Source organism: Melozone crissalis, unplaced genomic scaffold (assembly GCF_028551555.1).
Source record: "Melozone crissalis strain CALT ecotype California unplaced genomic scaffold, PUWL_Pcris_2 ptg000057l_1, whole genome shotgun sequence".
Classification (NCBI taxonomy): Eukaryota; Metazoa; Chordata; class Aves; order Passeriformes; family Passerellidae; genus Melozone; species Melozone crissalis.
In genome coordinates, this window is record NW_026535835.1 from 4,925,839 (window position 1) to 5,035,277 (window position 109,439).

General features: G+C 50.5%; 2 protein-coding genes across 2 annotated transcripts; both read left to right on the plus strand.

Annotated features, from left to right (window-relative positions):
* The first annotated feature begins 30,451 nt into the window (after window positions 1–30,451).
* Window positions 30,452–90,317, plus strand: ATP2A3 (ATPase sarcoplasmic/endoplasmic reticulum Ca2+ transporting 3). The gene is made up of 21 exons (XM_054287018.1): window positions 30,452–30,658; window positions 52,765–52,782; window positions 53,209–53,291; window positions 54,417–54,521; window positions 55,199–55,337; window positions 58,217–58,297; window positions 59,111–59,196; window positions 59,731–60,195; window positions 67,264–67,352; window positions 70,805–70,907; window positions 71,119–71,250; window positions 72,018–72,143; window positions 74,566–74,784; window positions 75,752–76,087; window positions 76,852–77,072; window positions 77,684–77,886; window positions 78,887–78,972; window positions 79,597–79,730; window positions 80,154–80,271; window positions 80,942–81,059; window positions 87,707–90,317. The coding sequence occupies exons 1-21, from the start codon at window positions 30,541–30,543 to the stop codon at window positions 87,724–87,726; spliced, it is 3,000 nt and encodes a 999-aa protein (XP_054142993.1). The 5' UTR covers window positions 30,452–30,540; the 3' UTR covers window positions 87,727–90,317.
* Window positions 90,318–97,672: 7,355 nt separating this feature from the next.
* P2RX1 (purinergic receptor P2X 1) lies at window positions 97,673–109,040 on the plus strand. The gene is made up of 13 exons (XM_054287357.1): window positions 97,673–97,809; window positions 101,072–101,219; window positions 101,619–101,690; window positions 102,465–102,534; window positions 102,990–103,086; window positions 103,331–103,411; window positions 104,578–104,719; window positions 105,837–105,967; window positions 106,558–106,648; window positions 107,318–107,383; window positions 108,009–108,101; window positions 108,608–108,655; window positions 108,974–109,040. Exons 1-12 carry the CDS (start codon window positions 97,673–97,675, stop codon window positions 108,650–108,652), a joined length of 1,173 nt encoding a protein of 390 aa, XP_054143332.1. The 3' UTR covers window positions 108,653–108,655; window positions 108,974–109,040.
* The last annotated feature ends 399 nt before the right edge of the window (window positions 109,041–109,439 follow it).

A 109,439-nucleotide genomic window follows, 5' to 3' on the forward strand; every position in this document is an offset into this window, starting at 1 on the left:
GGTTTCAGTGCCTGTGCATATTTATTTTGAGACCTGAAACACACGTCTGGAGACCTCAGATGTCTCCTGTAAAGCTGAGATTTGTATTAGTAGGTGTTGATTCTAATTAGTGATGTTTATCAGCAGAGGTGCTTGTGCCTACCTGCTCCAGTGGCTTTAATTGAAAAGCTTGTTTGCCTTGGGTTTGGCTGGAGGAAAGGGCTGTGTCCAGTCAACATCTTCCTGTATTTGCCTAAAGCTGCAAGTTGTTTCCTTGGAGAATGGGCTAATTAGGCAATTTTATTGAACACAAATAAATAATAGGATTGTGAGGGTGTGGGGGAGCGAGGATTGTTCCCTGAGGTTTGAGGTTTCAGCTGATAAATCTGAAAAAACTCGGTGTAATTGCTGTGAGATGTGGTGTGGGGCCAGCATTGGAATGTAACAGAGGGCAGCACCTCCACAGCACCTTGGCTCTGCTGTTCAGGTCAAGTTCTCTGAGATGTTTTTCTTCCAGGAGATCAAAAGCAGGCTGCCAGTTAGCTTAGACGTGGGTGACTTCTAAAAAATCTGCTTTTAGGAGCAGGCTGAGCTGTGTTGAAAACAGACCTGGCCCAATCCCTGTGTTTTCACAGCCCAGCTCAGTTTCCAGTGGGTTTTGTACCTTCACAAACACGAGGGCAGCACCTGCCTGTTGATACCATTTTAAACCTGGAATGCCTGTCTGCAACTCCCTGGAATACCCTGCTATAAAATCTGGGCACACTGGGGCAGAAAAAATCCCAATAATCTGATTTACTCCTTCCCCTTTTCAATGGTGAATCCCCCTGAAGTGAATGTGTTGGGTCTGCTGGGGAGGCACCAGGAGAAGCATCATTCCTGTTTCCAGGGGACAAAACCACAATCCTGGGATCCTTGAAAAACATGACCTGGCCTTTAGGGAAAGCTCCAGAATGTTGGAAAACTCATTAGGATATGTAAAGAGGTTGGTTTTCAGCACTGGACCAGGAGGCCAGGCTGGATAATAACTGGAACAAAATATCTGTTGGTAACATTGCCTGGAAAAACAGGAAAAAACAGGATTTTGTGGAGGGAAGCTGAAGTCTGACCCACCTCAGCTCTGCTTTTAAAGCAAAGCAGTCAGCCCTGATTCAAGTGAATAAGAGAGAAATCCACTGTGAATAAGTAAGAGGTGAAGGAAGTGAGATTAAAGCTCATTCTTTCCATGGCAGTCAGGGCTAATGTAATCAGGTCTATTCTGCAGCAAAATCTTTCCTGATTTTTACCTAAGAAAAAACAAATAATAAAGAGCTGGTACCCAGCTCCAGCCCAGGCTGCAGTGGGCCTCACACATGGGTATGCAGCCATAAACACTTGGGGGAAAAATACCCAAGCTCTTTTTTCCTCCAACTGGAAACATCCACAAGCATTCCTGATAAATAGATGGGAATTTGGGGCAGTGTTGTAGTGGTCCTTAGCATTTAGAAATTCCCATTCTTTGAATGTAAAAAGAGTCAATGTTTGGATTTTGGAGCATGGGAAAGAGAGGGAGAAGGGATAACTGGTCTGTGTCAAAGATGGGGTCTTTCCTCACAAGTTGGCTGGGGAGTTTTTCCTTCTAATCCTTTCCTGACAACAGCAATGAATTTCTTTTTCAGCTGGTTTCTTCTTTCCATTCCCCACTTTACTGTCTGACTTTCCATAATCTTACTGCATAAATCTTATTGCATTTTTGGAGGTTTTTTCTTAACATTTGCAGTGCAAACAACAAATATTTAAACTTGAGTTGCATGGAAAAAGTAAATTTTCTGAAACCTGAGGAAATGTGAATTGAAGTGCCTGCAAATGTTTGTCAGTGGTAGCTTCTCTCACAGGCTCATTTCCAAAACACTTTGTTGGCATCTCCTCACAGCTGGATCATCACATCCAGTAGGTGTTGGTAAGGCCACACTGAATTCTTTTCAGCTCTGTATAATGAGGCATTCCCTTTAAATTGCTCAGGGTGCCCAGAGCAGCTGTGGCTACCCCATCCCTGGAAGTGTTCAAGGCCAGGTTGGACAGGGCTTGGAGCAACCTGGGGCAGTGGAAGGTGTCCCTGTCCATGGCAGAGGATGGGATGGGCTTTAAGGTCCTTTCCAATCCTATTCCATGATTTTCTGATCTTTTACGCATCTTTGTGTTGTGGACTGGATCTCTGACCTTGCTGCCTTTCAGACACTAAAAGTTTTAACTTCCTCAACCACTAAGAACCAACAAAACACCTGAGGAATCACAGGAAATGCTTCCCCCTTAGGATTTTATACTTTCTAATCAGCAAAAGCATCCTGTGCAGATTTTCCTCTCCAATAACTCATCTATGATAACGCTTAGACGTGTGTATGTAGGTAGACATTTACTGGGGCTTCAGTTCATCACTGTGCTTATCTTGGATCAAGTTAAATATGGAATTAAGGTGTAATCTTAAGCACATCTAGTTCAGCTTTTAAAGGTAGGCTTTAAATTGGGTTTGTTGCCTTGGAGCCCAAACAGAGCGTGCTGTTGATGGGAAGTGCGCAAATCGCGTGGCTTTCCCTGGCACCCAGCAGAATCTGCAAAGGCAGGAAACAAAAAGATGAATTCTTGAGTCAGGAGAAGTGTTGAGTCAGGAGACCTTTAGTCTCATCATTCTGCTCGAGAATAAATCATGTCTGTGTTTCTTACCCTTCTCCTCTACATCAACCACCCACAGAAAGCTCATTCATCAAAAACGTCAATGGTTTCCCAGAAATCTCCCCGCTCTCACCTTGGGGTTTTTATTCCCCTGAGCAGCAGGTTGGGCTCTTTTCTCCCCACCAATGTTTTTTTCTTGGGGGGGAGTGAAGGGGGAGGTTGTTTGTTTGCTTGGTTTGGTTTTTGGTTTTGTTCCTTCCTACTGTGACTTAATATTTAAAAGGAAAATTTCATCCTCTGTGGGGTCAGTATTGGACACACTACTGGATTTTAAACAACATCATTTTTTCCCCCCACTCAATTGCCAGTTTCAAAATACACCGTGATGTGTTTGATCTTTTGCCACCTTATTTTTCTGCAGAAGATGGCTCAGCCCCTTCAGAGGTGATGGCATCTGGGAGGGTGTGCTCAGTGCTCCTGCTCTGGCTCCTCAAGTTCCTTAGGCCGAGGAAGGCAATCCTGTGGGGGCAGGACCTGGGGAGATAAAAGTTTCTGGTTTATTTACCAGAGACTCAAAGCCTCACTTTTGCACTGGTAATGCTTAGCACCAGCAGGGTGCTGCTGGGCAGTAATAGCTTGTCTTTAATTAAACCAGCATAGAATTGAGGGGGCATATCCACAGATGAGGTGCAAGGCCTGATGTCCAGTGCCTGTCCCCCGTGCTTGTGCCTTCCCTGCTCTGTAGCAGCTCTTCTGCTCCACGAGGCTTCCTCACAGCCAAAAACAGTGTTAGACAGGAACAAGAAATATCCCTGCAGATCCTTGGGGGTTTTTCCCTGTTTTTTCCAAGGCTCAATGCCCCTTTGTGGGTTCCAGCGAAGGCTCAGTGCAGCCGTGGTGCCAGGGCTCTCCAGGCTGAGTGGCTGCTGCTCTTAGGGACTTTTTCCCGCACTAAAATCGCTTTTCCTCTCCTCTCGTTGCCTCAAGCGCATCCCTGAGCCCTCGCCAGGCAGCCGAGAGCGGAGCTTCGCCAGCGGGGAACGGCGTGAGCCGTGAGGGCCGGGAGGGCCTGATCCGTGCGGGGACACGGACCGGGGCTGCGGGACTGGGGAGAGCCTCTTCCGTACGGGGACAGTCACACACGGAGAGGGGCTGCGGGACTGGGGAGAGCCTGTTCTGTACAGGGACACGGACCGTGGCCCTCCGGTCCCGCATGGGCTGTTCCGTACAGGGAGGGCCACACACAGACCGGGGCTGCCGGGACTGGGAACGCCTCTTCCATACAGAGACAGACACCCACAGCCCGGGGCTGCCCGGCCAGGGAGCGCCTGTTCTGTACGGCCACAGCCACACACGGTCCGGCACTGCCAAGCCCGGCGTCTCCTGTTCCTGACAGGGCCAGCCACACACGGTCCGGGACTGGGGCCCGGCATTGCCTGTCCCACACAGCCACAGCCGCACACGGGCCGGGACTGGGGCCCGGCATTGCCTGTCCCACACAGCCACAGCCGCGCACGGGCCGGGACTGGGGCCCGGCATTGCCTGTCCCACACAGCCACAGCCGCGCACGGGCCGGGACTGGGGCCCGGCATTGCCTGTCCCACACAGCCACAGCCGCGCACGGGCCGGGACTGGGGCCCGGCATTGCCTGTCCCACACAGCCACAGCCACGCACGGGCCGGGGCTGCCCGCGGCTCCTGCCGGGCTCTGCGGGCCGGGCCAGCTGCAGATGCTCCAATTTCCCCGGCTGAAAGCAGCTCTGAGGCTCTGCAAGCCCCGTGTGTGACACTGCGGGGACGGCTTTGCCTTCTGCAACATGTGTTTCATTGCTGGGCTCCTGCGAAAGAGGAGTTTGCACTCCCTGGGGGAATTCTGGATTTCCTACAGAAAGCAGTATCCTATTCCTCACCTCACGCCCGGACCAGCTCTGTGTGGCACTCTGGCCTCCCTGGTTTGTGTCCAGTTTGTTCCCTCCTCAGAATGTGGCTCGTGGGACACAAGTGACCCATCAGCCCTTTATAACCCTGATGGACACAGAAACGATCCCACCATGGGTGGTGCCAGTGGTCCATCATCTGCCCAAGGCAATCTCTGGCTTTTTCCTTTCAAGACTTTTCCTCCTTGCTGTGGAGTGGAGTGGCCTGTACATGAGGTCACACAGTTGTCAGTACCGCTGATCCTTGGCTTTAATTACAAACTAGTCCTTTGGAAAGCCTCAGATAAATTAAACCAGGAAAAATTAAATTGCAGCTCAGCCCCAGCCGGTGAGCAGTTGGTTCACTTGGGCATTCAGGCCCTGTCTGTGGCAGAACTCAATCCAAGTATGAATCTCTCTGGGCAAAGGCTGCTGGTGGTGTCCCCACAGTCATCCCCAACAGCCCCTGGCTCCCAAGCTGGCTCTGCAGTTCCACATCTGAGCTTCTCTTTGGTGGCACAGCCCAACTCTTGCCTCAGATGTGTCTCTTCTGGCTGCTGCATTTCCCAGCAGGTTTGTGCTGTGCCAGAACCTCACTTTCTGCAGGGGCTGCAGAAGAAACAAGGCAAGACAGGAGCCTGGGGCTGTTAATGGTGCTGTATCCCTCGACACCTTGTGATGGGTGCTTGGCCAACCTGCTGTTGTTCATGGTTTTGTTTTAGGTGCTGCCGTCAGGGCTCTGGCAACAGCTGCAGAGCCCAGCAGCAGCATTTCAGCTCTCCCACTGTGGGTGCCTAGGATGGGAGCAAGGGAGGCTTGAGGGAGGTGTCCAGCTAAAGCTCTGGGCAGGGCACCTGCCAAACCCAAACCCAAACCCTGGACACCTCTACAGGCCAGAGCGCAGCCCCAGGCTGTACCTGCAGAGAGTAACAGGAAAAGCAGCATCTGACAGGCAAAGCTGGGTGATGCCCAAAGTAAACCATCACAAACCATCCCTTTGGAGTGCCTGCTGAAGAGCTGGGGCCCTGCAGTGCTGCTGGAGCAATGGAGCAGCCCTGTGAACAGCCATACACTTCTAAGAGCTGCTGAGGAACCCCAGCCTGGCTCTGCCCGGGGGATGCTGCAGATTTGTGGCAGATTTGTGCTCAGTGCTTGTGCTTCTGCTCTGAGTTTTCAACAATTGCCTTCGGCGGTGATCCAGCGCCGGCGCCTTCCCGGGAAAGCCTGCCAGCTCATAAACCCCTTTTAATCTCTCAAGAAGGTCCTTTGTGCGGCCCTTTGTCAACAGGGCCTGTCCCATTGCTATAGCTACGGCCTCTTTGCTGCCGGACACACCTGTTTGTTTTTCCAGCTCCTTTCTGTTGCAGTCAGATTTCTCTGCCACCCAAATAAAAATCCTGAGAAAAGCCCTGCCCTGCTCCTGTGCTGTTCTCACCCTTGCCAGTTAAGGAAACTCCTTGCTCCCCTGGGATCGGTTTTGTGCAGGCACTGGGTTCAAAGCAGTCTGCTCAGCCAGCCCTTGGTATAGATTTGTTTTCTGGTTATTGCCCTTAAAATTACTGCTTGGAGCAGGGCTGGGGGTGGTGCTTGCAGCCAGGTGAAGCAGATTCCTTGGAAGGGATCAGGAATGGTGATGTCCCCATGGCCCCTCAGCAGAGATTTTGCAGATACACCATGGGGGTTTCTCACTGAATGCTTCTCATGCATAAAACTCCCCCAAATCAGTGCTTTTGGGAGATCAACCTCATGTGCCCTCATTGGGCAGCTGAAGTGCCCCAGCCCCTGGGCTCAGCACAGTGTGGAGAAAGGCTTTTCCCCCGAAGGACTCTGCTGTCCCTGGCACCAGGAGCCTTCCCAAGGGTTTGCACTTTCTAGAGACACTTGAAAAAGAAAATATTCCACATTCAGGAGGTGTGGTTGTTGTGCTCCCAGAAAAAACCACCCAGGGATGGAAACCACCCAGGGGAAGTTGCCCTTCATTTGCAAGGTGTTTTTCCTGCACCAGGTTTGAATGGTGATGGCTTTCACGAGCAATTCTGTGAGCAAAGAGGGCTCATTGTGACCTTTACAGGGTGAGTTGATCACAGGAATTCTCCTTTTGTCTCCCCATGTTTCATTTCTCTCCCATCAGATGCAGCTGGGGTTTGATCCCATCTCTAACACAGCAGGATCCTCTCTCTGCCTCCCTCCCTGCTCCTTGGCAAGGCTGAGTCACACTCACTGCAGCTGAGTCACCGGGAACACTGGGATCACTGGGATCCTGGGACACCTCTGGGATCCTGGAACACCTCAGGGATCATCAGGATCACTGGGACACCTCAGGGAGCACCAGGACACCACAGGTGTTGGGGAAGACGAAACAGGAAAGCCTTATAAATATGATTGTCTGGCAAAAGATTTTGAGAATATGGAAACTATAAGCGAGACCGAAATGAAAGCAAGCTTTGAGATACCTCAGTTACTGAACAACTGGAAAACAATGGTGTGGCCAGCTGAAGGTGATCCCCTTTTGATGGAACAACACCCTCTGCTTGCAGACAGGCCCAAGGGTCAGAGCAGACCCTACAGCTTGGCAGAAGGGGCCCAAAGATGAGTTTTTAGGGTTTAAAATGTAGCACAGTATGGTAATGTAATGATTCTTATAGGCTGTATGTAAATGCTGTAGGATTTGTGTCTTGTACTGGATTGGTTAGCGAGAATTAGAATATTCAACACAGAAGAAGATTTATGGTATTGTAATTGGAACCTCGCTCTCTCATCCTCTTTACCACACTCCTGCCTTCTCTGTCTTTACTTCTCTCAGTCCTGCTCTGAGCTGTGTTTGGCAGCTCCCAGCAGGGCCCTGCCCCCAGGCCCTGTGCAATAAACCCCAAGTTCCCAGCCCTGGTTTCAGAGATCTGTGCTCTCCATCCATCCCCACCATCCTGCCCCCAATGCTCCTACACTCTGGGATCCCAGGACACTCCAGAGCCAGGCAGAGCCAGCCTGCAGCCTTAACCTTGGCCCAGAGCCCCAACTCTTCCTCCTGGCACCCCAAGTGCTGCTGACAAGAGCAGGGGGATGCCCAAATCCAGCCAAGCACACACACCTGGTGTTGGTGGGAAGGAGGGGCTGGGGCAAGGGGCAGTTCCAGGATCTGGCCTCACTTTTGTGCAGCAGAATAATTAAATGAGACCTTTGTACTTCACCCAAATGTTATTGCTCTTTATTGTCCCGCTGCTTTGGCACCGCTTCTAAATATTTAATGTGTTGGAAATTGAATTTCTGATTAATGGGAGGTATGTGGTGCGTGGGTTATGGTTTTAAAAGGGAAAAATGGCCTTTAATGCTCTTTAATAAAACAAGACTGGGTTTGGCAACACCATTGAGGCTTTGCACCTCATCTGCCCCTGTGCTGGGCAGTTCCCAAGCAGGCTCTGACCCTGGCACTGTGATCCAGCAGGAATTCAGGATATCCCATGAGTCACATCCCCCATCCCAGCACTGCTGCAGGTTTGCAGTGATGCTGCACATCTGGAGCACAGGCACAGCTGGGCAGCTGCTCCAGGAGGGACAGAGCAGGAAGGGGAACAGCTGGAGGATTTCAGGGATGTCCTGGCTCTCCCCCTGCTCGTTGTCCCACGGGCGGACACAGCCAAGCTGGAGTTGGGTGGAAAATGAGCGTTTTCAGGAGAAATGGGTCACACACAGCTGGATGTTCTGTAACCCCGAGGGCTGCAGGGAGCTGTGTGTGGTGTCAGCTGCCCTGAGCACGCTCCCATTTGTCTTGGAGGAAGGAAAACATCCAGTTTTGATATTTAAGATTTCCAGCAGTGGAAAATTCACAGCGGCCACCGGCTGGGGAGCCAGGCGCTAATTGGCGGAACTTGTAGGAAGAGTGTCCCTCCAGCTCTTTTCCACTGGAAAATCCAAAACCTCTCTCCAACTGTTGATTCCTTGTAAAAACTAAAGCAAAACATGCTGGGTGGGGAAGTAGGGGTTAGGGAAGATGTTGAAAGTGTTGGAGCAGCTCTTTTCACTCCGTCAGTACAAATATTTGCATTTTTTTTATTGTAAAGTTACTCTTGTTTGGAAATAATTTGTTTTATTTTGCACTCTGCTACCAGCTTTGACAAATCACAAAGAAAACAAAGTGACTTTGCAGAAATATGATGTTTTGGCTAAAGAAGAACAACTGGTTTTATTCCCTAATTTTTCCTGGGAACATTGACATTTTGGGGCCTTTTCCAGCTTGGAAATTTCAGAGCAGGCTCTCATCCCTGTTTCTCCAGCTGTATCATGGAATAATAATTCTTGAAGGGTTAATAAATCTTATAATAATTTTTTAATCCATCCTGTACTGCCTGGTTCTGGGGACTGGAGCCATCTGCCACTTCCTATTGCTGTGCTCAAACCCACCCAGAGCATCTGCTGCTCCCACCAGAGGCACTGCTGGGATTGAGTAAATCAATTAGAGATAATTAACACAGAGTGCTGCAGGTCACACCTCCAGATCATGCAAATAGCATTTGAAAATAAAATCTTCTCCCTTTGCAAACCCATCTCTGGCTGGGTGAGCACAGGTGTGTTTTCTCCCTCCAGGTGTGTGAATGGCTTCAGGTGATTTCCATGCCCTGGGGGCATGGATAGATTCAGGTAATTAGTGCTGGGAATAAAACCACAGCTAATTAGGCTGGGGAATTACATCCCTGCCCATGGTGAGAGAAGCAGGTAAGAGGGGAGGGCTGGGAGAGGTCCTGGGAAGGCTCCAGGCTAAGAAGTTTCTCTTCATCGACCATGTGGCATCAGATCACGGCCACATCCAGCCTTGTCTTGGGGTTTTCCTTTGGGATTAAGGACTCTTGGAAGCACTGCTGTCCCCAGAGCTATTCTGTGGGTTGCAGCAAGGTGGGCACAAGCACTTTGCTTCTCACAGTTGGTGCCATCACAGTGTCCCAGGGTGGTGGCTCCAGACTCACAGTGCTTGTCATCCCTTTCCTTCCTAAAATCTTTTTTTAGGACTTCTGCACAGTCAAACCCCTCCAACCCCATCCCCAACCCCAACCTCTCTGCTGCTGCTCTCAGAGCCTCCTGTGATGCTTCCTGACCCCCATGGGTGTGGAGAGGCTCCGTCCCTTCTATCCTGCAGGAGCTCCATCCCATTCCCACCAGGAGCTTTGCTGCAGGGCTCTGGGGGGGTGCCAGCCCCTCCCCAGCAGCAGGAGCCTCCCTGGGGCTGTGCTGGGAGCAGCTGATGTTGAGGTGCTGGGCCATGGCATGGTGAGCAATGAGCACAGCTGGGAGTGCTGGCCAGGGCTGTCCTCTGTCCCAGCCAAGGAGAAGCTGCTCCTGATGGCATCCCTGGCTCCCAGCTCATTACTCACCCAGGGTTGGGGGTGTGCTGGGTTTGGATTTTGGGACAAACACTTCAGTATTTGAGCTTTCTGCTGGAAACTTTCCCTTTCTGTGCCACCATGCCCTGTCCAGCAGTGGGGGGAATCAATCCAGACTTGCAGGTGCAGGGAGCTGGTTCAGGTGTAGCAGCAGGACAGAACCAGGGTGGAAAGGGGCCAGTCCCTCCTCTAAAGCCTTTGCAGGGCACCCTCAGCCCTGGTGCTGTGTGACATCCTGCCCAGGCTGGGTGTGCAGCATTTCCTGTGTGAGATCTTCCTCTGCTCCCAGCAGGGCCAGAATCACCTGCAGCCACCCTGCAGCTCCTGCTCTCAGCTCTCCAGGTGAGCAGCTTTCCCTGCTCCAGCCTCTCTGCTGTGCCCCCTTGTCACTATAGGACATAAAAGAACACAAGCACACACTGCTGTTCTCAAGGTGAAGGAAAAGGGAAGTTTATTTTCTGACTCCAACATTTATAGTGTTCCAAGAGTGACAGTGGATTGGAGGGTGACAGTGACACCTCTCCAATGACACTGGTCAAACCAACAATCCATCAAATTTCTCTTCCTCCATAAAGGAATGCAAAACAATGAGTTATTTACAGAAGGTGTGTGAGAAAGTTCATTACAAGAACGTCAACATCAGAAAATCTTAAAAAACCAGGGTGACACCCCCCTGAGTGCTGTGAGACACCCTGGCATGAGCTGGGTACCAGTGCAGGACAATGGGCCCCCTCTCCAGGCCTGTTTTTTGGGGTGCTCCAGGGATTTGGCTCAGCAAAGCCTGGGGGAGGCTGGTGGGGGTCCCTGCTGAGCCTTGGCAGTGCTGGGGGGTCGTGGCCCCCCCAGAGCCCCGTGGTGCTGCCTGTTCCCTGCTCTCCTCTGGCACATCCTCTCCCTCAGTCGCTTCCTTCCTCCCATCCCCTTTTTCCAGTGCTGCTGCTGCTGTCTCCTGTCCCAGCAGCTGTTTTATAGCACTGGCTATTTTGACTACTCAGTTAACTATTTATCCAGATGAAGCAGCTCTGCTGTCATGGGCCTGGCATGTTTTTTCCATACACAAATTCTGTGTCAGAGCGGAGGCGACAAATCCCAAGGATTCCTGAGAGGTGTCCTGGGTGTTTGCTTTGGCCACCTTCATCACCCCCAGCTCCCAGCCCTTCTCCAGCCCCTCTCACACCAAATTTTGGGGGTTTTGTCCTCTCTATTCCTGCTCTTTCCCTCACACAGGTCCCACCACTGGACCTTGCCCTGGCCCAGCTGCAGTAAGGAACTGGCTGCCTTTATTTTCCTAGCACTTCATTTTAATCAAATGCAAATCCCCAAGGCTTTGCAAAGCTGGTGCCCTGTGCAGATGTCAATTGCTGTGCCTGGGGAAGCTCTTTGCTGCCCTGGAAGGACTCCCTGACCCTGCTGGGAGGGGTGGCCCCATGGCCATTGCTGGATCTGCCCAGCACTGAGGGTCCCCAGCCCCCAGTGAGGGGGGAGCTCAGGGAGGATTTTGTGACCTGTGCATCCCCCCAGGGCCCAAAGGCTTCCCTGGGGTTTGGAGCTGGATCTCTGCAGCCCCAGTTAGGGTGCAAACACTGCAGAGCTCAGCAGATATGCTGCTTTTTCTCCTTTTCCTGTTGTTTTATGGGGACTCCTGGCTTGCAGCTGCCTTTTGTGGTGCTGCGATCCCCTCTGCAGCCCTCCCAGCTCCCAATCTCCACCAGGAATGGGACACAGCTTCATCTGAACACCTCCCTGAGCAAATTCCTCAGAGGATTTTCACCTCCATCCCACCCTCCAGCTGGGCTGAGGATTCCCCAGGAGCCAAACCTGTGGCAGATCCCAGCAGAGCTGAGGGTGCTCTCACCCCTATGATCCCCTGGAACATCCCAGAGGCCCTGCTTGGCTGCTTAGCAGCATTTGCATTGAAAATCCCAACTTCGAAATGCAAAAAGTGATGTGATGGAAGCAATTGCAGCAGGCAGTTTGCAGAAAAGCCTAAATGTTTATTTAGAAACCTTGTGTTTTTCCTCTGCTCTTGAATTTCATATTTATTTCCTTTGCTCCATCCTGGGCTGGGCACGAGCAAAGGCTGTAAGAGCTTAGCCATGCTAGAGGGGACCTTTCTCACCATCTTACAGCAAAACCAGCTGAAAGTCAGAAAACCATTCCAAAACTCTCTCCTGCAACATTTCTTTTTGTCCCAGCCCTTTTCTGAGCAGAGAGGCTGAAGTTTCCAAGCACGGTTGTCACTCGGTGCGTGAAAGGAAAGTTGGCAGCTCCCCAGCCCATTGTCACAGCCCCTTATGAAACTCAAGGATTTCAGCTACATTTCCTCCCTGCTGACCTTATCGAGGTTCTGCATGTTTGTTTCTGGCATTTCTTCATGCACTTGCAGGGTGCAAAACACCCAAGGCACCGGGTACCTCACCCTGAGGTGCCCCCAGCCCCTTGGAGGGAGGCATTGCCTGGGTGAGGGGATTTTAATGAAGATAAATTACTCCCAGCACAGTTTATTTAGTAAATTCCCTGTTGTTCTGTCTGTGGGTTGTCAGCCAAGGTTTGCTGAGGGGCTGGAGCTGATTTGTAGCTGATGGTTGGTGCCTGAAGGCACCTTGGGGTGCATCACAGGGATTTTGAGTATCCCATCCCCTTCACAGGGCTGGGGTTTCTGGCAAGAACGTGTCCATGAGGGGCTGAGTGATGTAAGAGTCAAATCAGGTCAGAAATGTTTATTTTCAGCCTGTGCTGGTGGCAGGACACGCTGCCACCCTCAGCTGCTGCCAGCTGTGCCCAGAGCAGGAGGGAGCAGCCCTGCAGTGTTTGTGTGACACACAAGGGCAGCCCTGGCCTGCAGCCACCCAGCAGCAGCACCAGGGTGTTTGCTGGGCTTCCTCCATCCAGCTGCCTGGCCAGGGAGATAAGAGTGGGGCAGGAAGTGTCTCAGTCCATGCTGGGATGGAGGAGCCTTGGCTGGGGCTGGAGGGCAGCTCCTGAGCCCCTCAGCAGTGTGGGGATAACGCTGGGGTTGGTTTAATGCTTTTTGTGTGAGGTGTCACACTGGGAACAGTCCCAGTGTGGCTATGGGGGGTTGGAGGGTGCAGGAGGTGGGGCAGCACTGCCAACATCTGTGACGGCGTTCAGAGGGCTCTTATGTTGAAGGAAGAGATGAGGATCTGACTCCATGTTTCAGAAGGCTTGATTTATTATTTTATGATATATATTACATTAAAACTATACTAAAAGAATAGAAGAAAAGGTTTCATCTCAGAAGGCTAGCTAAGCTAAGAATAGAAAGAGCAAGAATGATAACAAAGGCAGCTGCCTCAGACTCTCTGTCCAAGCCAGCTGACTGTGATTGGCCATTAATTAAAAACAACCACATGAGACCAATCACAGATGCACCTGTTGCATTCCACAGCAGCAGATAATCATTGTTTACATTTCATTTCTGAGGCCTCTCAGCTTCTCAGGAGGAAACATCCTAAGGAAAGGATTTTCATAAAAAGATGTCTGTGACAAACATCCCCATCCTGCAGCCACTCCTGTAACCATCCTGGCTGGGAGCCTGCAGTGACACAAGGGGTGGGCACAAGCACCCCAGGGTCAGCTCCACACTCACCCCAGAGAGGCAAGCTGGAGAAGGTAAGGGTGAATGAGTTCAAACTGGAAAAGGAGAGATTTAGATTGGGTATTTGGAATAAATTGTTCCCTGTGAGGGTGGTGAGGCCCCAGCACAGGGTGCCCAGGGTGCCCAGAGAAGCTGTGGCTGTCCTGGAAGTGTCCAAGGCCAGGCTGGATGGGACTTGGAGCAGCCTGGGATAGTGGAAGGTGCTCCACACTTGGAAGGGAGAGCTGGAATGAGCTGATATTTAAGGTGCATTCCAACCCAGCTCATTCCAGGACTGAGTGAAGCCTCCCCATGTCCCAGGGCAGCAGGCACAGGAACAGGGACACCTCCATCTGCTCAGCATCCACTCATCACTGTCAGAGCCAATCTGCCTGAGCAAAAGGAGCTCCTTGCATGCTGTGCATGAGTATCCAGAGATCTGCTGGATGTGGGGCACAGAAAACCCCTCTGCCCCAGTGACTGTGCCAGAGCAGGGTCCTGCACCCTCCCCTGAGCTGGGAGCTGCATCCAGCACTGAGGGTTGTGCTGGGCTCTGCTTTGCTGACAGCAAACAGCCCTGCCCAGGGTGCACGAGGAGGGTTCCATCCTGGCTCCAAACAAGCAAATCCACCCAAAGCTATCTTCAGAAACCAAGCCTGAAATGCAGGAAGAATTCCCCTCTGCCATCTGTGCGTGCCCTCCCCCGTGCTGGGGATAATTGCTGCATCCTCCAGCAGGCTGCTCCTGGTAGGACTCGGTATTCAGGGACTGTGAGTGCTGCCACAGCCACCAGGTGCTCCTGCTGCTGCTCCTGGGCTTTGGGAGGGCAGGCAGGGACTGGGATCACTCACTGGGGCTGCAGAACAGCTCTTGCAAAGAGACCCTGGTGTTTTATAGAATCCCAGAATCCCAGGCTGGAAGGAACCTTAGGGATCATCTGGTCCAACCTTTCTTGGCAGAAGCACAGTCTAGACGAGATGGCCCAGCACCACATCCAGCCAATTCTGAAGAGTCCAATGCTGGGGAAACCACCACATCCCTGGGGAAATGATTCCAATGGCTGATTGTTCTCATTGTGAAAAATGTTCCTCTCGTGTCCAACTGGAATCTCCCCAGGAATAACTTGTACCCAGGGCAGGGTGTGATTTTTTCCTAAAGGGTTCTTGCACACAAGCTTTTCCTGGAGGGAGGAAAAAAAAAATAATCACAGTAAAAAGAAAATAATTGGAGTAATAAAATGGGGGTGCACATAGGACTGAGCATCAGCAAACCTAGCAGCAGCTCTGTATCCTCTGCTGTTTTTTAATGCAGTGAGAATGGGAGAGAGCTGAGGTTTGGCTAAGCACAGCCAGAATGATCCCAGCTGTGCCTGGGATTGGGTCTGTGCTGAGCTCCAGGAGAGGGACCTGACTCAACCAGTCCCTAGCAGATCATTTAGGTTTTATTTCTTTATGGGTGATTAATGGCAGTGTTTCATTTCTAATGGAAGGAAATGGGGAGGAAATGGTTTCTTGCCTTCATTTGTCAGGGGTTTGTTTAAAAGGTCGCTCGTGTTCCCTGGAAATAGGTCAGGGTTGTGTATTTCCAGGGATGAGGAGCTGCTCAGGCTGAGGCTGGGTGTCAGATGTGTGCATGATGGAGGACTCAAGGCTTTCCTGTGTGAGGCTGTTCCCTCTCCTTCCTCAGCCCTGTGTCAGGGACACCCTGAGTCCTGCTGGTGGAACCAGAGGGGTGCAGGGTTCCAGCTGGAGCAGCCCCTGGTGCACAGAGGATCAGCAGCTCATGGGGTGGAAGATCAGCAGTTCATGGAATGGGAAATGGATTTTCCTGGGCTCTGCTGCAGGCTGCCTGAGCTGAGTAAGGAGGGTGCCTCAGCCCTGGGAGCTGTGTGCCTTCCTGAGGAGCTCTGGAGCAGGTGGTCATGGAATCATAGATTCCTGGGTTTCTGTAGGCTGTAAAAGCCCTCTGAGATCACAGAGTCCAGCTGTTCCCCCACCACTAACCATTTTTTCAAGTGCCACATCTACAAGGCTTTTAAGCCCCTCCAGGGCTGGTGACTCCACCACTGCCCTGGGCAGCTGTGCCAGGGCTGGACAACCCTTTGGGTGAGGATATTTTCACTAATATCCAACTCAAACCTCCCCAGGCACAAACAGAGGCTGTTTTCTCTTGTCCTGTCCCTGTTCCCTGGGAGCAGAGCCTAAGCCCCCTGTCAGGGAGCTCTGGGCTCCCCCCTGAGCCTCCTTTTCTTCTTCAGCTGCTCCTCATCAAGCCTGTGCTCCAGACTCTTCCCCAGACTCTTCCCCAGCTCCACTGCCCTTCTTGGGCACAGAAATTCATTGGGCACAGGGCTTTCAAAGGAAAAATCTTGGTTTTGAGTGGAGTGGATGTATTGCCCACAACTCCCCATGAAAAACAGGGATGAGGAGGCACCACTGGGCCAGCCCCATGGGCAGAGGATGGCAAAGCCATCCCATGTCCTTGCTGCTGCCAGAAAAGCTGAGATGGAGTCACTGCTCTGGACCCTCTGCCTATGCCATGGCTTGGCCACAGGGTGGGATGCAGTGGGGAGGTGCAGAAGGGTTTAACATCCCTCATTGCTGCCCTGGCACTGTGTGGCACTGGGGAGAGTTTCAGAGGTAAATAAGAATGTCTGGTGTTTTATAAATGCCAGTTTCTGGTCAGTTTGTGCACTGAGGTTGAGATGTTTCCATGGGTTCAGAGCCCAGGGCTGAGCAAACCCAGGGCACTGGGTCACTTGGGGTGACTCTTGCCACCATCCCAAGCCCCTCAGGGGACACACTTCGATGTCCTGGAGACTTACAGGAGCCAAAAGTGTTAATTGTGACAGTGTTCACAGGGGTCTTAGGATGAGGGAAGAGATGAGGATCTGACTCCATGTTTCAGAAGGCTGATTTATTATTTTATGATATATATTACATTAAAACTATACTAAAAGAATAGAAGAAAGGATTTCATCAGAAGGTAGCTAAGAATAGAAAAAGAAAGAATGATAACAAAGGTTTGTGTCTCAGACAGTGTCCAAGCCAGCTGACTGTGATTGGCCATTAATTACAAACAACCACATGAGACCAATCACAGATGCACCTGTTGCATTCCACAGCAGCAGATAATCATTGTTTACATTTTGTTTCTGAGGCCTCTCAGCTTCTCAAGAGAAAAAATCCTAAAGAAAGGATTTTTCATAAAAGATGTCTGTGACATTAATGATAATCTGAGCCATTAAAAAAAATTCATTTGTGCACTGAAAGGACTCAGCCTTTGGAAAAGTCACCCATGTTCCTCTCCAGCTCCACCATTGCTGGTGGCCATCCTTCCCCAGCCCTGCTGAGGGCTCTCAGCCTGGCCAGGCAGTCTGAGCCCAGAAATCCCAGCAGCAATGACATGGTTGGGTGCATTTTCATCGCTGCAGGCTGAGCAGAGCTGGTGACACACAGTGGGGCTGGCACTGGAGCTGCTGTGGTGCCATCTGCAGAGCCGCCCCCACGCTCCTGCAGATCCCATTCCCTGAGCTCTGTGCTTGCCCAGAGTGCTCCTGCTGGCCTCCACAGGGCCTGGCCAGGAGCCCAGGGTGGTCCCAGAACCCCCCATCCCCATGAGGATGCTCTTTGCACCCCTCTGAGATGGATGCAGAGCTGTCACATCCCCTCCCTTTCCTTGGCACACATTCTGAGCACAGGCTCCTTCCAGGCATCCCTCCCTCCCCAGCAGCACTTCCAGCAGCAAATGTTCTTGTGATTTTTCTTATTTGATTTGATTTTTTTTAAGAAATCTTTTTATCCCAGGCTGTTTCTGATGTAGGAGACAAGGGCTGAGCTCTGCTCCATCTTCAGAGGGATGCAGCTGGGTGCCTTGTAAGCCCTCCCAGTCCTTATGCACCTGGGGATTCTTGTGTTTTAAATGTCAGTTTGGCTCCTTGTATTTTATTTAAAGTGCACTTGGGGACTCAGGAGCTTGTGGGATCAGGTTGACTGAGGGGAGAGAGCTTCAGATTTCACAGGGAAGCTGGAAAACAGGCACGTGTCATTTCACAGGGGGAGAGGAAGGAAGCCAAGTCCCACACTGCATCCCACCAGTGCCGGGAGATGCCCTGCGTGCTCCTTCCTCCAGAGCTGGCAATTCAGACCTCAAACAAAAACTCACCCAAACCTTGTTTTGAAAGAAATGCTGGGTTCTAAATATATGCATCCTGGGGTTTACATTTGGAGAGCACTTGCTGCATGTCTACAGCTTGAAGCTTGGAGTGTAAAAATAGCACGAGAGCCAAGATTGGTGTGAGAGACTCCAGGAGGAGAGGCAGGCACAGCACATGCCAGCTCACATGGAACCACTTGTCCCCACGCAGGGGGCACAGCCCAGCCCTGAAATGCTGTGGGGCTGCTGATCCATGGGGATCCTGCGCTGGGGGCTGAGGATAAGGGGTAAAGAAGAAAATAGAGGGTATTATTATATATTTTTTGGTGTTTTTTTATTTTGTTTTTGTATTTGGTGTTATTGTAGTAGGTTATTTTTTTTGTTTAAATTATTGGGATTTTTTAATGTAGTTTTTGTGTTATAGGAAAAATTGTTTTAATTTATGGTTATGTAAGAAAAGTTTCGTTAAAGGTTATTTTATTATTTTTTTATTTAGTATTTTTAAAATATCTTTTATTTGCTTTGATTTTTATTATATTTGTCAATTTTTTATTTTATGTTTGTTTTTTAAATTTAAATTAAGGAGAATTAGTATTTTGTAAAGTTTTTATTATTTAAGGAACAGGTTAAAATTTTGGGGTTTGTTTGTTTAGAATTTTTATGGTGGTTGGGTATTTTTTTTGTTGCCTTTTTTTTTGTTTGTTGGTTGTGCTGTTATCCCATGATATTAAATTTTAAGGTGGTATAAGTGTAGGTATAGGTTTTTTTTCTTTTCCTCTCTCTCCTAGGAGAGAGAACCAGCTGGGAGGGGTGAATGCAGCAGAGAGAGAGGATGTGGTGGTGTTCACAGGGGTCCTAGGATGAGGGAAGAGATAAGAATCTTGACTCCATGTTTCAGAAGGCTGATTTACTATTTTATGATACATATTATATTAAAGAAAATTATATATTAGAACTACACTAAAATAATAGAAGAAAGGATTTAATCAGAAGGCTAGCAAGGAATAGAAAAAGAATGATAATAAAATCTTGTGACTGACCAGAGAGTCTGAGCCAGCTGACTGTGATTGGCCTTGAACTAAAAACAACCACATGAGACCAATCACAGATGCACCTGTTGCATTCCACAGCAGCAGATAATCAATGTTTACATTTCATTTCTGAGGCCTCTCAGCTTCTCAGGAGAAAAATCCTGGCAAAAGGATTTTTCATAAAACGTGTCAGTGACAAGAGGAGGTTGGGGTGAGGAGAGCTGTGTTTGATCACTGGGGTCACACTCGGTCACTGCAGCACGACTGGCACAAGGTGAGCCTGGAATTGCTGCCTGCTGCCAGCAAGGGAAGCTGGGCCAGCCAAGGGAGGATTTCCCTGCCTCTGGTAGGGCTGCTTGTGCTTAGTGCACAGTGAGGACTTGCAGACGCTATAAATAATCATCTAGACCAAAACCACGCCAGACTGATGGCCCTCGAGCAGGCAGCCCTATAAAAAGTCAGCCCTGAAGGAGCCTGTTCTCCTTTGAAAGTGACTTTTCTCATTCCCCAGTGCAGGAGCAATGCTGGTCATACCCACTGCACTGCTGTTCTGCTTTTCCTGCCATTCCTCTTCACAGCTTTGTCAGGAATATCTCATCTTTGGGAGATAAGCTATCCCAAGGGGCTCACCTTTTTCCCTCGACGTTTATGTTCCTCCACGTTCCTGGACCCAGCACAGCCATGAATTTAATGCTGCCATGGGCAGCATTTCCTACAGCCAGCACTGGAATCAGAGGCCATCCCCTGGCATTAATGACACTCCAAACCCCATTGTGTTTGGCTTTTTTCAGAGGCCATCCCCTGGCATTAATGCCATCCCCAACACCGTTGTGTTTGGCTTTCCCACCCCAGCACAACCAGGCTGCTCAGAAGCCTCAGGCCTGTGGGGATTTGGGGTTGAGTGGGAGCAGGGCCATGCCAGGGTGATGGAGAAGGTGTTGCTGGCACTGGGTGTTTCTGAGCATGGGAGAAAGCCCTGGCTGGCTCTGTTTGCCCTGGCAGTGCCCGCTCAGCCCCGGCCTTTCCAAGTGGGGACATTTTCCACAGGAGCCGGGAGAAGGCTCCGTGTCCATGCCAGGGCTGAGTCAGCCTGGTCGTGAGGGAAGGAGTGTAAGTATGTGTGTGGGGGGGGAATTAAACAGTCAATCATGCCTTCAGCAAGCCTGAAATCATCTGTGATATTTTTATTTCCAGATTCCCGGCTCCGATTTTTGTGGGAAGGTTGTTCCCGGCGTGCCGGCCGCGGTGACGCCATGCTGAGGGCAGCCCTGGCAGCTGGGGCTGGGGGTGGTGAGCAAAGCCTGGCACCAATCCATCCATCCATCCCAGAGCTCCTCTCATCCCTGCCCCACAGGCTGAGGACTAGGGACAAATTGCAGCATTGAATTTGCTTTTCAGCCCCTCGATGGCCCAGGGGAAGGTGGGCACGTCCTCTCCTTGGCTGGCAGCTCTTCCCTCTCCCCCATGGACACCTCAAGGGCTGTGGCACCTCAGAGGCCCCCTTGGAGCCACCTGCCAGGGCAGGGAATGGTGTGCAAGTGAGAACACTGCTTTGGGAGAAGCTGGGAACACAAGGAGCCTGCTGGGATGGAGACTCTGCACTCAGGTGAGGAGAGCAGGGTGAGTGGTGTCTTTATAAAAGAACACACAAAATAAATAAAAGCAAATAAGTGGTCCTTGGTTTCAGAAGGATGAGATGGGGAATTTCCCCCTAGAGAAGCTGCCCCATCCCTGGAAGTGTCCATGGCCAGGTTTGATGGGGTTTGGAGCAACCTGGTCTAGTGGAAAGTGTCCATGCCCATGGCAGGGAATTGGAATTAAATGGCCTTTAAGGTCCCTTCTAACCCAAATCATTCCATGATTCTCTGATCTTGGGAATGTATTTTCCCCCAAAGCCTCAGTCCCTTCAGCAATGTAAAGAGGAGAATTTCAAAAGGTTGGGTTTTCTGGGTTGGTTTCTTTATTTTTTTGCCTACTTGGTCCCTCGTTTCTGACCAGAGGCACAGCCTGAACCCACCAGGCCCAAGCCCAGCAAGAACAACTAAAGCAATTTGATTTGGAGGGATGTTCATGAACGATGCTTGGAACTGGGAAATCACCACCAATTCCTCAATCTGGAAGGAAAAAATGGTGGGAAAAAAAGCTTTACATCTCCCATAAAATCCTTGGTGTGAACAGCAGTCCACAGCGATTCCAGGCTCACAATCCAAACTGAAGCTGAGCAATCACACACATTTTTTTTCCCTTGTGGAGCCAAAAGCAGTTCCTGTCAGGCTATATATTTGCTCTCTGATTAATATAGGAGATTTTTTTTTCAAGGAAGAGAGATGGAGAAGCTGACAGCAGCATGTGAAGTATTTGGCAAAGAGTGTTTTTTATGTTGGGTGTAGGTAGCACTCGATGTATTTGCAAGCTATAAATAGATCCATACTTACAGACCTCCCTCACATATTGTTTCCACTTCTTTTGCAGACTACCTGCAAAACACAGCCACCCTCTGAAGCTGTAAATACAGCCATTACACTGACTGACAGCCCATCCTCCAAAGTTTTCATGCAAAACACCTTTGTGTTTGCTGAGGAATGCTGCAGGGATATGGCCCTCGTATTTTGGGGTATCAGTGCACCCAGAGGAATAAGGTGTCCTGGAGCTGCAGCAGTGTGTTGGGTAATTCATGGCAAATTTTCAGATGGTTGAGAAATTTTCTTGGTATGGGCATCAAATTGGGGTGCTGGTGACTTGACTTCTCCTTTCAAGAGGAAAATGCAGTAAAACAATTAAAAATCCTTTTTGTTTTGGTCCCTCCAGTCCTATGATTTTATCATTTGGGATTCCTCCCCTTCTTATATAGAGCTAAAACTTTAAAGGGAAGAATTCCCATTTAAAGGAAAGAATTCCCCTTTTTTTTTCCTTAAGTGCTGGAACAAGAGCCTGCGACTTTTGAGGGGGGGAAAAAAAAAAGCTACTGCCTTTTATTTCTCCCTGCTTTTTCCAGCTTGATTTCTTAGTCAAACCAGTCCCTTTTCCTCCCAGTTATATTTTTTTGGCTACAAACGCATCCTCACAGTCACTGCTGTGTTTTCCCAACCCTCCTCCCGAGCCATCCATCCTAACACTGCACAGAAATGTGCTGGGTTGCCTTTTTTTTTGTCTCTTGAGGGCTTCCCTGCCTCGGAGCCGAGGGCTGGTGCAGGTTTATCTGGTTTCCCTTTGTTCAGCACTAAGGAAAGAGGAAGGAAAGGCGCTGCTGCCCGCCTGCTGCTCGGGTAAAAATAGCAGGGCTGGGGCTCCAGCCTCGCTGCAGGGCCCTTCCCTGAGCCCCTGCTGCACACAGGGCACAAGTGACACCTTTGGGCACATTGCTGGTGGCTCAGAGGCAGCCAGGAGCCTGGAGGATGACAGGATCCCCATTGCTGTGCATGGAGTTTGTTTTCCATCCTAGTGACACATGCAGGGTTCCCTCTTCAGTGTCAGGGTGTGACAGCCCTGGTGGGATCTCTGCAGCTGGAGCATCCTGACTGCCTCTCTCCCATGCACAGGGCCTGGCTCTCCAGTGGCTCTTTATTTTCAATATTTTTTTTCAATTTCAAATTACTTTTTTAACTTTTCTTTTAAAAAATCTTGTTATTTTAATTTTTCTTTTAAAATATTTTGAAGTTTGGTTTTTAAATTAGGTATTTTTAAATTTTACTTCATTATTATTATTATGCTGTGCAGAGCAGCCCAGGTGTCAGCAGTGTGACACTGGTGCTTAAAATTATTATAATTATAATTATTATTATTATTATTATTAATAATAACAACAATAACAATAATAATAATATGCTGTGCAGAGCAGCCCAGGTGTCAGCAGTGTGACACTGGTGCTTAAAAATATTATTATTACGATTATTATTATTATTATTATTATTAATAATAATAATAATAATAATAATAATAATAATAATAATAATAGTAATAATAGTAAGCTGTGCAGAGCAGCCCAGGTGTCAGCGGTGTGACCCTGGTGACTTGCAGAGGAGCAGGAGATGGGTGCAGGGCATGGGACAAGCTCCTCTCCTGTCCTCAGTGTGGGCAGCCAATCTCCTGGGAAACTGCAGGAAGGACTCACACAGACAGAAACCCCCTGATTCCCCTTTTCCCTCTCTTCAGTCTCAAAAAGAAGCTGTGTGGTAAAATCCCAGCCCATTATCCCTTGCCGTGTGTTGGATGCTGATGTCGCCTCCTGCCAGCCCCAGGGTGAGGAGGGGTGAGGTTGGTTTGCTGCCCCGGTTACATCCCCACATCCTGTGGGCATTTTTGGCCTCAAAGCCACTGTGGTGTTTGTCCCCTGGCAAGGGACAGGAGCAGCTGGAGGGGTCAGTGATATCCTGGCTGTGACATCCTGCAATTCCTGCAGGGCACAGTGCTGAGGATGTGGAAGAGAGAGGCAAACCCCGGTGGTGCTGGTCCAGGGCCAAGCAAGTCTCCAGCCCTCACCCTCCCCTTGGTGAACATCACATCTCCATGGAGAGCAGGAATCATTCCTTCTGCCAGCTGGAAACCAGACCTTTTTCCATTTTTGGCTTCTGCTTTTGCTGGAAGGAAACATGGAGTGAAATTTTGCCCACAGGGAGAGGGCTGAATTAACCACCTCAAGCATGAGCCCAGCCCCAGGTGGGTGAGGGACCCTTGGTGCTGCCTGGGACCCTCCTGTTGTGTTGTTTTCTCTGTTTCCTAAACTCCAGCAAAATCTCAGGAATGACACACCACAAAGGCACTTTTTTTCTTTTTCCAGGAGGCATTTTGCATCAGGGAAAAACCCGCTTGAGTGTCAGAGGGAGTGTTGTGGTGTTCCCCCTTTAATGGATATTAATGTATTTTCCTGCCTTTGAAAGGAATTGGAATACAGTTTTAAAAAATAATACATAATAATGGGCCAATACTGGTCTGGATTGATGCACAGAGGCTCCTAAGTGTGCTGCTGGAGGAAAATGCCAGGGAATTTGGAAACACCACAGGATCCAAGCTCAAATCTAGTTTGGGCAGCCCTTCCTGACATGCCCCAGATGGGGCATTGCACTTGGGAAAGCCCTACTTCCAGCTAAATTGTGGACAGGACATGGAAGAAAAGCTTAACATGTGCTTAAGAGCTGCTGCTGTAAAAGTCTCACACTTTGGTGAATCCTCATTTTCAGAGTCATCTGCAGCAGGATGAGAGTGTGACGGTGTTCACAGGGGTTCTTGAATTGGGGAAGAGATGAGGATCTGACTCCATGTTTCAGAAGGCTTGATTTATTATGATATATATTTCATTAAAACTATACTAAAAGAATAGAAGAAAAAGATCTCAGCAGAAGGCTAGCTAAGCTAAGAATAGAAAGGAATGAATAACAAAGGTTTGTGGCTTGGACAGAGAGTCCAAGCCAGCTGGGCTGTGACTGACCATTAATTACAAACAACTCTATGAGACCAATCCCAGATGCACCTGTTGCATTCCACAGCAGCAGATAATCTTTGTTTACATTTTGTTCCTGAGGCCTCTCAGCTTCTCAGGACGAAAAATCCTAAGGAAAGGATTTTTCATGAAAAGATGTCTGTGACAATCAGAGCTGTTTTCCAGCTCAGAGGGAGACTGCCCTGTGCAGCCACGGCCTCCCACAGAAAATCATTATCCAGATCGACTGTTCCTCCTCATTGTCCCTGGATGTGCCACCTGTGCTGGCCAGGTGCTCCCAGGATGTCCCTGTGTGTCATCCATGGCCTGAGGTGGGCTCTGCAGAGCTGGCACTGGTGCCCCTGTTCTGCACATCCACACAATCCCTGCACCTGTGCTGCACATCCACACCATCCCTGCACCCTGTGCTGCACATCCACACCATCCCTGCACCTGTGCTGCAGATCCACACCATCCCTGCACCCTGTTCTGCACATCCACACCATCCCTGCACCCTGTGCTGCACATCCACACCATCCCTGCACCCTGGTGGGATGCACGACAGGCCTGCTGCGTCCCTGCCACCTGCAGTGGCTGCATTGGTGCTCCAAAAAGCCAAATCCTGGTAAACCACACTCCCACATCACCTTAAGGTGCACAGGACAGCACAGGATGCCAAGGAAATACACTTCCAGGAAGGGTGGGAACACCAAAACTCCAGCCCTGAGCATCCTAGTGGTGAGGATTGATGTTTGAGACCTCAGGGAGCAGGATTGACCCACAGCTGCTGCCAGTCCTGGTTAGGGGATTAGAAATAAACCCCTAAGCCGGGCTCTGAAAGGTCAGCTGGCGTGTAACATTTAGAAAAGCCTCTAACTGTTATTTCAAGGAGTATTATTTTTTTTTCTCCATAGGAAAAGCAAATATCTAAGATGCTGCAGGGAAAAAAAGGGAAAAAAAAGCTGTTCCTGACTCTCCCTTGTGGATGGGGATTTGCTGTCTGTGAACTGGGGTGTGCAGTGAGTGAGAGCCTGGAGCAGAATGACAAATGGCAGTGGCACTGTCACCTCTAATTAATTAATTAATTAATTAATACCCCTGTGTGTGACAGCCCTGGGGCCAGGGGAGGGTGTGGGAGGAGGACATGGGGCAGCTGCTCATCACCCGGGCTGATTTAGGAAGGTGAGAGGTGTTAATGAAAGAGATTCACACCTCCTGGTGCCACATCCCCTGCTTGGTTTGGGTTGGTGAACCCTGGATTTGCTCTCCTTGGGCTCTCAGCTGCTCTCCTGGAAGCCACCACTGTGCAGCTGTGGTGACCTCGGGGGTGGCAGTGACATCCCTGGAAAGGTGTGAAGGGCACATCCAAGGCTGGCTCCTGCTGCTTCTGACGCCCTCTGCACTGAGATGAACTTTACAGAATTCAGAGAATCACAGAATGACCAGGTTGGAAGAGACCTTCAAGATCAGCGAGTTCAACCCAGCCCCAACACCTCAACTAAACCCTGGCATCCAGTGCCACATCCAGGCTTTGTTAAACACACCCAGGGATGGGGACTCCACCACCTCCCTGGGCAGGCCATTCCAATATTTTATCACTCTTTCTGTGAAAAACTTCTTCCTGATATCCAACCTGTATTTCCCCTGGCACAGCTTGAGACTCTGTCCTTGACCTGAGCAAGGTGGGGAGCTGTGGATGCTGAACCAGGCTGGTGTAGGAACAGAGAGGATGGAATAAAAGCTCTGTGCTTTCTGTGATTGCTCCTGGCAGTGCCAACAGCTGCAGAGTGTCAGAACCCAGGACATTGCTCTGACTGCCCTGGAGGACTCGAGACCCTGGCAGGGGGCTCAGACACCTTGGCACAGAGTCACAAACACCTGTGCCTTTGATTTTAGCCCATGGAAACAATTACCAACTTTGTGTGAGGAGTTACAAGCCACAGGAGTTTGAGTAGAATGATAGTGAATTAATCACAGGGTGGAAATGTAGAATTTTGGGGTTTTTAGAATGGGGATTCAAGAGCAAGATGGAGGAATTGTGGCATGTTCTGTCTTTCTCCTTCTTTTTGTCCTCCATCTTCTGCTGTGATGGTGGCACTTTTGGATTGATTTAGAGTAGAGACAGACTGTCTAACATAGGTGATAGGTATTGGAAAATTATTGGAAATAAAGTACAGGTAGTTTTTAGTATGAAAAGATAACACCACCCTGAGGGTGTCAGTGTGCCTCAACCCAATCTGCCAGCCAGACCTCAACAGGTTGGAAAAAGAATGTTATAGATAAGAGAAAATAAACAACCTTGAGAACCAGAACTGAGGAATCCTGTCTTCTTCTTTGGTCTCACGGCTGGGAAAACTTTCTAACTTTCCAACACCTCGGGGTCATCTCTACACAGAATCCCTTGTCACCGGAGCGCCGGGATCCATCACAGCTGAGCCCCACCGGAGTCTGCACTGCTTACCAGCACACAGCCTGCTCCCTCAGCCTTTCCAGCACACTGAATATTTTCCCCATCTCAGAGGAATAAAGTGGAGACAAAAGATTAATCTTCCACGGATTGTAAAACCCTTGGAGTGAGGGTGGTGGCGGCGTCGGTTCAGCGCCGCTGGCAGCCCCGGCAGGCTCCAGCCGTCCCTGCCCTCAGCCCAGCCAGGCAGCAAACCCACGGCTCTGGGGAGAATTACTCCTCATTTCCTTATGGAAAACCAAGATTAAAACCAAAACTGCCTGTAGACTTCCATGTCTTGCACAGCATTCAGTCAGCCCTGGCTGGGTCCTGCTCTTCCTCCCACACCGCAGCCACGGAAAAAAACAAAAAACAAACCCACAAAAAAACTCCTCAGTAGCCTGGGAGGTGTAAAATCCATTCTTTTCATCTTTTTATGGCTCTCTTAAGCGTGTTTACCTCCCAAAGCTTTTACCGTGTGGGAAGCCAAGGTAAATAAGGAGGTTTGCCCTTTGTGTAAGGGTGACCCAGTACAGAGGGAATCCCCCACACCTGGGGGGCTGCCAGCGATGGAGCCCTGGTCCCCCTACAGCCCGGGGTGTCTGTGGACCCTTCCCTTGCAGTATTGAGTGTTTTCAGTCCATTTTCCCTCACTGGCTAATTTACAGCTCCAATTGCTAATGGTTTTCATGGATTGCTTAATTACAGGCGGGGTGGATGGTGCTGGTGTCAGCAGGGCTGCCAGATGTTCCCTTTGTGACTCTCACCTCAGCCGCTCCCAACCTTGCCAAACTTTAACCCTGGCAGCTGGGACATCATCCTTGTGCTCTCTTCCAGTTCTAGGACTGGCATCATCCCATGAAACTGGGAGAAGCAGGAGCAACAGCCTGATGGGACACTGCTGGGCTGGGAGAATGTGACAAAAGGGTCAGGAGATGCTGGAAAGAGCAGTGAGGGTCTCCAGGTGGTACATGCACAGTCACACAGCCTGAGCTGTCTGTGTCTTTGTTCTTGTTCTGCACAACGAGCACTAAACCAGACCCTCACCCTCTGGTGTGCAGGTGAGGCAGTTTGGGGTGTAGGACCTCATCTAAATCATGTCCAGGAGGACACCAAGAACCCTCTTTCCCAAGGCTTGCTCCAAGGGCAGCATGTTTGCCCTGAAATAGGCTAAAAAGGCTAGAGCATCCTGTCAGGAGCTCCCATACCGGCTGCAGGCTGGGGATAAGGGGTCCCATCCCACCCCCACCAGAGTCACTGCTTTGGGAGCAGCCCCCAGGTTTTGAAGGTGATCTATTGCATCAGGACCTCTGTGCCCCTGGTCAAGAGCACATCATGTGTTAATGTTTGCACATCACATCAATTCTGCCCAGGCACCTGGTGGAAATCTCTCTAAAGAGGACAGACTGAGGGAACTGGGCCTGTTCAGTCTCAAGAAAAGGTGACTGAGAGGGGGCCTCATCCACGTCTGTCAGTGTCTGAAGGGTGGATGTCAAGAAGATGAACCAGGCTCTTCCCAGTGGTGCCAAGAAATAGAACAAGAGGTAATAGGCAGAAATTGATGCCCAGGAAGTTCTACCTCAACATGAGGAAGAACTTTCATTTACATTGACCCAGCACTGAACTATATGCCCAGAGAGGGTGTGGAGTCTCCCTCACTGGAGATATTCCAGAGCCCTCTGGACACACTCTGTGCCATTGCTCTGGGATGACCCTGCTGGAGCGGGAAGGTTAGACCAGATGAGTTGCTGTGGTCTTTTCCATCCTGGGATTCTGCGAACCACCCAGCCCCATGAGCCAGGCAGCTCTGGGGCAGACTCTGGCCAAGGGCAGCACTATTGCCTGGGAGGCTCAGCAGCAGGAACAGCATTTTCCTCCCAAAACACTCCTGAGAGGCAGAGGAACATCACTGGTGAGCTGTGCTCCTTGCAGGAGGAGCTGTGACATTGTGGGCTGAGCTCTGGAGCACCCTCTGCCTCCCACGCCTCAGCTGCAGTGAACCAAAAAAATGAGTTTATCAAACTTGAAAAGGGAACCTGCATTGCTTTAGGACTCCACTCCAGTGGAAGCTGCAAGACATTTTCTAGAAATGAATTTACATAGAAATAAATAAGCCAGAGCTCCTGCCTGAGATATCTGCTGTCCCTTCCTCATACTGGCTGCTGTCTCTGCCTGGGGCATGTTTCTGTAGAATTGGGTTTGTCACCCTCTCAGCTGGAGAGCAGTGCCAGTCACCATCAACTGCAGGCTTCTTCCAGCAACAGTGGGGAAACTGGAAGTACCTGAAAAGTCAGGAGTTGGTGTTCACACGGGGAGAATCACTGGGAGCAGGTTTGAGCCAGGTCATGGACGAGCTGCTGGAGTGGGGGAGCTGGATCAGGGTCACTACATCAAAATGTTCTGCAGGTGTGGTGGTGGTGGTGACCCTTAGCTGGGTTGTAGAGTGGATTTTGGGAGCAACCGTTCTTTTCCATGTCAGGGTAACTTGTCATGGTAGTCTCTGCTGCATGGGGGAGCTGCTAAAAACAGTCATTTTGTTGCTGGAAGAGGTCATTTAAGTAGACCGTGGCAAAGAGGGATGCAGAGGCCTTGTGGGCTGCAACTGGAGCTCTGGCCCACCATGGCAGGAAGGGGACAGGGAACTTGGCTGAACAGAGGAATGAGACAGGTTGAAAAATCCTTGCAAAAACACAAGAGCCTCCAGGATAAGCCCTTTCCTCAAACAGGGATGCTCTGCCTTGTGTGTGTGGGGACAAGCAGCACTGAGGAGTCTGGAGTGTGGGATGTCCCAGCATGTCTGGGACATGCACAGTGCTCAGGTTGTGCCACACAGGAGGTCCCTGGATCCTTCCTCTGTCTCCCTGCAGTGACAATTTACACCTCACATTTCCAAGGACAAAGGCAGCCCAGGACAGCTGCCTCTCTCTGGACACAGTGCCTTGGTGGGAGCAGTGTCAGTGGTTTCCACAAGTGTCAGGCAGGGATTTGTAATTCCAGGGCTCCTGCTGCTATCACACAGTGATAATCCTGATCCCAGGACTGGGATCCCAGTCAGTGGGCATGGAACTGCTGTGCTTCCAGCAGAGGGACTGGGGCATGCTCAGCTTCCAGCTGGAAGTAGGGTGCTGGAGGGGACCCAGGGACCATCACTCTTAGGCAGCTCCCTTAGACCCCACAGCTGAGCTGCACCCATGCAGCATTCCCACCTCCTTCTATTGCTCCTGATATTTTTAATATTATTTTTGTGATGGAAACTTTACTTCTCCTCGTAACTTCTTAAGACATAGCTATTTCCTCTGGACTGCTTCCACTGCCCACAAACCTGCCCACTTCTCAGCCTGGAAATCTGACAGAACACCGACAGGCTGAGAGAGCTGGGCGGCACAGCCTGGAGAAGGGAAGGCTCAGGGGAGACCCTGGAGCCCTGTCCAGTGCCTAAAAGGGCTCCAAGAGAGCTGGAGAGGGACTGGGGACAAGGGCCTGGAGTGACAGGACAAGGGGAATGGCTTTAAGCTGAAGGAGGGGAGATTTAGATTAGATATCAGGAGAAAATTGTTCCTTGTGAGGGTGGGGAGCTCTGGCACAGGTGCCCAGAGCAGCTGTGGCTGCCCCGGGATCCCTGACCGTGTAGGTTGGATGGGGCTCGGAGCAGCCTGGGACAGCGGAAGGTGTCCCTGCCATGGCAGGGGTGGCACTGGATGTCCTTTAACGTCCCTTCCAGCCCCTGCCCCGGGCAGCAGCGGGCCCGGAGCCGCAGCGCGGGGGTCCGGCGGTGCCGGGGCTGCCGAGGGGGCGGCGCTGGCCCGGGGGAGGCGGGGACGGAGCGGGACGGAGCCGTTCGGAGCCGTTGGGAGCGGGGCGGTGCCGAGGCGGGCCCGGCGCCGGGCGGGCGGGCCGAGAGGTGCCGAGGGAGGCATCGCCGTGCGAGCGGCGCCCCGTGTGCCTCCTGCGGCCCCGGCCAGCAGCCCCGGGCCGGGGCATGGAGGCGGCGCACAGCATCCCCGTGCTCGACGTGCTCCGCCGCTTCGGGGTCAGCGAGAGCTGCGGCCTCAGCCCCGAGCAGGTCCGCCGCAACCGGGAGAAGTACGGCCCCAATGGTCAGTGCGGAGCGACGGGATCAGTGCGGGGGATGCGGGGCGGGCGTGGGACGGGACAGCGATAACGGGACACCGGCAACGGGATACCGACATCCCGGCTGGGACCCGACCGGGACTGGGACTGAGACCGGGATCCTCTCCGCCGGGATCAGGATGTGGACCGGGATCCTCCCCACCGGGATGGGGATGTGGATCGGGATTCTCCCCGCCGGGATGGGGTTGTGGATCGGGATTCTCCCCACCGGGATGGGGATGGGTACCGGGATCCTCCCCGCCGGGATGGGGATGTGGAGCGGGACCGGGATCCTCCCCGCCGGTAGCGGCAGGGTGCGGGGTGCTGCCCCGGAGCATCCTCCCGGCCCCGGCTGTGCGGGGATCGCTGGGGATGTGCCGCGGGACACCTGTTGATCAGGGCAGTATTTACCGGCTTTAATTGAAGGCTAATTGCTGCGGGTTCGGGCGGCCAGGAACGTCGGCAATTAGCGGGGTGTTAATTCCGCTGCCGGAGTGACAGAGAGCGGGGAGGGACGGACAGCGATATCTCGTTACCAGGAAGGAAAGAGGGGAAGGTCTCGTTGCCTGCGGGTGACCGAGGGAAGCCCCAGAAGAGCCGTCAGAGGTGTCCTGGAGGGATCTCGCTCGCCCCCGCCGCAGCCCTGCCTGTGGGTGCTGTGGGACAGGGAGCGGTGGTGGGGACACCGTCCGTGTGTGTCCCGCCCTGCCGGTGTCACACTGACCCGGGGGACCCTCTGCGAGCACCTGGGCATCTTCACGGCACTGAGAAAGGGGAATTTGTAAACGTTTAGAGAGTGCTCAGTGTGCCCAGGAAGGGCTGGCCGGGGTGTCCGCACCTACCCAGGTGATTTGAGGGTGGCTTTGTTCAGGCTGTGCCCGAGCTGGGTCCTTAACTCTGCATAGGAAACAGGAGGGTTGGGGTGGTGTGCTCCAGTGCTTTGGGGCAGTGAGTCCCTTCTCAAACTTCAGCAGGAGATCAGTGTGTAAACTCTCTCCTGGGTTGAGCTTGTTGCCTCTGCTTTTTGCCTGATCCTCACGGATGAGGCTAAGGGAAGGCTGAGTAGATGTGGCAGCATTGCTGTGTGCATTTCTGTTTGTTAGGTGGGATCAGAGTGCTGTGGCTCCTCCAGCCCTGTGAGCAGCTGTCCTGTGCTGAGCTGTGCTCAGGGCCCATCCATGCCAGCAGTGCTCCCTGTCCCAGGCAGCTCCAGCTCAGTTCCCTGGGCCAGCATGGTCAGGGCTGCCCTTGGGAGCTCTTGCCGTGGAGCACCTGCACAAGCTGCAAGCAATGGAGCATCACACCTGCTCCTGCTGGGCTTGATTTTGGAGAAGGGCAGCTGGGGACCTGTCTGGTTAACTGGGAGGAGCCCCTCTGTTTGGGGGCTGAAGGCAAAATACATCCTTAATGCAAAGTACATCCTAAATGCAAAATACATCCTAGTCAAACAGTGGCTGCTCTGATCTCAGGGTATAATTGCAGCCAGTCTCTGGCCCACAGGAGCAGGCTGAAGGGTGGTCTCTGCTGTGCAGCAGGGTGCCACCATGGGCATCACCATGGTGGGGCTCCTGGTGGCTTTGTCCCTGTGCTGTTTGCCCAAGTGAATCACCATCCCTGAGTCAGGCACGTTGGCTGCTCGGTGACACCGGGCTCTGCCTTGACAAAGGGAGCTCAGAGCTGTGACGTAGGTGCAGAGCAGAGGGTTAGTGGTGGTAATTAGTTTGCCTTTAATTTTTTTTTTCTTTTTGCTTCCTCCTCTTGCAAGCTGTGGCTCTGTGCTCTCCTCACTTGGCAGTTTTGTTTCCCATGCACCCCAGCTTTGGTTTCTCATGGGCTGTTGTTTCACAGGAGCTGCTGACTTTGGGGTGTCCTGTGCCTCTCACCTCCCAAGCCCTGCTCTGCTGCTCCTGTGCTGCACAGCCTGCATTGTGATGTGCCTGAATCTTGAGGGCAGTGACACGGGCAGTGCAACCCTCAGTGAAATGTGGTCGAAGGTTTTCAAGAATTCTGAACTTCTGCAATTTCTGAGCAGTATTTATGTGTTTCTCATGGTGCAAATGAGACATAGATGGTTTACAACACCTTAAAACCATGCAGATAGGGACCTGTGTGGTTTACTTGGTTTAGAACCTTAGTGTTAAGCAGAAAGTGGGGGTTTTTCCAGCATGGTGAGAACTTGCAGGTTGTGTGGTGGCAGCAGGCATCTTGAGTTTCCTGTTTGGGAGAGCTGCTTGGGGTGAGGGTGCCACAGGGAGCAGCTTGGGACAACGGGCTGGACTTGGATATGAGCTGTATTAAATTGCATTTCAATTTAGTTTAAATTAAACTCTAGCAGCAGGAGTGTGGGGCAGTTTGGTGACTCGTTTGAGCTTGCACAGAAGAGGAAGAAAAATCTTGTGTGGCTCGAAGTGCAGAGCAGGCCTTGAGCTCCAGCTACTTTCATTTTTGCACCCTCCTGTCTCACATTCATTCATTTCCTTCTAATCTTGAACTTCACACTGCCAGTGTGGTCGTGAATCACAATCTAAAATACATCATCTTTCTGAAAAACTGCCTCCTGACATGCTTCACAGAGCTGTTGGCTGCTGCTTTTTTATTGCATTTAAAAAAATACGAGCTGCAACGAGCTCTGACATTAAGTTAGAAGCAGCCATCATTGGTGTGACTGATATAAAATTATTTCATTTTTGGGGGGCGGTATTCTTTTGGAGCTTAAAATTGTTGTTTTTTCAGATCCAGGGCTCACAAACACATTTGCAGGAGGAAGCAGAGAGCAATAGTGATTATTTGGTATCTCCAGCTCGTGGCTGGGGAGCCAAGCAGTGTGGTACAGATTAGTGGAGTGGAAGGAGATATTTCTGCATTAGGAAGAGCTTGTGTTCTCGTTTCAGCTCTGTCATCAGTGCTGTCAGCATGGCCTTTCATTTGCCAAGGAAACTGGAGAAGCCACAGAACATTTAGGTCTCACCATGGCAATTCTGAATCTCCCAAGTCAATTTTAATTAATAAATGCTTTGGATGTCTCACATGTGCCTGGCAGGTGCTTCCCTGTACCGCATCCCATCCACCAGCTCAAGATCCACAGGTTGTTTTTTTTGTTTTTACCACAAAACTTAAAAAAAACCCCAAAAAACAACCAAACAAAAATAACCAAATGCACATCAGTTATTTTATAACAGACTGAGCAGGAAGGTATGGGCATGTACCCTTCCTAAATGTAAAACCAGGGGCACAATTTCCCTTGAAATTATTTGATTTTTGCCAAGGAACAACAGATGTAAGCAGGAGTTGCTTTGTGGACAGACAAGTGATTTTTCTGTTTTAAATATAGCTCTGATTTATCTCTTCTAAATGGATTTCTGAGTGTAAATGAGCATACATTTCAGGCAGGATATTGCAGGCATTAATGTGTATGCATAATTTTATTTGCTCCATCGGTAACCTAAATGGGCTGTGAATGTCAGCAGAGTCAAACTCGAGGCTCCAGCATAGGGGTGTTTATCTCATCTTTCATCTCCTCTGACTCTGAAGCTCTGCTGTGGTTGGAAACTCAGCTGGGCAGGGCCATCCTGCCTGTGGGGCTCCTTGGGGCTCACCCATCCTCTTCTCTCCCTGCTGTGCTCTGGGGGTGTCCCCACTGTGCTCTGCAGATCCCATGCCTTGCTGCAGGTGCAATGGAGCTGCAAACCAGCTTCAGCTCAAAGCCCACCAGCAAATGCGCTTGTTTTTTCCACCACACCTCCCTGTGTCTCTGCCAGCCTCACTCAGGATCCCCAAATCCTTGTGTGTATTTTCCCACGTGCGTGCCCAGCCTGCCTGGGCAGGAGGAGGAGGAGACATCCCCGAGCCCAAATCCAACCTGGGTTGTGCTGCTCCTCTCCTCAAACCCACCAAGGCTCTTTCTAAAGGCAGGAGCACACATCTGAGCCCCTGTTTTGCTAGAAACACCGCTGATAGCTGATTTATTTGCACCCTTTTTGGGGTGTGTGTGTCGGCACACGCGTGTGTCTGCGCCTGCGGCGGGGGCTTGACGTTGAACTCGCTGCTGGCGGTTGCTAACGAGCCAAGGTTATGCTCCAGCTCTCTCCTGACAATAATAAAAAGCAAAAAAAAGAGAAAAAAATTTTCTATTTCACGCTGAAGTATTTGAGGTGGCAGCAAGGAGAGGAAAAGCAGCATTTTCTGACTCATCAAACTCTGCGCTCTGTTCCTCTGTGCATCGCCCACCTCTCCCACCCCCGAAACACACGCTGAACACTCTGATTCATAAACATGCTACGGGTTGGGGCTTTTTTTTTTTTCTCCTCCTCCAAATCCTTTCCCTGAGGAGACATGCTGAGGCATTCAAACCTTGTGAGTGCCTTCAAATTTGGGGAGAGACTACACAAAGTTTTCGTAATTGACAGGGAAACTTGGGATTTTCATCCCCGTGCCATCCTCTGAGGTTACCTGCATTCACACCTACCTTTAAAAAACACTGTGAATCAAGAGCAAGGTTCAGAAAAACTGACATCTGCTGTCTAAATGCTGCAGGAGCCAGGGAAGGAAGGTTTGCAGGGCCATAAGGCACAGAAACTGCTGTGGGAGAAGGGATTGTGCCTGCAGGTCCTGTGTTTACCCCTGGGGTTGGTCTGCCTGGTGGCACAAGTGTTATTTCATGACTGTATTTATTTCATTGCTGGGTTTAAAGCTGGGGGTGGTGGAGCTGGTGCTACAAAACGCTGATTTAAGAGGAGCTGGATGCACTGTGGATGCCCAGATGCTGGCTTGGGATGTGCTGCTTCCAGTAAGGGGCTGGAACCTGTCCTCCAAAAACACCATTAGGAGCAAAATACCCCTCTTCTCCCAGGGTAATCCTTTTCCCCAGTAATTCAGGTGTCTCTTTTGAATCCCTACTCCAGCCAAGGGTGCATGGTCATCCTGGAGCCTTACTTGCCATCACCACAGTCACACCTCTGCTCTTTGCCATTTCAGCACCATTGGTCTTTCTGCATGTTTTAAACCTTTTCGCACCTCCAGATCTGATTTGAAGAGCTCCATTTCTGTGGTCATCTCCCCCTCAGGGTAAATCCCTGAAAAATCCTATTAATAATTATGTTGCAAGTAAGTTTCCCTTTCTAAAGCTTCCCTCAAACCCGTTTTTCTTGAGTGAAAAGCCTCACTCCATGCCTACTGCTGCTGTTGCTTTCTTCCTCCGGAGGAGAATTTTAATTTTTGAGAAGCATCCAAGCTGCTGCCTTTTCACTCTGCGTTTGATCTGCTCCTGCAGAAGGGATGTGTGAGAACAGGAGGCTCCAGGCTGTGGCTTGGCTCTGTCCTGGCATGGCCATAACCCTGGTGATGCCCCTGAAGAGGGGCCAGGGGTACAAATGCTGGCTGAAAACAGGGCTGAGCAAGGCTCAGGGCTGAGCAAGGGACACTTCAAGTGCCTTCAAGCAGGTGGTTGTTGTTTCTGGTGGTCTCTCAGGACCAAGGCTGATGCTCTCTGCACAAAACCTCCCTGGAGAGCAGCATTGCCAGGGCTGACCTGAGATTTGCATCAGGGATCTGAACTGCCCATCAAAGGGCTGCTGGCAGCCCCAAGGTGCTTCTATTTTCACAGCCCTGAAAAAATGAGGTGGTTCGATGCTTTTTGGTATGCTCAAACCTCTGGAGGAGCCAGCTTTGATTTTTCTCCCACACACAGCGCTCGCAGAGTCAGTTCGGATGCTGATACCCCTCCAAAATGTTGGTGTTTTTTTGTTGTTTTTTTTTAGGGTTATTTTTTGTGAGCTATGAGCTAGATGGTGAATGTTTGCGTCCTGTGCCTTTTTCCCAGCTGGTGCTGCCCCACTTCTGGGGAAGGGGCTCCTCCCTGGACCAGCCCCAAAACTCCTCTCTTGGTCCATCCAGATCACCTGGGGGGCAGTGGGTGCTCCATCCTGTTAATGCTTTCAGGGCTGTTGAAAGAAGGACTGAGAAGTTCAGAGCAACACCTGGGTTGCATTCCATGGGGGATTAGGGCATTAAAAGCAGAATAACAAACCTCTGTGGGCAGGTAATGCTGGACATGTGGGTGCTGGCGTTGCACAAGGGCGTTCTAGAATTCCTACTCATTATTTTTGATGGGAAAAACCCATCAGGGCAGTGCTCCCTGCCCAGCCCCTTCTTCTCTCTGCTGATCAGGAGCAGAGAAGCTGCAGACACAAGGCTGTTTTCTCCAGGGCTGGCTGCTGGGGTGTGGGTTAGGGCAGCAATGGGCTGGAAAAGTGTTCCAGAGGGGAGGCACCTGGAGTGGACCAGGAGCTGGAGCAGGGTGATGTTTTCTGGCACTGCTGGCACTCATGGTCTCAGCCACAAGGTAAAAATACATGATTATCAGAAGAATGTTGGGTTTTTCTGCTAGCTTTTTAAATATTTCTTTCCTTTTTTCACTTTTCACCCTCCTCTTGTCCCTTCCCCTGGTTCTCAAGGATGAGCTGCCATTGCGTCTCAGCTGGGGTGAAGGCAGTGCAGGCAGCCCCTCCTGCTCAGCTGGAGCACCTTGGGCTGGAGAAGGAGCTGATGCTGAGGGCACTGGGATGGGTGGGAGGGATGGGTGCAGGAGAAGGGGCCTGCACTGCTCTGGGTGGCTGCAGGACAGAGCTGTCTGGGCGTTCAGTCCAAGCCAGTGCAATGTTAACACACAGACAGCTCAGAAAGGACCAACCCCACATTGGTGTTGAATGGGGTTGAAGCCCATTCATTATTCTGCATATGATAATTCTTTTTTTGGGTGATATTGTTACTCATGATCTTTTTTTTTTTTTTCCTGTATTTTGGTGTTGGTAGCATTGGAAGTAGAAAGTACATCAATAACCTATATTTTTAAAAAAATCCCCAGCACTCAGTGGAGCTGTTAGTACCAGTTACCTTGCTGCAAAACAGGTAGCAGAGATCTGGTCTGGATTTTGTTTTTTGTATTTCAGTGTTGGTAGCACTAGAAGTAAAAAGTACATCAATAACCTATATTTTTTAAAAAAATCCCCAGTGCTCAGTGGAGCTGCTGTTAGTACCAGTTACCTCACTGCAAAACAGGTAGCAGAATTTGGTCTGGATCTTTTTTTTTGGTATTTCAGTGTTGGTAGCACTAGAAGTAGAAAGTGTATCAATAACCTATATTTTTAAAAAATCTCCAGCACTCAGTGGAGCTGTTAGTACCAATTATCTCGCTGCAAAACAGGTAGCAGAGACCTGGAATCCAGAATTTGGTCTGGATCTTTTTTTTTTTTTTGTATTTCAGTGTTGGTAGCACTGGAAGTAGAAAGTACATCAATAACCTATATTTAAAAAAAAATCCCCAGTGCTCAGTGGAGCTGCTGTTGGTAGCAGTTAGCTTGCTGGAAAACAGGTAGCAGAGATCTGGGCTGGAAGTGTAGAAATGTTGAAAGAACTGAGCCAAACAGCAGCAGAGAAAATTGTGGTTACTCCAGTATTTCCATGACGTGAGCGAGCACCGGAGGCTGCTCCGGGGGCGGTTAACCCTTGGCGGGCCGGGCTGCAGCGCTGCCTGCAGGACTCACAGGAGGCTCCTAATTCCCTTCAGCATTCATGGGATTCACACTGCTGGTCCTCACCATGGCTGCCCTTAGTCCAGCCAGTCATCCCCTGAAAGAAGGGAGGACTCATCTGAGTCCATCTAGATGCTGAATTAATCCTTGCAGTGATTAACCTGGTGTCTGTAACAAGCATTTGCTGGTTGGCCGTGGGAACCTCCCGGTTTCTGAGGTTTGGCTGCTCGTTATCACTCTATAAAATCCTTTTCTCTTTCTCACCCGCAGAGGTGGCGAATGTGAGGTCAGGCTGTGGCTTGGTGGTGATCCCATCTGCCCGGCCCGGCACATCCCGGGACATTCAGGACATGGGGTGGCATCAGTTTGTGACTTGGGATGGCTGAAAGCTGCAATGGTGTAGCCCTTGTTAAAGTCCAGATCTGTAATAGTCCTAAACCTAAGGCACTGCTCTGATCATCAAAATCCTCCTAAAATTTAAATGCTCAGAAATCTGCTGGATGTGCTGATGCAGGTCCTGGCTTTGTACCCTCTGGTCCTACCTGAACCCACTTGAGATGATATATATCCCATTTTATCACTTATATATCCCATTATCCCATTTGAGATTTTATATACATGTTCTTCATTTGAGATTGTATATGTGTGTCCCATTTGAAACTACACATAAGTGCTTCATTTGAGAGCAACATATGTCCCATCTGAGATTTTTATATCTATGCATATATATATATATATCTCCCATTTGAGATTTTATATATGTATGTAATTTCCCCATTTGGGATTATAGCTGTATGTCTTATTCGATAACCAACTAATATAATTTATTAACCCACTGATAACACACACATATATACATAATATCTATGTATTATATATAGTATATTTTTAATATATGTGTATACATACATATATATACAGTATATAGATACAGTGTATATATATGTGTATAATTTCCCATTTGAGATTATAGATGTGTTTTATTTGATAGCCAACTAGTATAGCTTATTACCACACTGATAACATATATGTATATATAAAAAATATATTATATGTATGTATACATACATATATATAATACATATACAGTATATATATGTGTGTATAATTTTCCATTTGAGATAATAGATGTATGTCTTATTTGATAACAACTAATATAACTTATTAACACACTGATAACATATATATAATATATAATATATATTTTTATATATGTATTTATATATACATACATATATAATATATATACAGTATACATGTGTGTGTGCATAATTTCCCATTTGAGATTATAGATATGTCTTATTTGATGACCAACTAATATAACTTATTAACCCACTGAAAGAATATAAATTATATATATTTATATATATATCTGTATATATACTGTATATATATATGCAGTACATATATATAGAGTATATATAAATATATATTTATATACAGTGTACATATATACACTATATATATACAGTATGTATATATTTATATACAGTATATATATACAGTATAAATATAGTATATTTATATACACGAGATATATATATATATATATGTATATACACGATATATATATATAGATATAGATATATATACACATATATATAGACATATATAAAAATTTCCCCCCCATACAAACATTTGCAAGTAACTATGGGACCCTTTGAACAAAAACCCCTTTCTGGAGGAAAACCAAGCCGCGGCAGTGAAAAGCCGTGTGTGTGTGTGTGTGTGTGTGTGTGTGTGTGTGTGTGTGTCCCTCTGGGAGCCGGGCGGTCCCTGCGGGAGGGGGAAGCTCTCGGTGCCGGTGCCGGTCCCGGTGTTTGGGAGGAAATCCGCTCCTCGCTCCGCGTGTCCCCTGGGTTCCTGCCCGCGGTATTTTTGCTTCGGGTGTTTCCTGCTGTTGGAGCGCTCCGTGTGTGACAGCGGGGGGAGGGATGGCCGAGAACCCGGGCTGGCTTGTCCCTGTCCCCGAGTGCGCTCCGGTCACCCGCGGCTCCCCAAATGAACCGTGCCCGGGCTGCCTGGGAGAGCTGTTCCAGCCCCCACAGCCGCTCCGTGTCCTCCTGCCGTCATGAATGGCCAAAACGCATTTTTCCTTTATTTTGTTTTGGCTTTTTCCCTTGTGTTTCTGGAGAAAGCCCCTGGAGCGCTTGCAGAGCTGTCCTCAGCGCAAATGCAGGGCTCTGGGTGTTTTGCGTTAGATGTATGATTTATTATACAGGGTGGGCTTTAAAATAATAATAATAATAATAATAATAATAATAATAATAATAATATAGGGCTAAATAGAAGGGATTGTGATGATGATGATGATGATGATGGAGGTTGTTTGTTTTGTTTTGTATCTTTCTTTCTCTGGTTTGGAAACAGTTTTCCTTGCACGGGTTGGTGATAAAAAGCAGTTGTTTTTTGGGAAGGCTGTGTGGGTGGGGGAGATTCTCTCCTCTTCTGCTTCCTTCCAAAGGGGAGTGAAAGCTCAGAGATGCTCGAGGAGGAGCTGAGCTGGGTTGAACTGAGCTGGGATGAGTTTAGCTGAGCTGGCTGGGCTCAGTTGAGCTGAGTTTAGCTGAGCTGGGTTTAACTGAGCAGTGTCCCGGCTCCGGCCGTGCCCGAATCCCCGGGGCCCGGCCGAGCTGGATCCAGCCCAGCAGGAGCCGCCGGGCAGCCGAGGTCGGGATAACCCTCCCCTTCCCCTCACCTGCCTGTCTGCACTTTCCTTTTTCCATTCCGCAGCCTCCCGAGTCAACAGCGGGGCTAAATTAAGGAACCTGTGGGGAGCGAGTGGAAAAGTGAAAATGGAAAAGGCTGGCTCAGCAGGGAGAGGGGAAGTGATGGAGCACGGAGGGTCCCCCTCGGGTCATCCTTGGGGTGTTCTTTGGGGATTTGCAGCTTTTCTGGGCTTTTCCACGCTTTGAGAGCCAGGGATCTTCTGGGCTCCCCTCCAGAGAGGGTTCCTGCAGTGGCCCAGGAGAAGGGGCTGCTCTGCAGTGCTGCTTCAGACCCACTCTGGGGTTCCTCTTCTGTTTATAAAGCCTAATTCAAATTATTCTTCTCTTTTCCACACAAATATATTTAGATTTCCCTGTATTTACATATATATATATGATTTTATACTTATGCACAAATATATCTTGGTATCATGTTTGTATATGTATAATATTTCATCTTTATAGGCCTTTATAAAGCCTAATTCAAATTATTTTTCCCTTTTCCACACAAATATATTTAAATTTCTCTGTATTTATAAATATATATATAAGATTTTATCCTTATATATTTATATATATATATGAAAGATTTTATCCTTATGCACAAATATATGTTGGTATCATGTTTGTATACATATATGTATAATATTTTAATATTTCATACATATATGTATAATATTTCATATTCATAGTCACACACACAGATATTATGTATATTTGGGAGGTGATTATGAAAAAACCCTAGAAGGGACTCATATTTCCAGGGATCTCCAAGCATCTCATTCCAGGAAAGGAACTCCTTCAACTACACAGAAATGTGTGATCCCCAGAGAGTTCATCCATGAAAAGCATTAATTGTCCAACTCACCCCTTTTTTCCCATCCAGAAAAACAGATCCTTTCTATCCTACAGAAATTTTTTTCTTGTGATATAATCCAAACTAAGGGCTGGGTAGACTTCATTTTCCATGAAAACCCATCCAAGAGGATTGCTGAAAATAGACTGTTCTCTGAGAACAGATACCAGAAAAAGCAAAGGGAGGGGTGGAGGCAGGTCATCTGGGGCAAGGAGTTCTGCAAAATAAATTCATGATTGATAAACTCAGTTTGAGTTAAAAGCAACCCATGTGGATTAAGGGATACATTACCCTGGATGTATTTTATCATCCTGATTTTATTGATCATGGCAGATGGGTTGGGGTGGGATGCCATGTTCAAACTTTGATATTCCCCACAGGTTTGCCATGACAGAAACATTTCCTCCAGAAAACAAACAAATGGAAAAAAGACTCCAACCCAACTCCCTCCAGACCTCAGCACATCGAGGATGGAGTTGGATCCATTCAGCCTCGAGCTTGGGGCAGGGAATTTTTCCACCCCATGTTCACAATCTGGGTGTTCATGATCCATAAATACAGAGTTTGGGCCCTGAGGCTTGGCTGCAGGCAGGATTGATTAAAACAGATGAATTAAAAGGTAGCAATTAAAACAAACATCAGCTTTTGGAGGGGTCAGGGTGAGCAGGTTCCTCATCTTGGCAGGGAAGGGGAAAAGATGCAGTTTGGATTTAAAAGCAATATCTTGTAGTTCTTGGTTTTGGGTATTTTTTTCTTTTTGTGTGTGTGTGTGTTTAGGTTTTTTGTTTGTGTTTTGTTGTTGTTGGTTTGGGTTTTTTTTTTCTTTTTTTAAATGGACACTGCAGGTTTGGGGCTCTGTTTCAGTAACTTTACTTACATTTGTAATATAATTTATTATTTCTGTTTCTTACTTATTTTTATTATTTATTGGTTTATTCTCCAAGACATACAAATGTGATATCCTTAATGGTTTCTTACAGCCTCGTGGAAGTTGCTTGTCTCAGTGTAAAGGAATATTGGATCTGGTCCTTGGGGAGGGAGTTCTGCTGTTCCCCCACTGAGCACAGCAGCATTTCTGTGTTCTGAGCAGCATCTCTCCTACAGAATCAAACACATCCCTTTGGAAAAATGCATCCTAGTCTCATTTTCTTACTTGGAGTCTTTTCAGTTCAAATATTTTTTGGAAAAATAAGATTTTTCTTAAATCCTTCGGGATTTTTAGAAAAAAAAAATCCCAAACACAGTCCCACCTTGTTGTTTCCCAATTCTTGCAGAATTCAGCTGAAAGGCTCAGCCCAATTTTGGTTCCTCCCCTGGGGTGTTTGGAGGTGCTGGGTACCCTGTGAGCTGACCTGGCAGTGGGGGCATCACTGGGGCTCCTGGCACTGCAGCTTCTGGGCTTGGTTTCCTAAAGTGGTGCCCAGGAAAATCACAGTTACTGAGTTTTCTCACTGGGTGTTGGAGGCACTGCAAGTGAACAAAGTTTGCCCAGTGTGCCTGGAGGGGACACAGATCCCCCCCTGCACTGCCCCTGGCCTGGCTGGGGCTTTCTGGTCACTCTGCTGGGTCTGGGGGCAGCTGAGCATCTCAGGGATGTGGGGAGCAGCCAAGGGTGCAGCAGAGCCCAAAACAATGAGACAAAAATTCCCTATTTACTTTACACTTAGCTGAAGAATTTAGGGTGATAAAGGAGGAAATAAAATGATATTTCTAGGGTGGAAGAGGAGATTATATTGAGGTTGCAGCATGTGCCTTGGTTGGGGTTGTGGTAATTGTGGCAGAGGGTTCCCAGATGAGGCAGAGTCCCTCCCTTGCCTTTCCCTGCACTTATGGGAAGGATCTGCTTGAAGCAGAGGTGGGAAGAAGCGAAAAATACCCAACATGACCCCAAAACTAAAAAAAATCATGGAACCTTTAGCTTTATTTTCTTCAAGCTCCTGTAGTGGTTGTGGGGTTTTTGGTTTGTTTTCTCCCTTTTTCCAAAACTGTTACTATTTCAATGCAGATTTTTAGCTTTTCCACCCGGGAGCCGGAGCTGGAAATTCTTTCCACTGCGTTGGTGCAGGAGGGAACAAACTGCTGCTTTTAGTTTGCTCAAATAATCCATCCCTGGCTGGAGCCATGGGTTTCCTCCTTCCCACTCCCTCCCACTCCCAGAGCAATCCCAGCATCTGCTGGGGGTGCTCATGGGGACAGGGTAAGGGGACGTGGCTTCAAGCCCCGTTTCCCTCAGGTTTTTCCTTTAAATTTCTCCAGGTGCTCATGGGGACAGGGGTGAGGGGATGTGGCTTCAAACCCCATTTCCCTCAGGTTTTTCCTTTAAATGTCTCCAAGATTTTATTCTTGCAAACACCACGTGGGCACTGGAGGGGCAAGCCCAAGTGGCAGCTTCGTTTTTTCAGAGCAAAATGGGCAAAATCTTCTGTCCTTGTTTTCCTGGCATTAAGGGAGGTGGGATAATGGCAAGGAACCAATTTGTTTTTCACTGTGGCATGGGAGGACAATGCTCAGGGCTGGGCAGGGTTTATGGACCCCCCTGAAGTGCAGTGAGGGGAAGCTTGTGCTGCCCGACATTTTGGGGATGAGCCATTTCCAAGAATAAAGGAAGGGAAGTTTAAAGTGGGATGGGTGAGGCTTTCCTTATTTATTTCACACTCCTTGGACCATTGGTCAGATGCCACAGTCCCTCCTCCATTCCTGTTTCCCTGGACAGTGGGGCATGGGGGTGGTGGCTCCTCCTTCAGCATAGGGATGTCACTTCTGAATTTCTGGGGAGAAGGAGATAGCACTGGGCTGAGTTTGCTGATTCTTTGGTGATATTGGGGGGCACATCCAGGATAACTGCGTTTCCTGGTCCCTGACCTGCTGAGATCAGCTCAGCTGGCTGAAAAAGGAACAAATGAGCTTTCAGCTTTCCCCTCTGACTGAGCAGTGCCCCCATTTCTCCACTGGGACCCCTTCACTCTCCTGGGGGAATCAATGGTGCTGGGCTGGGTTCAGAATCTGTGAGTTTGAGGGTGGGATGAGCAGCTGGTCTGGAGCTCTGTCTGCCCCAGCAAGCCTTGTGACCCAAACCAGGAATTTTTGGGGCTGAATTTTTTGCCAGCCATTGACAAAGTCCAGGTGCCAGCGAGGAAAGCGGTTGGATCATTTTACCCTAAAGCATTGCCTGGAAAACAGCAAGGATGTTTTCTGGCCCTTAATTCTCATGTGCTACTCACCCATCCTGGGCTGCTGCCTTCCCCAGCTGGCCTGAATTTGGTTATTTTTGGGGCAGTGGATCCCCAGCCAGAAGGGTTCCGGGGTTTTGCAAAGTGCAGGAGCAGGGTTGAACGCTGGGGAATGACAGGAACAGCAAACCAGTGGTGTTTGCCATGGGAGGGGGGGTTGTATCTTGTTTATTTGATCTTTCTGATGCCTTTTGAAGCAGCCCTGAATGAGTGGCTGTCGCTGGTGTGAGCAAACCTCACCTGGCACACAGGAAAAAGCAGCTGTGAGGCGATAGGCAAATAAGGGCTGGGGCTGGAGGGCTCCCCACCCAGGCCACACCCAGAGCCACCACAGCAGGAAACCACCCCTAGCTTTGGGAGCGCCTCCTTGGGATGGTGGAGGGCAGGGGAAGGACTGGATCCTCTGGGATTGTCCCTGGTTGTGGTACAAAGCAGGGCTTGACTTGGCTGTGGCAACCCCCAAGGATGGGGGTGGATATCCCATCCCTGGAAGTGTTCAAGCCGGCTTGGACAGGGCTTGGAGCAAACTGGGATGGTGAAAGGTGTCCCTGCCCAAAGCAGGGGGTTGGAACAGGATGATCTTTAAGTTCCCTTCCAACCCAAACCAGTCTGTGATGCTGTGCCCCCAGTGCTCTGCCTGCACCCCTGAGGGTTTTGGTTTGTTTTTTATTTTATTTCCTGTGCTCCTTGGGTGGCAGAGGCTCAGCACAGCTGGAAATGCTGCTGGCTGCAGGTCTGGGGGCTCTCCCTGCAGCTGTGCCCACCCAGGGCTGGGGTTTCCATGCTGGGTGCTCAGGGTCAGTGCCCCCCGTGCCAAGGGGGTGCCCCAGGACAGCCCTCACCCTGCTGGGTCTCAGGGAGCTGCTGCCTGATGGGTTTAACCTTTGGGGCTTTTCTGGGGAAAGGCTAGGTGAGCTTTGGGGTGTGTGTGCCCCCACACTGGTGCAGTAGCTTGTGGGGATCACAGAATCACAGAATAATGAGGTTGGAAGAGACCTCTCAGAGGTCCAGCCTATGCCCTAACATCTCAACTAGACTATAGCACTAAGTGCCATGTTCAGTCTTTTTTAAACACATCCAGAGATGGTGATTCTACCACTTCCCTGGGAAGAGCATTCCAGTACTTTATTATTCTTTTGGTGAAAATTTTATTCCTAATATCCAGCCTATACCTTTTCCTAATATCCAACCTACACCTTCCCTAATGCAGCTTGAGGCTGTGTCCTCTGCTTCTGTCAGAGACCGACCCCACCTGTCTGCAGCCTCCCTTCAGGAAGGTGTAGAGAGCAATGAGGTCACCTCTGACCCTCCTCTTCTCCAGGCTAAACAGCCACAGCTCCTCCAAACGTGGGATGTGGGGGCAGAGGCTAAAGCAGGCAGGGTCCCTTTAGCTGCACCCTGAGGATGCCACTGTGCCCGAGCAGAGCCACCCCTGCCCTGGCACAGGGTGCAGGGCCAGCTCCAGGGGTGCTGTGGTGCTCAGGAGCTGTGCAGAAAAGGAAGCTGTAAGAGCCTGAATGAGAGATGTGGGACTCCAGGCAGTCTCCAAAATGCAGTTTATTGTATCCAAGGTATTACAGCAGTCCAGGGTCATGGGTGACAGAGCTGTGCCCACAGCTGTCAGCTCCAGCTGCAGGCAGGCCTGGAGACCCTGAGTTTAGGTTAGAATGCATTATAGACTTTTCTTTTGGTTACAATGCATTATATACTTTTCTTTGCTGAGCATTTTAATACAGTAGAACCAATCTATACCTTAACTTTTACCTATAGCCTATCATAACTACTGTAATTACCATATTCATGTTACTGTTCTCCAATCACTAAAAGTCAGTACATTACAGTTCAAGCTAGAAGTTGGTTTTCAGTTTTCTTGCAGTGGAAAATTCTGAGACCTTTTTTCTGTTTGCAACATTTGCTGCCTTGTTTGCCTGTGCTCTCTTTCTGCTTGGTAAAAACATCTTCTTGTTTGGGGTGGGTTTATCCTTTGCTCTAAGTCATGAAAACCCCTTCTAACTAACATATCCTCTTGCCTTCTTGGTTATCCAGTAAAATTGGCTCAGCAATTCTTTTCTTCTATATCAAAACTTGCGTCCCTCTCTATTCCTTCTTCAGACTCTACATTTAAAAATCTTTCTGCTAAGCACACATATCTGTGAGACTTTCTTGTCAAACTTTCATCCTTCCCAGCAGGATGTGGTGTGGGTGAGTTAAGTCATGCACAGCCAGGCACTTGGATCACTGAGTTTTGTCCTCTGGGAGCATCAGCACCATCAGGCTTTGAGTGTTTGCATGCAGATAACACTGAAATCCCCAGGCACACAGCTGCCAAACGCTGCTTTTCACACTTCTCACAGTGAGGATGAGGAGCAGCCCCACTCTCCATCCTCAGCTGGGATTTATGGGCTCAGTGTGAGTTAAACACCCCAGCAAAGCCCGTCCCCAGCAGTTCTGGGGAGTGGAGGTGTGCAGTGCTGGCTGTCAGCAGGGTGAGGCAGAGCAGACACCCCTGCAGGATGGGATCCTTCCCCTGCAGCCGGCCCTGGGAAAGGCAGCCAGTTAAAATAACAGTTTATCCTGCCTGCTGTCGTGTGGGATGGTGGAAGGATCCCAGAGCAGCCCTGCCTGGGCTCCTGCTTTGTGTCACAGGACAGGAGCTGCTCTCCCAGCTGGGGTTGTTTCAGGGTTTTCTTGCCCTTTTCACTGCTGCTTTACTGCCTGTCAGCAGAGTCCAAAGGAATTGGATGCATCCCTTATTTTGCACATTCATTTCCCCTTCCTTGCATAAGGGAAAAGATACTAAAGGCAGTGAGGAAAAAAAAAAAAAGTGATAACAACATAGAAATATAGCTTGAATAAAGTTATTTAGAGCAGAAAGCTGGGCCTGGACGTGATGCTCATCATTATTCTCCCAGAGGGCATCATGCTCTTCCGACATCATTTGGGGGCAGAAGGGTTTCCCATGAGGGAAATCTGATTTTATCAAAGGGAAGCTCCTGAAATGGTGAGGGAAATGGAATTTTGCTGTTGTGGATTGCACCCTGGAATGTGCACCAGGAGTTGTTTTGTCATGTGCTGGCCTCTGAGAGTGTCACCTTGTTCCTCACTTTCCCCAGAGCAGAGTGGGATCAGTGCACGATGGAGAAACACCAGCTGTGCAGGGATGTGCTCCAGGGATTTTTTAGTCCTGTTACAGCAGGAAAAACTCAAACATTTCCCTGAAGCTCCCCCAGTGCCAGCCTGTCCTGGTGTGTGTTTGCTCTGGCTGGGAGAGCAGGGCTGTCACAGACATCTTTTATGGAAAATAATTATTTAGGATTTTTCCTCCTGACAAGCTGAGAGCCTCATGAACAAAATGTAAACATTGATTATCTGCTGCTGTGGAATGCAACAGGTGCATCTGTGATTGGTCTCATGTTGGTTGTTTCTAATTAATGGCCAATCACAGTCAGCTGGCTCAGACTCTGTCCAAGACAGAAGCTTTTGTTATCATTCCTTTTTATTCTTTTCTTAGCCAACCTTCTGATGAAATCCTTTCTTCTATTCTTTTAGTATAGTTTTAATGTAATATATATCATAAAATAATAACTCAAGCCTTCTGAAACATGTAGTCAGATCCTTGTCTCTTCCCTCATGCTGGGATCCCTGTGAGCACTGTCGTCACACGGGGCTGTCCCAGAGCCTGGGCAGAGCTGTGCTGTGCTCCTGGGTGGCACCACTGTTTATTTACCTTTTCATCACCTGACTGCCGTGCCCTGCCATGCTGCAGGCGCCAGCTCTGGGCTGCCAGCCCTGTTTGAGTTGGCAGAGCTGGAGATTCACCTCCTGCTGGAACAGCCCGACGCCAGCCCCACGCTGCCCAGCGTGCCCAGGCTCCTTGGAGCATCTTGTGTGGAGATTTTGCACCCTGGCATGGACCAAACATCACCACAGATGTGGTGGCACAGCAAAGAGAGATGTCATGATGTGACAAGCTCAGAGCAAGCTGCAAATGCTCAGTATCCCTGGAGCTGTGGATGTGTCCCTGCAAGGCAAAGCCCTCTGAGGTGGTGGTGATGCCTTAACCCAGAGGGGACAGTGCTCTTTTGCTGTGACATCTGAATTTGTTTAATTTGACTGAATTTGCTTATTTTTGGGGCAGTGGATCCCCCAGCCAGAAGGGTTCTGGGCTTTTGCAAAGCAGGGCACGGCTGGAGCAGGGGTGAAGGCTGGGGAATGACAGGAACAGCAAACCAGTGGTGTTTGCCGTGGGAGAGGAGTTGTATCTTGTTTATTTGATCTTTCTGATGCCTTTTGAAGCAGCCCTGAATGAGTGGCTGTTGCCGGTGTGAGCAAACCTCACCTGGCACGCAGGAAAAAGCAGCTCTTGGGATGTCTCCTCTTTCTTGTCTCTGCTCTCCAAAGCTGCCATGCAGGAGAGCAGGAGCAGAGGAACCACAGATGTGTCCAGCTGCAGGTCCTGTGATGGGGAGGCTGGGTATTTATGGTGCATGTGGGTGACCCATTTTGGGATTCTCTGAGCCCCCATTGCCGCTTTCCACCCCTGGTGGTGTCACTGCATTTGTGTTCTGGCTGGGAGCTCCTGCCCAGGGCTGGATTTCAAAGAAAGGGGCTATTCAGGTGCCAGCCAGGAGTTTCCATTCCAGCCTGGTTCCACTCACCATGTTGTCCCAAGGGAATGACAGATTTGGGCTTTTCCTGGTCCCTGCCTGGGGTGGGTTTCCCTGCAGGATGGGACATGGCAGCACTGCTGCTGACTCACACAGAACTTGGGGTTTGGGGAGTAGCAAACCCTCTTATTTCTAGTGAGGCTTTGGATGTGTCAGGGAGAAGCTTCAGCCCCAAAATTTCCTGTTTTCCAGTGTGTTTTTATCAGTTCTCACCCAAAAATATGAACTTATTGTGACTTTCAGCCCTTTTTCTCTGGGTGTTGGGTGCTGAGCTGCCCCTTGAAGAGTGGAGGGAGGAGTGACTGAGAGCAGGAGCTGCCTGTACTCAAACCTGGGGGTTTGAGAGGTGCCTGCAGCAGCATTGCTGCCTTTGAGGTTTGGTGAAGGAGGCAGTGTCACTGTGCAGACCTTCAGCTGCCTGCCTTGTGCACATTTCCTGAGTTCACACAAACCCCTTTTGGTGAACTTTCACCAAGATCTCATGCAAAGCCCCAGCCCTGTGAAGGTGCTGCTGCCACTCTTGATGCAAACTCAGTGTGGGACAGCACTGAGAGCCCTGGGCTGTTCCAGGTGGCTGCCCAGGGTGGAAACTCACCCCAGGCTGGGCCAGGAGCTGTGGGAGCCCCAGCTGCCTCCCCCAGGGCACCTGCCTGCCCCCAGCCCTCTTGCACCCCTAAAGTGCAGTCTGGATGGAAATAGCAGCAGCACATCTCTTCTACTTTTAATTTTGGAGGCTCTCTGGGCTGGGGAGAGGAAGCTGGGGGTGGAGAGGAACTGGCTATGAAAGGACACTTTGCTCTGACATGCTCTGTAGAGTGACTTGAAACACTAAAGGTGCTCCAAGATTAATTTTTTTGATATATATAAAAATAATTATAGGCATTTTGTGCTGGTCTGTGTCTCACAGTGGCAGGGTTCAGAGCAGCCTGACCCAGGGGGATGTGGGTTTAAAGCAGATCATGGTGGGTGTGTCCGTGAGGACTGAGGCCCTGGTACAGTTTGAAGCATGAGCACATTCAGGTTTCTTGTTTTCACTGGTTGGTTTGGTGAAGGTAGGTTTGGTTTGGTTTTTTTTTTTTTTCATTCCTCTGAGTGAAAATAGGTGATGGAAAACAGATGAGCAGGTTTCACTTCCTGCTTTCACTCAGGGCTCCAGGCTGGGGGTGTTTGCAGACAGCCACAGTGGTGGGGCATCAATGTCTGCCTCAGGCTGGCTCCTCTTGGGCTCATCTGGTCCCTTATTCCCTCCAGAAACACAAGGAGTTGGAGAAACATCTTGTTTTATCATAGAATTAAGTTAACCTCTAAGTTCATTAAGTCTAACCATTAACCCAGAGCTGCCATGGGTTTCTTGTCAGCTCCATGGGGTGCAGATGTACCCTGAGAGATGTGGGGAGAGGAGAAGGCTCTAGGGACACCTCAGAGCCCCTTCCAGTGCCTAAAAGGGCTACAAGAGAGCTGGAGAGGGGATTTGGAAAAGGGATGGAGTGACAGGACAAGGGGAATGGCTTCCCAGTGCAAGAGGGCAGGGATAGATGGGACATTGGGAAGGAATTCTTCCCTGGGAGGATGAGGAGGGCCTGGGAAGAAATTCTTCCCCGTGAGGATGAAGAGGGCCTGGCACAGGTTACCCTGAAAAGCTGTGGCTGCCCCATCTCTGGAAGTGCCCAAGACCAGACTGGATGGAGCCTGGAGCACCCTGGGACAGTGGAAGGCGTCCCTGCCATGGCAGGGGCTGGAACAAGATGAACTTTAAGGTTCTTTCCAACCCAACCCACTCTGGGATTCTGATGGGGGCAAGTGGAGACAAGCACCTATGAGCCCCCAAAATCAGGGGGGTCACTCCTGAGCCCTCCCTGGATTCCTCTTTGGTCACTGCTGAGCCCTCCCTGGGTGAGGGCCTCACAGTCCTGGGCCCAGCCTTGCCTCAGCAGGCCCAGCTCCCCCCATGGCTGCCCAGGAGCAGGAGGATTCCCTTGGAGGGAACCAGGGTTTGAGCATTGATGCCTTTTGGGACCTAAAACCAGAGGCCAGACAAAATTAAGAGAATAAAAAGCAGTTTATTTATATTTATTGAAGGGCCTTCAGGTACATTTAGGGCAGATGAAGCCCTCCAGGGGCTGTACCCAAAATGGACATTGGGCCACAGGTTTTCGCATTTTTATAAATTTGGTCCATTTGCAAATTGGGGGTTAATTTTCCAGCTTCAGGTAATGAAGTCATTAACCCCAAGTTTGCTCCCTGCAACTCACTTTTGTTTACATTTCTCAGAGCCTGAGGCAGTGAGGTGTCCTTGATTGCCAGGTCTGGAGAGGAATTGCTTTGTCTGACCAAAATGGGAAAGCTGTAGCCTAACACTATATGGAGTTTGGAGTTAAACACTAAAGAATTGCAGGATTAGAAATATTTGGAAAATATAAAAGCTCAAATCTTAGGGCATCACATTGTCCAGTGGTCGTGGCTGCATGTGAAGGTCACGGTCCCTCCTGGGGATGTGGGAATTTTGGGCAATCTGTGCTGGGTGCTTGGAAGCCCCTGGGTTTCTCTGAGGTTCTGCAGGTGCCTGACCTTGGCTTTGGCTGGCAGTAGTGTAGATGGAGGCTCTGCACCCCCTGGGTGGCTTCAGGAGGGCAGCTTGGAGCAGCTGAGCATCGCCCTTGGATTTGTTTCCTAGAGCGTTGCAGGCTGTAAAGTACAACAGATTAATAGGAAATATGGTCTGAAAGTTACAGTCCCCAGTGGGGCTGTATTGGGTTTCTGGCAGGGTATTTTATGGGATGGTTGCACTTCTGTGTCTTGGATTTGGAGAAGGCAGCTCCTGAGGAATATTTTTTTAGGCAGGCTGAGTGTAGGAACAAATGCTGCTGGAGCCACTTGAGCAGGGAAATGAAATTTCCAGGGCTGCTTACTTGGTGTTGGACTGAGAAGTTTGAGGACAAGCTGCCTTGATGTGGGAATTTGTGCAGAAAAATTTGTATTTTGGGGTGCTGAGTGAGGCATAAGGGAAAGGATTGCTAGCCTGGGTCCAAATCACTAATGATCTTTTTATTTTTATCATTTGTTGCTGTCCTGTGCTCCTTGGGCTGTTGATGAAAACCCACAGAGCTCCCTGCAGAAGAAGGTAAGTCCTGGGCTGGAGGTGGCAGTGCATGCCTTGGGTCTGGGAGAGTGTGCTGGGGACAAGGCAGAGGGAATCTTTGGGGTCTTTTAATCTTGGTTTTAATCTTGGTCTTTTAATCTGAGCCCAGAGAAAGCTGGGCTGACAGTAGAGCTTCCCTGTGGTGGTGAGGCTACTTCTGTGGATAGAAACACAGGGGATTTTTAAAACCAGACCCAGTGAAAGCAAGGCAGTGCCAGAAATGGAAGCATTTCATTTTAGAGAGAAGCCCCCACAGTGCTGCATGTCCTCACCAATGCCCACGGCCAAGGGGCAGCCCTGAAGCAAGCAGGGATGTGGTTCTGTGGCTCTTAGGGCCTCAGGGGTCTACCTGTCTTCTGAGGATTTATTTTAGCACTGATTGTGCTTGGCTTCATGTTTTCCCACCAGGGAAGTCCCTCTGGGAGTTGGTCCTGGAGCAGTTTGAAGATCTTCTCGTCCGCATCCTTTTGATGGCAGCTTTTCTGTCCTTTGTGAGTACCCAGAGCTTGGGGTGGCACCTTCTGGGGCACACAGAGGTGACATCTGAAGAGGAAAGGAGGGCAGGTGCCTGTGGGATGGAGGAGATGCAGCAGCAGAGCAGTGGTTTGTAGGGCATGGTGGCAACTGCATTACTTAAAGATGGGACTGGAGGATTTTTCAGTGATGCTGATCAAAAAGCACCAAAAGTGGTATCAAAGAGCTCCCTGGGCTGTTCCAGGCTGATGATTTGAGCCTGGTTTGCTGTGCCCCAGGGCTGAACTGTCAGTGCAGTTTTGCCCACTATCTACCCTGGGAGCATCTCTGTGTGAGGAGATGTTTCCCACTAAGGTGTTGGAGAACAATTGGGGTTTTTTGGAGTGTAAGTCAGTGTGTTTGGCAGCAGGATGGCAAAGCTGAGACTCCTGTCTCTTCCTTTAGGATGTGGCCCATGGGTAGATAAGGGGGAAGGCTGGTCCCTTGTGGGGTTTAATACATTCCCAAAACAGGGAAATGCAGGTAAAGCAGGTGTGAAGGCCTGTGCCAGAAGTCAGGTCCTTGTGCCAGTGCCTCTGGGGCAGAGCAGAGAGGTGCTGCTGTGTTGACACAGTGCAGATTGATGAGCAGTTAAATGGAGTGGAAACATTTGTGTGTGTGCTTCATGTGTACCATGGTATGAGGCCTTTTGGGGTGGAGAGGGGGGCTCAGGGTGGTGGAAGCCACAAGGTCAGTCCCTGCTCTGCAGGGCTGCTCTTACTGCACTGATTATTCCTGTTGCTTCACCGACCTTCTGCCCAGGAGGGGCTGCAGTGCTTCATTCATGGCCATGGTGTCCCCACAGGAGTACTGAACACAGGGAGAGGCTTTCCTGCTGCAGGCACTCATTCAGGCATTGCATGGCTGCTTGCTCCAGCCCCACTTGTTCAGTGCCTCAGTTTATCCCAGCAGAGCATTGGAGGCTCCAGCTGTGGGACATGGCAATTCCACTCTTTGACCAAACCATGTGGGTCTGACCACCTTCAGGCTGTTCCCTCTCCAGCAAATAACCACCTGTGGTTTGGCTCTTGTGGGCATCATCCCTCTTAAGATGTTGCTGCTCTGGTTTGAACCACATTGTGCTCCTTTTGTCTTGTCACCAGATCCTGGCCTGGTTTGAGGAAGGGGAGGAGACCACGACGGCGTTTGTGGAGCCCATTGTCATCATCATGATCCTGATTGCCAACGCTGTGGTGGGAGTGTGGCAGGTGAGGCACAGCTGCCCTCTAGGTCTGCTCCATGAGGCTCAGAGCCTTCATCTAAAGGTCTGGTTGCTTCATGCCCCTGGAAATTAATTTTCCAAAGGTGCAATTTGCATATTGGCCATACTTCCCCATGCCCTGCACATATGGCTGCCTCTTGGCTTGTTCTTTCAGTCTTTCTTTGGCAATTCTTGCAGGTTGGAGCTTATCTTGCACTTATCCAGGCAAAAACTGCTTGTCTCCTGGGCCAAATGCATTTTCCAAGGGAAGGTCTTTGCTCTGTCCACAGACAGCCACAATGGCTGCTGCCCCTCACCTCACTGTGTCCCTCCTGGGGGATGAGCAAACACTTCAGCCAGTGATGCTCCTCTTTTCCACCTATTCATTATAAAGCCATTTATTCATCTGCAGCTTGATCTGAGGTGAGGTTGCTGGATGGGGAAAAATGCATTTGGTTGGGACACGCTGCTTCTCACACCGAGAATGAGATGATCAACCCAAAAAGTCCATGCAATGTCCAGAACCTGGGGTGGTTTGAACCAGCAGGAATCATTTTGAAGGTGCTTGGTCCATCCATAGTGTGAATGGATTCCAAAGCAGGGCTGGGGTTGGGTTTTCCTGCCTTTGCAGTGGGTGGGAAGGAGCCTGCTGGCACCATCAGCTCTGCTCCTGTGTGCTTGCAGGAGAGGAATGCAGAGAGTGCCATCGAGGCGCTGAAGGAGTACGAGCCCGAGATGGGGAAGGTGATCCGCGCCGACCGCAGCGGCGTGCAGCGCATCCGCGCCCGCGACATCGTCCCCGGGGACATCGTGGAGGTGGCAGGTGGGTGCCACCACCCCGGGTGTGGGGCTGAATGGGGAGGTGGCACTGGCCATGGCATCCCCAAAGCTGAGGCTCTTCATGCTTTCCTGAGCATCAGGCAGTAGAGAACAGCAGAGAAGAGAAAAAAAATCTCAATTTCTGACGCAGGTTTTGTGTCTCGGGAGGGTTTCTGGAAGAACAAGGAGAACTTTTAATTTTCCACTGAGATTCCCTGTTTCTGGAAGCTGCTCTCCCACACACATCCCTGGACAGGGTGTGAGTGCTGCTGCAGGCCCCTGGGTGGGAAGGCTTCCTTGGGAGCTGGGGCTGCTCATCCAGGCAGGGTGACAGGCAGAGGGGATGAGCTCTTTGATGAGCTCATCACTAAATGGGGGGATGAGCAGGGTGCTTTTTCCTCTGGGTGGGTTGTACCCCCCAGCCCTTCTGTTGGAGCTGTGCATGGAGCAGAGCTTGCCTGGGGGTCTGCTGCCTGCCCCAGCAGAGCTGAGGAGGATTCATTCCAATGATTCTGTTCTGTTTGTTCCTGAAATGATGCCGTAAAACCCCCAGAGCCACAAAACTAATCCTCTCCTTTCCTCCTCGTGGCCCTGCTGGTGGAAACATGCTGCAATCCCTCCCTTGCCCGGCCAGCTTGCTGTTATTTATGTCTTCAAGTTGGGCTTCAGCTGGAAGATGAATAAAAAAATAGTGGAGGGAGGATCAAGCCAGCCAGATCCTCAGCTGGGTGAGCTGGCAGCACTCCCAAAGCAGCTCTGACAATGCAGTCCAGCTGCTGACCTGGCCTTTAATTAAATTAATGAATTATTAATACAATTCTGCCATCCTTCCCCAAATCAAGTGCACACTGCCTGCCCATCAGCAGCCCAATATTACTTTTTAATGGCACAATCAGCATTGCAACTGTAATGGAAAGAGCTGGGCTATCTGGAGGGGTTTTGCAAATTATTAGCAAATTGTGGGTTTAGGAGGTTATGGAAAGTGCTGAGGGTGCTGTCAGGTGCCTGATAGGAAAGCACACAAGGAGGAAAAGCTTTGAACTTGCCGTGGACATGCAGGTGATGCCCTGGATGTGTGACAGCCCAGGCAGGAGGGGCTGGCTGCTGTTTGCATGTGCAAATGCAATGAACTTGGCAGCAGGGAGCAGGAAACCTGTGAGGCTGAGACAAGGAGGGGGTGGCTGGAGCTTGGCAGGCTGCTCAAACCCAGCTGAGTTTTGCCCTTTTGTGACAAGGCCATGGAGGTGAGTCCTGGTGCAGGCAGCTTTTGCCTTTCCCAAAAAGCACAGGCAGAGCATCCCTTTGGGAGCACCAGAGGTTGCTGTGACCCCTGTGGTGCTCAGGCAGTTCCACTGCCCACAGCCAGGCTGTGTCCCCCTGTTTTCCTCTCTTTCTCTGGGGAGATTTGTGGTGCTGGGGGATCAGCAAATGTTCAGTACCTGGATAATGGCCAGGCCAGGTCCGTTCTGTGGGATAGGAATGACAGAATCCCAGAATGACAGAATCCCAGAATGACAGAATCCCAGAATTATGAGCTTGGGAGACACCTCTAAGATCAGAGTCCAACCCATGCCCTAACACCTCAACCAGGCTATAGCACCAAGTGCCATGTCCAATCTTTTTTTAAACACATCCAGAGATGGTGATTCCACCACCTCCCTGGGAAGAGCATTCCAGTACTTTATTATTCTTTTGGTGAAAATTTTTTCCTAATATCCAACCTATCCCTTCCCTGAGGTAGCTTGAGGCTGTGTCCTTTAAAGAAGGCAAAGAGCCACCAGGGCTCTCTCTGTCCCCAGATGTTGCAGGAGTTTTCCTCTGCAGGTTTAGCTCCTCCTGCCTCTCCCAGGGGGAGAGGAGCTCTTTCCTCCCTCTGGGATGCTCCAGCCCCCTTGGACAGATGCAGAGTCTGAGTTCTGTGCATGATATTTTGGGGAGATCTGTGCTGGCACCCCCAGACAGATGTACAGGGAGCAGGGGGGGTCTGGCAGATGTTGCTGCTGCATCCTGGAGCGTTGGGATCTGCAGCTGGAATAACTGGCTGGGTGGTGGAGCAGTGCCAGCCCCTCCTGCTGCTCTGGGGGGTTTACAAGCCCCGGGAGGAAGCACAGGTTAAAGTTTGGGATTTAGAGCATCGTTACCAGCCAGGCCAGCAGTGTTGTGTAAGCAATGGGAGGGACTGGGAGCCAGGACTCCCCTCAGTATTTCCAAAACTTAGAGCGTGGCTGTGTCCAGCGATAAGGGAGCAGGAGGAAGAGCCAGGGGGAAGAAACCTAGCAGGAAAAGCAGCTTAAAATGGTTTTTTAAGGAAGCACTAGTGCCTTGGAGGGTGGTGTTGGGTGGCAGTGGATAGGGCAGCTTTCATTGTGCCCACTGTGCCATGCCAGGAGAGCCAGGGATGGTTGTTTGTCTTGGCCACAGAAGATTTTCCACTGTTAACAGCTTCCAGTCAGCCCAGAGAAACCTGAAGCAGGGTTAGACTGATATTAGGAAGCTCAGATTGCTTCAACGAGGGGATGTTCTGGGTTTTTTTGCAGGAAAGAGGCAAATGGGGGTGCAGGGGGAGTTTGCAGGGAAGAGGAGAGACAGGGACATGGTGGGGAATGGATGAGGCACAGCAGGCAGGGCACCAGCAGGGTATGGCTGGGGGCAGACTTGTAAATTACAGACAGACCAAATGAAGCTTTAACAAAGCTGTAAATGCAGAAATTGGGGATCCCAGTGCAGGAGCCTTTGCCAGGGGCTGCAGCCCTCATTGCTCCAGGCTGGTGCTGCTGTGCACCTGCACATGGCTGGGCTCACTTGGGGGTTTGCTGTGCCCATTCCTGGGGTGTTGGGTGCTGCCAGTGCCACCTGGCAGAGCTGCTGTGCTTGTCCTTGCAGTTGGGGACAAGGTGCCAGCAGACATCAGGATCATCGAGATCCGCTCCACCACCCTGCGGGTCGACCAGTCCATCCTCACAGGTCAGTGTGGGCCTTGGGGCAGGGGCAGCTGCCTCCTGCTGCCTTCCTGGAGGCCAGCCTTGGAGCTGATGCTGGGATAAGGGCTTTGCTGGGGTGGGAAGGGGTGGAAGAGCAAGATTTAGATGATGTTGGACCTTCTCAGGTCCTCAAAGCCACAGCACAGGTGAGATGTGTCTGGTGCTTGGGTGTCCTTCCTGCAGAGAACAAAGTCTGGGGCTTTGCTGTGTCGTTGGTGGGGTTGGACATCCCTGAGAGTGACCACCTGGACCTTAGGGCCACCTTGACCCTGTGACCACCTTGACCCTGTGACCATGACCACCTTGAGAGTGACCACCTGACCTTGGGACCACCTTGACCACCTTAAGTGACCACCTTGACCCCTTGTCCACCTTGACCACCTTGAGAGTGACCACTCTGAGAGGAACCACCTGGACCTTGTGACCACCTTGACCATGACCACCAAAACCCCAAAGCTCAAAACCCCAAACCCAAAATACCAAAACCCCCAAACCCCAAATCCCAAAACCAGAGTTCCCCAACCCCAAAACCCCCAAATCCCAAACCACCAAACCTCAAAATCTCCAAACCCAAAAACCCCAAAATCCCCAAACCCCAAAAAACTTCAAATCCCAAACCCAAAACCCCAAAGCCCAAAACCCAAAATACCGAAGCCCAAACCCTGTGGTGGATGTTTGGATGGTTTGGTGGCAAAGTGCTGCTCTAGAGCACTGTGTGATGCAGGCTTGGAACAGGGATGAGCTGAGGCTGGAGAGGGAACATGGATGGTCCATCTCTCCCCTCTTGTCTTGGCAGGGGAGTCGGTGTCGGTGATCAAACACGCTGACCCCATCCCTGATCCCCGGGCTGTCAACCAGGACAAGAAGAACATGCTGTTCTCTGTAAGTCCCTTACACCTGACTCCACCTCTCCTGTGGTTTTCCAAAGTGCAGAGGCTGCTGGTGGATGTGGGAGATCTCTGAGCAGAGAAAGGGAGTGCATGCGTAAGACCTGAATCCATAAAAAGAGCCCCAAATCCATAAAAATAAGAACCTGCTTCATTTGGATTCCATCTGGGCTGTGGCACATGAGGCCTTTAAATACCTTGGGAAATCTCAGAGCACTTTTTCCACCCATGCATTATGGATGGGGAAGAGGTTTGTGCTGAGCCTGGAGCTATTGCAAATTTGGGTTTCCTCCCTTCTCATGTTCTTCTCAGGCAGAAGCCGAGTCCTTGAGGGGTTACAGCACTCAAGAAGGGCTCTCCTGTTCCTTAGGATGGATTTATATAAAAAACTCAAGATGTCCCATTTTCCCCTTAAGCAAGGGGGAAAAAGAGCAACCCGTTTCCCTTTCACAAAGAGCTACCCATTTCCCTGCTCCAACCAAGGGTTTTCATACCCACATATCCACTCTCCTCCCTTCCTCCCCCCCAGGGCACCAACATTGCAGCTGGCAAGGCCGTGGGGATCGTCATTGCCACGGGGGTGTACACGGAGATCGGGAAGATCCGCAACCAGATGGTGGAGACGGAGCCTGAGAAGACTCCCCTGCAGCAGAAGCTGGATGAGTTCAGCCAGCAGCTCTCCAAAGTGATTTTCCTGGTGTGCATCGCCGTGTGGGTCATCAACATCAGCCACTTCAGCGACCCCGTGCACGGCGGCTCCTGGTTCCGCGGCGCCATCTACTACTTCAAGATTTCGGTGGCGCTGGCGGTGGCCGCCATCCCCGAGGGCCTCCCCGCCGTCATCACCACCTGCCTGGCGCTGGGGACGCGCAGGATGGCCAGGAAGAACGCCATTGTCAGGAGCCTGCCCTCCGTGGAGACCCTGGGCTGCACCTCGGTCATCTGCTCCGACAAGACGGGGACGCTGACCACCAACCAGATGTCTGTGTGCAGGGTGAGAGGCTGAGTGTGGGGTTAAACCCTTTTCTGGATCAGAGATGGGGAAACAGAGATGTTGACTGGCACCCTCACCACCAACCAGATGTCTGTGTGCAGGGTGAGAGCCCAGGGCAGGGGAGAGGCTGGAGAGTGGGGTTAAGCCAATTTTTTGGATCAGAGATGGGATTACTGAGAGGTGTTGACCAGCACCCTCACCACCAACCAGATGTCTGTGTGCAAGGTCAGAGCCAGGCCCGAGAAGGGGTATAGGAGAGGCTGGAGTGTGGGGTTAAACCCTTTTCTGGATCAGAGATAGGATAACTGAAAGGTGTTGACCAGCACCCTGACCACCAACCAGATGTCTGTGTGCAAGGTGAGAGCTCAGGGCAGGGAGTTAAACCTTTTTCTGGATCAGAGATGGGATAACTGAGAGGTGTTGACCACCAACCAGATGTCTGTGTGCAGGGTGAGAGCCCAGGGCAGGAGGGGCAAGGGAGAGCTGGAGTGTGGGGTTTAGCTTTTCTAGCCCAGAGATGGGGAAACTGAGAGGTGTTGACCAGCACCCTCACCACCAACCAGATGTCTGGAGTGTGGGGTTAAACCTTTTTCTGGATCAGAGATGGGGCCACTGAGAGGTGTTGAATTTACAGACAAATTCACCGTGGGGAGAGATGAGAATCTTGTGTGCTGCTAAAAGTGAGTTTCCTAATTACACCTAAGTGAAGAGAAGCCTTGATCCCTACTGACCCCTGGGAAACCCCCAGGGCTTCCTATAAACCCCCAGGGCTTCCTATAAACCCTCAGGGCTTCCTATAAACCCTCAGGGCTTCCTATAAACGCTCCTCCCTGCTCACCCCCACACTGCTACCACCACACAGCTCTGGTGAAGACACAGAGCCCATTCTCTTGGCTTGGGTGTAATTAGGAAACTCACTTTTAGCAGCACACCATTGTGGAGGTGCTGTGTTGCAGTCTCATTTCAGGGGTCACTTTCCAGGGAATGTTTCTTCCTGCTGGGATGGGACACTGAGAGAGCTGATGGCCATCAGCCTCCTCTGCTCTCTTGCTCTTTCCTCCCTGTTTTTAACCCAACCAGTGAGAAATCCTGGACCATGCAAAATTACAAAGCCTGGAATCATGAAAAGCATTTCTGATGGAAGGAGGGAGCCCTGGGGTGCTTTGGTGAAGGGTTTGAAGGCTCTTCATCCACCAGAGAATTTTGCTCCCACATAACTGGCCGTGTGGAGAGGTGACTTGGTAGGAAAGCCTGGACCTTCTGAGTAGTTCTCAGTTTTCCCATTAATCCATGAGTGTCAGGAAAGCTTTTTACATGCCTTTGGCGTGTTGTTTTTGTAGGAGAACCTTGGAAAATGTGTTGCTGTGGGAAAAAAAGAAGGAGCTGGCCAGCATCCCTCCTCTGTGACACACAGACAGTGTGGTGGGAAGCTGTGACAGTGCTGCAAACCAGGCACAGGCCTTGGCCACTGGCTAGCTGTGCACAAACTGCAGATTGATGGAAATGGCTGATATTCCTGCATCAATTGTCTTCTGCAGAATGAACTCAGCAACTTTAAAAAACCAAAAAAGAGCAATTAAAAAGTCAAAGTATCCTCCAGCCCGTGTGCCCATAATCCTGTTGCAATATCTGTTTACTCCCTTGGCTGGATCCTGGCTCCCAGGGCACAATGCTGGAGAAGGGCTGGCCCAGGACACAGAGCCAGGCTGTTAATGTTTAATTAACAGGGATTCCCGTGTTGACGTGGGCAGGACAGGGCTGCCTGCCTGGCCCTGTGAGTGGCAGGTGGGTAAATATTAAATATTTGTGCTGGGCAGCCCTTGGTGTGGCCAGGACACACTCCTGTGCCAAACAGCCAGCCCAGCCATGGGCTGAACAGCCAGAAAACCCTATCAATAACCTGGGGAAATGTATTAATTGAGAGTGATTTCCTTAAGTTGCCCATTAACAGGGTGAGTGCAGCTGCTGAGCAGGGCCTGCTCACTGTCTCAGTGCTGGCATCAGCTCTGGGAGCTCTGAAGGGACTCTGGAAAGGCTTCAGGACTGGTTTCAGGAGCTGTGCCATGTCTCTGGGTCCCTCCCAGTGCTGGGGTCTCATGGCCAGGGTCCTGTCTGAGCCAGGACACACCCAGGGCTCAGCAGGGTGAATCTGTGTCCCCCAGAGCCACCCAAAATGAGGGGCTTTGTGCTGGGGACTTTGTGATCCTGTCCACCCAGGATGGTTGAGACTTTTGTGCTCTTGCTCTGACCTCAAGTCCACCCAAGGTTACAGTGACAAAGCCACAAACCCATTTAGTAAAGCAGAGCAAACCTGTGGTTTGTGTCACTGGGGGTCACCTGGGGGTCTCTGAGACCACCACATCCCCCAGGGCAGGGAGGGACCAGGAGCAGCCTCTTCCCACCCTGTAAATAACCATGGAGCTAGGAGCAGTGGGAGCCTGGCAGGAGGAGAAGGGACATTAATTAATAATAATAGAAGCATCACAGCTCTCTCTGCTCTCACATGTTTAAATCACTCTCCTAAAACTTGCAGCAGCCTTTTATGCAGCCTACCTTAATTTTCCAGGAAGGTGGCACTTGAAAATCAGATCCCGAAGAGGAGACCTTGGGGGTGGGGGGGAAAGATGCTGGTACCCCATGTCTGGGAGGAGGTGATTAGTGTGATATTTGGGGTGATCAGTGGTATTTGGGGTGATTAGTGATATTTGGCTGTCTGAGATGGCTGCTGGTGTTTTGGGGAGCAAGAACAGAAGGGGGTTTATTTTGCACAAAGGCTGTGCAGAGCGTGGATGTGCAATCCCTGCCATCCCTGGTGCAGTCCCCAGGGCTCTGTGCCTTGGCTCAGCACTGTGGCCTGTCCAAACCTGTCACTAATTACTTGGGGGACCTGCCTGGGGTCCCCAGGGGCTGTGGGTTGGCTGGGGCTGCTTCCAGTGCAGGAGGAGAGTGATGCTGATCCATGGGTTGGTTGATGGAATAGTGACTGATGTTTACAGCTCTTACAGACAGCAATCCTGCCTTTCTCTATGAGTAGTTCTTTTAAAGACACTGCAGAAAATTCAGTGCAGATAAATCCTTCACACCTGTCTGCCCCACAAGCCCCCAGCTGCTGCTCCAGGGATGCTGCACCCACAAATGCCCTTTTCTTCCTGGAAATACCCCCCAGCAGCATCCAGCTGTGTGCTGCAGCACCAAGCTGGGCAGGATCCAGGGGACAGGAGAGGGACAGTGATGCTGGAGCCCTTTGGGAGGAGGGTGATTACATTTTCTTTCCAGCCTCTCTGCTGCATTAAAGCCCCAAATCAGTGGCATGGCTTTGAAAGGTTCAGGGCAGGGGAAGCCCAGGGTGCTGCTGTGTTCCCCTGGCTGGAGCTGCTGTTCACTGTGATTCTTTGCTGTTCACAAAGAAGGATAAACAGGAGCTGCACAAGAGGCTGGGCAGCCCCTCTGTGAGCCTGGCTTGTCAGCAGCACCCAGCTGAGCTGCAGCATTCCCACCTCCTTCTATTGCTCCTGATATTATTTCTATTCTTTTTGTGATGGAAACTTTAGTTCTGCTCTTAACTGCTTAAGACACAGCTATTTCCTCTGGACTGCTTCCACTGCCCACAAACCTGCCCATTTCTCAGCCTGGAAATCTGACAGAACACCGACAGGCTGAGAGAGCTGGGCTGCACAGCCTGGAGAAGGGAAGGCTCAGGGGAGACCCTGGAGCCCTGTCCAGTGCCTGAAGGGGCTCCAAGAGAGCTGGAGAGGGACTGGGGACAAGGGCCTGGAGTGACAGGACAAGGGGAATGGCTTTAAGCTGAAGGAGGGGAGATTTAGATTAGATATCAGGAGAAAATTGTTCCTTGTGAGGGTGGGGAGCCCTGGCACAGGTTGTGGCTGCCCCTGGATCCCTGAAGTGCCCAAGGCCAGCTTTGAACAACCTGGGATAGTAGAAAATGTCCCTGCCCATGGCAGGGGGTGGGATGAGATGAGCTTTAATGTCCCTTTCACCCCAAATCATTCTGTGGTCCTGCAAACACCTCTGCAGTGCCCTGGCTGCCCCCATGCTTGGCCCAGTCACGCAAGCTGGGAGCAGCAGGAAATTTGATATAACCTCTGCTTAGCGCCTTTTTTTTTTTTTAAAGGGATGGAAAAATAAAGAGCTTGGAATGTTGTGGGTTTTTTATTTCCCTTTTCCCTTTTTTAATAAGAAAGACACTATTGTGAAAGCAATAATTGTTTTGTAGCCATGGGCATTTGAAAACAAACAGGCTTGTATCAGGCAAACCCATCAGGCTGGGGTGGGTGCTTTCAGCTTTTTAATAAATGAGTCTGGTTGGTGTTTCAGGAGTCCATTTTCTGAGGAGGACAGGAGATTTTGGCTCTCTGGAAGGCTGATGGTGTTGGATATCTAAAAAATGATGATGGGTGCTTAGGCTTGGAAGGTTCCTTGTGGTGGTGTCTCAGACTGGGTGCCTCAGCTCAGATTCTGGGTCTGTCATCTTTGGGGGGTTGTAACCAAAGGAAATAGGATTTGATTTCTTTATTGAGCTGCCAGAGGAGCCCAGTGCCTCCCAGGGACCTGAGACACTTCTTGTGCAGCACTTTAGTTCATTATTTCCTTCAGAACCTTTCAGAGATGCTGATGGGTCTCCCTGATGGGCCCTGAGAAAGGAGCTGAGGGCACTGTGCCTTATGAAGGCTGGCCTAGAACAGGGGCTGGACAGAGCTAAAGAGTAAAGCAGGGATTTATTAAAAGGATCTCCTCCATGGATCCACCTTGGGCTGCACCCAAGGTGAACCAAAATGGTCCCAAAATAGACAACCAGTCACAGGGTCTCTCTTTTATAAGTTCTGCTCCATTTGCATCTTGCAGTTCATTGTGCAATTCCAGCTTTAGCCCATGCAGTCCCATCCTGCTTGTTTTTCTCTGCTTGTTTTAGTTCATATTGTTTATGCTCTTGGACCTGAGATTTGGATCATTTGTCCTTGGTCCCCAGCTAGAGGAGGAATTGTTTTGTCTCCCTGCTCTGTGCACAGAGCTCACCATCCCCTAATATGAAGCCCAGACCCACACACTAAAGCAGCACAGAATGTGAAAAATATAAAAGCTGAACCTGAGGCATCAGCACTAGCCCAAGATAGGACTAATGGATATCTGCAAGTAGCTGGGAAGCCATGGTGAGGTTTTTTTGGGCTCAGAATTACTCACACAGGAGATGAATGCTTTGAACCTGCTCCTTTGATTTACTTAAACCTGTAAATTAGGGAGGTGAGAAAACCCCCTGGGGTGTCCTGGTGCTGACCATGCTGGGATTGGGCTCCCCTGAGCATCCCCTATGGCTTGGCCTGTCCCCAAGCTCAAACCTGGGACACCTCACACCTGCCAGCGTGGCTGCACTGATGAGGTTTCCTTGTATTATTAACAATAATTAATAATTATAGCAAGTAATAATTAATAATAATAGCAGGTGAACCTCTGTTTGTTGCCAGAGGAAACGTGGAAGGCAGAGGAGTGGGTGGTAGCTGGAGCTGTTGCATCTCTGCTGCTGAGTGATGCCTGCTGATTTCTCCAGCATCTGTTGCTTCCCTCTCCGGGGGAACAACACAAACAACCAGAGGAAAATAAATAGAGTAAAAAAAACAATTATTTTGAGGCAGGTTGGAATGGAAGAGTTTTCCCTGCACCTGCTTTCTGGAGGCACTCAGCAAATTCATGGAGCTGAGGAGAGCAGCACTTCTCTGCATCCACATTAAATCCTGGCTTCCCTCTGCAGCCAGGGAAATGCATTTGCCAAACCAGTTTTATTTATTTATTTGCTTGTTTTTTTATTTATTATGTTGCTTTTTGGCTTCAGTGTGGGTCATAAATAACAAGAAGCAGAAATGAGCATCTCTGAACTCTCTGCTCCTGTTCCCAGGGATGCTGCCCTCACAGGTGGGCTGTGCTGGGAGGGACAAGGGGGACTGGGAGAGCTTGGGGAGAGGGGAATTGTAATTTTATTTCAGAGTTTGAGGGATTTGTCTCATTATAGCAGCAAAAGAAAAACTGGAAGGATTTTGAAAGGCAAAAAAATCACTATAAATAGAGTGTGAGGGACTTTTATGGCTCACTGGGGTTTTATTACTGAGCTGAGCTGTGATCCCAGCAAGGCACAAGGCTGGTGGCTGAGAGCTGGCTGGGAAGGGTGGCAGGGGCAGCCACCCCTGCTTGGATCCTGCCCTGCAGAGGCTTTCCAGGGCAGGAGTGGAAACCTTGACCCTTCTGTGCTCCAAGACAAACACAGGAACCTTCTTAGGAACAGGCTCAGCGTCTCTCATCTCCTAGGGAAAGAAGGAGCTGCAGGAGGTGAACATGACAAAGGCAGAGATGGATTTGGGGACAGCCAGGGGTAGTGGCTGACCAGGGATGGGCCTGAGTGTGGTGGTGTTCACAGGGGTCCCAGGATGAGGAAAGAGATGAGAATGTGACTCCATGTTTCAGAAGGCTTGATTTATTATTTTATGATATATATTATATTAAAAGAAAATTATATATTATAAAAGAATAGAAGAATTCTATTGAAATTATATATTATAAAAGAATAAAATATATAATATATTAGAACAATATATATAATATATAATATATAATATATAATATATAATATATAATATATATATTATGATTCTATTGAAATGATATATTAGAATAGAAGAAAGGATTTCATCAGAAGGCTGGCTAAGAATAGAAAAAGAATGATAATAAAATCTTGTGACTGACCAGACAGTCTGGACAGTTGGACTGTGATTGGTCATTAATTAGAAACAACCACATGAGACCAATCACAGATCCACCTGTTGCATTCCACAGCAGCAGATAACCATAGTTTACATTTTGTTACTGAGGATTCTCAGCTTATCAGGAGAAAAAAATCTTAAGGAAAGGAATTTTCATAAACCACGTCTGTGCCACCTGAGCCTGGTGGCAGGAGGGCTATGATAACTGGGACAGTGCATTGTGGTGGGTTTCCAGGCTGGGCACGAGGGCTGTACCCAGAATGTGCTGCCTGATGCTGTGTTTGCCCCTCTCCCCTGGCAGATGTTCATCATGGAGAAGGTGGAGGGCAACCAGTGCAGCCTGCACGAGTTCAGCATCACCGGCTCCACCTACGCCCCCGAGGGACAGATGTGAGTGAGGGTCCCATGCCCAGGGACACAGGGGGCTCTGGGCTGGCAGCAGAGCTGGGGCAGGTGGGAGGGTTGGGTTCATGGCCATGGCTGGGGGAAAGGAGGGGTTTCCATGGTGGTTTGCAGTCCTGTCCATGGGGATCCCCAGTGGGCTTGCAGGTGTTGGGTGATGGGCTGGGCTCTGCTGTCCATGGGCACCAGGGCAGTGTTTCCCTTCCCTCACACCCAGATCCTGCCCCGCTTGGTTTGGGGGCTGCTCACCCTGGCTCTGCCTTCCCACTGCTCAGCAGAGGGGTTCCACACCCCTGGCTCTCTCTTGGTTAGCAATCCCAGTAAAACAATAAACCAGAGAAAATGACAGATGTGGGAATGGTGACGAACGTAGAAATTTCATCACATAGAAATTTCCCCTAAATTTCTCACCAAGTGATACACCTACACTACTCTGTATAATCTATTTCACTTTGCAGCAGCAGATGCCTCTCCACGTTTCTGGAGCCTCCACAGTTTGGGTATTGGCTGGTGGCTGTTGCAGGATGCAGGATGGGCAGCTTGTCCAGGAGCCACCAGCAATGCTCAGGGGGATTTGCAAATGACTCAAAGCCCACCAGGACAATGCTCCCTGAGCCCTGTGCCCACAGCAGGGGTGGCTGCCATGGCTGGTGTGCCCAGGGCAGGATCCTGCTGATGTCAGGGTGTCTCTCAGGGCAGACATGGGCAGGGAGTGAAAGCTAGGGGCTTTTCTCTGAGGTGTTATAAAACACATAGGGTTCTCTGCTGTTGTATTTGTTTATTCCTGTTCCTTTGGAAGGAGGTGGCGGCCCCCAGTGTAGCAAGAAGGAAGATGAGGAGCTCAGCTGGTGCTGGGAGCACTCTCTGCTCCCCTCTGCTTTGCTCAGTGATCCCAGACACATTTGTCAGCATGGTGCCCTCTGCTCATCCATGGAGCAGCTGTAACTCATCTCAGCCACAGACATAATTTCATGAATATTTATGGAGCCAATTTGATCCTTGGCTAGGAATCTCCATTAAAAACTGAGCCAAGTCATAAGCTGGTGTCAATCAGTGCATTTCAATTAAAACTGAGGAGGACCCGGGAGCTGAACTCATGCCTGCCAGCCTCTGAAGCTCAGTGTCCCCTGTCCTCTGGGGGCTGCATTTAGGGCCACTCTGTTGGTCTGCAGCAGTTTGTATTGCTCCTGAGTTTTGCTTTAGCCCTGTGCCTGTGTTGTGTATGGAGAGGGATGTGTGGGCTTGCTGAGGAGAGAACCCTCCTTCCCCCAGGGCTGGTAGCACTAAAGGCTTGTTTGCTTTAACCTGGCCTTGGCAGGGGGATGTTTCATGCAGGACCCTGGCTTTGCTCACACAGCACCCAGCCAGCAGCCCTGTGACCATGTTCACAAGGGTTCTTGGATGAGGGAAGAGTTGGAGATCTGACTCCATGTTTCAGAAGGCTTGATTTATTATTTTATGATATATATTACATTAAAACTATACTAAAAGAATAGAAGAAAAGGTTTCATCAGAAGGCTGGCTAAGCTAACAGTAGAATCAGAAAAGAATGATAACAAAGCTTCTGTCTCAGACAGAGAGTCCGAGCCAGCTGACTGTGATTGGCCATTAATTGCAAACAAACTAACATGAGCTAATCACAGATCTACCTGTTGCATTCAACAGCAGCAGATAATCATTGTTTACATTTTGTTCCTGAGGCCTCTCAGCTTCTCAGGAGGAAAAATCCTAAGGAAAGGATTTTTCATGAAAAGATGTCTGTGACAGAGCCCCTTTGCTGATGTTTCTCCCAGCAGATGGGTCTCACCATGGGGCTGTGACTCCCATCCCTTCCCACAATATCCAGGGGATCCCGTGCTGCACAAGCCATGCTTGCTGTGACTGCTGTCCCTCCCTGTGAGCCCAGGGCTGGGCAGCCTCTCTGGGCAGGAGCAGTGGCTCTCCCTTCCCACTCACGGCCCAGTGTGGCTTTGTCTCCCTCAGCAAACAGATTTTTCAGATTTTCTTGGCTGCTCCGTGTTTTCCGCTCCCGAGCTGTAACAAGGGCTCCAAAATGTTCTTTCCATTGGGAACCAACAGTGGAATAAGCTGATCCTAGTAAATGCCTGACAAATTATTTTTCCAGCCAGCAGATGACCGGCTGGGTTTACACAGCTCTAACCTGCAGTTACCTCTGCTGGAACCAGGGGAATTTTTGATTTCCTTCAAAACCACTGCTACCATTCCTGCCACCAGGAGAGGAGAAGCAGCTGGAGTGTTCAGGGCTGCTCCTTTCTGTAGCAAAGAGCTGCTATTGAGGAAGCAGAGATCACAGTTCAGCACTTGCTTGGAAGCAGCCACAGCAGTGCAGCTGTTCAAGCTCTCTGCTGCTCCTAAATGCTCCCCTGGGTTCCCTCTGGAGTGTGAAACAGCATCACAGGGAGGGGAAGGGACTTGCTGTTGGTTGCACAGCTCCTCTGGATTCAAAGCAAATGGAAACCCCTGAGGGGATGGGTTTTAACATGAATTTCTTTGCCTCTTTTCTGGTCCATCACTTTCATCATCAGCCTGTGAGCAGCCCCTGCTTGCTCCTTTGAACTCCTCTGCTGCTCCCCTTGTTCTGGGCCACTTGCAGAATTTATTTGCCTCCTGTGATATTTTATTTGCAATTTAGTGCTGCCCCATTTAATAAAGTACAAAATGTGAACCCAAGGATTTATTGCCAGCACTGGTGCTTTATTGGGCTTTTGCTTCCGCTTTTACAAGAGTGATGTGTAGGCTATGTATCCCCCTAGGAGGGATGTTTAGGGTGAGCTAATTGTATTGAAGGTGTGAGCTGGTGTGAGGCTGTTGGGGTTGTGTGGTGGTTCCAGTTGTGGGTTTCTCTGGGCCTGGATTGAAGGCACTTGAGAGGGTAGTTCATGTTCAGACTCAGGTGTTTATTATTTCTTATCAGTAAAACAGCCTCACTACTGTGAGCTTGACAGCTTTTCATTAGAAGGCACAAAATGGCCAACAATCTCTTGTTATATGGTCTTTTAAGACTAAACTATCCAATTAAGAACCGATTGCTGTAGATTATTTTCCCTTTTAACCCAATAACTGATCCCAAAGAGCTGCAATGGGGACTTTTCTGCCCAATTACAAAATGCCACCCAAACCCAAAAAGAAGAAGGAAGAAGAAGAAATCCAGGAGGACACCCTGTGCCCTCCATCTTGTTTCCATCCACAACATACTAAAAATCCCAAAACCTAAATTTCCCACCTAAGTGATATAACTACACTACTCTCTATAATCTATTTCACTTTTGTGGACTCCAGTCTATTCTGGAGTTTAGGAAACTTTCTCCATGAATGAGTGTCAGAGTCAGTGCTGCCCTGGGGGTCAGGGCACCCCAGAGCAGACACAGAAATATTCCCTGTGTTCTCTGGGTTTCCCCATGGTTGTTTTCTGCCCGCAGCCTGAAGGACGAGCAGCCGGTGCAGTGCGGGCAGTACGACGGGCTGGTGGAGCTGGCCACCATCTGTGCCCTCTGCAATGACTCCTCGCTGGACTACAATGAGGTGTGGGGGCACCAGGGCCTGGGTGGGGTAGGGGGGATGCTCTTGCTGTGCTTCAGGACAAAGCCAGCAGAGTTTGTCCCTTGGGATCCCCTTCCCTGGCTTTGCTCATCCCTGGAGGATGCTCTGGTGTGGTGATGGCAGCATCCTCGGGGCAGCAGCAGTGTGTGGAGGATGTGCTCTAAAGCTTAAGCTCTTTCTTTCTGCCCTCTAGTCCAAAAAAGTCTATGAGAAGGTGGGGGAAGCCACTGAAACAGCCCTGACATGCCTGGTGGAGAAGATGAATGTCTTCAACACAGACCTCAGCAAGCTGTCTAAGGTGGAGAGAGCCAACGCCTGCAACTCAGTGAGTGGGGAGAAACCCCATCAGCACTGGGGGATGGGAGGGAGAGGAGGGATTGAGCATGGCTGATTTTTGGGCAAATAAACACTTGCAATGGTTGACAGGACTGATTTGGCACAAGGACGTGATTTCTGGGCTCTCATGGTGAGCTGTTTTTGGAACAGTGGCCCTGGGGAGCTGATGCCAGGGCTTTGAGGACCAGCCTACATGGAGCTTTGGAGCAGGTGATTCCTGAGGCTCCAACTCAGTGCAGTCCCTGCTCAGGCAGGAGAGACCCTCTAAATGAGGGCCTGAGCTCTGGCTGCAGATGAGCAAGTTTGGAGTTATCTTTGGGTGTCCAGTTTGCACTGAGCAGCCACCCTCCAGCATGAATCAAACCCTATTCCCCAGAGCCTGGCCTGCCCCAGTGACATTTGCTCCTTGGAAACATCTATTTTTGACATGAAAATATCTTGTTTTGGCTACTCCCCTACTCCAGTGTTTCCCTGTCCTGGGTGAAAACACACTTTATTTTGGGTCTGTATTTCCTCTGTTGGATCGTACAATGTCTTCCCTTGCTCAGAGGGCTCTCAGTTCCAGCATTTTTCCCCAGGATAGATCTGTGCAGGTTGTAATAAATATTCTGACTCCTTTCTGATAAGGAAAGCTTATCAGAAACCTTCCTGGCTCCTGTGTCTGCCTTTCTCCTCCCATCCCAGGGGCTCAGCAGGGTTGTCAGATAGCACCAGTGTCCCTGGCATGTCCTGCTCAGCCCAGTGCTGTTCCTGCAGGTGATCAAGCAGCTGATGAGGAAGGAGTGCACGCTGGAGTTCTCCCGGGACCGCAAGTCCATGTCCGTGTACTGCACCCCCAGCGGGGCTGGCAACAACTCTGCTGGCAGCAAGATGTTTGTCAAGGTAGGGCCGAACCACTGTTGGTTGGTTTGTTTGTTTGTCAAGGTAGGGCTGAAGCCACTGTTGGTTTGTCAAGGTAGGGCTGGAGCACCTGCAGGGTCCAGCTGCCCCTCACACACCCAGCAGTGTCAGGATCATTAGCTTGTCAGAGTGACCCCAAGAAAAGTTGCAAAGTTTCTTTTCCCAGCCCAGCGCTTGAAGAAGGACTCTGAGCTCTTCAGTTCCTGGTCTCAAGGTTGTTCATTGTATCTTACCTATAAAAGATTTTCTCCTGCCCTGCCAAGGCCAGCTCAGCAAGAGTTCCAGGCACGCTGCCTGCCCCCGGGGCAGTGTTATGTCTTTATACTAAAAACTACATGTACATTATTTGCAATTACTTTCCAATACCCATCACCTATGTTAGACAGTGAGCTTCTACTCTAAACCAATCCAAAAGTGCCAACATCACATCAGAAGATGGAGGCCAAGAAGAAGAAGGAGAAAGGCTGGACACGCCCAGTTCCCTCCATCTTGCCTCCTGAACCCCCATACCAAAACCCCTAAAATCTACTTTTCCACCCTGTGATAACTTCACTATTATTCTACCTAAACTATTGTGGCTTGCTGGTCTTCATATAACATTGGTAACTTGCTCCATGGGTCATAATCAAACCCACAGGTGCTTTGGGCTCTGTGCCAGGGTCCCTGAGCCCCCTGGCAGGGGCCCTGGCTGCTCAGGACAGCCAGAGGGATGTCCTGGGTCCTGACACAGCATCATCTGGCCCTGGCTGTGCAGGGCAGTGGTGATGCTCTGCAGCTCCTCTCACACTCTGGGGAAGGTGAGGGGAGCTGCAGAGCATCTCCTGCAGTGCTGGAGAAAACTCTGAGCTGCCTGGGGATTCAGGATCCAGCAGGTAGGCTGGTGGGGTCAGGGAGGAGGTGAGTCTTTGCCATTTGGTTAGGGAAGAAAGGGGGGAGATGGTTTAGAGGGAGGGAAAGGTGCTGCTGAGTGTGCCAGTGCTGGGGCAAGGGAGAGCTGCCCTTGTGCAGAATTTGGGCACTTGCCTTTATTAAAGGCTTGGACCCTCTGGATGCCAGTAATGCCCAAAGGATGATGTCCAGTTTTCCACTGAAGCCAGAAATAAAAGTGTTTCATAGGAAATTTTCTTCCCAAGGGAAGAGATGCGGTGGAATTTCTCCCCGCTGACTGAGAAGATTTGGATATTGTTGTTCCCACTGGGAAATTATCTGGGTGAGTGAACTCTGCCCTCCAGGCCAGGCTGGGACCCTCTGAAGCCTCTGGATCTGTGGCCCTGGGAGAGCTTTTTAAGAGATGCAATAGAAAGATTGCAAGTTTTATATTAAAGAGTAATGTCAGGCTGCTTTGTAAGGTCAGGAGGGCTGGCGTGAGAGGCTGGGGTACTCAAGGACATGTTTTCCTGAATTGCAAAGGCATCACAAGCATCCTCTGAGTATCCCACATTTGTTCCCTCACAGATTTTCAGCTCTCATCCCCTGCAGGTCAGAGCAGGGGTCTGTGGGGTGGTGTTGGGTAAGATGAAACAGGAAAGCCTTATAAATATGATTGTCTGGCAAAAGATTTTGAGAATATGGAAACTATAAGTGAGATTGGAATGAAAGCAAGCTTTGAGATACCTCAGTTACTGAACACCTGGAAAACAATGGTGTGGCCAGCTGAAGGTGATCCCCTTTTGATGGAACAACACCCTCTGCTTGCAGACAGGTCCAAGGGTCAGAGCAGACCCTACAGCTTGGCAGAAGGGGCCCAAAGAGGAGTTTTTAGGGTTTAAAATGTAACACAGCATGGTAATGTAATGATTCTTATAGGCTGTATGTAAATGCTGTAGGATTTGTATCTTGTACCAGATTGGTTAGTGAGAATGAGAATATTCAGCACAGAAGATGATTTATTGTATTGTAATGGGAACTTCGCTCTCTTGCCTCTTAGCTCTCACCCCTTCTACTCTTATGCTTTTACTCTCTCATCCTCTCTCCCCCTCTCTCCTCTCAGCCCTGCTCTGAGCTGTGTTTGGCAGCTCCCAGCAGGGCCCTGCATCCAGGCCCTTTGCAATAAGCCCCAAATTCCATGACCTGGCTTCAGAGATCTCTCATCTCCATCCATCCCGACCGTGCTACCCCCTGTCGCTCTTACAGGGTGGGATGGGAGTATTTCAGGAGGATCTGTAGGTTTTTCAGGGCCAGCTGGCTCTCCAGCAGATCCTGCTCTTGGTGATCTGGGTGTGATCCTGGTGTGTTCAGTCAGAGGCTGCCATCGAGTGCCCTGAGCCACAGGGCTGGCATGAATGCTGGAATTTGGGGAGATTTCCTCTGTTTTTACCCAAATTTCATGCCTTCCCTCCCTCTGACACTTCCTTTGACCATCCATCCTCACCCCATCCCCTGAGCCCTCCTCTCCTCCTCACAGGGCGCCCCGGAGAGCGTCATCGAGCGCTGCACCCACGTGCGCGTGGGCACCGCCAAGGTCCCGCTGACGGCCCCGGTGAGGGACAAGATCCTGGGCAGGATCCGGGACTGGGGCATGGGCATGGACACCCTGCGCTGCCTGGCCCTGGCCACGCAGGACACACCTGTGCGCAGGGAGAGCATGCAGCTGCACGACTCGGCCGCCTTCGTCCACTACGAGGTACAGCGCCCCACATCTGGCCTTGCTCTCCATCTTCCTTGTGCCCAGAGTTTCCCCAGCTGTCCCAGCAGGATTTTTCTCCCCCAAAAATGCAGGGCGCAGAGGTTCAGGGACATCACACCATGACCAACATGATCCAGTGAAGCCAAATTTATTATTCCTAACAAGACTATATTTATAATAAATCTGTACTGTCCACGTGTCTCTAGCTAATACATGATTGGTTAATCCCAGCTGTTCACACGTCTAAATTAGAATGCTGATTGGATCACCTAATTTTTCTCGTGTCTTGCTGTGGTCGTCTGACCCACCCATGACTCACCTTTTTCTTATTTTCCCAAGCTTGCTGACAAACTTGCTGAGTCCTGATGATTCTTCATCTTGTATCTCTTTCAAGGATATACCAACCCCATTTCTGAATATGTCCATTATTCATTGTTTGTGAACGTGACCATTGCCCATTAGTGCAAACAGGCTGGATTGTGCATTGGCTGAATATGGCCATTGTCTAACAAAAACTCCTCAATATGCAAAAAACTCTCAACAGATTTTCCCTCTGGTTTCTCTGTGGCTCATCTCCTCTGCAAACCTCAGAGGATGATCTGAAGGATAACAAGCCCCATCTCTGAGTGTGTTTTCCTGTGGAGTGACTGATGAGGAGACTATTGGGAGGGATGGGGAGAAGGGGAGAAAAGAGAAAACGCGTGAGGAGGAGCAGAGGGACGGGAGCATCCTGTTGGATTGGGGCTGTAGAGTGCATCCACGGGGCAGTTATGATAGGAAATTGCCCCAGAATTCCACAGGTAGGAATTTATGGTATAAATAGATAGGAATTTATACCATAAATTCCAGAAACCTCTTGGAAGTTTCTTCACCCAGTGAAGCCCAGGGTGGTTTCACAGCAGGGAGGGAAGTGGACACATCCCAAGGGGTTAACATGAGTGTGGGGTGTGTTCCTCCCTCCCAGAACAACCTGACCTTTGTGGGCTGCGTGGGGATGCTGGACCCTCCGCGCAAAGAGGTCACCTCGTCCATCGAGATGTGCCGCAAGGCCGGCATCCGCGTCATCATGATCACCGGTGACAACAAGGGCACGGCGGTGGCCATCTGCCGCCGGATCGGGATCTTCTCCGAGAGCGAGGACGTGTCTGGCAGGGCCTACACGGGCCGGGAGTTCGATGAGCTGCCCCCCGAGGCGCAGCGCCAGGCGTGCCGCGAGGCGCGATGCTTCGCCCGCGTGGAGCCGGCGCACAAGTCCCGCATCGTGGAGTACTTGCAGTCCTTCAACGAGATCACGGCCATGGTGAGCCCTCGTGGACAGCCTGCCACCCCCTGTCCCCTCCTCCCCACCCTGCTCAATCCTTTTGGAGTAAATACCAATATGGCTGGACAGGATGTGCCTGGGCTTGGCTGGCCCTTGGTGCTGATCCAAACAGCGGCACTGTGGTGTTTCACCCCACAGACACTTTTGGCTGTGGGTGTGTGGTGTTTCACCCCACAGACACTTTGGGCTGGCTGGGTGCTGCAGCTGGGCATGTGAGGACAAATCCAGGCCTGCAGGAGCTCTGGTGGTGGTGGGATGGAGCTTTCCCCCATAACAGGGGCTGCTCCTCAGGTTTCCCTCTGGCAGAGAAGCTTTAAGGCGATGGTGAAGGAAAGGAGTCGGTTCTGATGGAGGGTTTGGATCCAGAGCTTTATTCTGGCCCACAGGCCTCTGAACCCAGCACCAGCTCCAACAGAACTCCCTGAGCCCGTGGTTGCTGCTCCTTTAACCCGGGGAGAGGGCAGGGAAGGGGCAGGGAGCCACCAAGCAGGGACAGGAGGGGAGGGACAAAGGACGCCTGGATGGCCCAATGCCCCCCAGGGGTAGAGGGCATCCTTTGGATCTGCCAATCACTCAGTGCCCTTCTGGAATGCCAGGACTGACAGACAGGGCTGGGAGGGGAAAGGAGAAGTGATTGACACACCTGGGGAAGGAATCTTCAGGGAGGGGCCCAGGGTATCTGAGGCAAACCATGACATCACAGCGCAGCACAATCCCTCCACGCTGACCCCGGCTGTGTGCAGACAGGTGACGGTGTCAATGACGCCCCGGCGCTGAAGAAGGCAGAGATTGGCATCGCCATGGGGTCAGGCACGGCCGTGGCCAAGTCAGCTGCTGAGATGGTGCTGTCTGATGACAACTTCTCCACCATCGTGTCGGCCGTGGAGGAGGGCAGAGCCATCTACAGCAACATGAAGCAGTTCATCCGCTATCTCATCTCCTCCAACGTTGGGGAGGTTGTTTGGTGAGAGCCTCCCACAGCGGGCACCATGCTGCAGCAGCACGTAGGGCCCAGACTGGTAATCCCAGGCACCATGTCTCATTCCCCAAGGGCAGGGAGATTGGTTTTTTTTTTTTTGTAGTTTTACAATCCTGCCATACTGCAGGACCTGTCAAAGTATTGCCTATTTAAGCTCATGCAAGTGCCTGATCTGGGTGCAGTTATTTGTGCACAGGCGGCTGTCACCCAGTCACAGCTATCCCTGCCCCTGCCCATCCCTCCCAGTCCTCAGCAACATCAGCACAACCAACCTTGGGATCATTTGGGCATCCTTTGCCCTTGCATTCAGCATGGGTGTTTGTGCTGGGAATGGGAACCTTTGTAGCCTGGGGACATCAATAGTTGGGTTACAGCTGCAAAGCAAATTTTAATAGCAACAGAAAAAAATTTTAGCTGCCAAATTCAGTGCTGGGCTTCAGCTTCCTTATCAGGGGGTGTGTGTTTGTCTGAAGGACTTGGGGTGAATATTCAGTTTGAGGCTTTGGATCCAGATGCTCTCTCCCCCTTGCATGACACAGAACCTTGGCTGCCTAGAGCTTGTATAATTTCCTATTTTTTTTTTTTTTTCCCTGCAGTATTTTCCTGACAGCCATCCTGGGCTTGCCCGAGGCCCTCATCCCCGTGCAGCTGCTGTGGGTGAACCTGGTGACGGACGGGCTGCCGGCCACGGCGCTGGGCTTCAACCCCCCCGACCTGGACATCATGGACAAGCAGCCCCGCAACCCCAAGGAGCCCCTCATCAGTGGCTGGCTCTTCTTCCGCTACCTGGCTGTGGGAGGTGGGTGCTGCTGGCTGGAGGGGTGTGTCAGGGTGGGCCTGGGCTGTCCTGGGCTGGGGTCTACTGGAATAATTACCAATATAGCTGGATGAGATGTGTCTGAGCTTGTCTGGTCCTTGGTGCTGAACCAAACAGCAGCAACGGTGCTGTTTCACCCCACAGACACTTTTGGCTGGCTGGATGTTGGTGTTTCACCCCACAGACACTTTTGGCTGGCTGGGTGTGTGGTGTTTCACCCCACAGACACTTTTGGCTGGCTGGATGTTGGTGTTTCACCCCACAGACACTTTGGGCTGGCTGGGTGTGTGGTGTTTCACCCCACAGACACTTTGGGCTGGCTGGGTGTGTGGTGTTTCACCCCACAGACACTTTTGGCTGGCTGGGTGTGTGGTTTCACCCCACAGACACTTTTGGCTGGCTGGGTGCTGCAGTTGGCACAAGGAGACAAGTCCAGCCCTGCAGGAGCTCTGGTGGTGCTGGGATGGAGCTTCCCCCATAACAGGGACTGCTCCTCAGGTTTCCCTCTGGCAGAGAAGCTTTAAGGCAATGCTGAAGGAAAGGAGTCGGTTCTGATGGAGGGTTTGGATCCAGAGCTTTATTCTGGCCCACAGGCCTCTGAATGCAGCACCAGCTCCAACAGAACTCCCTGAGCCCGTGGTTGCTGCTCCTTTAACCCGGGGAGAGGGCAGGGAAGGGGCAGGGAGCCACCAAGCAGGGACAGGAGGGGAGGGACAAAGGGACAAAGGACGCCTGGATGGCCCAATGCCCCCCAGGGGTAGAGGGCATCCTTTGGATCTGCCAATCACTCAGTGCCCTTCTGGAATGCCAGGACTGACAGACAGGGCTGGGAGGGGTCAGGGTGGGGAAAGGAGAGGTGACTGACACACCTGGCAGGGAATTATCAGGGGAGGGGCCCGAGGTTCTGAGGCAAACCCTGAAATCACAACACAGCCGGGGTCCCTGTCTGGTGCTGGGGTAAGGGTGTCTCTCTTGGCCACAGTGTACGTGGGCCTGGCCACAGTGGGAGCAGCCACCTGGTGGTTCCTGTACGACGCTGAGGGACCGCAGGTCTCCTTCCATCAGCTGGTGAGTCAGGACGGAACAGGCTGACAGCTGCAGAGATGGGTGAGGGTGTGCATTCATGTCTTGGGGTCTTTTATCTATCTTTCCTCTGTGTTGGTTGTAGCATTCCCAGATTCCTAGTGGAGAGGACAGTAATTTAAAACAGAAGCGAATTCTCTCACTCAGGCTGTTTCCAGCCTTGCTTCTGCCAGCCACCAGCATGGTAGAGAAAGTTTCACATTCAGAGAGATTCAGAGAAGCTGAAAGTAGCTTCTGTGCCTCATCCCATATTGGAAGAGATCTGTTCTCACATTCCATTATTGCAGCTAATGTGAAAACTGCAGGGCAGGGGGAAAGCACGTGCCATCACATCCCAATGGCATGTGAAATGCAAGATGGATTTCTGATGGAGACACATGTGTGTGCTCAAACTCCTTCCTAACTGCACCTGAGAGCCTCAAGGCACTGCCCAGCCATACCCCTAAGGCCCAACCCCAAGAGAAGCACGTTATTGCTTGCTCTGATCCCTGGGATATTTAACAGCAGCCCAGTTCATCACCTGCCCCCCAACCAGTCGACTCTTCCTCCTCTCTCCTGCCTTTCCTGCTGCTCTGCCATGTATTTACCAGCAGTTTCCTGTGCTGACAGAGGAACTTCATGAGGTGCACCGAGGACAACCCCATCTTTGAAGGAATTGACTGTGAGATCTTCGAGTCGCGATACCCAACAACGATGGCTCTGTCTGTGCTGGTGACCATCGAAATGTGCAATGCTCTGAACAGGTGTGCTGCCCACAGGGCTGCTCTCCTTGCTCTCTGTGTGACTGATTTTGTCTCTCTGAGTGTCTCTGGGTGGGCTGAGGGCTTTGCTTTGGCTCAGCAGAGCCGTTCAGAGCATCCTCACAGGGGAGCACTGGGTTTTCCATAGAGGAACTGCTCCAAGGCAGTGTGCTGTGCCTGGGAGCACAGGAAGTGAAGGAAGGACTGGATCTGCATTCATTAGTGATTTGGTCATTAATGATCAGCCCTAATCCATGCATTGCTGGTTGTATCCACATCCAGTTTGCAGCAAAGCCTGCAGATGAAGAGCCTGGAAAAGAAAGGATGTAGCATATGGCCTTGCATGTTGGAGGGAAATGAAATTCCCAGCATGGGCAGATGTGGGGGGGGGTTTCTGGGGCTAACCTTGTCCCCTCACTTTCACAGTGTCTCTGAGAACCAGTCGCTGTTGCGGATGCCACCCTGGCTCAACATCTGGCTGCTGGGGGCCATCATCATGTCCATGGCTCTGCACTTCCTCATCCTCTATGTCAAGCCCATGCCTGTGAGTGCCCTCTGTCACCTCCCTGTGCCTCCTGTGGACAAGGACATCCCTGGGGCAATCTTTGGGTCGGGAAACTTCTGGGGTGGCTGTTTCCAGAATGTGCCCTCAGGGCCAGGTCCCATGGCTCAACCCAGCATGGAAATCAGGAGTCATTCTGCCCCATGAGTTATGGAAATCAGGAGTCATTCTGCCCCATGAGCCAGGAGTATGAAGGTCTCTCCATGGGCAATGTAAAGGCTCTAGATATCTCCAGAGGGTGGTTCAGCCCTCTAGGAGTTGTCTCCTTCCTTTGCAAGGTTGGGGATGCCTTGGTTGGTGCCCAAAGGTGCTTAAGATGAAGTGTGTTTCCATACCCAGGAGGTTGCATTGTCCCTTGTCACCTGCTGAGCACCTGTGACCACATAAACACACAGCCCTGCCTTGTGCCTCACTTTCCCCATCTGCAGGAGAAGTTAAGACTATAATTTTTCACTAATCTTGGCCAAAACCCACCTTGGATCATGACAGACCTTGAAGAAATCCTCCTGTTTGGGCTGTCTGGATCCTCCCTCTTTATACCTCTCTGTGATGACCCTCTCTCAACCTTTTCCCCATAACAATGTGATCCCTAAAACAACAAAATATCCCACCTGCTCCCCTAGTGACATGTCCAACCCTTTCCACCCTGCAGCTCATCTTCCAGGTGACCCCCCTGAGCTGGCCACAGTGGGTGGTTGTGATGAAGATCTCCCTGCCTGTGATCCTGCTGGATGAAGGCCTCAAGTACCTTTCCCGCAACCACCTGGATGGTGAGCATGGTCTGCACCCCCTGGGTTAGGGTGGCACTTTGCTTGGGGTTCCTGGGGGTTTTGTGGATCCCTCACTCACCTCCTCTGCTTGTGTGATGTCACACCTGCATGTTCACCCACTTCTGATGTGCAAAGGGGCTACTCCTGCTCCCTTCCTTCCTGGTGCCACGCCTGGCAGAGCAGTTGGTGATTACATCTGCTTGAAATGCTCCCTTTGGAGCTGGAGCATTAGATAAACCTGCCACAGGTTATTAATTCAGCTCCTCTCAAGCCTCCAGGAACTGGATCCCTTTGCTTATGAAGCAAAACAAATCAAACACTGATTTGTAACAGGAAACCTGTCTTTTTTCCTCTCAGATTTCCACCCCTCTCTGTCCATCCTTATTTGGTGTTGGCAACCTCTATGCTGAGATCCACTGAGAGCTGAACACCTTACAAACTGGTTTTAAACTGGCTTTAAAGTGGCTGCCCACTTTAAAGGGATCTCTCAGATTGCAGCCCTTGGCACAACCAGAGGAGAAGCAGTTCCTGTGACATTGGAGCAGCAGTTCCTGTGTGCTCCTGGGCTCCATGCTGTAAATCACAGCCTGTCTTTGGGCAGCCCTCCAGAGAGATGATATCATCTTCTCTTTCATTTCTTGCAGAAGATGTTGCTGTGGGGGATATCTCAGCACTGAGTTAAGCCCACAGGTTTTCCCAGGGCTGCTGAGCAGTGCTGTGCCTGCTACAGGGGTGGCCCCTCTCCAGAAAACAGGATTTATTTATTCATTTTTTGGGAAGAGCTGGCCCTGACAGTGATAGCAGGGAGAAGAGGGGCAGGAAGGGCACTGTCCTTGCTCAGGGAAGCTCTGAACAATCTGAGTGTGAGGACTAGATTTCCTTCCACACCATCACCTTGCTCAAACCATCTTTTCACCCCTCAGGCAACCTGTGTCATAGCAAACCCCTCTTTTTCCCTTCACCCTGTAATAACAACCCAGAAAATCTGTGCAAAGCCACTCTTGCCTCTCCAGGCTGAAGGCAGGTCTGGCCAGCTTGTCAAGGAGGGCTCTGGGGCATTGTCACAGCTGTGTTTGGTTTCTCATGGAGCAGGGCTTTGCAAGTACCTGGAAATATGGGATGGGGAAGCATTACAGGCAGGAAATGGTCACAAACAGATCTCCCTCCCCATCAGTGTGTCCTGGTGTGCAGGTGCTGCTCATGTCAGCCTTTCTTCCTGTATGGGGCTGATGCAGAAACTCAGCAATTGCTCAGAGAAACAGAGATGCAGAGCTCCTGTGTTTACAAACCAGATAGAAATTGTTTCTAGCCTGTTTTTATTGAATTGTTTCATCTCTCCTCAGACACCCAGGTCTGTTTTGTCCCACAATTATGAGCCTGTAGCAACAATTCCACATCATGGCACCAGGCTGGGTGTAGGAGAGCTGGTTAATGTTGCATCCCATGCATGCCCTTGGCCTTCACTTCACAATCTGTACTCTGAGGCCGAGTCTGTCTTTCTCCCACACTTTGTATTTCTCTGTAAAATCTCTGCACTGCTGGGAGAGTGCTTTTCTTTGCTCTGCCGGCACAGCTCCAAGCACAGCGAGGTTTCTGGTAGGCACACGATCCTCTCAAGTGCCAGCACAGCAGCACAGCAGCTCAGTTTTCTCCTCCCATGGCACACTGCCAATGTTTCAGGTGCTCTGAGCTTCCCTCATCCCTGGTCACAGTGCTGCTGATGCTCACAGGTTGCTGTGTCTCACAGATCCAGGGTTTCCCATGCAGCTCTCCTATCACGGCTGTGGCAAAATCACCACACTTCAATCATCACACTTGAAAGAAGCAATTGAAACTCTTCCTGATTCCTCTGGCCTTTGAAAAGCAAAGGAAAAAACCTCCAAAAGCCACTTTTATGTGTGGTCTTGTGATTTTTTTTTTTTGCCAGGCATTCTCAGGACATCAAGACCCAAATGGAGCGGGGAGCACCAGTTGAATACCTGCAAGACTCCAGAGCAAGGGTTGGCTTCCTTACCTGTCTCATCCCTGAATGCTGCACCCCTGTGCTTCCTGCGGCCTTGTGGGGACCTGCTTGGAATGTGTCTGGGTGAACATGGCTTAGATATAGAACAGAGATACAATAATAGAGCCAAGAGACTCTACCCAGACAGGATCTCCTTTCCCACAGTGGTCTCTGTGTTTTGCTCCAAAATAAGGCCTAGCAAGCCTGTGAAGTAGCTGTTTGATGGCAGTTTTGGCCAGGAGCCAGGCTAGCACTTGGTCTCTGCAAGACAGGGCTTGGGAATGGTCTCCAGCATGGGATCCTCCAAGGCATGGCCAAGGGTGTTCAGCTGAGGAATGTAAATGTGTAGCTGTGAGTTCTGCTGATTCAGGAATTGCATGGAAAAGTTTCTCCTTTGATGAGATTTAGATAAGTTGTGTTTCCATTATGCTGGATTTTCCTTGTCCTTGAAGTGGCAGAAAGCTGAGACTCTTGAGTTCTCACTGTGGTCTCAGTGCTTTACATCCCTCTCCCCATCACTCTGCTCACATCCAGCCTTTCATCTCACATCCTTTGCCTATCTGGCTGCCTCCATTCCCCTCTGGCCCCTCTGAGGTTGGCTTTGTGTGAGCTGCAGATGTTCTGGAGCATGGAGATGTTCTCAGGGTCTGTCACACACTGACAGGCTCACAAGGGCTCACCACCCTCAGGGATCTCTTGCTGTAGTATCTTTGATATTTTCCATGCTCCATGCATTCAAGTGTTTGTTCTCTCAGAATCCTGTGGCATGCAGGAGGAAGCTTTCCAGGCATCTGTGCCAAGGCCTTGCAGAAGCCTCTTTGTCTCTTTTCTAAGTGGTTCTCAAGAAGTACCAAATATAGGGAGGACACTGAGATAACCCCAGTGCTCAGGTTCCTCTGTGCACCATCAGCCCACTGCTGAGCCCACCCTGCTCCCCTCCTGCACTGCCCCTGCTCCTCCTCATGTTCCCCATCTCAAAGCAAACCCCTCACAGGTGCTGGAGCTCTGCTGTGGTTGTTCTCAGCACATTCAGCAGCAGGCCCTGTCTGGGTGCTGAGCATCACCATTGCTGTGGTAAAAGCAGGGGAAAAACCACAAAGCAGGTGTTTTCTGCCCTACATGCCTGTTCTGACAGCAGCAGGGCCACTGAAAAACAGGGAGTTTGGATGCACAGGGATTGACCTGGTGTCTTTTGTGGCAGATCAGCATTTAGGCAGCTGTTTGTCCTTGTGCCCAGTGAGGACAGCAGCCCCCAGGGTCATTTTGCAGGAGGTGCAAGATTATGGCAACCCCACCCTGTTGCTGTCCCCAGTGGGTCCCTGTTCCCTCTCCCATGGCAGCACATTGCCCTGCAGTCTCTTACCACTGTAGCTGATGTGCAGGTGTTGCTCCCTGGGGTGAAAATCACCACTGAGGGAGCTTTGGGCACTTCTCTGCAAAGCTGGCACCAGATTTAGGCTTCAGCATCCTCCCAGAGGAGAGTGGCTGGCAGAGGTGGCAGTGCAGTGACAAATGCATCACACTCCCTGCCAGATGCAGCTCTGCATCTGAGACCGCCCAAAATTTGCAGGGACCAAAATCTCCATATCCCAACACAAAATACCCTCCAGCATATAGCAAAAAGGAGCTGTTCACCCTCATTTTCCCCCATGCACCTGCACCCGAGGGAAGCTCCTGCAAGTGCCCCAGGAGCACAGGAGCTGCTGCAGCTGCCCGTGTTCCTGCAGAGGAGGCAGCCATCCATCCCTCTCCCTGGCACGGCAGAGCGGGGAGCGAGTGCCTGCCCTTGTAGGGAAATGTGTGCCTGGAGCTACCTTGGCTGGGTGCTGGCAGAGGAATGTGTCCCCGTGGGCCAAGCATTCCCTGGAGCTGTGGGATGCTCTGCAGGAGAGCACTGCTGCACCTTCCAGGGCTGGAATACCCACACAGGATTTTACAGCTCTGCTGCCTTGATTTTTGTTTTTATTTCCCACTCTTTTCTGTTCTTTTATGTGTGTCCATGTGTCATGCTTTAGAAATGGAAGAGCAGAGGGAATCTGCCAGTGTTGCTGCCCTGGTATTGCAAAGGGGTGGGGGGACAATTTCCATCCTTTGAGCTGTGGGATGCTCTGCAGGAGAGCAGTGCTGCACCTTCCAGGGCTGGAATCTCCGCACAGGATTTTTTATTTCCCTCTCTTTCCTGTTTTATTATATATGTCTGTGTGTTGTGCTTTAGAAATGGAAGAGCAGAGGGAAGCTGCCAGTGTTGCTGCCCTGGTATTGCAAAGGGATGGGGGACGATTTCCATCCCTTGAGCTGTGGGATGCTCTGCAGGAGAGCAGTGCTGCACCTTCCAGTGCTGGAATATCCACGCGAGACTTTATCCACGCGAGCTCTTGCTGCCTCGCTTTTTGTTTTTATTTCCCCCTCTCTCCTGTTTTTCATGTCTGTGTGCTGTGCTTTAGAAATGGAAGAGCAGGGGGAAGCTGCCCGTGTTGCTGCCCTGGTATTGCAAAGGGATGGTAGACAATTTCCCTTTTGGTTTTCTCCTGGGGTCTGGGGTCTCAGCTGAAGCTCTGCCCTGCTGTGATGGGGGAGATGTGCATTTTTCAGAGCTACAAGGGCTGCAGCACTCCCCTTGGTGAAGAGAGTGATCTGGGCTGGCAGTGGGAGCCTGCATCCCTCCAGCAGCACCTTTTGTAGGAACTGTTGAGGAAAGTCAAAAGCAATGAGGAAAAGCCCCCCCAAAAGCCTCAGCTGTCTGTGGGGAGCAGAGCTTGGAGCAGCTGAGCTCACATTGTCCAGTTGCTGCTTTGCAAGTGCTGGAGGGCTGTGACACCCCTGGTGTGAGGCAGCATCCAGAGGCACTGTCACCATCCCATCATCCCTGCAAACAGGTCCTGCATCCCCCTGCTCCTGTCACCTCTGTGAGGGAAGGACAGACAGACACTGGCGTGCAGGGACCTGCATATGTGGGAGCTGGACCCTTGGCTGGTAGAAGCACCTGGCTCACTCCATGCCAGGATTGTGTCACTTTAGACACCTGAGAGCAACTTTTTGAAGAGCATCCACTGTGGTTTAACACTGCAGCCATGTCCCCTTCCTGTCCCTGCCACAGGCCAGGGCATCCTCCCTGTTTGCACAGCCATGGGGTGATGTTTTAGGGGAACTGCCATGGTTGGCAAATTACCACTGGTGTGTCACCCAGTGGGGACTGCTCAGCTGCTGGAGGAGAGGGAAGAGAGGCTGCTGCAGTGGGGAGGAGATTAATTTTGATTATTGCATTGATATTTAGTACAGTGCAGTTGCCAGCATCCCTGCCTTACACCAAAGCCCGCAGTGTCATCCAGAGGGATGCTGCCATCACAGCAAACCATTTTATCCCAGCACACAAGGGCTGGGCTCTGCAGTCAGCACTGGAAAAAAATTTTGGCAGAAGTTGCAAAAAAGCCTTTTCCCTCTGCCTTGCCTGTTATTTATTAATTCCCCTGGAAGCTGTCGGCACCAGGGCTGGCAGCAGCCACGGAGCCCCACGGGTGACCCCGGGCAGGACCCTTATTTATCAAGAGCACAGGAACAGCAGTCCCCAGTGAGATGTATTTTGTGATGTGTGCAGTGATGAAAGAGAGAGAAATACAGTCAAAGATTCATGATAAGGGATTTTTCTAACTCTCCTTAGCAAGTGCTGCTTCTGGGTGGGGTTTTTTTTAAGGAAAAAAGATGTGTTCTGGGTAAACCAAGCCACCCCAGGCTGATCCTCAGGGATCAGGGACACTCCTGTCAACTGCTTGAAAATTGGGGATCTATTTGTTGTAAGTCAAATTCTGGCAGGGATTTTGGGGCTGCTCACATGGAATTTGAGCTGGATACCATCACTTTCCTGCAGGCCATGTGTTTCCTGATACCCTCCCTGTCCAACCCCATCCATCTGGAAGGGGGAGAAGATGGGAGGGCAGCCCTGGGGCAGTGGCTGTGATGAGAAGTTTGGTCCTTGCTCATTGTTTTGAAGGGATTTGTGGGTGTGGTACATGGGCAGTGTGTGTAAGTGTGTGAGCCCATGGAGCAGTGTCCATGTCTGCAGCGGGGCTGGGGCTCTGGGGTGGTGGGAGGATGCAGTGAGCTTCTCCTCTCTGAGCCACTGCCTCTCCCTGCATGATGCCTCGTTGGGAGCAGTGAGGAGGGTCCTGCCTACTCTCCTTCCACATGGCTCCACCTCAGGCTGGATATTGGGAAAAAGTTTTTCATGGAAAGAGTGATAAAGTTCTGGAATGGCTGCCCAGGGAGGTGGTGGAGTCCCCATCCCTGGGTGTGTTTAACAAAGCCTGGATGTGGCACTGGTTGCCAGGGTGTAGCTGAGGTGTTGGGGCTGGGTTCAACTTGATAATCTTGAAGGTCTCTTCCAACCCAGTCATTCTGTGAATTATGTGAATTCATCCCTTTTCCCAACTCTTGCAGAGACCTTCCTCACCCAGGGACCAGCATCCTCCTCCTCCTCCCACAGCCTGAGCTGCCACAGCTGCAGTCAGGCCAGCTCTGTGCACACAGGATCCCAGGTTCCTTCTGGGATCAACCCAGGAGCAACCACTCTCAGTAACAAAACCATGGAGCTGCTTTGCTTTTGAACCCTCACCAATACTTCCATTTCTCATTTTGCCCTTCCTTTCAGGAGAAGAGGACAAGAAATGAATGACCTGAGGGCAACTCTGAACTAGAGGATCCCTAACTTGTCCCTGGGACTGAAGTCTTGCATGCGTGACCATCGCTAAAGCCAGCAGGACATGCATGTGTCCGACTCTCAGACAAATGCGGGTGAATCGTCGAAAAGAAAAAAATCCTGATTTTCGTTTTGTTCTGTAGCTTTCTTTTTCCTGTACATATGAGTGCAATTACTGGACAGCTGGCCTAGAGTTTGGGGATGGAGCTGTGTGGATCTGAGTCGTTGTAATGTGGTTCCTTGGGATTTTGTTTTTGCCAAATTTGAGACCCTCTTTGCAATTTTCACCCTGACTGAGTGAGCACGGGCAAGGTGGCCTTCATGAGAGGTTAAGGCAGGAATTTGGGATTTGAAGGCACATCCTCCAGTGGGATGGGATGCACAAGGCAGCTTCAGGGGCTGGGAAGGGCTTGGCAGTGAGTGAGGGCAGGGAGAGAGGAGAGGGGGCTGTGTGTTCGTGTTGTTGAGCCTTGCTGATGTCCATAGTGTTGCTGCTGCTGTGCTCTGCTCCAGTGGCTGCAGCAGCTGGGCACGGCTTCAGAGTGTGTCCAACACTGGTGTGAACCTCATGGAGGTGTGTTTACACCTCGAGGTCAGGTGCATGTGGTGGAAGGCAAAGTTCTCCCTGTTTATCACGCTGTCCTGTTTGATCCCTGCATTATGGAAAGCCCAGCACCTTCTCAGGCTCATCCAGCACCAAAGCATGATGAAGTCTTGTCTGTCCTCCATCTGGCATCTTGCTGGATCCCATCTGCACTATATAAGGCAGTCCTTCTCCTCAGAGGGGCAGCCATGTAAAGAAAAGCAAGGGGCTGCCCACCTTGCCCACCTCATGTCCGCCACTCCTTCCTGGTCACACTTTCTTTCCTCAGTGAATTTTTAACTATTTCCCCAGCAGTAGTACAGCCTAAGTTTTTAGGAGCACATCCATGGCTTGATGTGCTCTGCTCTGGAGACCATCACTGACTTGCACAGGGCATCCCTGCCAAGGGATCACGATGGCAATGAATGTATGCTTGTACATAATGTGGTCTTTTTCCATGAGTGGTGTTTGTTGTGGCATCCCTTTTTGTAAAGCACCAACTTCATCTTGCCCTCTGGGGATTTTTTTCCACAGCAGGAGTCAGACAGTCTTCAGTGAGGATTTGTAGATCAGGAGTGGATTTTGGGATCCATTAAATTTATCTTTCTCCATTGAGCTGCATCAGCTGAGAAGCTGATAGTGGGTGGTCTCTTCTCCAGCTCTCCAAATTCTCCCTCCTGTTTTCCTCACCATCCCCTAGGATCCATCCTGATGATATTTAGTTAGCCAGAGCCTGTATCTTTCCTTTCTCTTACATTCCAGCAACAGCACTAGAGCCAGGGTCTGGGATAGCATTTGCTCCTTTGCTGTTGGGTTTCCTCTTCTACTTTTTGCCTCTTCAAAGCTTCCAGTGTTTTTCTGTATCATCTGGGCAAGACCATCTCTCCTTCCATACAGTAGGTGCCAAATATCATCCCTCCTTTCTTTTCTCCATCACCAGCATTGAAGATGAGCAGAGCCCCCAGACCAATGGGAATGTACAGAATTGTTATACTACTGAGCTGATTTATTGTACAGAAAACCTTGCATGAAATGTTGTTACTGTATTTAATATATAATGTATTCAAGAAATTTTAATATGGAGCTCTTTAAAAAAGATCTTTATAGATACTCTGTCGTTAGAAAATTGTTGCTGATTTTTTAAAATCTTATTATACTTTGTCTTGAAGAAGTTTTATTTTTCAAATGTGTTCTGTCAAAATGATTTAATCAGTTGATCCCGTGGGATAACCAATTCCTCTTCAAAGATTTTCGCCATGGATGAGACCCACCCTGGTGTAGAGGACCAGGACATGACCCAGGTACTGTATAAGTCAAAATAAGGCTTCAGTAAGACTAATGCTGTAGACATGTGATTTGCCTTTCCTCAAAAGGGTGGATTTCACCTTATTTTAGTACAGGTCACAGAACTAAAGAATTGGGAAAGACATCCAAGATGATTGAGTCCATCTCCATTGTTCTGTGCAGAAAAACAGCCAGTGGGAATTTAGTCCAGCTCCAGCTCAGTGTCGTCAGAGGAGGCAGCTTCTCTGTTTCTCTGAGGTGAACATCCATTTTGGGAGAGGCTGGGCTGGATTCAGAGGCTGGGCTGGATTCAGAGCATCCCAGCCCTGTTTGGAGGGTCCAGCAGGGCCTGCAGCCTCCCTGGTCCCTTGTGCCTGCAGGAACCTGCTTGGTCCATCCACCACCTGAGTTACACTGCTTTCCCTGCACCTAATGTCAGGTGGAGGGTTATGAACTTAACCCAAATGTGTGTGGTGTGGAGAAGTTTCTTGTGTGAAAGCCCAGGCAGTGTCAGTCTGTTCATGCAGCCATTGGGTCACAATTGTGAGTTACCAAAGCCTGAACCATCATGGGCAAGAAACCAGAGCTGTGTCCCAGCTTGTTCTTCCCAGCAGCAGCAAATTGTGTTTTATTGATATTATAAGCCTTAAATCTATCTAGAAAATGCCCAGGTAATCTGCATTAGAGCTGCCTGGAGCAGGTGGCCCCCTTGCTAGGAGGGACAATTTTGACATGTCCCCATTTCCCCTTCTGAATGGCTGACCACATCTCTTGTCTCTCCCCACATCCTTTAATTACTTGGAGTACAGGTTTCACCCCATACTTTTGATTACAGAGGCTCATACTTCAAACACCTCAATGAAGTAGAAAAATATCCATAGATGTAAGTATTTTTTCCTTTATTCTTCGGTGAAAGGTCAGGATAGATCACAGAGTAGTTATTTATTGCATGTGTGCCAGCAGCAGCCTGCTGGGAGGTTTTACAGGCTGGAACATGTTCTTTTGTAAACTTGGAGGTCCCAGAGCCAAGACCATCACTTTGGGATAAGCTCTTGTGTCTTACCAAGGCATCTGACTGTGCAATACAAGGGAGATGGACACTGGGTGGCTGTTTTGCCCTAAAGCTTTTTTCAGAAAGCAGCTTAGGGGAAAACCTCTGGGATCCTTGCTTTTCTTGGCAGCAGAGGTTAGAAATTATTTCCTTTTTAGTTTTATTTTGATGTTGCTGCCTGGCATAGTCTAAGTCTATAAATAAAACTCGGGTCTTTCCAGCAAGACCTTTAGGAGTGGTGGGCTGCTGTGACAGATCCTCCACAAGATGCAGGGCAGAGGAGGTGCTGGATGGCAGCATGGGGTTGTGATTATCCATGAGCACTTTATACTCCTTCCTCAGGGGCCAAGGTGGGAGGGAAAGGTCCTGTGTTCCTGGGCTGAGCACCAGGGGGATCAGCAGTGGTGGGAAGTCTTTTGTACTGTTTTGGGGCATTGTGTCATTGCTGGATGAGCTCTTCCCCCTGTGGTGTGTGATCCCATGGGGATCCCACGTTGGAAAAAGGAAAAAGAGCAAAGTGCTGCATCCTGCATTTTATTTGTGTCGTGTGGCCCAAGGTCTGGGTGAGGTTTGTGTTGGTGTGTTTGGGGTTTTGGCACTGTGAGCATCCTCTGTGTGTGTGTGTTTCTGGTGATGCTCTGCTCGGCCAAGGCTGGATGGCACCACCAGGCACTGGGGGGGCAGGAGGGACAGGCTCTATGGAGGGGCTGGGGGACTTTGTTCCTGTAAGAGCATCAGAGATTGAGTTGGACTTTCTGCTCATGGAGATGGCAGAAGGAGAGCAAGAGGAAAACTCAGCATTAATTTTTGGTCCTTCTTTTGTACGTCAGGTTGATAATACTGCTTCCCAGTCCACCAAAACTCACCAAATAATGATATGAGGTGTGCAGGGGCCCTGGCTGGGAGATGTCCATGGGCTTCAGTGACCTTGGCATTACATCACTCCTGAAACTCAAACACACCCAAGGCCCCACTACCAACTCCTGAGACTTACTGTGATTTTTGGACCATACCTGGCATGGCCATCACTTATAAATGTATAAATGATGCCAGAGATTCAGCCCCATCTGAGCTCTTTTTCCTCCCACTTCTGCAGTGACATGTTGGGGAAACAGCCTGGGAGTAGTGACCAAGGAGAAGGCTTTACCCCATGCAGATCTTGTGAGGCACAGTTGGGGTTAGGATTGCAGGGCTGCAGTGAGGAGGTACAGGGTAAATTGTGCTCCCTGGACCTGTTCTTGTGGTGCCATTCAGCTTTTGGTGTGAGTGGGGCATTAAATGAGCCAAAATCTGTGTGTGCCTGGAGTGATGGGCACTTGGGACCAAGAGGAGGGCAACCAGCAGGTGCCCTCAATGGCCTCAGGCTGGGAATATGCTGATTTTTTTATATGAGATGCCTGAACAGCCAAATGTAGAGATCTCTGAGATTGTGCTTCATAGTAAAAGGTAAAATTGTTCTATCTTGGGGGGTGGGAGGGTGTTCTCTGAGGGACAGAACTGAAAGAAATGAGGTTTCCTATTTTATTATATGAGAGATATTTTTCCACTAAATTCCTGCTTCCTAAACCATGTCCTTTGTCTGACTGTAAATAGCCAGGTGTGCCGGGAAGACGTGGGAAGGCTCCTTGTGGTCACATCCATACAATCCACTCTGTTCACACAATATTGGGCTGATTTGTTTTATACTTAGAAAATTACAGAAATAAAAGCAATTTTACTGGATGACTGGGGGGTTTTGTGTTTATTTGGTTGTTGTTGTTTTACCTTTTTGGGGTTTTTTTGCTTTTCTTGTCCCGTTTGTGGCTGATTTGGGGGATATTTGGGAGCCCATGGAGCCATACAGGAGCCTGAGGGCATTCTTCAGCCGTAAAAGGAGTTGTGCTCACCAGATCAGGATTTCTTGTGGGTTTTCAGAGGAGCCAAACTAGAAATGGAGCTGAGCTTGTGCCTGGCATGGGATGACAAAGGCAAAATGAGCGCAGTGGCATAATACGACAGTTCGGAATTTTTAAATTCACTCTTGGGGCACGAGAATACAAATAACAGTGCTAATTTTGACTGTATCCAGAATAGTCATCACCTTATCCCCCCCAGCTGGGAGGGGGGGTTTTAAATAAGCCCTGCTATAACCTCTACATGAAATAATTGTGAAATAAATAATAATTAAATAGCTTGGCCTCCTCTGGGGGGATGGCACAGGGCTTGGGGCCATGCAATTCCATCTCGGCATCACCCAGAGCTCTGACCATGGTGATGTTTGAAGCAGAAAATCCTGATCCAGCTGCAGGTCCTGTTTTGGAGCACATCTGTGTTTATGGCAACATCTACCCTTGGTGCTTTTTCACTGGGATGAGGCCCCATGTGTTCCTTCCCAATGCTGTGAGCAGGACAAAGGAGGTGCACAAGGTAAGCCAAAGGCTTTTTGACCCACAGGGGGTTGCAAAGAGGGACATGGGATACCCTGGCACATGCTGGTTTTGGGAAGGAGCCATTGCTTGGCCTCCTCTTTGCTGGTGCAGACTGATGTCAGAGCAAGAGGAACCCCACTGCTGTGGCTGCAGGTGACCCTCAAACCAGTCCCCCATACCAGAAATGCTGTGTCAGGACACAGTGGTGAAGCCAAAACCACCCCAAATTCCCCACCTGATGTTGTGTCACTCCCTGGACCCCTGGGTACCATCACTTGGGGCTATGCTTGTCTTTTGAAGGCATGATTCATAAAACAGATGTCACCCTACCAAAAAAATCCCAAGGGTCCCTGTATCCCATGACACAGGTCCAGCCCCCACACTGGATGTGCATCCCCATTTCTCGAGCCCACAATGGCCACTGACACCTTTTGGTATCCCCAGCACCTCAGGTTCACGTTGGCTTTGGCATCAGCTAAACTGAATATTTCCAGGGAGATGTGTTCAGCAACTGGGGATGGAAATGCCACTTCTGAGGGGTGAGCACCACCAAAAACATCTCGTGCCAGGGCGTTGCAGCACGGGACAAGTACAGAGCCCAGCCAGCCCTGCTGGGAGGGAGCGAAGAGAGGTCAAGGACAAGTTAAAATTGGAAAGAAAACTGAACATGCTGTTTTGGAGGGCCTTGCTTGCTCTCATCTGCCAATTTTTTTCCACCCTCCCCTTCCCATTGCCAGCGGTGCAGTGGAAGCACCTCCTGCAACTGGTGAGGGCAAGGGGGCTGTGGCAGCCAAAATTATTGGGAAAAGCCAGCAGCTCTCAGGGGTAACCTCGGCCACAGCAGGTCCCCTCTGCACCCACCCTCATATTTTAAACTTTGCCGCCATGTTACTCCTCCCCATCCATGGATCTTCAGCATGCCACACATTTTTGTGCTGAAATTCAGAGCTCTGTGCTAGACGCTGCCAAGCATGAGTCTGGGTTGTGCAATGAGCTTCATCTATTATTTTTCTATTTTCTTTTCCCCCTATCAATGTCTGAGAGCCTGGAAATACCAGGTGGCTTTCGTGCCATCCACAGGGGTGCTTGCCTCGTGTGGGTGGGTTTGAGCCCCATGCAGAGGTTTTCAGAACCCTCTTTGTGCTCCCGCAGTTCCTGTCCCAGCTCAAAGCAAGGATGCACTTGCATTTCCAAATGTCTCCCCTAAAAACACCAGATGTTTTATTTTTCTCTCAGCCCCAAGCACAGGCTGAGTGTGTATCATGGGCAGGGGGAATGAGTTCCTTTCACAGCATGGATGGACTCCTGTGCTACCCCTGCACAGCACTGCCAGGGATGCCCTTGCAGGGTCACCAGCCCTCAGTGCCCTTGGCACCTGGCCCAGCTGGAGATGCTGGATGAGGCCAAAGCCTGGCACTGGAGATCAGTCAACGCCAGCTGACCCAGGAGGGTGTTTGGGAAATCTGGCCCCAGGTCTTTGCAATCTCAGACACAAACACAGGGGGTTTAGAGCCTCATTTGCTGTTTCTGCTTTCATTTTCCCCTCCCGTGGGCAGTGGAGCTAGATGGGCTCATTTTCCTTATCTCAACCTGTTTTGGAGTCATAGAATCACAGAATGGTTTGGGTTGGAAGGGGCCTTAAAGATCATCTTGTTCAAACCCCCTGCCATGGTCAGGGACACCTTCCACTGGACCTGGTTGCTCAAGGTCTCATCCAACCTGGCCTTGAACACTTCCAGCTCCACTCTCTGTGTCCCAGCGTTGTCCCACTTGGTTCTTTGTTTTCATGCTGCTCAGGTCAAGTCCAGTTCAGCACTTTCTGTGCCCTGAGCAAACCCATCCTCAGTGCCCAGGACCTGCTGAAGATGAACTCAAGCTGCCACTGCTCCTCCAGCAGCACCAGCACCTCCTCACTCCAGGCAGAGCATCCCCAGTGCCTCCTGCCTGCTCTGCTTGGACGCAGCCAAGAGATACACAAGTTATTCAGAGGAGATGGCTGTGAGTGTATTGGCAGCACCAGACCAGCTGGTGTCTGTGGGAACCTAAGATAAAACCATCCCCAAGGTGCCAGCTATGTGTGGGAATTGGTGCAGAGGACGCCTCCAGGCTGCACCTTACACAGTAGGCTGATAAAAACCTCTTCCTCTTAATTCTATCTTTATTTTTCATTTGGATGTTAGAGCAATTTATTATCACAGCAAACAGACATCCCAACCTGGCCTCAGGACAGCCCAGTGCTTCCAGTGCTGGAAGCATCACAGCCCCATGATCTCAGCATCTCTGCCAGTGGCTGCCCTGTAAACACCTGAACAGGCCAAGCAGGGCACTGTCCCTCGATAACCACCTGGCAGAGGCAGGGAGGTGTGTTGGCACCATCTTGGCACAATTGCAGGGCCACACAGGTGAGCAATCCCTGTGCAAACTTACTAAATTCCCTGTGATAAAGTAATTTAAGGGGTGGCAATCCCAGGGATGGTGTGGGTGTGGGAGAGGTGTGAGCCCACAAGTGTTGAGGCTGTGGTTTTTCCAAGCATTTGGATGCTGTGGCCAAGTGGGTGCCCATGCTGGGTGCTGGTGTCAGCCCAGGAAAAGATTCAGGCTCTGTTGGTGCTCCAGGCTGGGGTTTTCTGCTCTCCACATCACTCCAGACGGGGTCTGGCCCCTCTGTCCAGCTGCAACATGGCTCCAAGAGATTATAAAATGGCAGATGCCTATTATCTCCCAATGGAAAGTATTTTAGCTAAATCCATGCTATAACCATTTTATTGACTCCAAGTACCAGAGAGGAGGTTAGAAGTGACTTTTTTACAAGTCATTTTGCTGTTAAATTTAGCTGTCCTATTTTCATTATCCCCATGGCCTTGGCAAGGGTGAGCAGCCTTCCCTAAAAGGCCTCGTTTCATACAGTAAGTTATTTGCTTCTCTCCTGACAGATATCTAAGCTTATAAGGTTTGTCTGCTCCACTCAATAGCAGTATCAGCCTTCAATCTACATGATTAACATCAGCATTTTGTATTTGCTTTTGGCTCCTTGTCTGACAGCTTTCCATGTTGCTGAGGACCGGGGCATTGGGATCGCATCACGTTACTTGCAACGTGGGATCATCTGATTTTGATTCCCAGGCTTCATGGTACGCCCAAAAGATTCAGATAAATTATTCAGTTGCTTTTTCCCCAGTTTTCCTTATTGCCCAGCAAAGACAATTGATTTTTCCCAATTATTTCACAGTTGTCAGGTCTGTAATGTATTGAGTCGAAAGGTAAATGTGACAGTGAGCAAGCTGCAAGTGAACTTGAGAGGTGGTGATACTAATAGAAATATTGCTGAAAGGAAAGATCCCAGCAGGTGAAGATTTTCCCTACTTTCAAAACCTATTCCTCCTGCAGAGAGGGCCTTTATGCCAGGCTCGGTGGCTGCAGAGAGCCAGTGTCTCCTTTTAGACCAAGGGAGGCAGCAGATGAACTGAGGCTCATGGAGCCTGTCCGTGCCTGGAGTGCTGAAGCAGCTGAGTGCTGGGATTTCTGGGATAAACATCCTCTCTTTCCCCCAAAAACACAAACACAGTGTTCCCTTTTCAGCCCCAGTGCTCCCCAGCACAGAGTGTGCCCTGGAGCTGCCCAGAGGGATGCACAGAGGGCACAGGGTCCCCCATCCACAGCCTCTGTGCTTTCCCCAGCAATGAGCCACCCCCTTCAAAGCTCCCCATTGCAGCTGTTGGCCCCCCAAATTTCAGTCCGGCACTGTCAAATCCAGTCCCTTTCCCAGTGACATTTGTTTTAAGTAGTGTCTGCACCATCCTGCAGAGCATCGCTCGCAGTGACCCCGGCTCGCCTGGCCCTGCTCACATCCAGGCCATTCAGGAAATGCTGGAAATGCTTCCAAGTGCACCCAGCCCAGCCCAGTGCAAGTGCTGGGAAGGAGCCAAGCCCCAGCTGTCTGGCCTCACCATGGGAGGGGGCCAAGCTGGGTGCCCTTCTGCTCCGTGGGTCAGCTCTGAATTGCTGAGCTGGGCTTTCTGGTGCTCCCCCTTCTCTTTCCCGACCCTTTTTTGGGAGACAGAAGAGGACATGGGCTCAGGACACACAGCCTGATGTGGCTGTTGTGGTAGGAAAGATACCCCAATCCTAATTCCTAAAATTTCTCCCAGGACCCCCACAATCTCTCCCATCCTACTGTTGCCCCCAGGAATGCCTCGTGATCTCTGCTCACCCCAAGCCCTGCCTGCAGCCTCTCTGTCCCCAGGGAAGGCTCCTGCCAGGCGAGGGAGCATCACTCACAGACAGATGGCTTCGTCCTGGTGGCATGTGGGCTTGGCAACAGGGTGGCCCTGCACCCTCCCACACCCTGTCCCACCCCCAGACCATGTAGGGCACCCGCTGTTCCCAGCCCAGAGCTTATAGGAAGAGGAAGCCTCATCCCTGCGCAGAGGAGGAAACCCGGCAGCCCAGATGTGCTCAGAGCCACGCCGATAGCAATTCTTATTCTGTTATTTTAATCTGCAAACAGAGGAGCTGCCGGAGCGGCGGCGGGCACGGCCCAACCCAGGGCGCAGTGAAGAGCTGGGAGGCTGTGGCACAGCCCTGGCACAGCCATGGGGCAGAAGTGCATGGACAAGCTGTCCTCCTTCCTCTTCGAGTATGACACCCCTCGGATGGTGCTGGTGAGGAACAAGAAGGTGGGACTGACCTTCAGGCTGATCCAGCTCATCGTCCTGGCGTACATCATCGGGTAAGGCTGCCCAGCGCCTGCTTTCCCTGACATTAATGCTCTGCCACTGGCTTAAAAAGCAATGGAGAGAGAAAGGCTTCTATATCCCCTACATCCCAGTGCAGGGGGGTTATTGCTAATGGCTTCACATCCCCCTGGTTGTGGCTGCTCCCATACAGCCCAGTGTCCCTCCATGGCTCTTTTGGATGGCTGCTTAGTCCCCATCTCCTCCCCAGAAGCTCCTGTATGTCCAGGCTGGAGGCTCATCCATCCCTGCCCAGCCCTGCTCCGCACACCGCGGCCCCGTCCTCTCACTGAAGAGAATCCAGATCCTGCTCCAGCTGCTGGACGGTGGCCTGAGAATCTGTTGTTATTTTTATTTTCATTTATATTAAATAAGAGGCATTTGGGGCCAGTGCAGTGATTTGTGAGACCCGAGCGGCTCAAGACAGGGCCATAAATCTCCCTGTTCACCGCTCTGACACTGCGGCCGAGACGCAGCTTGGCTCCAAAATTCCTGGTCTTATTTGCTTCTGGGAGGCAGCTCCAAAAGCAAGGGCAACTGCTTAAAAAAGGCAGTGAGTGGAGCAGGCGGGATCAGAATGGGTGAGGATGTGTGTCCTCAGGTGCCCTGGGGCTGCTGCTCCTGCTGAAGTTACTCTGTGCCTGTGCCCTCAGCGTGGGACGACGCGATGGGATGTGATGGTTGGTAAGCCTTGGCTGCTGTAGGATCAGCACACTTTCACTGGGAAGGGCCCCAGGGCAGGATGTTTGAAAGGAAAGGGGATGTCTGGCCATGAATTGGAAAACCTGGGAATTTTGGGGGTGCAGAGTGTCTCATGCAAAGGAAAGGCAGTGGCTCCCAGGCCTCAGTGCAAGGGAGTCACTGTGGGGAGCAGAAGTGCTCATCCCTCCTTTTAGCAAAGACTCCCTGGGAAGGGTAAAAACCTTCTCAGGGGACGAGTGTGAAACCCCCATGCTGGTCCCCCCATTAATCCCACCATGCTCACCAGCACTTTGGCTGCCAAGGGTAATCCTCATGCAAAACTGCAACCGAGGTCTCAAGGATGCTCTGTTGCAAAGAGTTTTGCACTGGTGTTACTGGGAGCAGCTTTGTTTTTTCTAAGGACTGAGCCTGTGAAGTCCCAGGGCTCCAGTCCCAAATGTGGCTGGGGGCAGCTGCTCCTGTGATGGGGGACTGGCACAGATGGTTCTGCAGGGCAACTAAGGAAACGTGACTTAAGCAACTTGAAGTGAGACAGGCAACCAGGAGGGAGCAGGAAGAGAACCAGCCAGGGGCTGACAGCCAGTGGCAGAGCAGAGGAATCTGGCATGAAGTTGCTGGAATTCCCAAGTTTTTCCTGGTTTGTTGGGACGGGGCTCCTCTAGCAAGGGGCTGCCTATGATTGCAGCTGCCCACAGCCCCACCAGCCCCTGGCTTCCCCTCGCTGCTGACAGCACTGCCCCCAGTTCCCTTCCCACAGCACTACTCCCAGTTCTCTGCCCACAACACTGCCCCCAGTTCGCTGCCCTCACCAAGCCACAATGCCTGAGATTTTCTGTCCTTTGAAAACAAATTTGGCAGCCAAATGTGTATTTATTTACCATTCTCCCGGCTTTTGTCCTCCCTTCACAGCAGGCATGGGATGCTCATGGAAATGTGTGTCTGTTAGAAGGACATGGCTGGTGCCATCAGTGCACAGAAATGGGGCCAGCCCCCCTGTGAGACCCCGTGTCACCCCTGGGGAGCAGTTCTTTTTCCTGTGATGGCTGTGATAAGGTGGTATCAGTGCTGCCCAGGAGATGCTGGGCACTTTCTGGGTTTCACTTCCTGAATTCTTGCATGCAAGGAGCTGTGGGCTGAGCCACAGGATGAGGCCAGCAAAGGGAGAGGGCTTGGTGGCTCTACCACATCAGGGTGTGACACCAGGGGACTTTTACAACCTGGGCAGGACTTGCTGCAGCATTTACAGCCTCCTGGGAAATGGTTTTGTTTGTTGTGACCCTGGCTTTGCCGCAGGGGAGGTGGGGTTGCCCAGCCCTGTGTGCCCATAGTCAGCTGTGCCAGACAGGGTAAGGTCAGCAGCAGAGTCTGTGCTGGAGGCTGATCTAGAGAAATGTTCTGCCCAGTTCACATCCTTCTGCAGTCCTGAGGGCATCAGGGAAGATGCCCAGTGTAACTCAGTATGGTCTTCTGCCTTGGAGGAGGATGTTGGAGCTGGGTGTCCCAGCTGCAGTGGCAGCAGTGCTGAATTTCTGCTCCCATCCCTATGCTCTGGAGCAGATGCCACCCCTGAGGTCCTCTAGCCCTCAGTCCTGGGATGCTGATGTGGCTGCAAGCTAAAAAGCTCCCTCTCCAAGAAAGTCCAAACAGAAAACCTCCAGGCAGCACCTGGGGTTCCCCATTTTCCCCTCTGCCCATCAGCCAGGTGTCAGAGGGGAGTTTGACACACCAGGCTGGTGTCATGGGCTGTCCCATGGGTATCCTGCTGCCTGTCACAGCCAGTGGGACCGATGCCTGCGGCAGAGGGGACAAAATCCAGATCGCTCCTTTTTTAGTGCCGAGAATGCTGCGCGGCGCCGCAGGCACCACCCGAAATGGGTGCTTGCCCATGTTTATAGTGTCCCTGAGTCAGAGTTAATCCAGCGGCAGCTTGTTTATGCTCTAGGTTAAATAGTGTCAGCAGCCTGTCCTAATGGCTGTGTGATGGGCTGGGAAAGGCAGGCAGAGCCCTGTTCTGGCCACAGAGTGTCCCTAACCCTGCTCGTGCAGCCCTCTTGCACACAGAGCCATTGCTCCACATTCCCTCTGCTGGATGGGAAAACACTGGCTCTGGATGTGAACTGTGTCCAGACTCAGCTCTGCGTTGGTGCTGGAGGCATTGGGTTTTGGAGAGTTTCTCTGCAGTGAATCAGGAGGTCAGGAGTGTTGGGGTGGGTCATTGAGACCAGCAGCTGCAAACCTGCTATAGGCTTTAACCCTAAGTGACTGATGGCTACTGTGCTCCACCTGCCTTCACACACCCTCAGCCACAAAATGTGTCCCAGTCCCCAAAACACATCATCCTGGCATGAAAGTTGGGTCCTACAGCTACCACATGCCTCAGGCAAAGGGTAGGAAATTTCAGCAACATGTCCCTTGTCCAGCAGGAAGAAACTTGGCAAATGATTCCCCAGGTGAGACTTGGTAGAAAAAGCCCCAGTGCACAGGTGTGTGCTGAGGATCTGGCCAGTGGAGGAGTGCTGGTGGCCATGCTCACCCTGCCACCCTTCCCTGTTCCAGGTGGGTGTTCCTCTACGAGAAGGGCTACCAGTCCCAGGACAGCATCGTCAGCTCGGTCTCCGTGAAGTTGAAAGGGCTGACACTGACCAACGAGAGTGTCCTGGGTCCTCACATCTGGGATGTGGTGGATTATGTTTTCCCACCCCAGGTAAGGAGTCAGGGTGGGTGGGTTAGGGATTTGCTTTTGTCCCAGTGGCTGCTTTTCCTCCTGTGCTGGGGTGCAGATGGGTCCTTGGCATAGGCTTTCCATGGGGCTAAGCATGACAGGGTGTCCCTGTGGTGGGAAGGAGTTTGCTTCTGTCCAAACCTCTGCCCAGGTTCTCCCTGGGGAGCATTTGGTACTTGGGACTTGGCTGAGGAGGCACATTGGAGGCTGCCTCCAAAGGGATCAAGGTTCCTCCAGTGCCTCTGGAGCACCGTCTCAGGCAGCAAGTGGGGTCCTCCAGTGTCCCTGGGGCTGGTGGCACTGCAGGTCCCCACCCAGGGAGAGGCTCCTCACAGAAGGGACCCTGTGCTGGCTGTGAGCTCTTTGGCTGTGTCTCCACAGGGGGACAACTCGTTTGTGGTGATGACCAACTTCATTGTCACTCCTGGACAGAAACAAGGAACCTGCCCAGAGGTAAACACACCAGCTTCCTTCAGTGGGCTAAGCTTCTGTAATTCAGAGGGATTGTGGTGGAAAGACTTTTTCTGACACTGGGAGGTTTATTAAGAGCCAGGGCCTGGCCCCATGTTTAATGTTCCTGACTCCTGTGTGCAATGTGAAGACTTTTATTCTGCTGAAAAACAGGTGGCATCCATTTAAGTTTTCTTCCCTTTGAGATGATCAAGCAGAGCAGACTTGAGGCCTAGAGTGAATAAATTGCCCTTTTTCCTGCTTTATCTGGACAGCCTTGGTCGGGAAGCAGTATATTGTAGGGGGACACAGCATGGATAAATGAAGGTAATGTAGAATGTAATCTTATCCCCCAATGAGTTCCAGCTGGACCCTATTACTAAAGATTAGGAGCAGGCTGGATGATAACAGGCAACACCTGTAGCAAATAAGAACAAGTGGTATAAAAGACTGAATTGGTGGGAACTGGAGGCAGAGGAGTCAGATGGCTGCTGCAGGGACCAGGAAGTGCTTAGAAGAGATGTCTATGAGAGACATTGAGCAGGTATGAAACTCTGAGGATATGGAACCCTTGCACCATAATGATAGAAGAACTCTAGATACATAAGACAACATATAATGATAAAAGAACTCTTGTAATCTATAACATGAACAAGGCTCTGGCTTCAGTTGAGCAGTGTATCCCTCAAAAAAAAAATGCTGTCTGGTGAGGCAGGAGGGACAGGGGATTGAAGCTGCAGGGTGGGATGCTAAGAGGTGGCTGCTTTCTCCAAACAGCTGCCAGATGCCGGGCTGTGCACACAGGACAGCGACTGCAGCAAAGGGAAATACAGCCGGCAGGGACAAGGTATGGCACACGGTCCTGGTGCTTCTGGTGAGACAGCACTGAGAAAAGCTGCCTGGCTGGGGGACCTGCTTTGAACAGGAAAACCTCTGACATGCTGGTTGAAGGTTCCAGCTCTGCTCTTTTGAAAGATACCTGAGCTGCAAACAAAAGGTTAATCAGGACTAAGCCATTTCCCCCAAACTGTTGTCCTCTTATCAGTTCAGCATTTTCTTAGCTGTGTTTTAACAAGAAAAATCTCCAGCTGCTCTCTTGTACAACACTGTAAGAGAAACCACTGCCCTGAGTGGAGAGGCCACAATTAATTTCCTAATTGCTTTAGAAAGGTGCCAAAGCCCTGAGCACTTTGTGTCTTGAATGCCCTTGGCAGAGCTGAAGCCCCAACCCGATCCCATCCATCCCAGTGTGAGGCTGAGATTTCACAGGATGCAGGGTGTGAGCAGCTGTCTCCCCCACAGGGCTCATGACTGGCAAGTGTGTGAACTTCAACAGCACTGTGAAGACCTGTGAGATCTTTGGCTGGTGCCCTGTTGAAGTTGATTACCATGTTCCCAGGTAAGGAATGATGTTGGTGCCCTCTTTCCCATCCCAGCTGCACTTGATGTGGAGCAGCCAAGTTGGGGCTCTATGTGATGTGGCCAGGACAGCCTGTGTTGTGAAAGAGCAGGAAGGGAAGGGATGAGACCACCAGTTTTCTGGGTCTGCTTGTCTCAGTTTGGGTGAATTTCCACCAAATGGAGCTTCCTCTAGAGCCTGGAGAGCCAAGTGGTGGACACATGCCTACACTTGTGTGTTTCAGCCCTGCCCTGCTGTCAGAAGCAGAGAAGTTCACCTTGTTCATCAAGAACAGCATCACCTTCCCCAAGTTCAAGGTGTCCAGGTAAGGAGAGGTTTGGAGGGACGGCTCCTGGTCAGTTCCTCCATCTGTGTCCCTCAGAGGAAACCATGGGTTCAGCTGGATGGGTGTAACTGGGTGCTTGGTATGGAGGATTGCCCACCTCATCTTCTCAGTGATCCCAGGACTACTCTAACTGCTGCACTGACCCCCCACATTAGCTCATAGGAACTGACCCATTTCCCAGCCAATTCTGTCCCACCTCAGCTGGTAACTGTAGTTACTGGAAAGATTTCTGGAATTAACCTCTCCTGAGTTACCCTCACAAGCTGCAAATCAGTACTCTGATTTTTCATTTTTCTTCTCTAAAGACAAAATTAAAATACCTCATGGCCAGGATAAGCCTGGTGTCCCAGAGTCCCCCTTAACATCACAGATCCCACCTGTTTCAGCAAAGGGTGGGGTTGGCAGCATCGGGGGAAATGCTGCTGGCTGAAGGCACACTCCTAAGAGAATTTGTGATGAGACTCACCAGATATCTGATTTGGAACAAATTAACAGAAGCTATTTGTGCTGTAGACAGCGGATTCTTTTCTCTAAGCTGATCTTGTCCCTGTGCTGCAGCCAAGGTTAAGTGTCCTGGCAGCCAGCATGCTTGGCAAAGTCCTGGGCTGACCTCACACCTCCCAGGAGGTGGCTGGGAGAGGGGATCCCCTCCAGCTGAAGGAGAGGTGGCCCAGGTGAGGACAGGCTGAAGGGGACACAGAGAGGGAGCAGGTCCTGGCAGTGAGGGTGGCCAGGCTCGCTGCTGTGGGGAAACTTCCTGCCTTTGATCATTGCTGACAATTTACTGCTGAGCATCAGAGATGGGATCAGTTGGAGCAAGGCACAAGGCTTACAAAACCACAGGAAGTTTTTGGGCAAAAGAGCAGAGTGGGATGGAAGGCAAGAAGCTGCCCTTTCCTTTTAACCCTTGCTGTAGGAGATAGCAAACTCCAGCTAAATGTGAAAGGTGTGGGATACACTCACTATCCATGAGGTGTCCCAGATAAGAATTGCTGGAGCTCAGAACACTGCCTAGCAGAGCCCATGGACAAGTCACATGTGAATGGGAGAGTGACATGGACTGGGGAAGGGAGTGGTTTCCCCCCCCCCCCCCCCCCAAATTATTGTGTTACTGAGAATTTTCCTCACTCTCTTTTCCTTCACAGGCGCAACTTGGTTGAGAGCGTTACCAAGCAGTACCTGAAGAAATGCACCTATCACAAAGTCACTGATTCCTTGTGTCCTGTGTTTGAACTGGGGTACATAGTGAAGGAATCGGGTCAGAATTTTACCTTCCTGGCTGTTAAGGTACTTCAATTTCAAATTATGTTCCTTGCTGTTGATGGGAAAGGGACACTCAACAGTGCAATCACCCCCAGCTGTTGAGATGATTTTCAGTTTTCTCAAGAATTCTTGAGAAAACAAGTGTCAGAATTATCTCATAAAGATTATGAATCTCCTTGGACATGGCCTAATATTTACATTTTTCTTGGAAACTCTTGAGAAGATTTGACCCCCTGGCAGTAAATCCCAGGGTTCAGCTTGTTTCAATTTGAGCCGTGAATAACTAGATCTGTGTGGCCAAATCCCATCTGATTGAGCTTGGAAATCGCAGCTGGATGGTCAAATATTGGTCATTGCACAGTGCTAACTGCAGCCTTTCCCCTGGCTCCAAAATGCAGCTTTGCCTAACACTCCTCAGGCTGGTGTGTGGGAGTGTCTGCTATCTCTGCTGCAAAACCTTGTGATCACTTTGCCAGGCATTGAATAAAATCAGAGTCTTGCATATGTGAACGTTTATTGCATGGATTGGATCAGATGGCCCAGAGAAGCTATGGCTGCCCCATTCCTGGCCAGGTTGGACAGGACCTGGAGAAAACTGGTCTAACCAAAGGTGTCCCTGCCTGTGGCACGGTTTGGAACAAAATGGTCTCTATGGTCCCTTCCAACCCAAACCATTCTGAGATTCTACATGTTAAAGGTGCAAAGATACAAGTCTCTGGGGCACAGCTATTTACAGCCTGGAGTGAGCTCAGGAGGGATGACAGACTCCTGCATTTCCTGAGCAACCTCTTAGGCATGATCAAGGCAAGGGAAGGCTGTCCCACGAGGACCAGGAGGGATCTGTGGTGAGCACTGTTTCTCAGGACCGTGCCTTGGGCACAGGATTCTGATCAGGAACAAGAATGCATGAATTTATTTGTGTATCCAGCACTCAGGACAGAAACAAGAGCCTCTGCAAGGGGTTATGTACAGGCCACAAAGCCAGGGCTGCTCAGGAAGGCTGAGGCAGCAGTGGGGTCCGTGCATCTGGAGAGCCAGGACACCTCATGGCATTGAGACAGGACACCTGTGAGGAGGGAAAGCATTTCTCTGTGGGCCAGGTCCAAGGAGGGCCAACCTTGTGACTCCCTCTTGGCTGCAGGGTGGAGTGGTGGGCATCACCATAGACTGGAACTGTGACCTCGACTGGCCCCTGCGCTACTGCAAACCCATTTACCAGTTCCATGGCCTGTACAATGATGACAGCAATGTTTCACCAGGGTTCAACTTCAGGTAAGGAAATACCTGCTGATTCTCAAAGTGTAATTCAGAGGTGACAGCTTCCAGGTTTCCGTTCAAGGGATGGTGGAAAGCCAGAGAGTGTCCTTCAAAATACTCACTACCTTTGGAGAGCCAGGCAGCAGTACCAGTGCTCTTTTAAATGGCATGAGAAAAGTGATAATACAGCCCTTGCCTTGAAAATTGCCCCATTTCCTTTCCATCTCCTCCCCCTTGCAGGCTCTCCTGCTTGGCTGAGCTTTTGGGAAGCCCCTTGAAAGACTGGAGATGGTGTAGGATCATCTCATGTGTTCTCATAGTGTCTATCCTCTGCTCTGTGTGACTCTGTCACCAGTGCTTCACTATCTGCTACAGATAAAACTTGGAGACATCAAACAGCAGGAGCTGGAACTCCATCCTGCAGGCAGGGAAACTGAGGCACAGAGAGGAGAGGTGCCAACAGCCCAGCTCCTGCAGGGGGTTTGAGGAGAAGGTCAGGAGCAGGTCTGTGATAGCACATTCCCAGATCTTTGTGCAAGATCCCAGTGCTGTAGGGCTGTTGGACCCCCTGGCAGACCATTAACACTCACCATCCAATTGCACAGATATGCCAAATACTACAGAGAAGATGGGATGGAAAAGAGGACACTCTACAAGGTGTTTGGGATCCGGCTCGACATTCTGGTGAATGGCAAGGTAAGGGTGGATCCTCTGGGTCCCTGGGACAGCAGAGCCATGTCCTTGGAAGGGACCAGCTCTGGAACACAGCACCAGGGTCCTGTGGGATCAGGAAAATTAGTGTGAATGCTTTCCTTGGGTGCTGGCCTGGTCACAGGAACCCTTGGGAAATTCTGGGGAAGGGAAGAGAGGTGGAAAACATGTTTTATAGGTCACATCTTTCAGCTGTGCCTTGATCAGTGGTTTTGTCTAAAAAAAAAATTGTGATGGGAGTGGGGAGGACTTGTGTAAACTCAAAGCCTTTTACTGTTATTTGTAAAAGCTGAACATTTGCATTTTTCTATTTTGTCTTTTTCTTCCCACTGGGAGCGAAGTCTTCTCTTATTGTGTTCCTATGGAGAATATTCAAATTATATACTTTTTTGTTTGGTTGCTTGGTTTTGGTTGGGTTTTTTATATTAAAAGTACAGGAAGAAAAGTAAGTTCAATTTATTTCAGCCTAAAACCAACCTACAATATTTTTCTGTTTGACCAGCTCTTTCCTAGCTCCTGTTTCTCTGTGTGCTGTGGTTGTGGTTTGGGTTGCTGCAAGGCACTTTTGCTGAGCCCCACCTACAGCTAGAGCACCCTTTTTTTTCCCTCTGGGCTGACTGTAACTTATCACCTATTTTCTCTGACTTTATCCAGGCAGGCAAATTTGACATCATCCCGACCATGACCACAATTGGCTCTGGAATTGGTATTTTTGGAGTGGTAAGTTCAGATATTTCCAGCCTCTATATGGAGACTCTCAAATTATTCTTCTTGCCTGTGACATTCGTGGGAAGTGTCCTTGAGCTGCAGTGAAATACTGGCTACTGCTCAAGGAATCAGAGGATGGGCAAAAGGGGAAAGGAGGTGCTCTCCTGCCTTGCCAGCTCAGGAAAACAGATTCCTGCTGGTCCCTGGCTGATGTGAATTCTGCCCTGCTGATGAAGGGAAGGCTGGCTCTCTTGGTATCCTGATAGTTTCAAGTTAGAGCTGGCATTGAGGGAGGATTTGCATGTGATTGTCAGTATTATATTTAATTCAGGACAGAAACCCAGTGTGTGATTTGGTTATGGTTGTTAAAGACTTGGAAATGTCTCAAAGGCTGCTGTGCTCTGCACCTACCTAAAGGGGAAACATTTCATTTCTGTTGGCTTAAATCACTTATATTGAATACAGCACACTTCACTTCTGTCCTAAATGGACATTTGGAGACTTCAGCAACTGCCATGTTGTAGGATGAAGCAGAAGTGACCCTAAATTGTGGGGCAAACTGGGAAAAACTGGAAGTACACACTGGTCCAGGTAATCTTGGAGGGCAACTCCAAACCTAACTGCATTTTGATTCAAGGCCTCTGTCCTCTGTGACCTGCTCCTGCTGCATTTTCTCCACGGACGAGACTATTACAAGCAGAAGAAATTCAAATATGCAGAACCGGAGCCTGTAAGTAACAGTGAGTGCTGCCCTGCCGAGGCTCTTGCAGGGGTGTGTGTGGATGTGTGCATGAGTAATGATGCTGTAACACAAACATCCACGCTGAGGGGCAACCAGGCGCCTTCCTGAGCCCTTGGGACTGTTGGAGACTGGGATCCATGAATCTTCTCTCCAAAATTACTGAGCTGTTGTGTGTGACTCATTGTTAACAACTTTATTCTCTGCCTTTAACCCCAGATATTCCAATATCTGGGAACACTTGCATTGCTTTAAGGGAAGCAGCGGCAGATTTGTGCCTTAGCAAACTAGGAAATTTTTTTTCTGCTCTTTGAGAATATCTCCATGACTATGGAATGTTTCATGGCCTTTGAAAGGACACAGAAACAGTTGCCCTCAAATTCATCTGAAAATATGTGTGTACACTGGGGGTTAGGAGTTGCTGCCCAGTCACATTTCCCTGACATTAGAGAGGAGCAGGTCTGTAAAAGAATCTTTTTCTCTCCTTTAACCCCCAGTCGAAGTCACATAAGAAGGTAAAGGAGCCAGACAACACACAGTGAGAGGTGAGTGGTGTTTCCCCAGCCCTGCTAGCATACGTCTGTCAGGGATGAGGGCTGTAGGGCTTGGGGCTATTCCAAGGTGTTTGAGAAGGCAGGAGGCTTTCAGGAAGGCAGCAGGGATCCAGGGAGGCTTGGAGGAGACCTGAGCTGTGGGCTGCAGTGCCTAACATGGGGTCAGCACTTCCCAACATAAGCAATTGGATGGGGCAGCAGCAAATGCAGGATGTGGGTCTGGCATTGCATCTTTGCTGGCAGCATCTCCTGAAAAAGGGCACTGGGGGGTGAGAGACCAGAAATCACTATGCACCTCTCTCTCAGCAGAATCCACACTGACTGACAGACCTGCACCCCTCTTCCTCCTCCTCCTCTTCTCCTAAAACATGGTCGCCATCCCATCACCTCCCTGGGCCAGCCCCAAGACCAGCAGAAGCAGCGTCCAGCACCAGCTCATGGGAGGTGGTGCCCTGCAGCCAGGCAGCGGCTGGCTGGCCCAGCACACAGCCTGTGGTGGGACCTGCCATGATGCTGTGGATGGGTCAAACTAAGGGGTCTTGGGGCCCTCTGCCAGCCCTCTGCAGGGCACTGGGTCTGCTGCCTCTGCAGGCCCTTCAGAGGAGCTCACACTGCACCTGCCTGGTGTGCCAGGGCTGTGCCAGGTCACTGGCACCTGAAGAGCCTGAGGAGAGCACAGCTGCCTCTTCTGCCCCAGAAGCACCGCTGGACAGTTCCAAATTGAGAAGGGGAAGGAAGGAGAGCTGGCAGGAACCATCCCCAGCCCTCTGCCTGG

Bases quoted from the DNA above. Each gene is read 5' to 3' on its own strand.
- ATP2A3 (XM_054287018.1), top strand. From the start codon at position 30,541: ATGGAGGCGGCGCACAGCATCCCCGTGCTCGACGTGCTCCGCCGCTTC. The intron at 78,973-79,596 runs GTGAGTCAGGAC...CTGTGCTGACAG, and splicing joins AGGTCTCCTTCCATCAGCTG to AGGAACTTCATGAGGTGCAC. The intron at 80,272-80,941 runs GTGAGTGCCCTC...TCCACCCTGCAG, and splicing joins TCTATGTCAAGCCCATGCCT to CTCATCTTCCAGGTGACCCC.
- P2RX1 (XM_054287357.1), top strand. From the start codon at position 97,673: ATGGGGCAGAAGTGCATGGACAAGCTGTCCTCCTTCCTCTTCGAGTAT. The intron at 97,810-101,071 runs GTAAGGCTGCCC...TCCCTGTTCCAG, and splicing joins GTCCTGGCGTACATCATCGG to GTGGGTGTTCCTCTACGAGA. The intron at 102,535-102,989 runs GTATGGCACACG...TCTCCCCCACAG, and splicing joins ATACAGCCGGCAGGGACAAG to GGCTCATGACTGGCAAGTGT.